This window comes from Astatotilapia calliptera, chromosome 6 (genome assembly GCF_900246225.1).
Source record: "Astatotilapia calliptera chromosome 6, fAstCal1.2, whole genome shotgun sequence".
NCBI classification, from domain to species: Eukaryota; Metazoa; Chordata; class Actinopteri; order Cichliformes; family Cichlidae; genus Astatotilapia; species Astatotilapia calliptera.
In genome coordinates, this window is record NC_039307.1 from 31,286,483 (window position 1) to 31,427,675 (window position 141,193).

The 141,193-nt window shown below is 40.8% G+C and overlaps 8 protein-coding genes across 25 annotated transcripts; 6 read left to right on the plus strand and 2 right to left on the minus strand.

The window, feature by feature from the left end:
* Positions 1-2,550: 2,550 nt before the first annotated feature.
* On the minus strand, positions 2,551-13,092 carry txndc11 (thioredoxin domain containing 11). Its single transcript, XM_026171662.1, has 14 exons — positions 12,821-13,092; positions 12,516-12,706; positions 11,339-11,435; positions 11,026-11,145; positions 10,507-10,604; positions 9,503-9,632; positions 9,325-9,418; positions 9,009-9,121; positions 8,687-8,890; positions 7,527-8,220; positions 5,865-6,052; positions 5,511-5,623; positions 5,114-5,194; positions 2,551-4,600 (listed from the first exon to the last, which is right to left on the minus strand). Exons 2-14 carry the CDS (start codon positions 12,638-12,640, stop codon positions 4,081-4,083), a joined length of 2,577 nt encoding a protein of 858 aa, XP_026027447.1. The 5' UTR covers positions 12,641-12,706; positions 12,821-13,092; the 3' UTR covers positions 2,551-4,080.
* A 3,266-nt stretch (positions 13,093-16,358) lies between these two features.
* Positions 16,359-24,509, minus strand: LOC113024517 (bifunctional apoptosis regulator). 5 transcript variants are annotated; one of them, XM_026171665.1, is made up of 9 exons: positions 24,437-24,509; positions 22,486-22,795; positions 21,476-21,574; positions 19,790-19,883; positions 18,620-18,792; positions 18,394-18,538; positions 18,076-18,255; positions 17,586-17,782; positions 16,359-16,660 (listed from the first exon to the last, which is right to left on the minus strand). In XM_026171665.1, exons 2-9 carry the CDS (start codon positions 22,785-22,787, stop codon positions 16,468-16,470), a joined length of 1,383 nt encoding a protein of 460 aa, XP_026027450.1. In that variant the 5' UTR covers positions 22,788-22,795; positions 24,437-24,509; the 3' UTR covers positions 16,359-16,467. The 5 variants fall into 5 exon arrangements, with proteins under 5 accessions (XP_026027450.1, XP_026027451.1, XP_026027449.1 ...); XM_026171666.1 differs by having other exon boundaries at positions 24,422-24,502; XM_026171664.1 differs by lacking the exon at positions 24,437-24,509 and adding an exon at positions 24,213-24,402.
* A 2,851-nt stretch (positions 24,510-27,360) lies between these two features.
* On the plus strand, positions 27,361-40,267 carry LOC113024524 (zinc finger protein 439-like). 2 transcript variants are annotated; one of them, XM_026171686.1, is made up of 12 exons: positions 27,361-27,729; positions 31,165-31,327; positions 31,425-31,852; positions 34,882-35,083; positions 35,372-35,424; positions 35,698-35,848; positions 35,933-36,019; positions 36,127-36,201; positions 36,314-36,400; positions 36,752-36,829; positions 38,457-38,699; positions 39,123-40,267. In XM_026171686.1, exons 1-12 carry the CDS (start codon positions 27,721-27,723, stop codon positions 39,905-39,907), a joined length of 2,361 nt encoding a protein of 786 aa, XP_026027471.1. In that variant the 5' UTR covers positions 27,361-27,720; the 3' UTR covers positions 39,908-40,267. The 2 variants fall into 2 exon arrangements, with proteins under 2 accessions (XP_026027471.1, XP_026027472.1); XM_026171687.1 differs by having other exon boundaries at positions 35,936-36,019.
* Positions 40,268-42,995: 2,728 nt separating this feature from the next.
* Positions 42,996-49,626, plus strand: LOC113024531 (zinc finger protein OZF-like). Of its 3 annotated transcripts, none has more exons than XM_026171703.1 (8): positions 42,996-43,366; positions 44,893-44,967; positions 45,435-45,557; positions 45,636-45,763; positions 46,882-46,943; positions 48,039-48,102; positions 48,369-48,650; positions 48,827-49,626. In XM_026171703.1, exons 1-8 carry the CDS (start codon positions 43,131-43,133, stop codon positions 49,447-49,449), a joined length of 1,593 nt encoding a protein of 530 aa, XP_026027488.1. In that variant the 5' UTR covers positions 42,996-43,130; the 3' UTR covers positions 49,450-49,626. The 3 variants fall into 3 exon arrangements, with proteins under 3 accessions (XP_026027488.1, XP_026027487.1, XP_026027490.1); XM_026171702.1 differs by having other exon boundaries at positions 42,999-43,366; positions 45,633-45,763; XM_026171705.1 differs by having other exon boundaries at positions 43,303-43,366; positions 44,864-44,967; positions 45,633-45,763.
* An 847-nt stretch (positions 49,627-50,473) lies between these two features.
* On the plus strand, positions 50,474-56,361 carry LOC113024529 (zinc finger protein 70-like). Of its 4 annotated transcripts, none has more exons than XM_026171696.1 (7): positions 50,477-51,014; positions 52,110-52,241; positions 52,314-52,444; positions 52,549-52,586; positions 52,687-52,903; positions 53,284-53,511; positions 55,517-56,361. In XM_026171696.1, exons 1-7 carry the CDS (start codon positions 50,776-50,778, stop codon positions 56,137-56,139), a joined length of 1,608 nt encoding a protein of 535 aa, XP_026027481.1. In that variant the 5' UTR covers positions 50,477-50,775; the 3' UTR covers positions 56,140-56,361. The 4 variants fall into 4 exon arrangements, with proteins under 4 accessions (XP_026027484.1, XP_026027481.1, XP_026027483.1 ...); XM_026171698.1 differs by having other exon boundaries at positions 50,483-51,014; positions 53,302-53,511; XM_026171697.1 differs by having other exon boundaries at positions 50,484-51,014; positions 52,314-52,426.
* A 1,689-nt stretch (positions 56,362-58,050) lies between these two features.
* On the plus strand, positions 58,051-66,312 carry LOC113024527 (zinc finger protein 2-like). Of its 3 annotated transcripts, XM_026171693.1 has the most exons (7): positions 58,051-58,275; positions 58,859-59,131; positions 59,996-60,129; positions 61,846-62,798; positions 62,882-63,059; positions 63,163-63,294; positions 64,144-66,312. In XM_026171693.1, the coding sequence occupies exons 3-7, from the start codon at positions 60,012-60,014 to the stop codon at positions 64,842-64,844; spliced, it is 2,082 nt and encodes a 693-aa protein (XP_026027478.1). In that variant the 5' UTR covers positions 58,051-58,275; positions 58,859-59,131; positions 59,996-60,011; the 3' UTR covers positions 64,845-66,312. The 3 variants fall into 3 exon arrangements, with proteins under 3 accessions (XP_026027478.1, XP_026027477.1, XP_026027476.1); XM_026171692.1 differs by lacking the exon at positions 58,859-59,131 and having other exon boundaries at positions 58,051-58,661; XM_026171691.1 differs by lacking the exon at positions 58,859-59,131.
* Positions 66,313-66,982: 670 nt separating this feature from the next.
* On the plus strand, positions 66,983-81,014 carry gaa2 (alpha glucosidase 2). 5 transcript variants are annotated; one of them, XM_026171681.1, is made up of 21 exons: positions 66,983-67,187; positions 68,121-68,222; positions 68,411-68,983; positions 69,667-69,812; positions 70,046-70,211; positions 70,486-70,582; positions 71,091-71,210; positions 72,177-72,295; positions 72,438-72,569; positions 72,659-72,769; positions 74,629-74,742; positions 74,849-74,933; positions 75,013-75,130; positions 75,246-75,379; positions 75,577-75,728; positions 75,965-76,113; positions 76,192-76,333; positions 76,422-76,520; positions 78,063-78,227; positions 78,429-78,575; positions 79,558-81,014. In XM_026171681.1, the coding sequence occupies exons 2-21, from the start codon at positions 68,136-68,138 to the stop codon at positions 79,618-79,620; spliced, it is 2,919 nt and encodes a 972-aa protein (XP_026027466.1). In that variant the 5' UTR covers positions 66,983-67,187; positions 68,121-68,135; the 3' UTR covers positions 79,621-81,014. The 5 variants fall into 5 exon arrangements, with proteins under 5 accessions (XP_026027466.1, XP_026027463.1, XP_026027464.1 ...); XM_026171678.1 differs by lacking the exon at positions 66,983-67,187 and adding an exon at positions 67,198-67,371; XM_026171679.1 differs by lacking the exon at positions 66,983-67,187 and adding an exon at positions 67,358-67,420.
* Positions 81,015-88,546: 7,532 nt separating this feature from the next.
* On the plus strand, positions 88,547-107,744 carry micall2b (mical-like 2b). 2 transcript variants are annotated; one of them, XM_026171688.1, is made up of 16 exons: positions 88,547-89,130; positions 90,225-90,273; positions 93,576-93,717; positions 93,799-93,986; positions 94,266-94,390; positions 95,244-95,939; positions 96,056-96,264; positions 96,878-96,944; positions 97,460-97,581; positions 97,729-97,787; positions 97,900-98,023; positions 98,146-98,248; positions 104,267-104,340; positions 104,445-104,559; positions 105,046-105,092; positions 106,592-107,744. In XM_026171688.1, the coding sequence occupies exons 1-16, from the start codon at positions 88,988-88,990 to the stop codon at positions 106,681-106,683; spliced, it is 2,355 nt and encodes a 784-aa protein (XP_026027473.1). In that variant the 5' UTR covers positions 88,547-88,987; the 3' UTR covers positions 106,684-107,744. The 2 variants fall into 2 exon arrangements, with proteins under 2 accessions (XP_026027473.1, XP_026027474.1); XM_026171689.1 differs by having other exon boundaries at positions 96,881-96,944.
* The last annotated feature ends 33,449 nt before the right edge of the window (positions 107,745-141,193 follow it).

Sequence of the window (141,193 nt, forward strand, 5' to 3'; positions counted from 1 at the left end):
GTTAAACAGTGGATGAAGGAGCCATAACCTGAAGTAATCACTTATTACTACAATGATCAGAAAATGAAGGGATAAAACACACGGTCCGAGGCCAGAGCCAGATATGCCACAAGTCAGTTACACTTTACATGTTGACCAGTTAACAGGGATCAGCAGTTGTCCTCCATGACCCACCACCCTGTAAGTAGAAGGCTGGTAATCACTCCAGGCTCAGAAACCCAACTCTGCCTTTAGGCTGCGGCATACAGTAAGCCCTGGCCTCCACAGAGAGACTAAATATCACCGCATCTTCATTTTACAACTCACGTAAATATATTTAAATATATTTCAATCAAGTCATCTTATATCTGGCTATATGACATACCTGCACAGAGACAAAATATCACAGCAGTGTTTGTAGTGTGAGCTATAAGTAGACCAGAGTATCAGTGCAATCAAATACACACACCTTCAATTAATCCAACCCCATCACAGCCATTGATGGAGCAAATGTGACACACAAAACCAGTCCCAAACCAGTGCCACTTCCACAACAAACATGGAGATGAATCAATGTAGTCAACATTAGTCCACCGTGTTACAGGGTCATTGCAACACTTTCTTTCATTTTTCAGCTGTTCCTCTGTAGATTTGCTGCTGTGCTTGGGATGGTTGCATGGTCTAATATAGGCAAAGCTTTAGTTGTTTGCACACATGGCCTCATAATTGCCTCTAGAATACTTTGGTATACAGAGGAGTTCATGGTCTACTGTGACTGGAAGGTGCCCAGGTCCTGTGACTCTATAATGAGCCCAAATTATCACCCTCCACCGTCGTGTTTGACAGTTGGTATGAGGTATTTGTGCTCATTGGTTTTCTGTTTCAGTGCATAATGGTCAAACATCAGCTTTTTGGTTGTTCCAGAAGTCTTGTGCCTTGTTCAGATACAAATTCACAAACCTAAATTTCTTCCAAACAAGCCGTACTTGTTCAAGGTTTCCTAATTAAGCTGTGACAGACTTTTTAAAAACTAATTTAACAATCTAAGCAGTGTTGGTCAAGTTACTTGAAAAAAGTAATCAGTAACTAATTACTGATTACTTCCCCAAAAAAGTAATCCAGTTACTTTACTGATTACTTATTTTCAAAAGTAATTAATTACTTAGTTACTTTTTAAAAACACGATTTACAACCTGAATAGGTGATAAAGCGATAGATCTTTCAGCCCAATTCTACTTTTTCTGCATAATCCATCATACAAAATGTAATCCAATGGAAAAGTCTCTTTTTTTAACTTGTTTTATCAGTTTTAATCTTTTAACTTTATGCATCAAGCAAAAATTTAATTATATGCAACATTCTCTGACTGGAAGAAATTTGTTTAATATTTAAACCTATTTTCTGCACATTCCAGCACATAAAATATTTTTTGTGTTTACACTCACTCTTTCAAATAGATGCAAGTAAAACACAGCAGAAAATAAATAAAGTCAAAGACTTAGCGGTCCTGTTGCTCTATTTTCACCTGTAAAGCAGGACTGGGGGTAGGCGGAGGTTTACCCTGGTGCAGGTGTGTGTGCCGCGGTCAGTTGAAGAATCCGCGACTTTCTCTGTGAGTTTCCCATTACGTCGTTGCGCACTCGGTGCTTGCTCGGACGTTTAGGGGTTTTTTTTCGCTGTAAAAAGAAGTTTTCTTCCCACGCACAATGGACGCTAACGTTTTTGTCACTTTTTATGGAATCAAACTCAAAGTAAGGTCAGTACTTCCACACTTTAAACGCTGCACGCTCATACTCTCTCCCACAATCTATATGTGATCCATTGTTGATCTGCACACAGCTGTTGTCACTAACGGCGCACTCGCTTACGTCACTGTCGTGAGACATTCTCGCAAAAAAATCACGGTTTTAGTAACGCAGTAACGCAGCGTTCCTACGGGAAAGTAACGGTAATCTAATTACCGTTTTTGCAATAGTAATCCCTTACTTTACTCGTTACTTGAAAAAAGTAATCAGATTACAGTAACGCGTTACTGCCCATCTCTGAATCTAAGCGACAGCTATAGTCTTAGATGAAGCTCATGGGGTGTTTTTTTTTTTTTAAAGCAGCTCCTTTTAATATTGCACTCTGACCATGGGCGAAGGTTGCTAGGATGTTCACTCTTGGGAAGACCAGTTGATTGTTTTCAATGCATAATGATGAACTACAGTTTGTTTGGAAAGTGCCTCACAACCCTCCCAGAATGCTACAGACCGACAAACTGCCAGACGTTCAGCTTTCACAGAGGTGCTCACACCTGTTCATGATCAGTCAATCGAGCACCTTCTTATTTCCTATAGAAGCAGTAAGGATGAAGTTAGTTTCCCACACACTGCTTCTCAATCTTGGCCTAATTTGTGTTAAATAACCAATGACACAGCATCACATGTCACGTGTTGTTGTTCATCTAACATTTTAAGTCCTACAAAGGACCACATTATTTTATTTATTATCATGTCCTTACATGTAAAAGCTGGTATATCAACTGTATCTCAACACAACACTGTGCTCAAACACAAAGACGCACATCAATACAAGAAGAGTTTTAATCAGTAAAAACCAGTGCAATATTTCACATGTAAACAATTGCAGCATGTTAATAATACCTGAATAGTTACATAGAAATATTTAGTGATTCAAGGATTCTTGTAAAAATAGATCAGTTTCACAAAACAACTGTGTCCCCTCAAAAACACACAAAAAAAAAAAAAAAAAAAAAACCTTACCGATTGTTTCGAGTCCACTTAATAGCTCCAAACAAAACGAGGGGAGCATGTACTCGGCATGAAATTACTTCTCAGTTTTATTAGTAGCCCTCTCCCTGCAGCCAAATTCTGCACCACCAGTACTGCAAACGCATTTTAAAGTAAACAATGGAGGAAAAACATAGCTGTGTTTTACAGATTTCCGGAGAATGTGATGAAAGCTACTCATAAATTCCTAAAAGTCAGCCAGCACTGAACTATAAATGCCAGATAGGAATTAAGATTCAGAGCTAGAGTTGTTATTCAGTGTAAAAGTATGTACTTTAAAGGAATTCCTACCAGTATGTTTTTATCATTTGGATGTTTCATAAAACACTAAGGAAGCCAATCTGTTCATCATGTACACACACACACACACACACACACACACACACACACACACACACAACTTAAAAAGACAAGAACTACAAGTATGAAAATAAATCAAGCACATGAACGTGTCACATGAACTATAATGAATCAACGTGAGCCAATGCTGCTTGAATTTTAGGAATTAATGGGGAACGTTTCCAGGAGGTTAGTCATGTGACTCTCAGCTCACAGAACAGCAGGTGAGCTCATCCTGCGAGTTCTTGGAAAGTGCCCGGGGCCTTCTTTCAGAGCTTTATTTGTTTTCAAGTCCAGACTTCCTCAGTGTTTGATTACAATTTCCATTTATGCCTCCAAAGGTTAAATAGACAAATGTCACGAAGTCTGGGATTTTCACATTAAGAGTATCGTAGCCTCCCTTTCCAAGCGAGGTTTTCCATGCGAAACACTGCGTCATGGGTGAATCACTTAAACTCACACTGCAGAGTATATCACTGCTCTTCAAATGTACTAACCTTGACTTTTGGATACAGGTGAGTCCAGCCCATCCATGGTGTTTTTATTTTCTAATAAAGAAACTATCTTGCACTTGGTTTACAGTAATTAAAGGAAGCTTCATTTGGCTGCAGGGTGTGTCCAGATTCTCTTGTTATTCCTTCACAATTAACAGTCGATAAATCGTTGCAAGCGCAGCATCACAGCTGGGAAGTCTGAATTGGAAAGTTGGCACGGAACTTTAAAGAGTTGGACGAGCTCATATGATCACAGCACAAGAGCTGCGTGTTTTTTCTTTCACTGCCTTCCCACCTGTCCTACTCATCTCTCCTTATATTCCTGCCTGACTGAGTAGCAGTGTTTCTTGGAAGATGGTAACTGTCATCTTTTCTTTATTTTTGCTTGTGAGAAAATTTACTGGGCGTTGCCTTTTGCAGTTGAAGAGGATCTCCTCATGTCAGCCTTATTTTCTCACAGAAAATAAGGCTTGTGCTCAGGAGGCCAAATGGCTTCTTTTCTGCTCCGTCTCCTTCCTCTCCACCTCCGCCTGCTCTCTAGCCTCTGTCCTGTCCGTCAGCGCCCTCAGCAGGACCCTGAGCAGTGTGTTCTCATTCAGCAGATTTTCAGAGGCGTCTGCCAGCTCCTGCAGCCGCCTCACTGCCTCACTGAGCTGCCGGCTTTTCTCCCGGTGCTGCTCCTCTAAGCTCCGCCTCTCTCGCTGCAGCTCGGCGTTCTCGGTCTCTAAGGCGCGGGCCTCAAATTTCAGTCGTCGGTTGTCGCGCCATAGTTGCGCGAGCTGTTGGGAGAGACGCTCCCGGGCGTGATGCAGGGCTTGAACTTCACGCTGGAGTGTCAGAAACTCTGACCCAAGGAAAGGACTGTGTCCGGGACCTTCTGTCTCAACAGACTGTTTGTGCACGTGATGCAAAGAGCCAGAGTGCTGCAGGATGAAGCGGAGGAGGTTGGGTAATGTGATGGGAAGGTTGTCAGGAAACTTCACACTAAGGTGTTTTCTTAAAGGGAAGAGAAAAAGAACACAAGAGTGAAAAATATTCTGCTGAAATTCACTGATGAAAGTTTTTTTGTTGTTTTTTTAACTGAGGTGTCAAGAAGGACTAAGAATCAGACGGGTATTCGAATAGGTCTTAAACACATGAATGAAGCCACTTGAAAACTGTTTAAAAAATAAAGGCAACTTATTGCAATGTAATAATTACTAGCTACATTAACAGAGAGATATACAAAGTAAAGCAGCTAGCTTGTAGTAGGCCATAAACCTAATCACTCATATGTGGACTATGAGTAGGACTTCAATAAAATGTATTGTTTTACATTTAGAATGAACACTTTGGCATTTCAGTGTGTATCATTTAAGTTATATCATTATAGTTATATCATTTGCAGTTATAGTTCCACTGAGGCAGTGTGAAGATCAAAGCTATTTTTTGCAGAAATATGAGATCCAACCCCCCCCCCCCCTTTGGCCACACCCTTGTTTGTGCACACCTCTCTGCATTTATTCTTACCTGTATCTGGGAAAGAAAAGAATAGAGGGAACATGATCCACCATGAACTCCCAGGGGAGGTCATTACGTGCAACATTCACCCTATGCAAAGGAAAAACAAAGCTGGCATCACTTTTTTTCTTCAAAAATGAGGGTCACACTGCTAATATTCTCTCGTATGCTTTACACGCTTAATAAAATAAATATATGGGAAACTGTGTTTAGGTCACCCGGTTTCCGAAATGTTTTTAAAATATGCTTTTTGTTACATTTCAAAACACAGACACCTCAATCACACATTATACACTAACCTGACACTTTATTAGGTACACCTTGCCTTAATTCTTACTCAGGCTATCATCAAAGGTACACTTACAACCGGGACTGCAGAAAAACTGTAAACAGACAGTAACTGTACCTGGCCACTGTGATGGTGCCATTTCCCTGTAATAATCGGGCCAGCTGGATGATGATGTGGTTGAGAACAGAGCAAAATCCACACCACTGAGTGTAGTAGAACAGCAGCACGTCCTACAACACACAAACTGGCATCATCAGGAGTTTAGCAAACTACCTGCTTCCATAAGTAGAGCACGCAGCATACTAAGCCTCCATTAAAATCACGCTTGCAGCTGTAAAAAGCAGCTGTTTTTATATCTTAATGTTTTTATTTTTAGGTGCATGGAAGTTGCTTTACAGAAATTCTTAAAAGAAATTCAGAATTTCACAAACTGCCTTGATTTGCTGAGGGTGTTTCAGAACGCTTAGTCACCTTTTGAAGGTCCATGACGGAGGGCAGGAAGGAGGAAGTGGTCAACTCTGTGATGAGGAAGCGTGGAGGTGACTGCGTGTGTTCGTCTGAACGCGACGCCTCCTCTTCAGCTCCCTTCCTGTCCTCCTCTCCAACCAAGTGTCTCTGCAAGAGGCTGTAGGGAGCACTGAAGTTCCTGATGAAGGCCTCTGCAATGAAACGCACAACATGAACACAGAATTAGCCCAAGAATACGATTCAAATGGTAAATGGCCTGTATTTGTATAGCGCTTTACTAGTCCCTAAGGACCCCAAAGCGCTCTACACATTCAGTCATCCACCCATTCACACACACTGGTGATGGCAAGCTACATTGTAGCCACAGCCACCCTGGGGAGCACTGACAGAGGCGAGAATCTTCACTAGAAGAAGCTGGAACTCGACCCAGCGCCCTCATTATACTTTTGATTTATCAGCCACTAAATGTTTGACTTTTGGTCATTAACCTGACTCGTCATGTGAGATAATATGACTTGTGATTTCTTTCAGTATTTCTAAATATCGGACATTGTAGTGAGAGAGCCGCTTGAGTCTATTTTGAGTAGAGTAAGGAAGAGGATCTTTTAAAGAAAGTGTTTTTTTTGGACGATTAAAACGTTGTTACAGGCCAACTTCCTGCAAACCAGACGGCCTGAATTCAATGATTTTTATAACTTTTATGCCAACTTCACACTGTATCTGGCCAGATGTGTGCATGCACCATCACAATGTCATCAAGGACAGATGACTCATCTTTACAAAGGCCCTAAAGACATTTGTAGAAACCAGTGACTGACTGATATATTGGAGGTGGATATTTTCGGCTAATATTAACTATTTGCCAGTGTCAGTATCACCATTTATGACGGCCAATGAATGAAAATTAAAAACGCCAAGGAGACTTGAACAACAACCTTCAACCATGTTATGAGTGTTGCCACTGTATAGTTTGTCTAACAGAGGGCACTCCTCCAGCAGCTTCCCTGTTGGCAACACACACAACAACCAGGTGACCTGAAAACAATTCAATTTTATTTATATGGTGCTAAATAACAACAGTCACCTCAAGGCGCTTTTTATTGCAAGGTAAAGACCCTACAATAACACAGAGAAAACCCCAACAATCAGACAACTCACTTTCAGCAAGCAATTGGCGATAGTGGGAGACTAATAATAACTAAAGATTGAATGCAGAGTGTTGTATAAACACATAGTGGGTGGAAAAGGGTGAGTAAAGAAAAACCACTCAGTGCATCATGGGAAACCCCCAGCAGCCTAGACCTGTTTGAGAAAAACTAAGGGAGGATTCAGGGTCACCTGATCAAGCTCTAACTACGTGCTTTATCAACAATCAAAGTTTTAAACCTTTTTAATCTTAAAATTAGAGAAGGTGTTTGTTGGCTGGATCCAAAGTGTGAGCTGGTTCCACAAAGAAGGGTCCAAAAACTGAAGGCTTTGCCTCCCATTCTACTTTTAAATATGCTGGGAACCACAAGTAACCCACTAGTCTGAGACCGAAGAGACACAATATGGGATTTTGAAATCACCAGATGTCTTAAAAATTGCAAATCGTTTGAGCTCCCAGCTTTTGGGACAAAACAAAACCAGCCCGTGTTACATGAATGAAAGTTGTCCATGTCTTACCCAGAGACTCTGTTAGTGTGGCTGCTGGAGTGTGCTGAAGAACATAATGAACTTCATCCTTCAGGTTCACAATAGCAGCAAACGACCCGTCACCGCCCCTATCATCTTCTTGCTCAAGAGAAGCACTTCTGTTGCCTGATGCTCCGAGCCTGACTGCCAGAGGCCAGTTCAGGGCAACATCCAGCACATAAAACCTGAGTGTCCTGTTGGTTTGACAACGGAGCCCGGTGATGCCGTCTCCCTCCGGCTGAGGGACAGAGAATGGAGGGATCAAGGAAGGAGGAACGCTTTGCATCTCTGACTCCTCTTTGGCTTGTGATTCATTGAGCTGAGGTTCTACTTTTCTGCAGCAGGCACTGTATTGACTAAATGGGCTGTAGCTGTCCAGAAAATTGCTACAGCCCATTGCGGTTGCACTATTAATGGACACGGGGGAAGGGAGCTGGTGGAGGCAGCAGCGTCTGAGATAAGTCTGAAATATGTCTCCTCCCTGGATCGAGGGAGGGAACAAGCAGTGCAGAGGTGAGGTGGCGAAGCTTGGCCACGAAAGGCTGAGGCACACCTCACACACGCTTGTGCTCGACTGTGGGAGGACAACTGACTGGCAGCACAGTGAGTGGAAGGAGAAACTTTTGTCCCAGCTGGAGTGGTGGCTGTTGTCACAGGAGTGGTAACGCACAGCAATGTCTGCAACCTAGAAAAACAAAATGGGTTAAAAATGATTTAATCTGCAGAACTTAAGGAGAATAATACAGTGTTTAACAACACAATTACAGAATATACACATACAAAATAAGTTCTAATATAAAAAGCACCTGAGGAGGAGGAAGATGACGCTTAGACCCAGTAATATAGCCATCACCATGTCACCTTTTCAAACTCCCTCAAATCCTTATGCTTGCCCGTTTTCCTGCTTCTTACACTGTAAAAGTTCCCTTTACCAGCATACTTAATATTTATTTAAGTCTCAGTTCCACGATCAGAGAAACTGACCTTTTTTATTTTTATTTTTTTAAATACAGGGCAGCTAAATGAAGATGGGTAAGCCAGATGACATTAGCTCAGTGTATAATAATAGTATAGCTGCAAATCAAATCTGTAAGAGAATAAAGCGTTTCTGTCATTTCGAAAATGATATTCGTCTGATTTTTTCTGCTCACCTGCTGTAGCGCAGGGCTGGGCTGTGATCCCAGAGGATCGTGCGGCACAAACAGCAGCAGTGCAGGGCCTTTAGTCAGCTCCTCTTCTAACAGGCGAGACTTCGTTCCCGGGGGCTGCAGCCACTGGAGGACCGTCTCACGGTTTTCAAACACCCATCTACAAATGGCCTCAGACGTAAAGTTAAGGTCGTTCCTGGGAAAAATCTTAAACAACAGATGAATAAACATACAGCATCATATACATCCACAGTTTTAAAGTCATTAGTGTTTAATTGCTTTTTCTAGAAGAACCACATCTACAACATGCGTTGACGCTGCTTACCAAAGAGGAGTTAAATCTTCTGTGGAGAAAAACCGTTTCATCCTCTGTTAGTGAGATGGCTCCTGCCACCTGCTTGTTGGTCACGACCCCAAAACGTACAACACCACGGAAATCTGCACCATAAAAAAGAGAAACTTGTGACTTCAACCATTTATGTTCCCTTTATCGTAAAATGCACATTTAGGTTCTCTCTGCTTCAACCACTGCTATCTTTTCGTCAACAGCAGCCTCTCCTCGAATTCTAATCCCATGCTTGACAAGCCAAAATGTTTATCATGTTAACAATCAGCCTTGAAGCTGCGTGATTACTTCTTACCCCTTTTTAGGACCTGCAGGGCAGAGGACAGAAATGTGATGTATCCTGGCGGCTGGGGGGAAGAGTTAAACTGGAAGAAACCCACCACTCGAGGCTAGAAACGCACAAGACGCAGATCATTACAGTTGGCTGCACTCTGTGGGTGATTCAGTGACAGAAGTATAAAGCTCAAATATACCTCGTGATAGGAGAGGAACTCTTCAACATGACCTCTTGATGGGAGGTAAGTCAGTGGTGTGATGACTCTGAGTACAAAACTTTCTATGTATGGAGCCAAAAATGGGCCTCTATACTCTATTGGCCCAAACCTGTGGAAAACACAGATGCTAATAAATATCAACAAATCATAATTAAATTACAATTAAGAAACAAAACATTCAAAGTGTTTCCCACAGTTTTGCATTAAAATACATCTTTAGCCTCTCTAAATATGCGCGTCTATGACTGAAGTTGTGTATGAACAGCCAAATACAAAAGTAAATAAAAAATTATTTCATTCATAAAAGAACAAACAAAACATACTGATTGCTTAAACTCATACATTTCATCATTTCTGGATATGAGCTCATTTTGAATTTGATGGCAGCAACAGGTCTCATATCAGTAGGGTGGGGTCAACAAGAAGCTGGAAAAGTAAGTGGTACTAAAAAAAACCCAACAACAACAAAAACATTTTGTAATCTGCTTAATTTACAATAGGTCAGCAACATGATTAGGTATAAAAGAAAGAGCATCTTCAAGAGGCAGAGTTACTATTCCTATGCTATTAAAACTTCTGAAATAATTTTTCTCTACATAATACTGTGAAGACTTTCACTAGCCCACCCTCTGCGGGACATGATACCCTCAAAAAATTCAAAGAATCTGGAGAAATCTCTGTATGCAAGCGAAACGGTCAAAAATCAATATTGGATGCTCATGATCTTCAGGCCCTTGGGAGGCGCTGCATTAAAAACAGGCATGACTCTGTCAAAGAAATCACTTCATGGGCTCAGGAGCACTTCCAGAAATCACCGTCTGTGAACACAGTTCGGCTGTGCCATCTATCATGCAAAGAAGAAGCCACGTGCAAACATCGTCTTCTCTGAGCTAACGTTTATGGGGCTTCCCAATTCGTCTTTGTCTGCTAAAGCTATTGAAAGCAAATTCCCACCATAAGTGAAGAGAAGCCCACCGTCTCACCTTCTATAAAACAGATGGATGACGGGGTAGTGATAGAAGCGGTTTTGCCTCCTGCATTTCCCCTGACTCCACCAGCAGTTAACAGCCACAAACTGCACCTGTGTTTGTGTGTTTGAAGAGACACATTAAGAAACAAAGATAAGCAAAATTATGTGTAGACTACACACAAAATGGTATAAAATCACACACTGTAATGACTCATGTACTTAACAAACACGCCCATAACAAGTCGACTATGAATTTGCATTTGAGAGAGAGACACAAGCTAAAAATGTGTGAGTGTGTATTTAAGCTGAAGGGAACAGATTTTATTAACTCAACTATGTCAGAGTCACTCTTTACTGCAGTCTGTCAAGCTGCTCCTATAAACTCTTCCCAACACTTTGCGTCACAAGCGATAACATAACACGTGTCCACGTAAGAACAATCTCCAGCTTCCTTAGTCTTTGCCCAGTAAAGCACATCTAAATATTTGATGTTTAAACAATCCTGAGTGGTGGAGGTTCCGTTCACTTGTACCTGTTTGGCCAGCTTCTTAGCGACCTGCTGCACTTCCTGTCGCGCAGCCATAGAGTGAGCACACCATGGTGCATAGAAGAAAATAAAGGACACCTCGGCCACACTCCTGAGACGCTCCACCTGTGAAGAAAAAAACCCTTTCAATCTCACAGAGCACCACAAGTTTGATGACAACAATGCCAAAACATTTAACTGGAGCTTTAGAAACCCTCTTAGCTCTTTCCATTTGTTCTCTTTTACAATTTGAGCAAATGAAGTATCAAACAAAGGAAAATACAGTGAATGCCATCAAGTCTGAATCCTTGAATTTCACCTGGTCAAGCTGACCCAAGTAGAGATCCACCACCGGGGCGTCAGGAGAAAAGAAACGCACCGGAGGCCGAGCTGCTGCCACCACATTCTTAGCACGACTACAGAAATAAATGAGAAGAGTAACGCTGAGGGGTGCAAAGAGATCACGGTCACATAATAAGATCTTGCCAGGTTATTAAATCCATAAGCTATAACTCTGTGTCACTTCCGCGAGATTCGCTGATCATGGCAGTGTGTCCATCATCGGTTGATGTTAATGCTACAGGTAACCTCCAGCCTTGCATACTACTCTGAGTTGCACATATTGGAATATGCATGTGTTAAATTTGGAAAATGAGAGTAGAAGCAATGGTATTTGGAAATGGAGGGTATGCTAAGCTGCATACGAGGGGAGGAAAGGCTATATGTTTGCGTCCACAGAAAGCAATGTGAAAAACTGTGCTGTGTTAAACATTCTGCCTCCCCCAGAGGCTATGCAAAAATGTCTCTACATCGTTACAGGGGGAACAAAATTACCTCAACATGACGAGTAGCAGAATTTGCCTGGTATAATTTGCGTGGAGTCGGTTTCAAGTTTCAGTCTTTGTGGCAATTATCGTCTCAGCTGGGTTTTCGAGAGGACGACTGAGTAACTGCTTAGCCAACAAGTCAATCGTTCAGCAACAGTTGCTGCACTTTAGGATTTCAGCACTTTCATTCACCATAACTGAATGACAAGTGGTATAAGCTTTGAAGAACCGTAAAGTTGCAGAGGCCAAAGCTGCAAGATGATGACAGCACAGTGTGTCAGGGCTGTAACCAGATATTACTATTTAAACATTAATAATCTCATTATGATCTCCCTGCAATCTTTTCTGGGTTTTATCTGAGAAAACTGTAAAAAACGCCCAACCTTTCCTTGAAAGATTAAGGCGATGTCCTTAGTTAATCTCATTGTCTACAGTACACGTCAGTTTTAGATTAGCAGCACTAATAATGAAGCCCTTGTTTGTAACTACTGTAGACAACGAGTACCGGTAGTTCATTCACGACCTAACACTGTTACAACGCCGCTCTTCGCTCACCTAAATAACCATTACACTTAGCTTTTGTGTTTTAAGGGGTCTCGTGTTAGCCTGGTCACACACAAGCAAGCTCACGCTGTCAGAGGATAAACAGAAGCTCGTGCCCATGTTTACCTGCACGTGAACTTGACGGCCAAAACGAGCAGGACGCCGAGCACGATAGCCCCGCAGAGCAGATCCGGTCTCCGGGCCATCAGAAACAGCACCTGCCGGAGAGACTGCCGCACCCGGCGCAACATTACAGCTTGTCGTCACCTCTCCGTCCCATTTATACGCCCCGACTACCGCTCAAAGCATCCATTTGCCTAACAGGGGGGGAGGAGGGATGGGTGAGGAAGACTGGTTCGACGGAAACAGCTAACCTGGATTGGACATGAGCAGTGCTGGTGTGTAAGGTGTTCAAATACGGTCAAGCCAACCTTTCTTCCACACGTAGACTTTTCACTTCCGCAACAACGACACCAGGGGCAGGAAGTAAAGTCCTCTACGCGAATAAAACGCGTAGTGCGTTTAACGCTTTAATGGCTGTCTGAGTTTAAAAAATGTCACTGACAGTTAGCTTACCGGATGTTAAAGAGGAACGACACTAGTCGTAATAATTACAATATTTAAACTGGTCCTCGGTAAGCGATTTTATTCCTTTTTCCGTATGGCGCAAAACGCGCTCTTTTCAGACCGTCCCTACGTTGTTATGGCGACAGCCGCTGCTGCTACGACAGTCGTAAAACACTAGGGGGAGGTTGTTTTAAAAATGAATCGATAAAACTTTATTTAAAAGCCGCTTATTTACATCTAGAGTAGAATTATTTAAAGTGCCCGGGACTTGTGACTGATTGTGAGACTGGAGAAAACTCTTTTCTCGTGTTACTTTGCTTCGTATAAAAATCACTGCATCAAACTGATTCAGTTTATCCTAAAATAACTGAACACTGGGTGTGTAAGATTTTTTTATTATTATTAAAAAGGGTCTCTATAGGTAAAACATCACCTGATAAAATGGGTTGTCTTAGTGTTAGAGCTACTTTCTTATTAATCTTCTGTTATTCATCCAAATATAGTAATGTTGTAAATTGTTAGACCATTTTATTACCTTATCACTACTTACTCTTAATTATTGTGATATAATTTTAAGACATTGGCTGTCTTAAATGTCAAATGCTCATAATACAACTAAAACAATACATGTAGGACATGAGCATCACAGTTCTCAGGCTGTGAGCTTGACATTTCATATCTGGGATATCATGTCTGTAGAATATCCGGATCTAGAGTACTGTGCAAATATCTCAAGCTACTACTCTTTTCATTATATTTTGCTATGAAAATGGGAAATGGGGACAGTGATTTATTGAAACATCCAGTATATAAAACAAAAACAGAGTTTGTACATTTCTAATGTATTTGGAAAAAAAAAAATACTTGATTTTTTTAATGCAATGTCTCTTGTTCTGTTCTGGCTAAAGATGATCCCACACTCCTTCAATAATGTTGAGGTCTGGGCTCTGGGAAGACGAATAGAGGACTGATGGTGTTCCATTGTGTGTTTTTCCATCCATGTATGCTTTTACTGCACTGGAGCTGTGTGTGGGATCATTGTCACCATGAAAAATTAAGGCATTGCTAAGATCTGTTCCAGATGGAATTCATGGTGGATCAAAACGGTAGTTTTCTGTGTTCATAATTCACTCAATTTTGACAAGAACCCGAGTACCAAGGACTGAAATGCAGCTCCAAACCACGACAGAGGCCCCACCATGTGTTACTGATGGCTGTGCACACTTGCTTTATTTTATTAGGCCTGCCACTTCCTGTTTTTGTCTTCCACTTGTCCAGTTTTATCCAATAGCACACCACGCTAAGACATGCCAGGTATTTAACTAGTAGCTCTTTGATTCAGTTAGTTGGTGCACATGTACAACTCTCCTCCATATCTCTCAAAGTGGTGGGGTTTTTTTTTAAGCATTTTCACAGATTCAAGCAAAAAAAGGAAAATAAAGTACTTTTTTTTTTTTAGGCAGGAAGTAACAAAGTGCCAAAACATACATACACAATTTAAGTTGTCTCTTATTCGTAGATGAAACACCGATTCATCATGCATTTTAAATCCTTGAATGGTTCCATAAGTGGTTTAACAAAAAAATCTATTCTCCTCTGAAAATGATCAGGTACATTGACTGGACTGCAAATAGGTTTTTGAAAGATCTTCAGAAAGCCTGGTGAATGACTGCTTAAGGTTCCTTTAAAAATTACAAGAAGGTGCCTTGAAAGCAAAATAAAGACATGAGTGAATCAAAACTTTTGCACAGTACTGTAAATTCAGTTATACCCCTAATGTTAATGGCAATTTATGGAATTATTTTTTAGCTTTTACTCACTGACTTTTGATAGTTGATTGTTGATACAGTCTGTGTCTGTATCAGAACTTTGATGACTAAAACAAAAGAAAATGAAAAAAAAACCAAAAAGCACTGAACTCAAAAGCATCAAATATATATATATTTATTTTTGAAAAGTGAATTTCTTCACTTTGATATATTCTGTTCATGTGATGAGAAATATTTTAAAGATTTTTAGATATTTGATTAACTTGTGTGTCATGAAAATCATAAACCTGTATCTCACATTATTAAAATATTTCCTAAGGTAGCAAAGGATTTTAAATCCAGACCCTTTAAAAATGTTGTTTTTGCACTCAGCAGTTGGTTGAGGCTCCTTTCAGAATGAATCAGAATTTAGAAAGTAATTTATATGTGGCTATGAATACTCCTTCAGATTTAATATAAATCTTTATTTTGTAAAGTCTCATTCAAAAACAAAAGAGCACAAATAATAATAATAATGATCATCACAGTGTAAGATTTTTCAGTGCAAATGAACATGTTTAAAAAAAACAAAAAGACCAAAACCTAATTTCTGATTAGCTTGGTCCACCCATGAAATGGAAACGTATACTGTAATTTACTTGAACAATTTTTAAAAAGTGCAACAATATTTCTCAGCAGTGTGAGAAAATAAAAACAATTTTTTATATATATATATATATATATATATATATATATATATATATATATATATATATATATATATATATATATATATATAAAAGTATTTAAAAGTATTTAAAAAAAAAAGTAGAAGTTTTATGCATTACCTAAACAAATAAAAAAAAAAAAAAAACCCCACAATATTAAAAATTTCAAATCTAAGCATCACAAATCTTGTGAAGGCAAATGCTGGAACCGCTGGAACAAACTTCATAGAACATTTGCTCCGCCAGACTGTCTCTGTTTGCACTTGGAAGGGTGCTAAAGCCTGAGAGGCCAAACAGACTGCTGAACTACAAACCTCATTTGACACTCAGTCATGTTACCAAACATCACAGAATGACTTCTCACACAGCTCTGTAGATCACAGAGATCACACTCACAGTGAAAATGTAAGAAATGCATCAGAATTTATGCAGAGTTATAAATACTGCTTCAGATTCTGGATAGATAATCCTGAAGCAGCCTGAGGTTATTTTTTCTAAAAGTAGATCACATGCCAGAATGATATTTGATAACAGATGCAAAAACATGTATCCTTACATGTCTTGTTCCAACTTCACTGACTCTGTATAAGCATAAAAACGCATGTTCTATTGGACTACAGCTATGCCAGGGCTACAAAGCTTTCAGCACCGCGTCGTGATTCCAATCTTTACTCCAGCGAGTGTTTAAACACATCTTATCATTCCGCTTACCACCCCGGACCGTTTAGGCATCGTGGTTTGTGAATGCACTGTTGATGCAAAAAGATCACTGCAGTGATCAACCCAAGTCAGACACTGTTACTCGTTTCTCACCTCATTGCTTTTGTTTCTCCTTCAGTAGTCCGGTGCCTCTATTGTTCAACACAGCAACCATCCGGCAGACAGAGAAACAAATCAAGAACCAAGATAAATTCCCCAACAGTAGATAAAGCCAGTCTTCAATGTGTTTACTGCTAAAAATAAACACTTCTCGTCAACTCATTTGCTGCAAATTGTCCCACATCAATTGGGCACCTCCTCATCCAGTGCAGTCTGTCACAATGCTACTGTTTCAGGGTGCATTAACTGCTGCACCACCAGGTCGATATTAATGATGGGACTGAAGTAGAGTGCCCAGTAGAAGAGGCAGTTGCACACAAACTGCGGGACAAAAGGCCAAAGAAGGGCAAATGCAAATCCCTGAGTTAGCATTTTCCACAAGTGGCTCCACATCATTTGTGGAAGAGTCCTACAAAGAGAGGGAGAAAACAAGTGTCATAAAACCACTACTCAACAGCTATCAACCCAAATCTTGTAATCTTGTACAGGAGATACCAAATCCAGTTCCAGGTAATACACAACAGACAGTATAAAACATGGTCGTAGTCTCTAGGTCTGAAATGTAAAGCCAAGGCAGAAGTGCCAGAAATCTTTCTAACAGCCAGCAGGGGGCGACTCTGGATACAAAAAGACTTGCAGTTGCAGAGAAGTCTGTGCTCCATTTGTTTTCATTAGCCAATAGGTGATGTCACCATCACTACATCCACCTTTTATACAGTCTATGCATACAATGCAGAAAACATGACATTAATACAATGGTTTGCACAGAACTGCAAGGAATGTTTAAGCAGGTCCTGTTTTCCTTCAGCGGGACGTACTGCATGTCTTTCAGATAAGATAATATTTACACTTAACCAGCATTTTAGGATAAAAAAATTGACTTTTGGAGCTGTTGAGTTTCAGTGTTTATATTCCTGACTGGCAGGAATATTCACTTACTGTGTCTGGGTCTTATCAGTCACTGAAATTAAGTAAAAACATTTTTATCTAGGTTCACATACCCATTAATTTGGCACCAGAAAATGTTCCGAGTAACACTAATATGCCTTGTGATGACCAAAGTATGCCACGTGACCACAGTATACACATCTTTTATTTCAACTATCACTTCCTTCTCAAAGTTAGTATAACAAAAGTACAATCTGATCTTACTTTTTGCCATAACACACATACCCAATGACCGTAACTGTATTAATAACTAGATTTTTATTAGAGAGTATTTATCAAACTGTGCAGAACTAATCTGGATTGAGACAGTTTAAAATCTATTTCAGTGTTTGCATAATAAAAACAAGAGCAAAAAGAAAATCACCCAACCCTCACACTGCATTTACCTGATCCTGGCTCTCATCCACAGTCTCCATAGGGCGCAACCTTCAAGGACAGACAGCAGCATGGCATTAACAATGATGAAACGGGATGTCCAGTAGTGAACGGCCAACCAGTCCCAAGCAAACTCTGCGATCAGCTGGTATGGAAGCAGACAGTATTTCACAAGAAACTCTGCCCATTGTTGCCAGCTGGGGTCCACCTAAATTAATAAGTTTTAAAAGAGAAAGAAAAAAAAAAAAAAAAAAAGGGGGGGGGGGGGGGGGGCAGGAACAAAACATGTAACCTGAATAGTCATATGCATTGCACATGGAGCAAAGTTTAAAGAAGTCTAAACATCTTCATGCTCACAGCGCCGTCTTCATCTAATTACCAGAAGCAATCACAGCATGTAATTTACAAAAGGTCCCCAGTGTTTTCATTTTCAGCTCGTTACAGTATATTACAATTTATTATTCATGTGTCATTTCAGTGGGAAGTTTGTCTGGTTTGTACCTGTGAGCTGACAAAACTGCTCTCCACTGGTTGATCGCTGTCTGTGACGGCTGGACAACAAGTGTGCAGGAAGGGCAGGAAGGTCTCAGAGTAGTCGAACAAATACAAGTAAAAGATTGTGAGACGAGGGGAGCGCTTCAGTGCGTACAGCAAGAACAGAGACTTCCCCGCATTAGCCGCCTGACAGAAACAGTAAAGAGACGGTTCTTTAACTGTGGAAATGCAGATGTGCTGCTTTACCAGCAAAACACAATGTGCAACTTGTAAAGATGTTAATAATACTGAGCATCAGCCATTCTGACGCAGAAGTGTGGTCACCTTGTATTCCCAGAGGTTCTGGGGAGGTTTGACCCCAAGAGCTTTAACTCTTTCCAGTTCAGCCAGAATAACCCGTCTGTGAGCCGGATTTTCAATGCTGTAAGGCGATTTCAACAACTCTTCTTCCCCCAGCATCAACAGGAGCCTGAACCAGAGAAATTATCATATTGATTTTAAAAACATTAATGAATACATTTCTTTAAAAAATAAATAAATAATAATTCACCTTCCATTGACGTTCTCCTGCTGGAAGGGTTCTTTGTACAGCTGGGCCCAGGGACCCAGGTTTTCGAGCCAGGATACAACCTCTTCAGGTGTCCAGTGAGACACGGGCTTAGTGATCAGCAGGTCATGCTGATCCACTGGACCACTGCTCCAGTGATACACCAACACCATCACCTACAAACATACACAGGAACACTGGTCTGAATAGTTTAACCCAGGGGTGGGCAATCTCAGTCCACGAGGGCCGGTGTCCCTGCAGGTTTTAGATGTGTCCTTGAACCAACACAGCTGATTTAAATGGCTAAATTAGCTCCTCAACATGTCCTGCAGTTCTCCAGAGGCCTGGTAACGAACTAATCATGTGATTCAGGTGTGTTGACCTAAGGTGAGATCTAAAACCTGCAGGGACACCGGCCCTGGTGGACTGAGATTGCCCACCCCTGGTATAACCATTACCTCACCTTGCAATAATAATCCAACTTCACTAGATGTCGCTACATTTGTTTAACTTGAACCTGCAGCTGAGTTGGCCCAGTCTATATTTCCACAACAGATTGCCCAAAGCATCCAAAATAAACTGAGGCTTTGCAGAAATGACAACACTTGGTTCACCTAAGATGACCCAATAATCATCACCATGAACTGAGGTCAAAAACAGAACTATGTTGTAATCTGTTTACTTATTCCCTGCACCGTACACACTCAGACATACATTTTCAGCCACGTGGCAAAACACAGGGGGACGTTGTTCCCAAGTGCCTCAATATTACATAATTTTGATGCTTTGGTTAAAAGACAACAAACTAAACAATTACAGGCTTTGCAACATGTAGGGTTAGGAATGTAGTAATGTTTTGATTCTAAAGAGGTCCACAATTTAGAGATGGAAAATCAGGTTATATTCAAAGTAACTTGGCACTAGCAACTGAGACTGAGGAGGACATGCCCTCTGCTAGTCACTTAGGGTACTAGGAGACACATGTTCAACGAAAGCATAAGTAAGACACAAGGCACTTTCAAAACGAAGAGCCGTGTCTACCTTACACATACCGTTTATGAAATCAGCACAAATCCTAATAAAATGGGCAACTCATCATTGCCGTTGCAAGAAAATCCAGAAGGTAATGTTTAAGAGCAAGGAGGCATTTCTAACCTGCTTGTGTGTACTTACAGCCACACATGTGAGTGCAGTTAGGACTCCAGAGAAGAAAAAGCCTGCTCCTTTGTGCTGGGTTGTCTTGGATCTACCCAGGTTGTCACCATATCTAAGATGAGGAAGACAAACATGAAGGATGGGCTTTGTAAAGCTGGCCCAGTTTTATTAAAAACCCAAAATAAATGAAGTACGTGCAAATAAATACAAGTGAAAAATGAAGGAGACGTCAGGCAAGTTGGCAAAGATGAGATCAGTATGGCAAAGGGTCAGCGTTGAGTTTAAAGCTACTTAAAGTCAGTGCCAAACAATGGTGTGTGTGCAATGCTGTGTTTCAAGTCATCATCATCATCATCATCATCATCATCATCATCGTTTATTTTTATAGCACTTTAAGAACACACCAGGCAGACCAAAGTGCTGAACAACACAGATCAAAACAACTACCAAATTAAAAATACCATAAAATCATTACATACAATAAAATAAATAAGAAGGTGTCAGTTTCCTACAGAGTTAAACGCCAGGGAATAAAAATAGGTTTTCAATCTGGACTTAAAGACCTGCACTGATGACGCTTGTCTAATTTGGAGGGGAAGGTTATTCCAGAGCATCGGAGTACAGGGTAACCACAAGAAGGACAGACTATTGGAAGCTCTTTTTCCACATAAGCATTTTTCCCAGTTCACAGCCATTTTCTACGATTGGTTTGTGTGCTGAAGCAGCACTCACTCCTGTGACATTACGCAATCTGACCCACAGCCTGATTATGTGGATAAGTATGGCGTCACTGTGTGCAGTGCGATAACCACTAGGGCAAATTTGCTCTCTGTGGAAAATCTACAACACTGAAAATTCAATCCCAAAACATTCCAGTCATGAGTCTCATTCATTCCAGGGTTAATAGATCTCTTTGCAAAGCGTAACGCATGAAACTGCAGCATCTGGAACTTAGTTAAGAAACGAAGGTGTGAGGAGCAGACTGATGGATCATCCATGGCTAAACCTCCTGTTGTACGAGCTTCCTTTGAGTCAGTCAGCATCATACTGAAGGATGGAGGAATTAAATCACTGTATCTGGTAAAGACCCAGCAGACAACTCATGGCTGAGTTAGTGAGTCTGCTCCACAGCCAGTTGTGGCTAGTGTATATCTCAGGGTTAGCTCTTTGGGCTTCTGGAAAGCTGAATTTAAACCGGTCAGATTTCCCAGTGAGCATGATTAAGACCAGGTCACTGTCCACACCTCCAGATGTATCATCTTCCCTGTAGGATTTTCTTGGCAGTGTTTATTTGGATTTTTTGGCACCACCAGGCCATGTCAGCTTTGTAAATTAACAATTTATTCAGAATTGGTACTTCTTGGAGTTGCATTTACATTTACTCTCAGGGCTGCTTTAGCTTTGAGCCTCAGGAGAGCACCAGCTTGTATGTGCTGTCTTTGAAGCAGGCTGTGATGTCAGCAAAAAGGATTAGTGAATCAAATGCTTCACGTTTGTTTGCAGCTTTCCTCTGATTACAGGAAGGTGAGACTGAACCCAGTCTTTGGAAATCCCAGCTTTTCAACATGCATGCAATGTTAGACTGCCCATGGTGTGAAACGTTAGTTGCTAAATGGCTAGACTTGTTTTTAAATTGACAGTCTTCATGGACTTTACACCAATATATACATATATATACCAAAACATATTTGAGAATCAAAGTACCTCTGGAAAGCCAACAAGCTCCGGGAGATTTTGGGGTTTGCTTGGATTTCCGCTTTCCTCCGCTGTACGACCTCACCAAAAAGTTTGTCAGTTGCATCCCTAAAAAGAAGAGGATTACATATGATTATATCAGTTTGATATCTATATCAAACTAAGCAGGACTAACTTATCTCCGCGGAGCACATGAAGATAAACCATCTTGACACAGCAATGTCAAGGAAAATTTGTGGGCAAGCTGATAAATACTTCTTTTCTTTTTTAAATTCAATGGAGAGACGAGTGTCTGAACGACATCTTCGATCTTGGCAGCTGTTTTCAGCTGCATCTGAGCGAGAACATTTCCACATCTTAGGTTGAAACATCAGTATGTCAATCAGTTGTCATCCATTTCTTATAAACCGCACGTCCTTACCACAGATCATTAGTTCCTGGTTACTCTCATGTCAAAATATTTGTGTCTAACATTTGCTCTCGTGTCTTTCAGTAGAACAAAAAAACGGTCATGTGACTGCGAGCTGCGTGTATGAGAGAGAGTGAAAGTGAAACAAATCACAGATATTATTGTAAAAGTGTTCACCTCTAATGTGGATTTCGCTGTGGTGAAAACATCACCAAGCTTTTTTTTCTCCATGAAACATAATCCTAAAGAGATTAGAGTCTTGTCCTAGAACTGAAATGGGGATCTTCTACCACTAAGAAAAAGCATCAAACTTTAGGCTTAATGTACTCAATTTATTTTTAGGATTTACTAAATGACATATCAGCTAGCTTCTTCCCAATCTTATATTGTGCTTTGCTCTTCAATAAGAGGTTATGGTGAAACAATAATGAATGTCTGCTTCTGGTGTAACTGCACACATCATTACTGGTCATCCAAACTTTCCATTTCTTAATAAAGCTAGCTAAGCAAGCTTAGTAGAAGTCGCCAGTAAGTCTCTGTGAGATGTGAATAAAGCAGCCAGAATATCAAACATTAACCCACTGATATGGCACAGCTATGAGAAGCATACCTCAGCAGTATGTTGATTTTAGGAAAGCCTTCCCACTTCTCCCGGCACTCTGGGCACTCATTCTTCTGCGAGGACTCCCACCATAGAGCGAGACAGTGCCGACAGAAGTTATGACCGCAGGTCAGGGTAGTAGGGTTGACCAAGATGTCATAGCAACAGTGACAAGAAAATTCATTTTCTGAGATGCCGCTCGCTGAAGACTTTAACTGAGGAGGGTCGGAAGACTCGGATAAGAGAGAAGACTCATCCATTAATTCCTCCACACTGTCATTTGCTGAATTCAACTTCATCTGCTGCAACATATCCAAGTCTGAAGGAGACACAAGGTTAATAAGCCTTAAATCAGAAACTATAACATTTTAGGTTTTAAGTAGGATATGGGTGCAAGCTGTAAATCAGCGGTCTCGAACTCAAGAAATATATTGTGCCCTTGAAGTTAAGTTTTTTTGTTAGGGAGGACTGAGTTGTATAAACATGTACAAACATGTTGGATTGGCTGTGTTAGTTCAGTGAGAGAATTATTTGTAAAGAAAACAATTTTCACTAGCAGTCAAACACTAATGTGTACACTTATGTCTGCATTAAACACTACTTTTTTGGAAATAGGTGTCGGTGTTTTCTTGTTCGTACTACTTGAGCACTAAAGTGGCCCTCCAATGAGATGACAGTGCCAGCAGTGATCCACGGCTCATTTAAGTTTCAGACCCATGCTCTAAATGCGTCACGTAGAAAAATGTTTACTTTAAAAAAAAAAAAGAAGAAGAAGAAAAAGAGATAGCAGTGCTTCCACCAAGCCTATCCTCGGCACTACAATCCAAATATATTTGCCAACAACAGTTCTTTTAACATTTCAAAACTGCATAACTGGATGGCCCTGTGCTTTGCTCGTGCTTGATTTAAGGGGTAAAGCGACCAGTCATGTTTTTGCTCAGTAAACAAATATTTTATAAACGAGAATCTGTTTTTCTGACATGACATCTCGAAACTCAAAACACTGTACAAACTGAAAACAGAAAGTAGTTGGCATTTTCACTGGATTTGACAGCTTTCGTTTCATTTCCATATCACGTTTTTAAATTCTTGCAAAAAAAGTGAACTTGAAAACTCAGTAAATGGCTAAAAATAAATATATCCCCACACATCTGAAATCTAAAGTAATACTGCAAGCATTTAAAAGCAAACATAACCATAATTAGTTGTGGCTGAGGAACTATGATTGAAATTAATTCAAAACTATGGTACTTGGGATAGGATGTCAGCAAGCAATTAAAGCGCGACTTCTGACTTAAAGGCAGCTAAATATGACAAGTACTTAAAAGTCACTTGATTTCCGTATACAAACAGGGGCTCGTGACAGCACTCTGTCAAACAGTGCAACTTATTTGATTTTCAAATAACAAAGGGTGAACCATTACCAAGTCTGAATACATAAACAAAACAGTTTGCTCACTTACTGTGACAGCACGCAGGTACAGTTTAACAGCCCTAGACGTTAGCTTCACTCTCTAATTAGCTAGCTAGTTGCTAGCTATGCGCTAGTTGCACATCGGTTACTGCTGATCTGCAAACATGGGTTAACTACAATTATTAGTACCAAACTGCGCTATCGTTAGCTTCAAGGCTTACATGCTAGTAAGCCAAACTTAGCTCAACAGTACGCGCTGATTGCTAAGTTACTAACTGCTAACTGGTGTGGTTCAGTTGGCTAACCTACAGTTGTTACTCGCCTCAGGACTGGTCTCTGACAGGTGACCGACTGCAGAGTGGCATGACTATCCGGCTAATAACTAGATTTCAGGCTCATTTCGCGAGTACAACTCAACGTATCCACACACAGTAGCAGTTCTCAAGCAGTTCTGCTCTTTCACAGCCTCCTCCTGCAGTGGAAACCCCCACATGCAAGCAACCACAACCACGCATGCGCCTGAATGCGTACCTGCCACCCGCCTACCTCACAATGTCGTCACCGGTCACCGGTGAGGAAGAGGTCCGGTGTCCTCCTCCTGGGTAGAGTGAGAGCTCAATCCAGCAGACGTGACTTTTTTTAACACCTGCGTCAGTTCAGCGCAGATCAGATCCTGAGGCTCATTTTTATTATTCCTCAGCACCACATTATAACATTAAAATACACACAAGCTTTTTACAGAGACCCTGTCGGGTTTACAGTGTGTTATGCTTCTTCATATTATCCTAAATCACCATCATGATGGCAGAGTGGCAGAAAGTACCTGGCACAGTGTAATCGGTTCATTTTATGCTGCTTTCACTCTTCTGCTTTACTACAGTAACCGGAAATAAATGTGCTTCTATTCCCTGGAAACACTGGTATTTTGCAGATTAATATGAATAATAGTGAATATAATCAGACGGCGAATAAGTTTTATAACTCGAACACAATCCGCGTCTAAAGTACTTCAAATTAGTCACAGCCTTTACTTGCTACTTTGAGTAGTAGTCAGTAACTACTTTCTTTTTGTGCTTTTACTTCAGACATCAATTGTGAGAGTTTTATTTCTACATTGTGATCATGTGTGGAAGCAAATGCATGTTTATTTTTTAGGCAATGTAATCTCTCGTGAATAATCTTTTTTCCTGTCCCATAGTTTTTTCTCATCAAAATTTGTCTTATTTCATTTTAGCTTCTGAACTGATTTGAATACTATTTGACTTTGTTTGAGATCTGAGACATTTTCAATAATGGATGCTTAAGTTTACTCCAGTTACTCCCAGAAAAAAGTTTAAATACAGTATTATCATAATGATAAAAAAAAATAATACCAGTTGATGGGAATACAAACTCTAGTCTAACTTTTATTTTAATTCTAATTATACTCAGCTTGAATCTGAGGAAAAAGGAGGAAAATAAAAAATACAGCTCTATTTTCAGTCTACATTGTAGAGGGTGGTTTCGCCTCTAAACAGGAAAATGTGTACAGTCAGGAGTTAAAGTGGGATTCAGCGGGTGGAGGAACCCTAAAATTGGATGTAATGACTCATGACTCAGTGTGTGTGTGTGTGTGTGGGGGGGGGGGGGGGGGGGGGGGGATCACAAATCACAATCATTTCTATTGAGAGCTCAAGTAGATTTTCTTATTGTACAAGCTGTGACCAGCTGATCTGCTCCTCTTTGTAGATGTTCAACCAGATGTCAGCAGATGTTAGTGGATCTCAGCATCAGGGTTAGGGTTAGTTAATTCATATCAATGATACTCTGCTACACTTGATGTAACTTAACTCTGACCATGAAACCACGATCACTGTGCATCAATCAATCAATCAATCAATCAATCAATCAATCAATCAATCAATCAATCAATCAATCAATCAATCAATCAATCAATCAATCAATCAATCTTTATTTATAAAGCACTTTTCATACAAAAAATGTAGCACAAAGTGCTTTACATAGTTAAAAGCAGCCCACCCCACCCTCCAACTCACTCCCCACACTCTCATTAACAGTCACAGACACTGTTCTTTACATTAAACCCATCACAGTACAAAAAACTAACCTGTTTATCCTGCACTAACCTGCAGAGGATATTCATGTAGCCTTAAATATCACAGTTAGTCTACCTCAGTTTGTTTGGCAGCATATTGCCCCATGTACAGACACAGTAAATGGTTTAGACACATGAAGACTTTAAGTTTTTAATTTCCCTACCTTTAAATGTAACTTCTTATCTTCCTCTCCTGTCCTGTCTCTCTTATCTTTCTCCACCTCTAAGTGAAATACCCTGTGAAATACAGCTGGACCTTTAGCTAGCAACACACTGCACACAAACAGTTAGTATGTTTGCTGATGTTTATTGACCTGATAGAAACACTGCATTTAAAATCACCTGACACTTAAAAAAAAGTCACTCCCTTTATGCTCCTCGTCTTCTGTAGTCCTAGCTACAGTAGATGCTGAAGTATTGCAACCACAAGAAACAAAACAAAACGAAAAACACATCATTTGTTGCATTTTCTTTAGTGAAATCTACAAAAAACACAAAAGATGGTAGTTTGAGAGGCATACACGTGTTTTTGCACCAACACGCCCAAAGTCTGCTATCAGATTACAAATGAAATGCTAATGTTTTCAATGTTCTCTGATGAAGAAGATATGGGTGTATAGGATTTCTCAAATCTTTGTGTTCTGTTTTTATTTACATTTGACCCAGCATCCCAGCTTTTTAGGAATTGGGGGTCATAAAATATTATTGTCAAGTAGGAAAGCTTTTGGAAACAATCAGAAATATGGTTCGTCAGTGAACCAGGGAAAGGGTTTTACCTCACATATTTCAACAGGCTACATTTCAGTCTGCAAGTGTGCAGCAGGAAATAATAGTAATAAATTATCAGGAAAGAAGTAAATATGCATATTTGCATATCTATTTCACTTTCAGTGTGACTGCTTATGGTGATGGACAGGTTGATGAGATCAGGCAGGAGTTTCCATAGACTGTGATGTTTGCAGACAACATTGTGATCTATAATGAGTAGGGAGCAGAAGTGAAAGAGTTAAAAGGAAGGTTTTTAAGATGGTAATGAGACCTGCTATAATATACGGTTTGGAGACATTGACAAAAAAGCAGTAGGTGAAGCTGGTGGTGGCAGAGTTGAAGGTGCCCGAATTGTTACTGGGAGTGATGAGGATAGGCAGGATTAGACATCAGAGGGACAGCTCAGGCTGAGCGGTTTGGGGAAAAAGTTAGAGACGCAAGGATGGCATGCGCACAGGAGGGGATAGTGGATGCTGAAGATGGAGCTGCAGTCAGGAGGAATAAAAAGAAGGATGTGGTGAAGGGTTGGGGTATGTCGGATGTGACAGAGGAGGATGCTGGGGATAGGGTGAGATGGAGGCAGATGATCCGCTGTGGCGACCCCTAAAGGAAGCAGCCGGAAGAAGAATGAGAATAGGAAAGATGTCTGAAAAAGTGGAGGGCAGAAAATGGATATTTAATTTTGTCATCTGTCTGTAGAGATGCACACCTTGTAATCACGGGGAGGCAGTAATTCAGCAGCAGCAATTTCAGCGTCGAAGAAGAAGAGGAGGAGGCGGAGTAGAAGAAGAACCGCTGTTTAAAAGAAAAAAAGGAAAAAAGTGGTGGCGCAACACAGTTTAGCTAGCACAGAGTGCACGGTTAGTTCATGACAGCTGCTCCCATCCGGAATAACGCTTGTACTTAACCCCGTGTGTAGCCCTGTTTCTCCTATGACATCCTTCACAGTCGGCTCCGACCTCGCACTATGTTTGAGGTAACGTGACAGCGTAGCTGCTTTCAGGCTGTTACTGTGCAGCTGGCTGCAGTTTGCTGTAGCTGCTGTAGTTAACCAGTTAGGTAAATGCACGTCGTAAACAGGTTATCCTCGTAGGTCAGGGACACCGTATTACTTGAGAGTGCACCGGTGTGGACTTGATGCTAACCTTCTTACGTTCATGCACAGAACCAATTATGTCATTATAGCTTTAAAGCTAGCTGGTTAGCAAACGGTAATTGTTATTAAACAAGGCAGAGCTGCATTCATTACGATAGTACAATGACTTATACACTGCGACTGACTGATGGAGACGTGGAGGCATATATTCAGCGGCCAAGTGAAATAGTCAAGAATATTTTCCTGCAGGGGATAACGCAAGCAAACGAGACAAAACAAGTTTATTTTGAAAGGCTGTTCAGGTTGCTGACTCTTGGAACCCAAGAAAGGTCTAAACAGAACTTGCTGCTAAACTATTAAACTAAATCTAAATCTCTTGAAATGGATTGTTTTCATTTTACAATTGTATAAGAGAAATATTTTTACTTTTGTGAATTTAGAAACTTGAGAAAGCGTTTTTCTTTTCCCGGACACTAATATATAACTATCAGAATAAATCCAGGTTAATTTTTCAGACTGTGTTAGAAAATATTCTGCAGCACTTAAAACAGAAGTTTAACATTATCCTGCATGAATGCTTTATGGTAGGAAAGGTTATAATTTTACCAGGGTGGAATAATACAGACCACATTACATTTATGTGAGTTGGTCCGGGTCGTCGGGAATTATGTGTGTGCAGTCCACTTGGTAGCCTCATCAGCCTAAATTAATTGAGAAGGGGGGGGAGGCAATATTTGGAGCGTACAGTATTTAGGGGGGGGTTACGTTGAAACTAACAGCAGATTCTTGAAGTCGTTCATACGTCCAGTTAAACGGGTCAGTTAAACTTTTTAGGCTGGGATACAAATCAATTCAAGTTCATGCTCGAGTTTATTTGGTAATTTTAATGCATATTTAATACGTTTCTTGACATTTTGTTGGTTGGTATGGTTGTTAAAGACATATAAACGTTAAATTAGTAAGGTAACTAGTTAAATGGGATTCACTGGTGGTTGTTTCGTTGATGATGGTTGGTTGATTTTAGGCCAGTTTTAACATGTTTCATAATATATCTGCTAAATGTACTCTAACATTGTCATATCGAGGCTGTGTGCTCATCATCTGTGTTCAAAAAACAAAAAGTGAACTTTTAGAGTTTATGTTTGAGGTGATTTCCTTTTCGTGGTGTGTGCGGTTACAGCCTGTGGCTCAGGTGTATTGTTTCTTTATATTATATAATTAATGCACAATTATATAATGTTTACATTACACAGTATTAGTACCAGTATATCAGTATTGCACTTAACGAGAAGTATACAAGAAGAGACATATTTCAGTTATGTTGTTACTGTTGATGTTGCATAATTTGTCCTACAGGGGGCACTCTGAAACGTCTATGTTGGTAACGTGTTTGGAACGGCAGCCATCAAAGCAGATCGAGTTATCCACGACTTGTTATAACAATAAAACAAGATGGTTATGTTAGTAAGGACTCATAAATAACAAATCACAACATATAATCTCTGTGTTTCATCTGTCTGACAGAAAAAGCAGCTTTTATATCAGATTTTTAAAAGCACCAAATATCGGTTTCTGTATTGTTCTTAAAAATCTTATATCAGCCGGGCTCTAGAACATATTATATCAGATGTTTATTCAATTCAATACAAAATGTATTTGTATAGCACATTTAAAAACAACAGAGTTGACCAAAGTGTTTCATCGGTTAAAAACAAGAGAAAACAACAGAGAACCAAATATAAATAAATTAGAAACAAATGCAGATAAATAAGAAGACAGTGAATTAACAATAAAAGCATAAAACAGGCCCGATGGTACTCGCACTGTACTCGAATTAAAAGCCAAAGTTAAAAAAAGTGAGTTTTAAGATGCATTTTAAACGACTGAATAGACTCTGAAGTACGAATCTCCTCCTTGCAGATTATTCCAGAGTCTGGGTGCTGCTACTGCGAAGGCCCGATCACCTCTATGGTTCAATCGAAACCTTGGTTGTGCTAAGAGCAACTGGATAGATGATCTCACTGCTCTTTTGGGGTCATACATGTTGAGGAGTTCGTTTAAATAACTAGGCACCATATTATTTAAAACTTTAAAAGTAAGTAAAAGAATCTTAAAATCAATACGATATTTTACAGGGAGCCAGTGTAAATTTGCTAAAACTGGCGTATCAATTAGATGTTGTAAGAGTGGTAAGAGTTTTTTTTATTCTTGCCGTCATTAATCTAAGTAGTTTTACTTGTTTAACCTGAACTCTCGAGTCTAGGATGTAACGCCATATTATGTAATCACTTGACAAAATGCAATATCACTTACATTACAGTCATCTTCAAATGCTTCTGGGTATCCATTTGGGCAGATATTTTGAAGCATTACCTAAATTAAATTAACTTAACCTCATTTCAGTGGTCAGTTAGCCATAAAAGCAGATATAAGGTCAGTTATGAAATTTGATAAAAGCTGCTCAAAATGTTCGCTGACTTTTTAATCTAGGTTTGTTTGAGTGTCATCGCTCTCTCTTCTAATGTTTGCATTGAAGAGCCTGTTACAAAATGGGGCAGCACGGTGGTTAGCACTGTTGCCGCACAGCAAGAAGGTCCTGAGTTCAATTCCACCATCAGGCCGGGGTCCTTCTGTGTGGAGTTTGCATGTTCTCCCCGTGTTTGCGTGGGTTCTCTCCGGGTACTCCGGCTTCCTCCCACCGTCCAAAGACATGCAGCTTGTGGGGATAGGTTAATTGATTAATACAAATTGCCCATAGAATGTGAATGTGAGTGCGAATGGTTGTCTGTCTCTGTGTGTTAGCCCTGCGACAGACTGGCAACCTGTACAGGGTGTACCCCGCTTCTCGCCCTATGACAGCTGGGATAGGCTCCAGCACCCCCCGCGACCCTGAAAAGGAATGGATGGATATTACAAAATGTATAAGTTGCACTTTATTGATGAAAGTATAAAGTTGTTATCTGTTTTATAATTGACCAAAATGGATGTTTAACTGCTGTATTATGTCAAGTAAAAGTATTCAAAATGATTAAGTTATTGTAAATGGCCTGTATTTGTATAGCGCTTTACTAGTCCCTAAGGACCCCAAAGCGCTTTACACAACCAGTCATCCACCCATTCACACACACATTCACACACTGGTTTGTGGCAAGCTACATTGTAGCCACAGCCACCCTGGGGTGCACTGACAGAGGCGTAATATAAAAATAAACAGTAACTTCTGATGGCTTTATATAGCAGCTCTTTTTTCTTGTGTGAAACTTGAGCTGTTGTAGAGAGATGACCTGTTTTTCCTTCTGTTTGATATCTTAATAGGATCCTGAACTTCAAGATCCTTTATCACTGAGTCTGAATGAAAACTGCAGTGACCAGTCTTCCCCCAAAAAAGCACCAGCAAGCCCCGACTACACCTGTGAGATTCCAGAGATCCGAGTAATCATCAAAGAGGAAGAGGATGGCTGGACTGTGAGTGAGAATAGTGAGTGGAGAATCTTGAATTATAGCTTCTCTTCACTACATGATACACACATTGTTGCTCTTTGTGATTTTTCACCTTTTTTATATATTAAACGCAGATGAGAGCCTCAGCTCAGAGAGAGAAAAAGAGGATGCTTCTGTAGACGGCTGCCTTCCCCACCAGAAAGCGAGTGGCGTGGAGAGCTCTGCTTCATATGGCGTAAAGAAACCCCAGAGAGGATGTGCAGCAGAGAAACGGTTTGAGAAGCCTTGCCCTGCCACAGAGAGCCTGCAGAGACACAAGCTCGCGAGCTCCGATGAGAAACCGCAGATTTCCTGCAAATGTGGGAAGGCATCAGGAAACGTGACTGTACATCAGTGCAATAACACAGGAGAGAATCCCCTCTCCTGTCCAGGACGGGACATGACCCCCGGTCACAAAAGGAACGTGAAATCCCATCAGGAGCGCTGGGACCGAGACCAGAGAGCATCTTTACACACAGAAGAAGAGCTACAGCAGACCGAAACGTCAGCACCTTGCCAAACTGTATGTTGTTTTAGATTTTGTAGATATTATGAAAAGATCAACACATGAAGTTTTCATTGTTTGTTTTTTTTAGTCATCTAGCTTACTAAATTTTATTTATGTGTTATTCGTGAATGCATTTATAATGTCCCAGTCGGCCTCGTGCAGGAAGGTGTACATGTTTGTTCTTAAAGATCGGGTCTTAAAACTCATGTGACCATTAAAACTCATCCCTCGTGTTCATGCTGCCCATTAAAAGATCACATTCTGTTGTTTTTGAATATGAGTACAGAATCAGTCCTTGTGCTGTGCGTCTCAAATCAGTTTAGATCTCACAGGTTTAGATCTGACAATCTGCTAGACACGATCACATGGTGACAGTCAGGAGTAAAAACTCCCTTTTAACTGGAAGAAATCTATATTTTGATATTTTACGTTTTTGACTGCAGTGGAGGGACGATGATAAGATGAGGACTTCGTAACATTGCTTACATTATAAACACTTTAGGAAGGGATGTTTTTGTGTGGCGCATACTAAAGGAATGACATGTTGTTTTAAGACTGACTCAAAGAATGTAGCTTTTAATTTTCCCCTACCAAGAGTGGTCCAGCTCTGCTGTGTTAAGTACAAGAAAATGTTGCTAGAAGAAATCCTCAGTGTTTTCTTCAGTTTTAATTCTCTCGTGCCCTTTTTTTAAACTCTGTAAGTCAGGGGTGTCAAACTCAAATACACAGTGGGCCAAAATTCAAAACTGGAACAAAGTCGCGGGCTAACGTTAATATTTATTGAAATATATTTATTCCTCCAGATATAAGAATGAATCTTTTCTTATGGACTCAAACACATTTTGCTAAAAAACTGAATATGGAACAAGCAAAGCTTAATTCTAAACAATATATATATTAGCTATATAATACCAGTAGGCCAGCTCTAATAGTAATTTGGTGTGGCTTCGCGGGCCAAATGTAATTAGGCTACGGGCCAAATTTGGCCCGCGGGCCAGAGTTTGACACCTATGCTGTAAGTGATTGCTTCTTAATGTCACGGTGTAGTGCTGCTCTGTTGGAAGCTGTATAAAAACAAAGTGAATTTTGAATTTCCCACTATTTTTCAGACCTTGTTTTTTTTTTACCTTTTTTCCCCTTAAAATTTAGAAATAAAATGCTTATTTGTCCTAAGTTTTGACTGCATGACTTGGAAGTTCCCCAGTGTGAGACTGCTTTTTATAGTTTTTAACTTTTGAAACTAAAATTGGATCTTTTGGGTTAGATGGGAGAAAACAGCAGTGATAAGTGTGGTTAGTTGTATAAATAAGACATGCATTTTGTTATATTTAAATTAGTGGTAATGCTGGAAAATCTGTGCACTTATATTCTTCTTGCTATGTTTTGTACGTTGGGATATTAACTCCCACCTCTTACATGCAGTATTGTCACTGCACTGTGTGTAAATACAGAGAACACTTTCCTTTTATTCCAAAACCCAGCTCACGCTGACGTAACACGCTCATAAATCTGGCCCTTTGGGTTCAAAATACTAATGATGACTTTCCACGAATATGCAGCTACTCTCTAAGAGGCTTCATTAATCTTGGCGTTTTTGCAGTTGAATGTTTGATGGCTCCAATTTGAAATGTCACATGCGTTAGGGCAGAGGATGAGAATAGGAAGTTGTTTTTGTGTGAGGCCCTTTGTTTCAGTCGGTCCAGTGAGGTCCGGTGTTTTTGGACAGTGACACATTCTTTGCAGTTTTGCCTTTGGATTTGAAATCAAGCATTCAATATGTGATTGAAGTGCAGAGTTTTAGCTTTAATTCAAGAAGTTTAACAAAATTATGTCTTTAACTTTAAGAAATGCAGGATTAAAATCATTTGACAAACTAACATAATCCTAAATTTAATGGTTGTTTTTAATACTTGGATAACAATTCTTTGCAGTCATGACTGCCTGAAGTCTGGCAGCCACGGACATCACCAAATGCTGTGTTTCCTCCTTGAGAGGCTCTGCTTGGCCTTTACTGCAGACACCTACGGGTGTTGGTTGTTTGTAGGTCTCTTTGTTTCAATCTGGTCATTGAGGAATGTTTCATTTATTTGCATTGAAAAACATTTGGGTTGCTTTTGCACTTTGCTTTGAGTATTAATGATTTACACCGTAAAGCACTGTTCAGTCAGTTTTGCAGCATGTGGGTGAATCTGAGCAGACAGTGTAGCCGTGCACACATCACAATTCATCCTGCCCCTTCTATCAGCGGTCACATTATCAGTAATCACCTGCTTACATTGGTTAATGCCATAATATTGTCTCGTAATATTGTCTCCACCATCATCATTGTTTGATAGATGATGTGGTATGCTTCAGATCATGAGCTGCTTCTCTCTTCCATACTTTTCTCTTCCTATCATTCTGGTACCAGTTGAGCTAAGTTTCACTCAAAGCTTTTTTTTCGGAACTGTGGAGACTCATTTTGATGTTTTCTGGCTGATTTCGTCTTCCTGTTCGTGAGTGTAAGCAGTGGTTTGCACCTTTCTGTAAACCCTCTGCACTGCATTCATGTAGGCAGAAGTTGTTTGCCTTAACCAAGGAAAGGATTCGTCTCATAAGTGTATCTATCAGGAGGCTGAGGCGTAGCGCTGGCCATTTTTCCCTTTTGGACTCAAATAAAAGGATAGCAAATACAAATTCAACAATGATAAACAACTCCAGAAACTTTATCTGCCTAATTTGTCATGGAATAACAACATAATGGACCTTTTGCTCTTAGATTCTGACAATGGGAAACAATGTATAAAATTGGATGGCTATAATTTCTACATGGTTAATGCAATGCTTTGGTTTAAACCCCCTGAATTAAATCTGCAGGTCTGTACTTCAGTCTTGATTGTTTCAGTTGAAATCCACCAGTAGTGGTGTAACGAGTAAACATGACAAAAACTGTTTCATTGTCCAGAACCTGCAGATAACTTTGTCATTCAGTAGCTTCTTCGCTTCCTTGTGACAGATGTGCTCTGACGTCGTGAATTCCTTTTAGCTCTGTTTTCTGTTTTTAGAATTCTCCTAAACGTGAGCACCCGAAGTCACGCGGGCTCAAGATGGCATCTGAAAACTTAAACGATCAAACGCTACATTTGACTGTAAGACTGCATGCAGGGGAGGAGGAGGAGGAGGTGGGCGAGGAAGAAGAAGAGGAACAAGATGAAGAGATTGGAGGATTAATCAACTCTGATGGAGAAGTGGTTGAATGGGATTCTGGTGAGTTATCAGCACCGCGGGTTTAATGAAAACCCACGACTTCTGCAAACAATACTCATTTATTTACACAAGGGTCCTTCCTTGATTCTGTTTCTCATGTGAATTTGTAAGCTTATTGGCTAAAGAATATCTTAAATAACAGAAGAAATGCATTAATAATCTTTCCCAGATACTCACAGCACTCATAGTTTGCATTTAGTTTATCACTACATTGACATTCCTTCTTTGTCTGGATTGCAGACTGTCAGTTTTTTCTTTAACCTAAGGTAACTGTTTTGATTTTTACAGCAGGCAGCTCTGACCGAGGCTCTGATTGCTCAGCAGGTCCTCCGCCTAGCAAGGTAATTCATTTTAACACAGTTTATCAGTTTAATGTCTAAGATTGGGTAATTACTGCATCTCAGTCACCACGGGAGTGCTTAGTCTTGTAGTGTCGACTGTTGGTGTCATAAATCAAATCAAAATTGCTCATTTGCATCTGCAGCACCACTCTTTGCCTCCTGCCCTACACACACCTACTGCCACTGAATAGTTGGGATGTTGTACATACAGTAGTTTAAAAACTGACTTTACAGGTGGGCTTCTGATGTTTTTTAATGATTGTGATCATGCAGGAGTCTCAGCTGCGAGGCCAAAGCCAGAGAGACAGCAGCAGCCCGACGCTCATCATGGAGGTTGTTTCTGTGGGGGAAGATGAAGAAAGGGAGGACGCAGAGGAAAAAACAATAGGGGCAAAGATGAATGCTGCCTCCCCCTCATACTGTGGTAAACACAAGTGAAGGAAAACCAAAAAACTGTTAAATAATCATCACATTTGGTCCTGAGGTTATTTTGTTTTGCACTTGTTAGCAGAAAAAAGACCAAGAAGAACTAAAAAGGTTCCAGTAGTGTATGTGGAGAACTCAGACACAGAGCTAGATGTTCCTGCAAATGCTGGTGAGTGACATGAAGTAAAAAGGTAGCACTCGTGGCACATTCAGAAGAGATGGAAGGAGACCATCAGTGTAATAGATTTCTTTTCCGCTTTTTTCTTCATCCGAAAGCAAAACGAAGAGGCAGAAGAAAGATTTCTCGAAGTCCACTGTTGCCAGCTGAAGACTCAGAGGCAGATGCAGGAGGTCAGTGAGTGATTCTTGTGTTTTCTACTGCAGCTTAACGTATGTTAACTACTCTGAAGTTACGTTATTATGACTTCATAAGTCATAATTAGTCTTTTTCTTTATCTTAAAGTATCACAGCGTACCCGAAGAAAGAGAAATTTGCATGCAGCAGCAGAACCGGAAGAATTAAACTCAAAAAATACCCGCCGTGCTGCTGGTAAGAAAAGAAAAAAATAAGCCTGCCCCTAAAATATTACGTCCAAACTTCAGATATTTGCTTATATCCTATAATTCCTATAATTTATAATCCTTATCTTTATAATCTCTTCTGCTATTTGCACATTCTTTACTGTAAATTCCTAAGTTAATTTGTAAATTTTTGTAGTAAACTGTAAATTGTAAATATTGTAAAACTTTTCTTCTGTCATTTAATGGTCGGGCATTGTACAGCTACAAGCATTTCACCCCCATGTCATACTGTGTATGGTTGTGTGTGTGTGACAAATAAAATTTGAATTTGAATTATATGCTGTGATTCTTAAAATCTATGACTTAATTTTTTCAACAGCAAAGCGACCGTATAGACAAAGGAAAGATACCAAAACATCTGGTGAAGCAGAAGCAGAGAACATGGCTGTTTCACCAGGTAAGAAATAATAAAATTACCTAATCAGTGAATAACCAGCTCAGTGTTCAGCTGAGGTACTAAAATGGTGTTTTCTGAAAACCCAGAAAAGCTTTTCTGGTTCAATGCTCATTTAAAAAAAGACCGAGGAAAAGTGGAAAAATTTTTGTGGTCAGGCAAATTGAAATATGAAGTTCTTTTGGAAAATATAGATGCCACGTCCTTTGGACTAAGGGAAAGGGACCAGGCAGCTTGTTATCAGCTCTCAGTTTTAAAGCCTGCTGTGATGCTATGTGGCTGCATTAGTAACTGTTGAATTGTCAGTTTGTGCATCTGGAAGGGCACCATCAGTGCTGAAAGGTATAAACAGGCTTTAGAGCAAATTACGCTCCCATCCAGAAATCGTTTTGAGGGAAGGCCTTGCATATTTCACCTCAGGTCACACATGCTCCCAGACTCTGTTAAAAGAAGAGAGAATGATACACAGTGGGAAAAACAGCCCTGTTTCCCACTGTATCATTTCAAGAAATATGTTTCTTGACATGATACGTTTCCTTAGTTCAAGACATTTGATATGTTTTCTAGGGCTGTTCGATATAACGATATATATCGGCTGACAATATAAAAACATCTAACGTTTCATTTTACGCTATTGTTTGTTTCGTGGTGTCAAAATAAACCGTTTACAGCAATATTTTTTCATCTTTTTGAAAGTCACTGTAGTGGCTATATTAATTAAGTTCTCTCTTTCTCTTATACTTAATATAACCACACTACGGACGGACAAGCGCCTGTTTTTATGCGTTGTGGTTAGCAACAACAATGGTAAAACCATCGTATGTCCGCTTGTTTATTTTCCACATAAACCTTTCACAATAAAGCTCAAGATCCTGTTGAGACTTTTCAAAATAAACTGAATCACGTGAAAAAGCAGATTTTTTACGGATGAGAAGTAAAAAAGAGCCGCCAGGTGTTAAAAAATAAACCTTAGATTCAAACGTTAGAACAGGCTTTCCCCCGCAGCACGCCGTGTAATAAATACACGTCGTGTAATAAATCCCAGTCGATCAGGAGCTTGTGAAATACTCAGTCTGGCACCAGCAACCATGCCACATTCAAAATCACTTAAATGACCTTTCTTCCCCATTCTGATGCTTGGTTTAAGCTTCAGCAAGGCTTCTTGATGATGTCTACATACTTAAATGCATTGAGTTGTTGCCATGTGATTGGCTGATTAAATATTTGCATTAAGGAGCAGTTGAACAGATGTATCAAACAAAGATTCTGGCAAGTGTATAGAGTATAAGCTTTCTAATGATAATTTCAGTGTAAACAGTTTGGAAGCATTTAAAGACAGAATATTATCTGAACATGTCTTCAACATGCAACAGAAACAGGCCTTTAGAGTCTCTACTCTTTCTTTATATGCATAATGAGTGTAGGGGTAATGAGATCTGTATATAAATATCTTCGGGCCAAAATGTTGCTGCTTCTGTTTTTCATTCCTGTAGGTGTCAGATATGTAGGATTGGTTTGACTTTGAACAGATCGTTTTGAAGAAGACTTCAGTTTGTGAGCTACACGTCATGTTTGAGCTTTAAAATAGAAGCCTCACCTTGTAATTTCCTCTTGTTTTCCATCTCCATAGACAAGAAGCGCCCTGGCAGAAAGATGATCTGTGTACCAATTGAAATACCTCCTGAGCTCCTGAAGAAACCCAAAGAAAAAATGGAGTACCACTGCTCAGTGTGTGGCAAAGAATTCCCACATGCCTACAAACTAGAGCGGCATGAGCTGATCCACACAGGAGAGAAACCGTACTGCTGCTCCATCTGTGGCCGTGGTTTTAACCAGAAGGGAAATCTCAAAACGCACTACAAAGTCCACTTAGGTGAGAGCTGCTAACAACGCAAATATAATACTTGACAAGCCAGAAGCATTGCATTGCACTGTTGCAATACAATGGTGGCATCTTTCACTACTTTTAACATTGGCACTGTGTTTTATTTGCTCCAAATGCATTTTTATCTTGGAACTGAAGATGCATGATTTATAGTTTTTCAAAGCAGCATTTGCCATTTATACTGCTGATAGATTTGTCTTGGTCATTAACTAGGAAAATTGTAATGATTAGTATATAATAATTAACCAATTTAAGTTTTGATCTCCTACCTGTTAATCCTATGACCTGAGTTATTTGCACTTTTACCCCAATGTAAAAGTGAGGTAAGCCTAAACTTCTATGAACTGCAGAGGTTGTTATACCTCAAAGCAAAAGAGTAAAACATGGTTTGAATCTTCCACTTCTCTGTAGGTCGTAAGGGTGCTGTGGATTTTGATGATGAGGTGAATCCCATAGCGTCAGAACTCTCTGAATATTTAAAATCCCTGCCTGGCGAGTCCAGGATTCGATCATCCCTCCGTTGCCTGGAATGTGGAAAAGACTGTGACAGTCATTCAGCTTTGCAAGCACACCACATCACTTCACACACTCAGACAGCCTCTGAATCAGGCCCCATCAAGCCCGGCGCACCACCTCTTCTCTTCTGCCGCCGCTGTGGCATTCAGTTTAGTGAAAAAGAAAAGCTGGAAGAACACATGAAGACCCACATCAAGGAGAAGCCCTACTCCTGTCCCGACTGTGGCAAGAGGTTCATTAACGAGAGTTACATTCAAATCCATCAGCGCATCCATACTGGGGAGAAACCGTTCCTCTGCTCTCAGTGCGGCAAAGGATTCCATACTGCCTCCTCCCTCAAGCTGCATGAAATGCAGCACTCCGGGGAGAGACCGTTTGCATGTTCCATTTGTGGGAAGACATTTCGGATTAACTCTTACCTAACAGCGCATTACCAGACCCACATTAAAGACAGGCCATTCATTTGTAGCATTTGTGGAAAAGGCTACTCCAGAGCAGAGGAATTGAAGGTGCACCACAGACTTCATACCGGAGAGAGACCCTACGAGTGCGGGGATTGTGGGAAGAGTTTCATTTATCGTCAGGGCCTTCGGCAGCATCAACGCACACATGCTGGAAGACGCATCGGGCCAACCAGACAGCTTGGTAGACCAAAACAGCAGGCCAGGCTTGACATCTAACACTTAATCTATCAATGAATTTTTGTTGTTAACCGTGTTTGAAAGTATTGCAGTAAATTGTGTTTTTCTTCCTTCCATTCCTCACAGCTGCAGAAAAGATGATTACTGTGTCTAAAAAATGTACACCACAGACTTCCTGTGGGTTGCCAAGAGTTTGACAGTTTGTTGTGTGGGTTTTTCTTCTATCCATGTTTTCTAATTATGTTTTTATTTACCACCACTTGTAGCTCATCTGTATAAATTTGAGTGCCTTTGTAACCTGCATGCCAAATACTAATTAATGTTTAAAAAAAGATCATGCACTATATCCTTGATATTTTAAAATCCATGTTGATGGAATACAGACATTTTTAAGAAACAGAGATTGTTTGTTTTCTGTATTTGATATGGCATCTTCATATCAGGCTACAGGCCGAATTAGACAGATGGTTTCTCTCAAAAGCTCCACCAGCCAGGGTGCCGGTTTGGCTCAGTGGGTGAGCCAGGGATGAGTTAACAGTAGGGATGGGTACCGGTGTCCGGTGCCATGATGGCACCGGTTCTGACATAAACGGTAGTAACCAGACCGAAAAGCAGCGCACATTTCGGTGCGCTTTTTCGGTGCTTTTTTTCCCTGAGCTGTGATACACTTCTAGCCAATCATTTTACGTTTCCAAGGATAGTAGGCGGGTCCAGGTACTTTCGTTCTTTTAGAGCAGAGCTACAGATTAAAAATGCCCACGGCGAAGCGGTCAAAGGTCTGGCTGTACTTCACAGCAAAATATGCAAACTCAGCAGCAACAAGTGCTTTAAGCTGATACTGTCAAAGGAGGTAACACCTCGAATCCGATGAAACACATGGCGACGCATAGCGTTTTTTTTAAAAGCCGAGAAATGCGCCGTATTTGATAGCTTGCTGCGAGACCTCACACCGAGCGCATCTACTGCGGGTGTGGTGCCTGTTATCGGACCCAGATTTAGCAGCATCCCCCAAAAACACGAAGAGGAGAGTCCTGGCCCCTAGCCCTGCCAGTGTAGCAGATGTGATGAGGATGATGATGCAGCAGCAGCCGTGCTTCTCTGCGTGAGTAGCTTAATGTTGTTTGTGTGTAATTTACGTTGAGTAGGCTCACCACGTTATTACATTAATGCAGGTAGTGAACTAGCAAATCTCATCATAGCTACATGCGGCTGTCTTCTTGTTTGATGGCAGATACTCCCTTCACCCTGGCCAAAAAGGCTAAAATGACCAAAGAAAAAGAGGGAAACGGCTAAACATGAGAGGTTTTTGGACAAAGTTTGTGTTTTTTCCATTGTTTAAGCACTGCTTCCAGCCAAGAGTGATACCATATATGCCCCATAGCTGCAGAAAAGGCTAACATTGTTATCTTTTTACAAAAAACCAGCTGAACATGAGAGGTTTTTGGACCAATTTTGTGTTCTCCATTCTTTAAGCACCGGTTTGAGCACCGTTTGAGCACCGGCACCGTTTCAAAAGTACCGATTTGGCACCGGTATCGGATAAAACCTAAACGATACCCATCCCTAGTTAACAGAAGCTATGACTCATTAAACTTGGCAATATTTTCCCAGTCTTCTATTGTCCAACTTTGGGAAGCCTCTTTGGACTGTAGTCTCAGTTCCTGCTCTTAGCTGGCAGGACTGGCACTCATTGTGGTCTTCTGCTTCTGTAGCCCTTGTGCGTCAAGGTTCGGGGATGCTCTTCTGCATACCTTGGTTGTAATTTGTGGTTATTTTAATTACTGTTGCCTTCCCACCAGCTTGAATCAGTATGACCATTCTCCTCTGAGCTTTGACATCAACACAATAGTTTCAGTCAGAGAACTGCTGGTCACTGAATATTTTCTCTTTAGTTGACCATTCTTTGTAAACCCTAGAGATGGCTGTTTGGGAAATCACAGTAGATGAGTAGTTTTTACTGAGACCAGTATGTCTGGCCCCAACAATCTTACCAGGTTCGAAGTCACTTAAATCGCCTTTCTTCCTCATGATGTGTACATGCTTAAATGCAAGCTGTGGCGACATGATTGGCTAATTGCGTTTTATGATTATTACTTTTACAGTGCAATCACCACACAGTTATACTTTTGGGGTCTTATTGTCAGTAACAGGAATACAATAAATATTCTGAGAACGCACACACACTTATCTACATAAATAAAACACAGACTCATTCCATATCAGCTGACCAAATTTTAAAAAAAATTCCCAGCCTCACTGAAGGAAACGGTTTCCAAGGCCTAATCCGTGGATCGACTTCCTTCGAGGCGTGGACGTCTATCAGCAGAGAATGTACCTTCACCTATCAGCAGAGAATGTCCCTTAGTCTGTAACACAGTCAAATATATTCTCAAGTAATATTCAAGCATGCCATTCAGCGTGTTAGTACGAGCTCAGGAGCAGCTTGGGAGAACAAGAAAACAGAGACTGCTTCAGGTTGTCTTCCCAAATTGACTCAACTTTATTCACAAGTACAACAGTTTATATAGAGGGTAAAATTCATGAGACAGCAGATTATCAGTTTAAACCAGTACAGACCAAGATAAGGCAGCGTCTTCCTGCCCATGGGTGAAGAAGCATCCTTTGTGTAGTGTATCAGTTCAGCTACAATTGTGATTATCTCAGCGACATATTTTCAAGGCACAAAACGAAGAGTTCTTACATTAGTGAAATCTGAAACAAACCATTTGGCCTCAACAGGCGTCTCCTAAAAGATTAAGAAACTAATGTAGCTGAGGGAGTGATCTCTGTGGTATTTCAACCTTGTACCAGCCTGTGATTCTCACACATCAATTCTTGGGTCAAAGAGAAAAATAACTAAAACAAAGGGGCTTTATTGAATGACAGAGTTTTCCTGCATAATGTCACTATAAAACAATATCCAGTAAATGCTACCATGGTACTAAAATACCTAACACTCACCATCTCTGATTTGGCTTAAAACATTCCAGGATAATGATACACTTCTTATTAATAGAAAAACTGCCCAATTTTAGCTCTCTAACGTTATTAATTTGTTCACTAAATGCAAAAACAAAACTACATAACTGCATAAATTTAACATCAAATCCATGTAATTACAAAGATATTAGAACTTTAAAAAAGAAAAAAAAACCATTCATATCGCACTCGAAGAAGACGCTGATCGTGAACGCGCTCCGCTGCCCCTGTTCTCCGCGCATGCTCTCTTTAATCGCACCGTCAGGAAAAGTTTGCAAACACAATGGCTGAGGAGCAAGCTCAGACATCAAACGAAGAGCCCGTTCCTCTGTTCCTCATAACATCAAACACGGCACAGCAGAATAAGAGAAAAAAGCTCGCAGACAAAGAGCGCGTTGAGGAGGGAGTGTCAGATGAAGCCAGGATAAACATCGGAGCCGCTTTTCAGAGGTGGAGGGAGATACGGGAACTGAAAGGGTTCAAAACTGATGCAGAGTTCGCGACATTTCTGCTGGACAGGTAATAATACCCCTAAATATAATGGTAATAATAATAGCTCAGCTTCATTTCGTTTTGCTTCAGATAAAACACAACATACTGACTGAAATGACGCATATCTTGTGAGTGATGTTGCGGTGGGCTAATGCTAGCTTGTTCCCAGTACTGAGGTTTGTGATGAGCGCGTGAGTGTGAGGGGTTGTGTCAGGAAGGACATCCGGTGTGAAAAACAAAACAAAACTGCCAAATCATACATGTGGAGCTACAAGATGTGAATAAAGAGCAGCATGAGCTTTAGAAATAGGTTCACTGAGCTAAAGCTGAGTGAACCTAACCATTAATCATATGTTGATTAATGGTTTTCTTTCGTTTTTGATGTACTGCAGAATATTTTTATAAAATCCCAAGCCAGGAAAATCACCTTCATGTTTTTCTGTGTTTTATCTTCAGCTAATTTGACACAAAGGCATCTGCTGTGATGATTACACCTTTGATAAAGTCTTGCAAGTGTCAGCTTCCTTTTTATAGATACAGAAATATGTAAATGTACTGATCTGAATTATGTTTCTGACTATCTGAGGCAAAATTTCCCAGATGCAAATTGAATTGAATCGAATCGAGGATCGAATCGATTTGGGACCTTGTGAATTGGAATCGAATCTATTCTAGAAATTAGTGACGATACCCAGCCCTAATAGTCTCCTTTGCATTAAAAAAGCCCTCCTTCTTTCGGCTGCACCCTTTAGGGGTCGCCACAGTGGATCATCTCCCTCCATTTCACCTAAGCATCCTCTGTATGGAAATCTCATTCTTTATTATCTGTATGTTTCTGATGTAACCCTCCTTTATCTGGGCTTGGGACCGGTGTACACTGGCTTATGCACTCACGTTGTGTTTCAATAAATGGAAAAAGGAAAAAGAACATGAACATGAATCAAGTTGGAAAAACATCATGAAGTCTAAGAAAGTTTTTGAGTTGTTGACATCATACTCAAATTAATGGCACATAAATATTTCATTAACCGCAATACATTTGATTAATTGTGCAAATGTTTGTTATTCAAATAAATATTTTTCCCACACTTAATCTGTAATATGGTAATTGTTTGTAACCATAGACTGTATATCAAAGATGGATGTAAGCACATCACCCAGTGCTCTGGAACATTGCATTTTGAAGCCTCAACGTTAACGCTTTGGCCATCATTATGTAAAGCAGAATTCAAAGTACATCAACTGACCCCATTTGTGGGCATTTATCTATGCAAAGTGAAGGATTGTGGGTATCCCTCCTACACAGTTGTCCTTCCTCAGCGTGTAGTGTGACAGTGATCACCCTATGAAGAAGTAAAATGCTGAGTGATTGAAAATTTAGAACAGAGAAGAGAGAGTTTACCAGGCCTAAACGTGAGGTTATAATGTTTTTGTTTTCCATGTTATGAGTTAGCTCTTGCATACTATGCTTTTGTGCAATTATTTAAATAATTAGTAACCAGATGTAATTTTTCTGGATTTTAGTTTGACCTCCATGAATTGATTTTCTGCAGAGATGCTGACTTTGAAAAGGAAGAGCTGAGTTTCAGTGAAGCAGAAAAACCTTCTGCTCAGGTTTCAATGTCAAGGTATATGTTTTTTTTTATTAATAGTATTTATTAGTTGTTTTTTTTTATTAATTATACTGTTGTCACAGATTATAATTTCTAGGTCAGACATATATGCATACCTTGTACAGTTAGATCCTGTATTGACAGACAAAGTTCAATAAAACAGTCATAATCTGAATGAATTGCAGACTTTTACGGTTTTTTAAAAAGTAGTACATTAGCAGAATTGCAGAAGTTTTTCTATACAGTCTTGTATTTTTCAAGGTCTCATATGTAATTGGACAACTTCACACTACCGTAAATGGAATGCTTATTTTTAATGAGTGAAAAGTCAACTTGTCCAAAACAAGTATGCATAAAACTGCAAAGCTATTTGTCATCCCTCAAACTTGATGATGACTTCAATTTCATCGTAATTCCCATACACACAATATTTACATCAACTTATAAGTCATTGAAATAATGTTCGTTTTCCTTTGCTGTAGTGTTGACCGTGCAGAGAACTGGGTGTGTTCTCCGGGCGAGGACAAAGATGTTTCAACATCAGAGGATGAGGATGGCGTCAGTGACAATAAGGATGAGGACTACATCCCTCCAGTATACATTCAGTAAGCCCTTCATTTAAAAGTTCAGGTTCATGAAAAGTTGTTTCATTTTTCTCACTGTCTTCCCTGTTCCTCCAGCAGTGGCAGTGCCAGTAAAACTAACATGCACTCGGATGCTCCAGAGTCTATCAGCAAAGGGGACGCTTCACATGAAACTGCAGAGCCAATGGAGCAGCTGCCAGGGGGCATGGAAAAAACGAAAGTCCAGAGTGAGGACAAAACTGGTTATCCCGCATCCATTATTTACTGCTGACTGATTTAAACACCAGCAGCAGTTGTGTGAGATTAGAAGGATTTTATATAAATGTCTCTGGGTCGGGTGCATCAACAGATCGTTATGAAGCCTGGTCTTCACTGATAACTTAGTTTTTGTTTGGACCAATTTGTAGGATAGATATTGTGTACAGCATCCACCAAACAAACCTAGTCTTACTTATACCTGCTGTTAGCATGTGAGTGCCCAGGTCATTTTGGCTGTTGCCTAGCAACCACAATGTAAATTTGTCATTTCAAAGTTGGCAGCAACTCTGAAATAAGACAGTGAACAAAGTCAACGGAAGATCACACTGATTATGTAAATCTCTGACAACTCTGTCTTTTAACTTTAGCATAAGTGTTACTTTGACAATATGAAAAAAAGTCTGAGTTACAAGCCTTTCAAGCACGTGCAGTGGGTCAGAATTTAGCTTTTTAAGTCGCCATATCGAGATCGCCCCGTGAAGTTTTCTCAAGATCAAAAGAATATTTAACAGATCTTTAAAGGAAGGAAGTTACAGTTTCAGAGAGTCACTGGGCTGAGTGGGTGCACTGGGTCCTAGTATGCAATAAATGGGGATTATTTTCAGCTTTCTGTCATGTAATGCTGCTTCTGAATTAAAAACACTGGGGCCATGTTGGTTCAGCCTCTTTATTCACGACAGAGTTCAAGCCAGTATTTTAAAAATGTTATTGAACACTTTTACACAGGAAAGGCAAGTAGGCCTTGAGTTAATGTAACCTGACAAAGTTTTTTACATATCTTTAATTTTTCTTTTTAAAATATGTTTGCTTGAAGTATTGAGTAAAACAATATTACTATAGCAAATCGGTTTATTTAAATATGCTGTAGTTTAAAGAAGTTGTAGTTGTTAACAGCGCTGATAGTGGATTTCTCAAAAAAAAAAAAAAAAAGTTGACATGTGCTATCCTCCTGAGGTTTTCTTTGTTACGATGGCAACACATCCCCACAAGTCACTGGAGAAAAGTTAAACACCAAAGTCGTCATTATTTTCTCTGTAACTTGGTGCCTATAATGTTATGCTGATTTTTGTGTCATTTGTTCCTACAGGAAACAGGCCTCATCATCAGCTTGGAAACCAGGAAAGGAATGCTGCCAACAAACACCTTCAAGTGAGCAAATTTACACCTTATAGATTAAGACTTCTTAAACTGTTGATAGCTGTGCACCTATTTAAGGAGGCGGGGTGTGATTCAGGGCTACACAGAAAAACTACATCCATTAAAAACCTTTGCACAGCATTTTTAATGTGTCTGTTCAGAGGATGGACCTTTTTAAAGGGACCTACACTATTATCAGTGATTACAAGCTCCAAAGTTTTATTATTGGACTCTCATAGAACAGTTTGGAATGATTCATGGTTCAAAATAATCCCTGTTATTTTATACTTTAAACCGGGTACCCGGGACAGGCTTACTGAAGTCTTACCTGGATCCAGACTCAGGGTATAGGCTTGGGGACAAGCATTTGGTTGCTCAACCTGAAAAAGGATGATGTGGGTCCATCCTCTTATGGGCCCACAACTCACAGAGCAGGCCATAGGTGTTCGGTGATCTGTGGCAGTCAGAGGCGGAGGCCCTGGCTCTCTGATCCTTGGCTTACAAATCTGATACGTGGCACGTCACCTCTCTGGTGGGGAAGGAGCCGGCGCTTTTGTGAGATACCAACTAGATGTAGCCAAGCTCACCTCAGTCCATAGCTCAGGCTCTGGAACCAGTTCACAGATAGATTGGGGAGAGCTGAAAGTAAAAGCATAGGTGTCGATTTAAACTCATTTCACAATGAGTTTCCTTTGAAGACTGGCTGGGCTCTTCCTTAGAGGTAGGGCAAGGAGCTCGGTCATTCAATACTGCTACTCCTCCACATAGAAAGGAGCCAGTTAAAGTGGTTTGGGTATCTCCTAACAGGAGGAGACCCTGGAGTATTGTGCAAATATGAGAGCATGTCGGTTCAAAACCCAGATGTATCACCCAGAATGAATTGTGCCTTTCGGAAACACCCACATGTTGAAGTACCGCAACTTCAACATGCAGCGCACCACAGCGAGTAGTTCTACATGTTGAAGTTTTTGTACCAGATGCACAACCTCAAAAGGATCTGTGAGTCCTCCTGACATTGTTTGTTTTTTGGGCAAATGTGATAACCACTCCACTGTGGAGCCTTTGCTCAGGCAAATGCTGACAGTTTAAAACTTCATGTGTTCACAGTGGAAAACAAATGAAGGCCACGGAGCTGAAACACGGGAGCAAGATCATGAAGCAGCACCTACAGGTAAGTTAGACTATTTTATTTTGATGTCATATTTTTTCTTTATAAGATCCGATCCACAAGACACATAAAAATATCCTCTGCTGGCCATAAAAGATTTTTAAGGTCGCAGAAAAATCTCTTGATGTTTTGATTTTTGCATATAAGCGTGATTGAATCAGAAGAATGTTTTTATCTCTTTAATGCAGCAGTAATCTAAACAGAGTTTTGCTGCTAGTGCTCGATGCCTTCCATACTCACACTAATGTTCTGAATATTATTATTTTCAGGTATTTATTTTTGTTCAGGAGAATTTTTAGGTGCGAGTTCAGAATCCACCAGTGAGCACACCGGCCTCGCTTACAAGACAGAAGAGATAAAACCGCCGCAGGCGCTTCGCAGACCGAAGAAGATCTACAAGTGTCAGACCTGTAGTAGAGTGTTCCCTCGGTACAATGCACTGCAGCGCCACCTTGTGATTCACTCGGGAAAAAGACCTTTCAAATGCTTTATATGTGGGAGAGGATTCACCCAGAGTGGAAACCTCAAAACACACATGAAAGTTCACAGAGGTGAGAGGAACCTCCTGCTGTGCTCAGGACACTTTAACCACAAGCAGTCATGTGATTAATTCAGTTGTGCTCATGAAAGCATCTGTCGAGTTTCTCCTCTTGTGTATCACGATGTTTCTTCTTTATTTAATTGCCCATCTGTATCTATCAGTCACTGTATTTGTTCCTCCTCACAGGTGAGCTTCCAAAGTGGACCTTAGTTCAAAAGAAGAGCGAGCCTAAAGAATCGCCTGCTACAGTTCACGTGTGTGGGGAGTGTGGAATGGACTTCCCTGAGAAACATCAGCTAGAGGAACACCGTGAGACTCACAAGAAACCCTACGCATGTCCCGACTGCGGCAAGAGATTCAAACAGGAAAATGGCGTTAAAATCCACATGCGGCTCCACTCAGGAGATTCCCTTTTCTTCTGTTCCGCCTGTGGGAAACACTGCACTACGGCTAAAATGCTTAAAATACATATGCTCACTCACACCGGAGAAAAGAATTACCATTGCGATCAGTGTGGGAGGGCGTTTTCACGCTCTTCCTATCTAAAGTTGCACCTCAGAACTCACACTGGAGAGCGACCTCACCTGTGCTCGATCTGTGGTAAACGTTACTCCAGAGCAGATACTCTTAAAGCCCACCTGAGAGTTCACACTGGAGAGAACCCGTACACGTGTAAGATGTGCGGGAAGTGTTTCTATTATTATCAGGGTTATCAAGCACATGTGAAGACTCATAACAAGAAGCCCAAAAAAGCTACAAGACCTCTGGGGAGACCAAAACAACAGCTGATAGTGGTAAATAATCAATAATGGGATTTTAGAAAAATAAGAAAATATTAAATTATTTTTGTTATATAATATACCTTTAACTCTCTACAGAGAAATTTCTGAAGTGGTTGGAGAAGCAGTGTAAATGTAATGTGTTTTTTAAGCACAGTTGCTGTTATGTGACTAGAACTGTGAAGACAATAAATCCTAATAATTGTTCCTGTGTGTTTTGTAATTGTAGTCTTAACAAACTCTTAAACTTAATGTTGATTATTCCAGATATTGGAGACTTAGTGGATCTGATACAAGGATTTGCCATTAAGCCAAAAGCTTAATCCAGTGAAGCTAGAAATATCACTGTTATTTGTTTTTTGTCCTTGGAAACAATCAGCCAATCACACCTGAACGTGAGGTTAGCTTATCAATCACATTACAGCAACTTAGTGCATTTACACTTGTCAAGATGGCCTGCAGAAGATCAGATCAGGAAAGAAATGTGATTTAAGTGACTTTGAATGTTGTGTCCTTGTTGGTGCCAGACAGACTGGTCCGAATTTGTTCAGAAACTGGTCTACTGGGCTTTTCCCACACATCTAACCCTAGGGTTTACAGAGAACTGTCTGGAAATGACTAAAAAGACTAATAGTTTTACTTTGAAATTCAGATTGTAGATTGAATTTGATGGAAAGAACAAGAAACCATGGATCCATCCTGCCTTGCATGGAAGGATGGATGCTGGTGTGAGCATCATTTAAACACCACAATCTACCTACCTGAGGGGGTTCTGACCAGGTCTTGTTGACTTGTAAAAGCTTATGGGACATTTTGTATTTCACCATTTATTAACTGCACAGAGAAGGCATTGTTTACATAGTTAGTTTTCTTTAAGCAAAAAGTATTATTAAAGTTCTTTATGTCCTCTTTTTTGGAAATCAAAATATGGTCACCCTATCCAAATAGATCTTTTGAAACCTAGTCTTGAGGTTTCAAAATATGCAGTACATCTTGATGTCTTGAAAGGGGTCACAGTGACTGCATCCACTTTTAATATAGAGTCTATGTTAGAGCATAGGGAAGCACTTTCATCCATAGCCATGATTACTTCCATGTTGATGGCCAGTATGCTCTCAATATAGTTATAATTTGTACTCTTTTTTTAAATTTAAAATACCCTGTCGTTATCCGGTACCCAGAAAGTATATTTATTTCCTTGAAAGCTCCCATTTGTTCTGCCGTCGATTTCTCTAACCAGGGGTTTCTCTGAACACCAGCAGTGCGAGAAGAACGCCGGTTCGTGAACGCGCCGCGCACCGCCTCTACCTTGCGCATGCGCTATAGCTCCAAATCTTCGGGAAAAGTTTACAAACAATGGCTGAGGAGCAACCTCCAGCATGCGACGAAACGCCCGTCCCCCTTCTCCTAATGCCAGCGAACACAACAGAGCCAGTTAAAGAGAAGGTTCCCGACAACCAGCGAGCTGAAACGAAAGCGTTAGCCCGAGACAAAAACAGACTAAACATTGGAGCTGTTTTTCACAGGTGGAAGCACGTACGGGAACAGAGAGGATTCAAAACAGATGCAGAGTTCGCCACATTTCTGCTGGACAGGTAGTTACCTGTGCTTGAATCGTGTTTAAGGTAGCTAAGATGTCAAATGTAACACGCCGTGCTCTATCACTGTCGTGTTGTAGTCAAGCTAACGTTAGCGTCACCATAAAGCTAAAGTCACTGAGTAGCATAGGGGTTTGGTTTTGTTTTAACTATGAGTATCTGGTAGTAGTCCAGCTGCAGCCACTGACCGAGTGCTGTGAGATGGGCGTTTCCTGATTAGGCTCAGGGGGTGTGTCCTGCAGGATTTGCGACGCAACAGCTAGACGGTATAGCGAAGAGGGAAGTGATTGGTCCCTGGCTTGCAAAGCACATAGGCACACAAAGGTAGTTTCTGATTTAACAGTTACCGGAAAAGAAAGTAAAACAAATAAAGTACAGCAGTGAGGGTTTTTATTTTTTTTTGTATTGCTTTGTTTTTTTTTCTTTAAAACACTGTTGGACTTTTTAATTAAAGCTCCGAATGATGTTTGAAACATTTGTTCAGTTTGTTAGTGTGTCTTTAAGCAGCCTTTCTTTACAAATCAGAAACTGTTTAAACAAATAAACTAGTCCAGATTTGGTCAGTGTAGTAGTTTTTGATCTGGTCTCGCTCTGATGTGGGCTGTGAGAAAAGAACATAATAAATGCCTCCATAACTTAGAGCGATGGTTTCAGCTGTGTTAATAGTTAACCCTCAAATGTATGTTGCACTTCTACAAGATTTACAGTACTATGTAAAAGTATTTGCCGCCTCCCTGATTTCTGAGAATTTTACATATTTGTCAAATGTTGAAGAGTTGCATCATCAATACATTTTAATATTAGACAAAGATAACCTCAGTTAATAAAAAATGCAGTTTTAAAATGATGATTTAATTTATTGACAGTATTTCTGAATGGAAAGGTTTCAGAAGCTGTGACCACATGGAAATGGCACACAACGTGACACCTTTAATTTAACTTATGCTGGGTGCAGCTTGTTGAAAAGCAGCGTGTGCAAGCCTGCACTGACATGTGAAACAGGGTATAAAGCAGCGTATATTGTGTTCATCAGTGTTTTATTGGGTCGTAACTGTCTAATAATATATTTTGCATTTTACAAAATATGAACAGGACAGAGGAAATTACTTGTTTTCCATGTGAGTACAAAGGACATGGTTCGACATCAGAAGAGGAAACGGCAAAAGGGGATGGTTGCTATGATGACAGCGATGATCAGGATTACGTTCCCCCTGTACATGTTCGGTAAGCTCTGAACCAGAAGTTTGTATCAATAAAAATGACTTTTTTTTTCATGACCTTTTCTTATTCCTACAGTGCTGGCTGCCTGAGTGCTCCCAAGTCGGTCACCAAACAGGTCCCCGTGCATGATGCTGTAGATGCAGAACAAACAGAACAGCCACCAGGAGCAGAAACAATCCACGTTCAGAGTGAGGACGGCAACACTGGTCATACTGGATTCATTATTTAGTCATGATTTTCTGGAAAACGGTCAGGTTTTCTGTGTAACCTTGTTAGTGGTTGTAATATAATAATGGGTTTGTTTATATAGGAAACAAGCCTTACCATCTGCTTGGAAATCAACACAAGGTTTGGAGAAAATGCATCCTGTAGATGTTTAAAATCCCACCATTTCACAGCAAACACTGCTTTCAAGCAAGAGAATTTAAAGCTCTTTGTGTGTTCACAGGATCAGGAGCAAAAACCTGAAAACACCTGTTCAGCAGATCAGTCTTCCCGGACACCAGGGGCTTCCTCCAGACCTCCGTCGTATGAGCTGGAGCTCACGCCATCTGTCTCACATCACAACGTGCCAAAGAAAATAAACCGGAATGAGACGAACACTGATGAAAATCCCAGTGAAGACCACAGACCTGAAACACAGGATCACAGCACGGCACCCACAGGTGATGGAGTGTTATTAAAAAGACTGACAGACAGTACATGTGTTGCATAAGATGAAGCTAAAAATCATGTTCATGTCTTGGGCTTCACCAACATTCATTATGAAAGATGGTCCTTCTTTTTGTGGTACACATATGAATATTATTTTGAGCTTCATTTAATTTGTGGTTTAACTTCTTGCCTTCTGTTAGAAAGATATCAAAAGTAACAGACAGTCGATTTTCTGTCTTCTCCTTTTTTTATGCTTTATATGTCTGAAAACTATTGAAATAAGAGAAAGATCTACACACACTTTAATATCATAATTTGATTATAAATGGAAACCATACACACACAGTGCATGCAGTGCAACAACTTCACACTGATATTTCTGTATTTTGAGGAGAAACTCTCACTCTAGAACCTACCAGTGTACAGAGCAGCTCCCAGGAGCTTTGTAAACCAAAGAAGACGTACTACTGCCCGACCTGCGAAAGAGTGTTCCCCCGGCACAACGCCCTGAAACGACACCTCGTGATTCACTCGGGAAAAAGACCTTTCAAATGCTTCATATGTGGGAGAGGATTCACCCAGGGTGGAAACCTCAAGACACACATGAAAGTTCACAGAGGTGAGAGGAACCTCCCGCTGTGCTCAGGACACTTTAACCTGTTTCAGTTAGATGTTTGTGGCAGTTGAAAATCCTCTTTACTCATCTTTTACCGAGCTGCACAAAGAACAGTTAAAAAATGTATGGACTGCTGAGTAGACTCGACTGGTTTCACGGTTTTGTTGAATACCTGGGTGTTTAGGCATTTTGATGTTTTGATGGTTTTCAGTACCTTCAAAAATACAGCTGCTCCTCTTTCAAATACTGATGTTAAGGTGATGCATTTTGCACGGCTTGTGCCAGCAGAGGGCAGTCTCTACTGGTCGAACAAGCATGAGCTGTGTAAAGATTACAGTCAGTTTAATTTAAAAAAAAATAGTGTTCACTCATAAATAGAATAACATCTTCCAAAAAATTGATGCACTCTCCTAAACTTAAAAAAATCCATTAAAAATGCATGAGAGCGGACGCCGATTTGTAGATGCCGCCATGTTGCCCCACCAACTTGACTATAGTGGGCGAGATAGACATCGCTGCTCCACCTAATCTCATTGTGGCTGTATGTTGTTAGAGACCAACCACATTTGTATTAGGCCAACAGTCGGGGAGAAAAAAACTCATAGGTGTCCTTTTAATTGGTGTCTGCAACCGTTAGATTCAAGATAAAAAGCATCATAACTTGCCGACGAGAACAACAACAATTTTCCAAGAGATATGATGATGAGAACGAACTGTCTCTCTTGCCCAATCTCTCGAGGCCACCTGCGTAGGCTGCGGACTGTTGATCTTCGCCTAATGGGCGAAAGGACACTTTCTCAGGCTGAACTGGTATGCCAACAGCTGTGCACATTGGCATACCCCCCCATGTTGCTTGTCTTGTGTTTTTATGGTGTTACGATGTGATATTTGTGCTTTTTATGTGCTGGAGTTTTTGTCTTTTCCTCATGCTGACTCCTTTTAAGGATCAGTATGAGCAGAAATTCTTTTTTTTCTCCTGATCTGACCTTTTGTTTTATACATTTCATTGTTTTTCCTTTTGCTACCTAGCCTGACCTGTCTCCCTAGCGTGAAGTTGTGTATTGTAAGTACGGTCGGCAAGGTTTGTTATCTCAGTTGCAGGCAACTGCAACTGAGAAACAAATGCATTATCCAATCCAATCCAATAACTGTGTTTTATCATCTGAGAAAGGGTGCCAAAGAAACAAAAACATAAAGGAAAGAGAAAACATGATCAGCATCTGGACAAAATGTCATCTTCTTCCTCCTCAACTCTGACCTCTAAGCCGTCAGCAGAAGTCAGGCCTTTTAACACATGAAAATATCCGTGAACATGCTTATTTATTCTCAATATTGTCACAATTAATTATTGTCAGCAGATTAAATATGTGATCCTCCCGTCTCCAGACAGTGAACAACACTGATAAACAGTTTGATCACAATCACTGAGCATCAGAGTCCAACAAAGTCAAAGAAAGTTTCACTAATCCTGGCTAACAGCAGCTAACAGAGGATAACAGCCGCTAACAACAGCAGCAGCTTACCAACAGAAAAGTTCAGGATATCCAACAACTCGCCTAAGTATTGCTATCATTGTATAGAGGTGAGTTTCAATGAGTCATTGACTCATATCGGACTACTTTTAAAAAGTATTTTTTAATTCAGTTGACTGCAGTCAGCAATCTACTAGTGAGATTTTACACGCTGTACCCTTACTTTATTCAACTGGGGAAAAAACAAAAAAAATCATCCAATTAAAAACAATTACATCATCTTCGTTCAGCCAACTGCTGGTTGGTAGTTTCCACATAGCAGGATGAGTCATCAGTTTCTTCAGCAAATGTAATGAGAACTTAGTGTGAACTCAACAAAACAATCAATGCCTCGACCCAAGTTTTTCAAGCAGAGGCTCTCACTGTGTAACATCATGAGCAATTTTATTCAGTTCACCTGGCTGTGAACTTGAGGTTTTGTTTTTTTTGTTTGTTTACTTTATTTTTAATTGTGTACATGCTTGTATTTTTCACAGGAGAGTTACCAAAGTGGACATTAATTGAAGAGAAGAGCGAGCCTAAAGCATCTCCTGCTACAGTTCACATGTGTGGGGAGTGTGGAATGGACTTCCCTGAGAAACATAAGCTAGAGGAACACCGCGAGATTCACTGGAAGCCTTTCGCATGTCCTGACTGTGGGAAGAGATTCAAACATAATAAGAGTGTTAAAATGCATATGCGCCTCCACTCAGGAGATTTACCTTATCTCTGTTCAGAGTGTGGGAAGACTTGTGTCACGATGGAAATGCTTAAAAAACACAAGTTAACTCATACCGGAGAAAAGAACTACCACTGTGATCAGTGTGGGAGGGCATTTTTGCAATCTTACAACCTCAATTTGCACCTGAAGACTCACACCGGAGAGCGATCTTTTCTGTGCTCGATCTGTGGGAAACGTTACTCCAGAGCAGATACCCTAAAAGTTCACCTGAGAGTTCACACCGGAGAGAACCCGTATGCGTGTAAGATATGTGGGAAGTGTTTCTATTACAATCAGGGCTATCAAGCGCATGTGAAGATTCATGACAAGAAGCCAAAAACATCCATGAGAACTTTGGGGAGACCGAAACAGCAGCTGATAGTGGTAAACAAACAGTAATGTGATCAAGAACATTTACAGCAGTCTGAGAAGCCTTTGATTATTAAACCTAAACAAAGACATATACTCCTTTCTGTTAATCTGACTTCTGAGCTTCAAGAGATATATGCATACTTATGAATGTGGCACAATGGCATTAATCTGATGTTTAATAATTACCCTAAAATGGAGACAGGATTGGTCAAGATTGTCTGATCCATTGATTAAAGTCCCGTAATCGCACATACAGTGTGGCCTCTGTTTTAAAGAGCTGATGACAAGCCTCTAACCTCGTGCATTATGTATGCCAATTGATTTATCTTTATATCTCGCAAGTAGTATGCAATACTGTGCAAGTACAGTGTCTTGTCCCATCAGTGTTGTAATGAACGTAGCAGTCTGTTGTCACTTTAACAGATTCATCAAGCCAGCAATGTTACATATCCAGTGTCTGAAAAGAGTTAATTTGAAATAAAATCTCTCGGATGACTCAAGTAGAAAAAGTATTCCTGTAGTATATTTTGTATGGTCACTTCCATTGTCCATAGTTTGGTCAATGGTTCTTAAAAAAAAAACAAGTTCTTTGTATTTTTGGTTCATCCAAACTTGATCGTTGGATTAGAGTTAATGAAACATGACAATGAGCACATTTGAAATGTGGTGGATTGGGAGAGTTGCATCACGGATGTGCAGCCAACATATCTGCAGCAACTGTGTGATGCTATCATGTCAACATGGACCAAAATCTCTGAGGAATGTTACAAACACCTTGTTGACCTTCCTAATGTTGTAAATCTGCTCAACATTTGGCAATAAAAACCCTTTCTGATTCTGATTCTGATTCTTGAATCTGTGCCACAAAGAATGAAGGCAGTTCTGAAGGTAAAAAGGCCGTCCAACGTGGTACTGAAAAGGTGTGTTTGGCTTCCAGAAAGATTTTAGGTTATCTTATGCATAGACTTTCTAACCCAGGTACATTAATGTTATTAAAGCGATAGGCATGGTCATAGTGCATAGGTAGGCTTTGAACAATGCTCAGTTGGTACGGAGAGACCTGAAATGTGCCAAAAATATATTCCCATGTCATTACATCATGCCAGGATGGATGCTTTCATGCGGTTTACAACAAGTTCTGACACTACTGTCCAAATGAAGACTTGTCAGATCAGGCAACATTTCTTCAATCTTCTAATATCTAATTTTGGTGAGCCTTGATGTCAGGAGTGACACCTGGTGTGTTCTTGAAAGCTGTAACACAACCGCTTCAAAATGATAAGTGTGCATTCAGAGATGCTCTTCTGCATACCTTGGTTGTAATGAGTGGCTGAGTTACTATTGCCTTTCTAGCAGTTTGCAGCAGCCTGGTTATTCTCTTCTGACATCAACAAAGCATTTTCACCCAGAGAACTGCCGCTCACAGGATATTTTCTCTTTTTTCTAACTGTGTCCAATTCAAAAACACTTAAATTGGCTTTCTTCCTCATTGAGTTTGAAGTGATTTGATGCTCTTCTTCAACATGTCTACATGCCTGAATGCACTGAGTTGTTTCCATGCGACTGGGTGAATTTATATTTATAAGTTGTTGACAAGGTTTACCTAATGAAATGGCCAGCACATTATTCACATGCATTTGACATTTGCAGCACTTGAAAAGTAAAAAAAAAAGTTGTATGTAAATAGAGACATAATTGAATGCGTCATAGCAGAAGCTCGTGAATGTATTAATCTTTGTATGTTGCATTTATTAGTGCAGTGCAGCAGAGAATTCCAATAGTTACACCTGTGCTTGACGATCCTCTTCTATTTGAATATTTAAGGAATGACTGACTGCAGTGCGGTTTTAACACATTTCAAAACGGTTTTGCATGTTTGCGAATTGACAAAAAAGCTCCACGAAATGTTATTACCGAGGCTTTTATTTTGATTTAAAAGGCCAACCGGAAGTTCCGACGATACTTGAAGCTAGAAGCTAAAGCTAGAAAGGTTGTCATCAAATCCAGACGCTTATTTGCCGTAACTCATTAGTTGACATTAATTTGACACTGTGTGAACACATGAACATGAACCCAAGGGAGACGTAGAAATATTTCCAGGTCGTCTCCATAAACTTCTGTCGAGCGACTACTTTTTTACCTGGGGGAAAAATCTATACAGAGGTTGGTCAAAATGTCTATTGTCTGTTGTTAAGTGTTAGCTAGCTGAGTTAGCGTCGTTTGCAGAGCTTAGGGGGAGTCTGCGCAAATTTATCACTTTTAACGTCGGAGCATGAGACGGTGGGACCTGTTATTAGTTGCTGAATATCGGTTGTAGCTTAAGGGGGCTGATAGCTACCTGCTAAGATGAGCATAGCTGGTAAACGTTAGTGGCTAGCTGTTTAATAACAGTAGATGGAGGCAGAGATGGTGGCTGACCAAAGCGCTGGTCACCGCCGCGTCACGACTCACAGGCATCATTCAGCCTGAGGTCAAACTGTCTGTACTACTGTGTGCGTCTGCTCCGGCTGAGATGGCTATTCATTGCCACGACTTATATACACCAACAGGTCAGTCAGTCAGGCTGCTGCTTAACTTAAGTCAACATTAATGTGACACTTCATGGATGAGACAGATTAGCCCCTCCGAGCTAATGCTACTGAGCTAGCCGAGACACTCAGTTGACACAGATCTATGAGTACAGCTTCCCCTACTGCAGACCACTTCAGAGCTTGCTGAATTATTTTATTTATTTATTTTTACACAGAATTCACAGTAATATAGGTCACTGAAGAGGCAGCTCAGATTTAAAGGCCCAGCCTGGTTCACCTCCTCTACAGAGCAGCATCTAAGCTGCCCAAGTGTCCTTGAGCAGGACGATGGAGGCAGTTTGCTCACTGTGACAAGAATGCCTTTATTACTCAGATCCATCTGTCGATGGATCTAAGCTTAAGCAGACTGCAACCAAATGAAGAGAACATCAGTCACTATGTGAGCCCCAGTGGGTTATTTGTGGCATTAAATGAATCAACCTAATGAGGTAATCACAGCTGGGTTAAATAAAAATCTGTGGCTCATTATGAAATGTAATAACATCAGAAACAACACTGTAATCATTTGAGATGCCCCACTTGTGAATTTATGTACCCATACTAGTTTTTAATACCAGTGTTTTTTTTCTTTAGCTGTTATTCCGTCTTTTGTGCCAGAGAAATTAATAAATCTTCATTTAAAAAAAACAAACAAACATCTTTCTGCTCTTCATCACACTGTCTTTGAATATTTAGCCACCACAAAATTGATGACACAACAGATAAACATCGGCTACTGCCAACAGTAAATCTCATCATCTGCCAATCGCAGTCAGCAAGAACACTGGCCAAGGCCGATGTCTGCCTGATATATTAATGCATTTGTAATACACATCTATTTTATTGCTGCCAGTATGTCATGCTTAATTCTGATAAACATTTAATCCTAATAAGAAGTACCTTGAATATGGTTTCTTCAAAGAAATATGTTTTCTGTGTGGTCTGTGCTTGTAACATTTGTAATCGTTATCACCCAAGTAAACAACTTATATACACACAATAATTTTTTTCCTTTTCTTCACAATGTGCTGATCCAAATCAGGAAATGAGAGAAAATTATATTTATGATAAATAAAACTACTCAGGAAGCCAAATCAGGGAATTATGTTTATATGTCCCTTTGTAGTGTAATGCTAAAATACTTGTTATGTTTTTGCTCTCATTATTTCAAATACATGTTTTAGACCTATAATATAGGGGCCAAAAGGAAAGAGTCTAAAACAAGTCTGATGCTTTTAGCCAACTGCAGACAGTAGTTTGGTGTGAACTATTACTTTGGTGTTTGTTTACTGACAGTTATTCACCTTTATCAGGCTGTATATTTGAGAGATGGGCTCTGAAAACCCAGAAGACTTTGGTTCAGTTGTGATCCTTACTGAAGATGATCAGCAAGAGATTGGAGGGCTGATCAACTCTGATGGTGAAGAAGTGGATTTCTCAGATCTGAGTGAGTAAAAAAAACAGCAAAAATTAACCACCGACAAGAAAAATAGAAACTAGCGATGTTTTAAATACTGTGTGAGTCGTAGGAGTTTTGATTCTTGTGGTTTGTGGTGATTTCCTGTGTGAGGCATGTACCTTCCTTTATTATTCAATGTAATTCAACACAGTAGCAGTATAACTGTGTGCTGAAAATTGGAAGTTCTCACGTTAGGCGCATTTGTTAATCTAATTAACTGGACAGAGAGTGTCATCTGTGCATGTCCTCTCCTCATTAATGGCCTATCAGAAAAGGCATTTTTGGCTTTCTTTCTCTCAGATTTAGTTAGTTTCAAAGAAAGTACAGTTTTACACCTGCAGTGTTTATTCTGTTTAAAATCAGACTGTGGTTTGTTGCAGTTTGTTTGTGCAGATGTGAACATGGTGATCGCACGCTGGTGTGGATGAAAACAGCTGGACCGAGACCCTTGGTCTCAGTTCAATTCCAAACAAACTGTAAAGCGTTTCATTTATAGCATGAATGCAATCTGACCCAGCTACCAGATATATGTTGCAAGTTAGAGCTAAACACTTCCCTTTAGCCATGTATGCATTGCATTCTGGGATGCGGGCGGGTACCATAGTACATCAGTACGGCCTATTAAGTAGCTGTGATATGAGCATAAATTCTCCATGTTCTCCACTCATCCAGAACACAGCACCTTCTTCCTGTATTTACTTTCAGGAAATAAGTGGACTGGATATTGTCACGTGGTTTGTAGTGATACATTTGGTTCCTCTGTGTGAAAAGAAACCAAATCACAGGAAAAAGCTACAAGTTTACAAACTCATAAACTGATTTACACCAGAGTAAACAAACTATAGATGGATAAATGCTCTAATATACTTCTCAAGAAGAATTATTTCCAAAGGTCCTGCAGCTGCTCCGATCTGCCACTAGTTTGTCTTTTTGTTTTTTTGAAGAAGCATAGCCTGCTTCTGAAATTGTTAAATAAATTGGTAAGAGAAAAACTAAAATAAATGAATATAGCCACTTTTGGATTTTGGCAAAAACAGTAGTGATAATGTTTGATCTAAGATGGGGAAGAATCCATCACTTTTGACCATCTTCACAAAGTGTGTCTGAGTTTATTAGATAATTACTTTTTTTTTGGCAATCAGCTCAGTTGGTTCAGAATTTTAATGTTGGTCATGAATCATGTGACTGTGTATTTGGTGACGATCAGAGAGAACTATGCGATCCATGATTAGTTTGACTAGTGAGCAATCCTCTTGCTCTCATTTTGATTGCTCAGTGGCTGCTAATCAGCCGGCCCCGGCGCTTCCTGTCTCGTGTGTCCATGTCTGCAGGCTGGTTACGTTGCTGTTGATATCCTAAAGCTGTCTCTCCAGAGAGTCTCTTCCTCCACGGTAAGACAGATGCCAGCTTCACTGACAGAACTTATTGTACGGTCCAAATGAGGACCATCTTCAGCAGCCACATTCGAAGGACGTGGAGCTGGAATCTGTGTGCAGGATGAAAGCTCATTGGAGAGGCTACTGACTCTATTGTTTAATTTTTTAGTTATTTGGTAACTGTTTCAAAATTAAATATTGGCAGTTCCCTCGCCCAGTCAGCTTTATAGACAACATCTGGTAACCTGATTTCTGAAGTGCTTCTAAGCATGGTGTTAGTTGTTCACACAGATTCTTGGTTGCTGATCTGTTCTTTGTGTTTCCACAGGAGTGAGTGCCATCCCCGGTGCCATACCTGCAGATGCTCCCTCAAAGACATTTGGTCCAAGTGAGAATGAAAAACCGCCTTCTCTTCACACCTGCTCAGTATGTGGGAAAGACTTTCCTTATGCCTCTAAGCTTCAGCGTCACCTACGTACTCATTCGGGAGAGAGGCCTTTCCCGTGCTCCATGTGTGAGAAGAGATTTCCAGAAAAGGGGCTTCTCATGATCCATGAAAGGGTTCACACTGGGGAAAAGCCATTCCCTTGCACTTTCTGTGAGAAAAGATTTGCCAGTCAGGGGGAGCTCCGGCTACACCGGCGGACACACACTGGTGAGAGGCCTTACCATTGCTCCATCTGTCTAAAGAGCTTTTCTCGTCACTGGCACTTGAAAACGCACTTGGAGGCAATGCACTCTGAGGTTGTTGCAGGCTTTACGAGGAAGAAATTTCCCTGTTCAGACTGTGAGAAAAGCTGTAACTCAGCTGCTGAATTGAGGGATCATCAGAGGACTCACACTGGAGAAAGACCCTTCCAGTGCTCTTTCTGTGACAAACGCTTCGCCTTGTCAGGTACGCTTGTAAGACACGAGCGCCTCCATACTGGCATCACGCCTTACCACTGCTCTGACTGCGGAAAGACATTTGCACAGCAGTGGACCCTGACCACACACATGCGGACTCACACGGGAGAGAAACCTTACAGCTGCACGCAGTGCGATAAGTCTTTTGTTGCTCCTGGAGAGCTTCGGAGGCACACCAGGATTCACACTGGGGAAAAGCCATACACCTGCGCAGACTGTGGGAGGCACTTCTCATTGGCAGGAACTCTCAGAAACCATAAACGGTCATGCACACAGAGCAAGAAGGAGTCAGATACAGAGGTTGTATCAGACTTAGTTCGGGCTGCAGCTGAAGAATCTTCCCAGCGAGATCAGGCCAGCAGCATCAGCTCTGAGGTAGTGGCAGTACACAGATATTCAAAAGTAGTATCTCTGTGTTTTATTTACTTCCATTTCTTCTTCTGAAATTGTGTTTTTAGGTGTCTGTCAGTCAGACTGTGCCTTGTGCAACTGAGCCCACTTCCTCAGAGGGTTTTAAAAAAGCAGCTCAGTGTGAAAATACCCCAGAAGGACCCATCGGCCAGCCGGACGACACTGCTCCCACCCCACATATGAATGTAATCGTGAAAGAGGAGGAAGAAGAGGAACCATTGTGCGGTAAGTAAACATGACATTCCAGAGTGTCTTTTTACGCATTAAGAGGAGTGTAAACATGTTTGATCAGCAGTGCTGTTTTTGTGTTGTTGTTGTTTTTTCCCAGTGGAAGAAACTCCAGAGCAGGTGTCTGTTGGTGAGGACTGTACCATACCAGAAGAAACTGAAAAGCAGCGTCAGGAAAGCACCACAGAAATTAGTATTACAGTAAAGGAGGAAGAACAGCAACCTCTCAATAGTAAGAATACACAACAGCAAATCCTACTGCTGATGAGTAGTCACTAACTGGGATGTGGGTAACTAGGTTATCTAATATCCCTCTTCCACTAGTATCTACTTGACTGGGCTCGACTCGGTTTTTAAGGTTTCCCATTAGGAGGTAGTACCTGGTAATCAAATCCGTCATTTTTGAAACCTGGCAACAAGGGAAATGGCCACACAAAAAACAATACAGTGGTACCTGAATCTGAGAAAAAGCCACACACTGAGCAGCATCATTTTGTCATACTCCTTTGGTGTGGCCTTTGGCGGACCTTTGCTGGACCTTCGCTGGTCCTTCGCTGGTGTTGCTATAATGACTCAGAGTATACTAGGTGGTTCTCGATTGTAGTGGAAAACAACCAAAACTGAATCAAGTCGAAGTTGAGCCACGTAGGCACAAGTGGAAAAGGTCTATGTGTTTTATAAAGTGGCTGGGCAAGAATGTGTTCTTTATCCCAGCTTTAGAGCAGCATTAAGTAACACTATATAGCAGTCGTTTAAAGAGGTGGGGGTAATTATAGGTTATTGTTGCACATAATTCTTCTGGGCTTTGACTTTCAATGGTGAAAGCTGTTGGGTGACAGCCTTCACTTTTAAAGCAACAACAACATCTTAAACCAGTAATTTTACTTTACAATGTAACAGGAAACTTGTTAGGTGTAATTTAGCTAAATATGATGCTTTTCCATTTTAGAAATAACGAATGGCAGACACTGCATCAAACTTATATTCCAACATACAATATCTAGTAGCTTTAACTTTTTGTTTGTTCTTTTTGGTGGTTTCAAATGGCTTGTTTTAGCTCTTCATATTTACATTTCCACAGTGTCTGGAAAAGATCCCGAGCGTGTTGCAAACAGTGAAAAAGAATGCCCTCCATCACCGCCAGTGCGGGGAGAGTCAAATAACAACATACCAAAGAGCTCTTACTGCTGTGGCCTCTGCGGAAGAGACTGCCACAAGATGTCTGCGCTTCAGATCCACATGCGAATTCACTCTGGAGAGAAACCGTACCGCTGCACCTTGTGTGGGAAACAGTTCACCCAGAAAGGGCAACTCAAAGGTCACTATAAAGTTCACACAGGAGAGAAACCGTTTTCCTGTCCGGACTGTGGGAAGAGCTTCGCCCACTCGGGGGCCATGAACAGACATCGGCTCACGCACACAGGAGAGAGGCCCTACCACTGCTCTGTGTGCGACAGGAGCTTCAACCAGTCCGGCCGCTTGAGGGAACACGAGAAAATCCACTTAGGTGAGAAGTTTGACTGTCCTGAGTGTGAGAAGAGTTTCACACGAGCTTCAAGCCTAAAGAATCACTTCAGGCTCCACACAGGAGAGAGGCCGTACGGCTGTGACATCTGTGGGAGAGGCTTCAGCCGCTCACAAAGCCTGAGGCTCCACAGACGAAAACACGAGCAGATTCAGACCGAGGAGGAGTCTGCGTTCAATATGAGGAATGATGACTTATCACACAGCGATGATAACTCTCCAATTAATATGTGCATAACAGACAAGAAAGATGGATGATGTATTTAAAAGACATGTACCTCTAGTATTATTAAGACTTCAGACAGTAAAACAGGAACAAGGTGATGTGGAAATAAGGGACTACCTCTGTGATTAGAACTTTATTCATACTTTTGTGTGGTTTTTCACACTAGGGATGTGCAGCACTAGTCGGGCAGGCGACTACATGTTGCTTTCCTCACTAGTCATCGCAAGAAATGTTAGCGCTATAAGCAAAATATTCATATTTCTTAATGTATAATGCCAGTAAACTGTTCTAAGGTGTAGGTGTTATGTAGGAGTGTAGCCCCAGCAGCACGCCTCTCTTTCTTTCTGTGACAAGAACCTGAAAGCAAGCAATGTGGAAAAACAAGCAGACGACAGACGCACTAACCAGTGCGGTATGGAAATATTTTGATCTTTTAAAAAAGTGAACAGCTGCGTGTAGGCCATGGCAGAAACTGCTACTGGAGCGGTGCATGAACACAGTCTGCACAGACGTGTGGACGTTTACCTGCACGGACAGAAACATTAGCCACACTTGGTAAACTAACCTTGTACACTAACGTTGTGTGGGCAGTGCTAGACACAGCTCAGCACACATTTCAGCTGCATTATAATATGGATGAACATTTAAAGAATGTGATTAGCTGTTTTAAATGGGTCTCAAGTACACAAGCAGTATATGTGCGTCTACTAGACTGAAATTTTACTGTCACAAGTTTTTTTCTCAGATTGGTTTGACTGGTCCGATTTTCTTTTCATTAGTTTTTTTCCCGAATTTACATGAAAATAATACTAACTTTAAAAAATTTAACTCCCTGAAGAGTGTAGACAGGCTTCTAAATAGATACACACCAAGTAATGTTCAGTAACACCAACCAAACATATTTCTACTAATTTATGTAACATCTTGGAAAGTGTTTAAAATTCTATATATTGGAGGTCACTTTTACCTAACTCTGTCACTGATTACCTGTCCTGGAGCCACTGGAATAGTCCACTCACACTTATTATTATGAGTGACTGATTTAAAAGTCTGTGATTACACTTGTTTTTCATGCAGTATTTGTTATCAGGCTAATAGTGTATGTGGAAATTTGGTTGAAATTTTTTGTACTAAGCGTTATAGTGGCCCATTAAGCAGTTTAAGAATCAGGTGAATCTGAACCTTCTTTCAGACATTTAGCCAGAAATGAAACTAAATGTCATGAAATAATCAACAATGAAGCCAGTCTTCTGTAAGTGGCGAATGCTTATTAAGTCTTGTTTTCGATTGTTACTTATTAGCCAGATAACAATTCGGGTTCACCTGATTTTGTCGTCTTTTAAAGGCCGAGTAACCGACATGATTAAAGGTACCATCCTCTAATTCTGTGATGCTAAAGGCAATAATTTGAAGCCATGTAGGTGGTTAATTATGCCATGTGCTGCCTCTGTCTAAATGTATGGGACATGTCATGTTGAACAATAAAAGTTCTAAATACTACTTTGTTTGGGATTTCAGGGCCTGAATATGCTAGGGCAGGTTTAATATTGTAGTTTTTGCAAAGACCAGAACGATGCAGTTTATGGCAAACTTAAAAGAACCTTGCAGTGACAACATGTGGAATAAAGTAACATAATTACCAGCTACAGTGAACAAATAATATAATGCATATGATTCGGAAAAGCAACGTTCTACAGTGAGTGAGTATGTTTATTCTGGAATATATTTTGATCATTTAATTTGAGCCCCATTAAGCTACTTAAGCAGGACTGTATTTTTTTACTTTATTTATTATTTTTATACTTTGCAAAGCAATTATCCAACACAATATTCTGTTTACACTATTGTGCATCACAAGTTTCACAAATGAAAATCTGTAAATCATATTTCTCCACCTGAGACTAAAAATGTTTCAAATTGGGACAGCCATTTTTCTACTTTTTTTTTCTTCTTCTTCTTAACTGATTTTCCTTTTTTTTCTTTAAATTTTTTTGTTTGTTTGTCTGTCTGATTCCTTGAAATTGGGAACATAATTTGAAATTTTGGGATACCAAGCTGAAATTTTGCAGTAATAACTTGAAATTTTTACTCATGTTTTTTTCAGTCATGATAGATGTTGGTCATCTAATCGCCTTCACATATTGCCACCACTTTCACAGAAGTCCCAGCTGCTCCTAAAGGCAGCACCGCTGAGAGCAAGCGTTCTTCTGACCAGTGTTGGGAAACAAAAAATTACTAACATATGGTCGGTAATTTTTATTTTACCGACCATATATATATCTCAACACGAGATATTTGTTTGTGGAGCATAAAGGCTGTATGCTCAAAGTTTGTTGGAGGGGACTGCGTCAAACGGAAGTTGTTGGAATTACGAGGTATTTTGAAAGCGCCGTAGAGATAAATAAACGCACACCGCGCCGAGCAGGCTGTGGTGGCAGAGGTTATTAACACTACGAAAAATTTAGCTTCGTAACGCGTAATTTAAAGCTAACTTTGGGCTGTATATTGCACCTCTGCGCCTGCAGAGAATAAAGCATATCCGGTTGGACGTCGCTAAAGGTGACACTCCTGTCTGTAAACGTTTGCTAAACTTAAGACTGCTGCTAAAGTAAGCTAACGCTAACGTACGTAACCTTAATGAAAAACAATAGCGTACCACTGTAGCAGGCTAGGGTGAACAGCTGTTTTATCTATTGCTTAACACCTGTAAATAAATCTCGAATGAACTTAGAGGCCGTACGTCTCCTAGGTGAACTTTGACATTCACGTGTATATCTACGCAGTAGCTAGCTAAAGTTAGCCACAAGTTGTTCAGGACCTCTCATTCGTGTGACTGGGAATAACACCGCAGCTTGGATTACGATATTAAAATATAAATTTCATTAAGTTCATTTCTTTGTTTATATAAGCTAATATAACTGCAGTTAACGCGTTTTTTCCGCATGTGTGACCTTTACTTGAAGGCTAAACTTGCTGCAGTTCAAAATGCAGCATGCCCAGTATATTAGTCACGTTTATTATATTAGAACAGCTGGTGTATGGTGGTATTAGGCACATTAATTGTGACATTTATTACAGTTGAGTAAATGCCTAAATCTTAACCCTAATGCTTAATAAACATTAGACATCGCAGACACTGTAGTTTGTTTGTATATTTTTTCCATTGTGCTCATTGCATTGAAATGGGAGAAACTAAGTTTCACTTCACTGTTTGTCATGCACGTCTTCCAGCAGCTTCACACAAAGGAAATGAATCGTGGCTGCATGTCTCGACTGACTTTGCTCTCCTCTGTCTCTCACTGTCATAGACTCTTATTGCCACAATGGTTTCCTACAAGAAGTTGAATCCTGAAGATGTCCAGTTTTCCAGCGCAGTTTTGTCAGAAGAGCCTGTTCAAGGCGAGGCTTCAGTGAGTTAGCTTGTGTTTATGAATCTGTTTGTCATTTTATAATCCGTAGAGGCTTACAATTTTACGTTTTAGTATATTATCTCTTTCATTAGGATGACTCACAAGAATTAGGATCTTTATGAGGAAAGTCTGTATTTTACTGTATCCAGTGCTGAAACTGGATTTTTACTTCATTCCTGTGTTTCAAGGCGCTGGAGCCAGAGGACGCCTCATTGCTTCAACGTGGACCTTCATGCTCCGTCACCACGGGCCTCCTGGTGATCGGCTGCCTCCTGCTGGTGCTCTGTGGAGCATGGCTACTGGGTGCTGTGTTATGGCTGCACACTCCCAACCAACAGGAGCATAAACCGCCACTGCCGGGCCCAGGACAAACACCGGGCCCCAAAGTGCAAACATCAGCGAACGATACTGCTGCCTCTTTCCGCACTGAGACATGCAGTCTGATACCAGAGGCGTGGAGGTTTGATTGCTACCCTGAAAGAGGGGTGGTTGTGACCCGAGAGCTGTGCGAGGCAAGGAACTGCTGCTTTATCCCTGCGTCCACCGCTTTCTCCTCTGCCAGTCGCCCGTCAGGGAAAAATGGAATCCCTTGGTGTTTCTATCCTTCAGAGTTCCCTTCGTACTCGCTCGTGTCACTAAATGACACGCTGCTGGGACAGAAAGCTACGCTCATGAAGGAGGTGAAGACGTATTACCCTGGAGACATCCTCACCATAGAAGTGGAGATGCGTTATGAGACGGACAAGCGGCTGCGTGTCAGGGTGAGTAGAGGTTTCACATTTAGTCATGGAAAACATAGAAGGGCAAAATTTTGGAAACTTACAAGTTGATGAATACATTTTGCTCATGTTCATGTATTAAAGAGCCTTTAAAACTTATAATTCATGCTGCGTTTTTGCACTGATCTTCTGTTTCTGTGTTCATTTTCTTAATTGGAGGAAGCGACAGACCAATAAAAGAATTAGTATTTGGTTTAAATAAAAGGGTATTATATAAAGGCTGTAATTTGGAAATTGGCACGGGCTAAACTGCCTTATAGTCTTAAATAAACATGATTGTTGGACAGCGATAGTTAAGAAACTTTATATGAAATGACTGAGTCACACTGTAAGAAACCTAAATGTGGAAAAAAGATGGGCAGATGGACTTCCAGTGCACACATCTGTTGATTCTTGCTTTGCATATAAAACAAACATGTTGACCTTTGCACTGTGATAATTTTATTGATTAATATTCATGACAATAAAGATAAGAGAAACTACACCTGTCTATTACAGATGTAAGAAAAATTTGCTCTCCTTTGCATTGCATTTTTCATTTCATCAGGTTCAAATCTAATCCTGTAAATTTGCTTGATTAATTAAGTTGTTTTTTTTTTTTCTAAATTCTGATAAAATGTTTGTAACAATTACTGTCAGTTAACCACAAATTTTTCTCCATCAAGATCACCGACCCTTCAAGCTCACGCTTTGAAGTTCCCATCTCCGTCCCCACTGTCACCAACAAGACAGAAAGCCCAGATTATATCATCGAGCTCTCAAAGCAACCATTTGGTCTTGTGGTGAAGAGGCGCTCAACAGGAGCAGTACTGTAAGTCTGAGCTGAATGGGACATTCTGAAATGTGAGGAATAAAATATCTGATTCAGAGGGATTTTTTTCCACTTGCGGCTCTGTGTTGTAGGTCTCATTTGGCTTACGTTGAAGAAAAGGGCTGTAGTTAGATTTCCTCATTCATATACATATTGGATACTCTTAACTGTATATATGTATTCAGTTATGAAATAACAGTCTCATTAATGCTTGTCCAAATGTTTCCTGTTAGTCTGAACACCACTGTGGCGCCTCTCTTCTACGCGGATCAGTTCCTCCAGTTCTCCACTTCCCTACCTACGCAGTTCATTTATGGCCTGGGCGAGCATCGCTCCACCTTCCTGCACGATGTCCACTGGAACACGCTCACCATGTGGGCTAGAGATGTGCCTCCAACGGTAACCATCAGTCACAGACACAGCTGCTGTGTGATCCCTCAGATGTTCACGTTAATATAGTTTTTGTCAGTAAAATGATCAGTTAGTTATTCTGTCTGATCATCTTTGATACTTTGCTGCCATGCTCTCACGTTTGCAGTCAGTTCACAAAGCTGTTGCAGGCTGTCTTTGGAGGATGACAGGAGGCTGAATTAATTTTGTTAACTGGCTGGATAAAACTGCAGATTACATGAAATGTATTGTAATATCTTTGCATTCTTCTTCCGTACTGTAGGAGCAGACAAACCTGTATGGGGCTCATCCATTTTACCTGGCAATGGAAGATGGAGGGAACGCACACGGCTTCTTCCTGCTGAACAGCAATGCAATGGGTAAGTCTGTTAGTCACCCTAATACCTTCTGGTTTCACAATGTGCAATAGGTCACATACACAAACACTCAGGAACAGCAGAATAAAATGCTTAAGCTTACAAGTCAAGTTCACATGACAGCAGCTGACTAAGTTAAGCAATTTCATAAAAGCAGAAGTTACAAATGGACTTTCCAGTGTGTGACAATAAACTTCATATCATACTCAGATGTCATATTGATTATTCAGAGCTTTGCCAACACAAACTGTAAAACGATTTGCAATGTACTGAAGTTTTAATAAGATTTGTTTCATTTTGCCATTGAACTAAGTTATGTTGAAAATCACCTTTAGATTATTATACAGACCTCTGTTCTTTTCTGCGTTTGTTTTCTGTGTTGTTCTTTCACAAACTGAAGATGTAGTTTGGAAATGAGAATGATCAGCCTAATATCTTACTCTATTTTCTTCTAAAGTGCACGTTTCTTTTGATGAAAAATGTCTCATCAGTTTCTTATCTGTTTTGTCAGACGTGGCCCTCCAGCCTACCCCGGCCCTTACCTGGCGTACTATTGGTGGGATCCTTGACTTTTACATTTTCCTTGGTCCTGATCCTGGTTCAGTGGTTCAGCAATATGTGGATGTTGTAGGTCAGTAGTAGCACTGTGATGAGATGCACATATATGTAGGCATGTGTACTGCACCCTGATCCATGTTTTCATGGGAGAAAACCTCAAAAATCAGACAACCACCCTTTGAGCAAACACTTGGCAAAAGTGGGAAGGAAAAACTCCCTTTTAAGTGCTCTACTGGGGTGATGCAGTACTATAGTACTATGTCAAGATAAGATGGAGCCTGATTATTCAAGACCTTGTATAGACTTATCACCTCGTGTGATAAGTAGGATTTTAAATTTGAGTTAGGATTTAACAGGGAGCCAATGAAGAGGAGCCAGTATAGGAGAAATATTCTCTCTTTCTGGTCCCTGTCAGGACTCTTGCTGCAGCATTTTTTGGAACAACTGAAGGCTTTTCAGGGAGCTTTTAGAACAGTCATATGAATGACAGTAGTCCAGCCTAGAAGTAATAAATGCATGAACTAATTTCAGCATCACCCTGAGACAGGATAATTTTAGAGATGTTGCACAAATGGAAGAAAGCAGTCCAACATATTTGTTTAATATGTGCATTGAAGGACATGTCTTGGTCAAAAATGACTCCAAGGTTCCTCACAGTGTTACTGGAGGCCAAAGTAATGCCATCTAGACTAAGAATCTGGTAAGACAGATGATTACTCTGGAAATATCTCACATTATAAGCAGGAAATCGGAGGTCATCCAGGTTTTTATGTCCTCATGACATTACTGTAGTTTAATCAATTGCCGTGTGTTATCTAACTTCATGGATAGATGAAGCTGGTTATGATCTGTATAGCAATGAAAATGTATTCTAGGCCTGAGAGAAGCATGTGAAATGTAAACAAACTGGTCCCAGCATAGAACCCTGTGGAACTCCATTATATAAATAACTCCAGCCTTTTGCCTCTGTCACCTTGAGTTTGTCCTGTTTTTGTTTTGAGAATCGCCGCTTTCTTTTCATCCATCTTTGTTGACACAGGATACCCAGCGATGCCAGTCTACTGGGCCTTAGGGTACCATCTCTGCCGATGGGGCTACTACACGAGTAATTCTACGTGGGAGGTTGTCAAGAGCATGAGGAATTATGGGATACCTCAGGTAATTTCTTTTGTAGTACGTGTCAGTGTTTTTAGTTTTTGTTCTTTTGTAATTAACCCTAAACATATGCATTTCTCTTAAGTAGCTTTAGGATGAGTGAATTCATTTTATTATTAATAATAATGAGTCTGTTTAATCGCAGGATGTCCAATGGAATGACATTGACTACATGGACAAATTTATGGACTTTACATATGAATCAAAAAAGTTTGACACACTACCTGAACTGGTCAGGGACCTACATGCTCATAACCAACGCTACGTCATGATCCTGGTATGCAAACACACGTGTACTTGGTCTCATGTGTTTTGTGTCTGCTTTGGCATGTGAGTGTTTAAGTGAGTCGTTTATTAATCCTTCAGGACCCGGGTATCAGCAGCACACAACCCGAGGGCTCATACTGGCCCTTCGATGAAGGTGTAAAGAGAGGAGTTTTTATTAAAGATGCTGAAGGGAAAACGCTTATTGGGAAGGTGAGACATGAAGCCACACAACCACATTAACTGAGCCATGTTCTGTGACGCAGGATTAATGAGTTAGGGAAACATGTTGAGCCTAGAGCCTGTATATGATGGTGCTGGGCTTTCTTGTTCCAGAGTAGATTTAAGTATTTGTGAGCCCCACTTTTTCATTGATTCTTTTGCTGATGAAATAATCAAAGTGCACAGTAGATACTTAGCAGAGATGTTCGTTGTTGTGCGTCTTGTTTCACAGGAATTTTAAGCATAAATATGCCTGGGCCTAATCTGCTGCTAAGTCAGTATTGCTGCTATTAAGATGTTTTTATTGGTATTTATCACAGAGAATATTCATTCCTTCATTATGGAGGCCATGTCAGACCTGAATACACTTATCTAATGTTAATATTGAGAGTGCACCCAGGGGTAAAATAAATACTTTCACTGATGAATTTACAGGATTAACAGTTTTCTGCAACATTCCCCTCTTCTCTACTTTGATGTACCTGTGTTGTGTTTTGCTGTAATAAGTCTTTACATCCTTTATCTCTCCTGCTGTTTCTCTTGACTGATTGGGCAGAACGTAATTGGTTCATTTTGTGCAGAAGATGCAAATAATGCATCAGAAGCCTGCTTTTATTTTAGCATGCGCAGAGACCCCGGGCTTTCTTTGAAAGCTGCTAACTATCATTGTGATACCTGCTGTCTCAAATCAAATCCCCAATCAAAGAAAGCAGAGTTACACTGAACCAGCTTCTTACTCCACCAGTTCTTCGATCACTTAAACCCATTGTTATGACCCAGTGATGTGTTTGTTGGTGTTGTGCCTCCCACCGGAGGATGGTGGCGGTATTTTCCCTTTTTTCTCTCCTAGGAGGTGGACACCTGGGCGTGGCTGCTAGGTATCTGGGTGGAGTCTCTACACACCTTCCGACTGGATAATTGATGGACCACCTCCAGTACTTAACGTCCGGATGACAGTCACCTGGGAGTGCTGTTTGGAACCCCGTTGACTCGGTCACGGGGTTGTGTGTTGTGTCATTGTAGTGCAGGCTGGAGTATTCACGTGTACCTCTAGCCTTGCCATGTAAATAATTGTAAATAAGTTAACCAGTGGCAGTCACTTTTTTGTTCCTTTGCTGTATAACTTTCACTGTCGCAGCCTAGTAGGCGTGAGAAGCCGTTTTCTTTTGTTGAACAAGTTTTCTCCTGTTTTTCGTTAGATAGTTAGGTAAGTGACTTGTCTTTTGTTTTGGCTTCTTTTTATTTTGGTGTAGGGAAGACTAGGGATTGTTTTATAGGGAGTTTTGTTTATTGTTTTGGCATTGCTCACTGCTGATGAAAATAAATGGCTGCTTAAATACTTAAAAAAGGTGTCGTTGTTGGGGTTTGTGCGTGGGTGGGAAGTGAGTGGGGCAAACTATTTGTTACGTTTATTTACTTGCCGGGACCAGAACGTAACACCATGTAGACGTCACTGATTCAGAGGTTTTAATAGAAGTGTTCAGTGTCCTGACACAGAATGTGAGAATCCATAAACGTTCTGTCTTGAGCATGGAAAGCGACCTACTCCTGACCAGGTTATGTTAAACATAAGTTACCATGGCGATTTAGCAAGACAAAAAGAGAGCCCCGTTCATGTACCAGAAAACTCTGACTTTAGGCTCATCACAGCTCACTCACTCATTAATCTGGGCGGTACTACAGTAGCTACAGTATAGCTGAAAGCTTTTGAAAGTTCTCCAGCTTCATTAGCTCTACGTAATTCAGCTGGACCGGTTCTTAAGTGCAGCCAGGCGAGCCCAATAATAAATGAACATGGTTTTGAATGTTAAGCATGAATTTAAACTAAAATTCTTTCTTCCCGTTTCCAGGTGTGGCCTGGTCTCACGGCATATCCAGATTTCTCTGATGAAGTGACACATGAATGGTGGTATGACAACCTACAGATGTTCCACGATAAGGTGGCGTTTGATGGATTATGGATTGTAAGTATGAGAACAGTGCAGGCTGTTAAATAAGTAATCACTGACTCCTGCCTAGATGTCTCCTTATGATTATTTAAAGATCTGACAACACTTCACTTGGTTTTAGGACATGAATGAGCCATCAAACTTCCTGGATGGATCGACCAGTGGCTGCCCAACAAACAATCTTGAAAACCCTCCTTACACTCCAGGTAGGAGATTGGATCTACAACAGAGATCACACTACAAACATACAATACATTTGGGTTTCATGGGGTCTTCTGCTTTCAGGTGTACTGGGAGGTTTGCTGAGAGCCAAAACCTTGTGTGCCACCGCGCAGCAGAAGCAGTCCATACATTACAACATGCACAGTCTGTATGGACTGATGGAAGCTAAAGCCTCTGCAAGGTTTGATGCTCTCAATACTCGGATGTACACACGCAACGGAAATAAAACACTACAATACTTCTTCATTACACACTTTGTCTTGTTGTTTTCACTTCCTCTCTGTCCCCGTGTTCAGCGCTCTGAAGCGAATTGTGGCAAAGAGACCTTTCGTGATCTCTCGCTCCACCTTCCCCAGTCAGGGCATGTACTCTGGTCACTGGCTTGGAGACAACAGGAGTCAGTGGAAAGACCTTTACACTTCTATAGCAGGTCAGAAGTTCAGCAGATACAGATCATACACACTGATGCATAAACGACGACACTGTGGCTGATCTGTTGTCGTAAAACTGCTTATTTGAATTCTTGGATAATCTCTTCTATTATTTATCATTTTGGATTTGAGGATGTTTCGTGTGAAATTGTCCGTCTCATCGTTGGATATTTAACTCCCATTTCCTTCTGTGCAGGTATGCTGACCTTTAACCTTTTGGGCATCCCGCTGGTGGGAGCAGATGTCTGCGGCTTCAGCGAGGAGACGCAGGAGGAATTGTGCGTCCGCTGGACTCAGCTGGGAGCTTTCTATCCGTTCACACGAAACCACAACGCCATCAGCATGAAGGTAAGAGTGTCCTCTTCAGTTTATCACTTACAGGTTTAGCTGTGCTTCTGAAAATTGTACTTATTTGTTTATTTATAGTTTCGTGATGACACCTGAAACTTTTACATCAGTGTTTGTTTTGTAGCTTGAGACGTCATTTGGAGAATCTAAACATGTAACTGCATGTCTACTAATGGATTCATTTTTCTATTTTGCATCTCCTACTGTGTGTGGGGCTTATTTTTGTGGTTTTACAGCCTCAAGACCCGACAGCTTTCAGCCCGCTTGCTCGCACAGCCATGAAGGAGGCTCTGCTGCTGCGCTACTCTCTCTTCCCTGTTCTCTACACTCTCTTCCATCACGCGCATGTGCACGGACACACAGTGGCTCGACCAATAATGTTCGAGTGAGTAGGAATCCTAAAAGCACAGATTTTCATGTATTCCGTGTGTTTCCGGGGTGCATAACTTTACGTACTCAAAAGGTTTCCCAAAGACGTGAAAGCCTACGGCATCGACAAGCAGTTCATGTGGGGGAAGAGTTTGTTGGTGACACCAGTGTTGGATCCTGGAGTGGTCTACGTGGATGGTTACTTCCCTGAGGGACTGTGGTACGACTATTACACGGTGAGACTCTGTGAGCGATAGTGCGAGGACAGAGCGTATGGTGACTTGATCAGAGTGCTTATATCATGTGTGTTCCTTTACTTCCCAGGGCGACTGTGTGACCAGTAAGGGCGAAGAGCTTCAACTCAATGCGCCTCTAGATAAGATCAACCTGCATTTGCGTGAGGGCTCCATTATACCAACACAGGTAAAAGGTTTTTCAGCTAAAACGGTCCTGTTACAATGCTGGATGCTCAAATTAACCATGGGCAGACTTTTAAATAGTACAGTCAGAATATGTGGCTGTAATCCCTGTAAACCTAAGGGCATCTTACACTGCAGTTTGTTTACTCGAACCAAAATCTGTCATTAAAAAAAAAAAACGTGAGAATGTTCAGTCTGCTGATTGGCCAAGTGCGTCTGAGGCGGGAGCAACAACAGTAAACAAAGGAAGTGTTCTGTGTTCTGGATGAGTAGAGAACATGGAGAATTTATGCTCATTTTACAGCTACTTGATTGGCCGTACTGACCTTCACATATGTATGGTACTCTCCCAGATCCCAGAATGCAAAGCATGACAGAGTGGGTACAGGAGCTGCTGTAGCCTAAACTTGCAGCGTGCACCTGCTAGTTTGTTCGGATAGAAGTTGGATCCTGTTCACACCATAAACAATCCACTCTGCAGTAGCACTCAGCAGTAAAAGTGGCAAAGTGTAAGAGAACAAGGTGAAAGCTTTGCCTTTAACTCCAATATTATTATTTTTGCAATGAAATTTAGAACAAGTTTACCAAAGTTTGAAGGAAATTTAGGCTAAAATGGGACTTTTCACGCTGAAGCACTCAACTTTGCTTCACATTACCTTGGCCGAGGTGAGAATGCAAATGTCTGACTCAGACTGAACATCAAACAGTCTTTAACCTGCCAGCCGGTCAGTAAACCTTGTGTAGCAAGCAGCACAGACCATACTGCACTGTGTAAGGGGGAGGCAGCCCTACCTCGTCAGCTTTCTCGTCGAAACCCCACAGAGCGTTTCCAGAAGTGTCAGCGTGTCTGAAACAGACAATCTCCCGTTGTGTGCTAGATATGAAGGGAAAGCACATGCATATCTACACTTGTCGCCGATATCTATCAGTGCATATCTGGCAGGGGTGTCCAACTCCAGGCCTCGAGGGCCGGTGTCCTGCAGGTTTTAGATGTGTCCTTGATCCAACACAGCTGATTTAAATGGCTAAATTAGCTCCTCAACATGTCCTGAAGTTCTCCAGAGGCCTGGTAACGAACTAATCATTTGATTCAGGTGTGTTGACTCAGGGTGAGATCTAAAACCTGCAGGAAACCGGCTCTCGAGGCCTGGAGTTGGACAGCCCTGATACATGGTTTATTGGATTTTATTATTTGAACCTTTTGAAACCTCTGCATCTCAAACATAAAAATATAACATTTAATCCAAACACATTCAGATGTAATTCACACAAATTACGCCAAAAAATTTTGTTAAATTTTTTTTGTGCTATAAACGATGATATCTGTGGCTCCATATGCTACCTCCTTGTGTTGGACTTTTGCCTTTTAAAATAACAAACAAACTCTAAGTCTGTGCTGAAAACTGAAGAATGCTGAAAACCGTGTGTGTGTGTGTGTGTGTGTGTGTGTGTGTGTCTGAATTTGTGATTCTACTGGTCAGACGTGTGTGTGTGTGTCTTCCACTTGATTCACATTCATGTTTTCTCTCTGTGCATGTTTGAACAGGCGCCCAACCTGACCCTGTGGGTAAGCACCGGTCAGCCTCTCCACCTCGTCTCAGCTCTCTCTCAAGATGGTTCAGCCAGTGGAGATCTGTTCTGGGATGATGGAGAGACCATCGACACCTACGAGACCAACCAGTACGCCTACATCATCTTCAGCATTGCTCAGGTGCTCACCTTCATCTATTTTGTAGAGTACAGTAATCTACCCTGCGTGTTTGCTCCAGCCTACTTTATCTGACTTCACACATCATGCCGCTGCTCGTGTAGATGAACTGTGTCTGGACCTGTCTAATTTAGCTGTTTTCAGAGAATCTCACCCGTGTTGTTGAAAAATGGTTTGAGCTTTTTTTATTACCTTATTTTGTAGAACACAATGACATCCCAGGTGCTCTCTAACCACATCGAGGCGTCATACATCACTGTGGAGTCGGCCTCCTTCTATGGTGTGACGGAGAAGCCGAGCAGAGTGTTGGTGAACTCCCAAGATGCACCGTTTACCTACAGAAACAACCAGGTGAGGTTCTGAGTTATGTGGGGTCTTTTTTGTTTTTAGGTTTGGAAAAAGAAAACGGTGACACATCATAAAAAAAAACTTAAAAAGACTGACAGGGCAAACAGAGAAGTGCACATGGTGAATCAAGCCTGCAGAGCATCACAATTATGTCAACAGAGAGAAGAAGCGAGTCTGAAATCAGTTTCTCATGACAGCGACCTTTCTCAGTTTAACAGACTCCACAGCTGGAGACAACCACATCAGCAGCACAACAGAGAACTCAAGTATCTACTGGGTTTTCCCACCTTTGCAAAAGAGACCCCCCTCCCCCCCCCCCCCCCCAAAAAAAAAACAAAAACAAAACAAAACAAAAACCTGGTACCTTTGGTTTTTACCGAAAGATGCTTCCTTGTTAAAGCTGCTAGGTTTCATAAATCAGCCTTGTTTCAGTTTCTAACACAGGATGAAACTGTACCCAGTATTTCCATCTTTTTCCTCTTCCTTTATTTTCAATTAAAAATATTTTTAAATTAATTTGATTGTTACTTTACACGTTTGTCACACAGTGTGTACTGTGAAAGCTGTCATTTTTTTTTTGCATTTGGGCATTAAATAATTAATTTGATCAGTTATTTCGAGAAATGCAAAACTTTATGATATTAGTCCAGCACAGAAAAACTGGCAGCAACATGTATTTAAGGTATGAAATGTAAATGTGGTTATCTTAGTTTTATATTATAGAATTTTCTGATGGCATTGTTATAGATGGACAAAAAGCAGTGATTTAAAAAAAAAAAGATCAATAATATTATTGAATAAGTCTTGAATAAAATATCAAATTAGTAGATTTTAGATTTAAAACCCTGTATTACTTGTGCTCATGAAGCCATGTGTTATTGCCATGGTGTTCTGTAGCTTTAATGCAGACAGCAGATAGTGTTGGCTTTGGTTTCACATGAAGATATTCTCCAAACAGTAATGATGCTTTCCTTCCTCTCTGCAGGTGTTAACAGTCGCTGATCTGGGTCTCAGCCTGAGTCAGAACTTCACCATCAGCTGGATGTAAGCAGCTGTGAAGCCACAAGCTTGCACAGCGCACCATCTCCAAGAATAAGAACAGCCATTTCTTTCAAATTATTTTGGCTCTTGACTCAAAGACACTCGATGCGAAATAGGGATGTCGGGTAATTTACTTCATTGATGGTCGTCGCCCTTTAAAGAGCAGTATTTCACTTAACTCTTCAAACCTTTCCTTGGGATATGCCTGTATAGCTCTGCAGCAAGCGTAGAAATGAAATCACTGGGGCTCAACATTTTCACCATTCAGATGTCCTTGTCAGTGTTTCCACATCTGCATTGGGTGTCTTGCTCGTAGGCTTCGTAAGGGAGGGATTCACTTAAAAAAGATCACAGCTGCTGACGTCAATGCAAACGCGCTTGAATACAAAGGTTGCGTGAATGTTAAGAGTTTATACCCGATGATTAGGAATAAAGAGCCAAAGCAAAGTGTCCGTCAGTTAGGAGTGAAATTTAAGGTACTCAGGAGCGAGGGGGTCATATTGTAGTGTTAATATCATCCTAATGCAGGCTTTGCACAATTAGTCAAAATCGCCTTCCTGTGCTCGGCATGCTTTGAAAAGCTTGTCATCACTGACCAATAGCAGTTTAGACGCAGCTTTAATGTCTTTGGAAGACCACTCTCTTTGTGTGTATCTGATTTATATTATAGTTTGGTCTGGGTAGTCTATACTAAGTTAATGTAATCAACACTACATTTTTAATTTTACTTTTGTTCCCTTTTTTAAGTCCTCGTGAGCAGAAAAATGACGTGCAATAAATGAGTGAGATAAAATTAGCTTCCTTAAAATGTGACAGCATAGTTCATCATGTAGTTTGTTCCATGTGCTTGAAAGTTGTTTACAGTCTGTTTTGCACTAATTAGTACTGCAATATAGGACAGGTGGGTGTGCCTTATGATTCCTTTTCTTTTTCTTCTTTTTCTTTGTTTTTAAGCATCTCTGCTTTATAACGTCAGCCCCTTTTCAACGCTGAAGACCATATTACTGTTAAACACAAGAAGGACTTTGCTGATTACAAGTGTTGTACAATCATTTTACTGTGACTCGTCACTCTGACAGAGCAGAATACAAATGAAAGCTAAAACTTGTTTTCCTTGTTTTTAGATCAGCACTGTTCATTTCTGCCTAAATTTGAAATTGATTTAGTACATTTGCCGTGAATTAGTATTTCTCACGGATTCTTGTAGACAACACTGGAAAAGAATATGCTGACAACGACATGAATGCGTGTTCGTGTGATGTACTCATACTTCAAGTGTCACCGACAGTTTGCAGTATTTTATTTTGAAGGTATTATAAATTTTATGTGCTCAAATTGAATTTCAGTTTGACTTTTATTTGAGTGTAACATCAGACAATAAAACATTTCAAAATAAAGAGACTTCCTGTTTTATTTGTTTGTGTTTTAACTTGATGTACAGTTTTGAGGCCTTCTCTTATAAAGTAGTGAACAGATGTTTTTTGTATTGCTTCTTGAAGTGCTGAAGTAAACTCGCCAGCAGAGGGCACGGTCTCCCAATGACCAGGACAGGACTAAGCAAAGTACATCCTATGTTCAGTAGGTTGTAGAATCACATTCAACAGCAAGAACTTGAAGTAATCAGTTTCTCTGTAACTTTATCAGTCTCGCGTCATGTTGGAGGAATGCTGTCCCACTCGTTGCAGTGTTACTTCATTTCTTTGAGATATGTGGACATTGGTTTATGCACAACTCTCACAGCATTGGAGTCAGCTGAGGTATTTGGCTGAATCATTGAAACACCTTCATCCTTCTGTTTCTCACCTGTCCTGTTGCAGATTTGCTGCTGTCATCAGGATCATTATCCTGTTGCATGACCTAATTTTGGCCAAGCTTCGATTGTCAGATAGACGACCTCACATTTGACTCTAAAGTCCTTTGGTATACAGAGGAGTTCAAGGTCAACTCAATGACTGTTAGCTGCCCAGGTCCTGTGTCTGCAGAAGAAGCCCAAATCATCACCCCTCCACCACCATGCATCACACTTGTTCTAAAGTTTTGTTTTTCAGCAACTCTGTTGCTGTACACTAAAGCCAAAAATCTCTACTTTGGTCTTGCATGTCCAAAGAAATTTGCTCCAGAGGTTTTTCCTGTTTGTTCAGACACAATTTGGCAAACCTAAGCTGTGCTGCCATCTTCTGACTTCTAAATAAGTCACACTTGTTCAAACCTTTTCCTGATTTAACTATCATGAAGTTTAACATTTAGCATGTTAACTGAGGCCTGTAGATTCTGATATAACAGAGTAGCTCTTGGGTGTTTTGCAGCTTCACTGAAGGTTGCACAATTGTGCATCTGCCAGAGAATCTGCTTTTATAAAGGTACTCACACTTGCTGATGATCACCTTATCAAGTGCATTTGATCAGCACCACCTGGCTGCTACTTACCACCTTAATTATTATGGAAGCAGTAAAGGTGTGCTTATAAGGGACTACAGAGTCCTGTGGAGTCCTTTTCTTCCACATGACTGTAACTGTGTAATTGCCACTCTGGCAACAGAGGATGTTTCTGACACACTTTGTAACATGAGAAGAAAATAATACATTCTCACCCCTCAAAACCTCACCGGGAGTAGCACTTTATCACTAGCAAATGTTCAGTAAGAGTCATTGCACATTGAAATATTTCTTATCAGGAAATGACAATTGTTCTTAACTGAAACTGTGAGCTGTACGGTTAATGTTTACCTTATACTTATTCATAGTTTGAGTGTAGCTATAAACAAGGTTGAGATCTGTGTATGTGTGTTTGTTCAAATTATAAGGCCACTCTCCTGTTCCTCCTCTTATTTTCTCATCCTGCTGCTCTGCTTTTTCCATCTCTTTCTCTGTAATGCTGTTTCCCTTTAAAACCCTCATTGCATCTACAGACTAGACTAGACTCTCCACTCTATGAAAGTCAGAAGTTATTTAGATAACAGTCTCAGGATGTCCGTCATTAAGATACCGGGGTCATCTGAGGACTCTTATAAATCATTTTGACTCTTAAGAGTTGCATGTTCTAGTACGTGTTTCTCACCATAACAAACTAACTGGAAAACATCATGGAAAAGGAGCCCTGACGCTACGCCAGACCTTTGACCGGATCTCTGAGTCATGACAGTAAACTATTGCTTCGTTGTACCAACAAAAGCTCCAGAAAGTGAAAGTAACAATTGCATGCTGAAATTGTCCTCCATTGCTGATAAACTAGGCTTGCAATAGATGTGTTTTTATTGGCTGTGTGGAAATGTTCACAGGCTAACTGTTTCCAGATGGGACTTTGAGGAGAGCACATATATCATTCAGCAAAAGGGGGAGGAGAGAGAGCTCAGAGAAAGAGCAGCAGGGGTCTGTCAAAAGCATTCAGCTCTACTGACGAGGGCATTTCCTGTCTGGATTTGGGAGGATTAGGCATTCATGCGTAGGGGGGTGTTTGTATGCTTTGCATGTGGAGAGTGGGACCAACACACAAGACTTTTTGTGGGATTCTTGTCCGTGTTTGATGTGTGCAACTTTGCTTGTAGGGCAAACAGTGATTTAGTGTCAGTTGTCTGAGGAAGAAACTTGGAGCTGCTAGATTGTGTTCCAGTCGGGCTTTTCTGAATTTCTGCTTTGTCACATTAAAGTTTTGCTGTATGCTACATAAAGCAGAAACTGAATTTAAAATAAACTAGCAGTGTTACTGAGAAGGCCTTGTTGCGTATAAAAAAAAAAGGAAGAAAAATCTGGAAAGTCATAAAAAGAAGTTAAATGCAGCTTCATTGTTCACTTCGAACGTTCCTTTGCAGCTTGCAGGAGATATTTTTAACAGTAAGAGTTGCTGACATGGGACAGAGACAACACCAAGCTCTTTTTTTTTTTTACTGCACTTGCATTTGTTTCCAAGACACTTGACCCGTTGCCTACTGGTGGTGGTCAGAGGGTGGCTGTGGCTGCAATGTAGCTTGCCATCACCAGTGTGTGAATGTGTGTGTGAATGGGTGGATGACTGAATGTGTAAAGCGCTTTGGGGTCCTTAGGGACTAGTAAAGCGCTATACAAATACAGGCCATTTACCATTTTTACCATATTTCTGTTCACTCTACAATGCTGGCTATTATGTGAAGTCTTGTTTTTTGACCTGACTCTAAAGATTGTACAGGTTTCTGTGCAGTTTGTTTTCAGCAATGAAAAATCAGAAAAAAGAGGAAAGAAAGTCACACATGGACGAGCCTCTGTGCTGTTTAGTATGTCAAAAATGTTGCATGTTAATGCTTCACTCACCTGACTTTCCTGAAAAGGAAAGTAGATTAAATTAGTAGATTTTGACTGATGGTAGACGTGTATTGAGCTAAATCTGACCTGGTGGTGCTATGAAGGCACCGTGTTTCACACACAGACACATTAAAGTTGGATGTGTAGTATGGTAGGTCTGAAAAGTGAAGCCTTAAACTTGCATTCTTTTGGTTTGCCAGCATATGGTTGCAAAAATTCTTTGGGTTGTACTGAGGTTTTGCAAAAACATGGCATTTTGTGGTGGTATGGATCAAGCCAGTACAGCCTCAGACACACCGGCCTAGAGACTGGTCTGCAACCACTGCTTGTGAGGGAAAATGAGTATTCCCTGACTGTTTGCTGGAGGTTGATGGCAGTCACTAGAGAAATGACTGATAAACTTCCAGTTACACAGGTCTACAGACCAGTAATGGATCACCCCCTGACAACTACCTGTTGATAAGAAAAATGTGTTTGCTAAATAGTCAGCATAAATTTCCCTATTTTTGCTGTCGGTTGAAGTGTGTATGGAAGTGACGAACACTACAACTACTCCATGAGTTGTAGTGTAAAATACTACGCACAACAGAAATGGGCACCTTTTGGCTTTACAGTAAAATTTGAACTTTTTGAAAGATCCCTGCTGTAGCCCTGAGGTGCAGCGTTTACTTTGAAGGCTACCATTCTACATTTCTGTCTTGCTCCGAAACTTTTCAAGATTTACTTCTGCTCAGCTAGTAGTTAACAAGCCTTTGTAGACAAACATGGAAACTGCATTCAGCCGTGTCAGTCAGCTTGCAGCCAAAGCTATCGCAGTGAGGTTTTTGGTGCAGCACCTCCTTCACAACTGGTTTCACACAGCCAGAGCCAGCAACTTGCCAACCTTTCCAGTCTTGGAAAATACGCTTTTCCCAAGGAACCAGTGGTTTGGTATCATGTCCAACATGGCTAACAACTCTTGTAGTCTTCAGGAGAAGTTTAAGGAAAAAGGGAATTGGCTTTCTTGCTCTTTGTCCATGGTAAACACTTTCCATGGGCTCAGTCACTAGTTTGCTTGTGGATGCATTCATGGTATCGCGTGAGAATCCCTCTGATGCACTGCAAGATATTTCAATCAAAACCAGGAATGTGAATCTTGTGCTGGCAGCAGATAAAAGTTTATTCTCCAAAATATCACCTGGCATCAGAAACGTATGTGAAAGTTAGGGCTGCTCCAAGTATTCTGCAGGTTGTTGTTGTTACTCAGGGGCTGTCAGTTTATTTTGGTAAGACTTTGAAATCTGGTCTTGCTCAAAGGTGTGTTGAAAACTGCTCGGTGACAGTTAGCCCAACATCAAGCCAAGTGTTTACTTCATTATCAGATTTTGTCTCCTTACTTTTGCTTTCTGTTTGCCCTCTGCTATGTGATTCATGCTCACATTGTATCACATCATCTGCTTTCTGCACAAGCCAACTTTAGCCTGAAAGTCCAGTAAATTCCACCTATCAAGCTGAAAGATTTCCTTGATGGTCTGAAGCTTGGATTCATTATTCGTGATCTGAATGGCATCCATTTAACTGTTCCCGTGAAAAACTCGTATGCTGCAGGCAAGCAGCATCTAACTGTGAAATTCAGGAGAAAAAAAAACCTATTTGACCTCAAACAGAGAGAGGAAAAAGATGATTCAACACACATGGAGTACATACAGCTGACTTCCCAGAAAATCCTCTTCATGGGAAATAGTAAGCCAAACTAGGGGTGGCTGTAGCTCAGGAGGTAGAGCAGGTCATGTGCTGATCGGAAGGTTGGTGGTTTGATCCCCGGCTCCCCCAGTCTGCATACCAAATATCCTCAGGCAAGATGCTGACTTCCCAAGTTGCTCTCTGATGCATCCAGCACTGAAAACCATAGAAAACAGTGCTTACGTGAATGTGGCATGTTGTATAAAGTGCTTTGAGTGCTCCAGGAGAGTGGAAAGACGCTATATAAGAATCAGTCCATTTACCAATTAACCAAAGCAGTAGTCAAGAAAATGAAAGTTTGGTTCAACACAAATTGTAAGTGTAAGAATATAACCCTTTTTTAAATGTTAAGTTATGCCAATGAATGTCTGAGACATGTTCAGAGGTGCATTATGCTTTACAACTAAAAACCACAGTTTCACTATCCTTTTCTGGTTGGAGGGTGAAAGCTAGACATGTCATCTCCAAGAGATGTGCTTCTACATCACTGCTAGAGGGTGGAAAAAACCCCACATTCACAGCTTAGAGTCATCAAAGTAAGGCGTTAATCATTACCTTTTTTTTTTTACCTCTATTTTTGGTTTCCACCAGTTGTTCAAGACAAAAACCAGCTCGTAAAAGCTCCTCTGCCACTGAAAATAATGCTCATATAAAAACCGTGACCTGAATCATGAACGAAACACAATGAACCAAATCAGAGAGAGCTCGGAGGAACTACCGCGTTCAGCAATAACTATGTTTGAGAGTTAAGGTTCAGATGTGAATGTATACAGCAACGCTTATGAGAATCTGAACACCAGCGACTGGAAAATGAGACAGAGGTGAGATTTTTTTTAATCTTGTGCACACAAGTTAGGAGCTCTGCATCTGTAGATTGAACAAACTCAGATTTTAAGGGTTTGTTAAAATGCTCCAAATACAGACAAAACCAAGGTTATTTTACTCTGCTTGAAAATCTCAGTGACAGTTTAATATGTGGTGTCTAACCAGCTGCTTACTCTGGATGTCATTACTTTGTGCCCCTGTAACATTGCAGGGAACCTGGCAGTGATTTGGAGTAAACATGCTCATTAAAGAAGTGTGTAGGTGTGCCTTCTTTCATCTTCAACATTGCTAAAATTAGAAACATCCTGTGTCAGAGTGATGCTGAAAATCTAGTTCATGCATTTGTTACTTCTAGGCCGGACTGTTGTAACGATTTATTATCCGGATGTTCCAAAAACTCCTTGGATTCATGAGACAGACACCCTGTCTATTATTAAAATTAGTCTTGAAAGTTCTATTTTGGCATGTAGAGCTGGATCAGCTGATCCTGAGCCATCCCTTAGTTATGCTGCTGGTGCGCTTCCCTTGATGGACTCAGCATTTCTTGGCCACACCCACATTTTCCACACATCACGTGGCTACATGCCATTACTGCATGCCATACACTTTATTTTAGACTCTGCTTTTGTTTCTTTGTTCTCTTCTCTGCCCCCTCCCGGAGCCTGGTTCTGCTGGAGGTTTCTTCCTGTTAAAAGGGAGTTTTTCCTTCCCACTCTCAACTATTGTGAACTGATGCAATGAAAAAAAGAATTGAAATGCAGATCAAATTTGGGTAAAACAGAACAGAGACAGTGGGAAACTGTTCTTTTAAAACTCTCTCTCTCACACACAATATAGGAAATCATGTCAGCAGAAAAAAGATAATCATATTTGCCTTGGATGCATAAGCCAGAGAAGACACAAAGGAGCTCCTGACCTCAGGAAGTCACAGACTTACTCTGAGTGCTGGGCCCAAGCCAAGATACACGAGAGGATTGTAGCAGGAAGGGCATTCAGTGTAAAATCTATGCCAAATCCAAACATGTGGATCCATCCATCCACAGTGGTGACCCTTTAGACAGCAGTGGAAAGTACCTTTAATACCAGCAGATACAGGTTATACTGTTTTTGTTTTTAACAGAAACTTGTATCTTATGATCAGGTATTGCTGCCTCTATCATTTTTTCTCTGCATCTAATTTAACTGAATTCTTTTAAGAAGCCTGGCAGAAAGGTGGGTGAAAATGGATCCTTGCACGTTTGAATGAGTAAACCCAGCCCTCTGTTCTTTTGTCTTACCCTGCTGGATTTTGCAGGTGTCAGGTAACTCAGTGAAGAGACTACACCCCTCTCCTTCAACACACCCAGCAGACAGAACAAGACCGGGCAAACTGACTTACACAAGAATAAGCCACACCTAGCTTTCACTCTTTATCCCCTTATAACTAAAATAGCTCATTACAGACATTAGGTACATACTGGGGCATGTGTTCCTGTTGTTAGGTGGGATGTGGGTACTTATAGATTTTTGTTTGTTAAGCTCAGGGTGGAAATCCTTCAAATAGCTGCAAGTTCCCAGTAATGTTTCTGGGTATCTGTGGGAGTCTAATGACCTGAGGTCACATTTATATTACATACTTAACACATGCAAAATTACACATGATGGTTTTCTCTTTGTGGTTTCTACGTCTTCTCTGGAACAGCACTTAGGGAAGTAAGTAGAGGGCTACTTTTCTCTTTGTATAAATTTGGATTTATGACTTGGCTTTATAGCAGACAGGCAAACACAGACAGATGCAATAGATGTGGGTGAATTAAACTAAATGTTGATATCGGATCGATACTTTACGGTCAGTATGTAGCCTACTGAATTGTAATAAAATATTGTTTTTAAACTCACAAAATATACCTCAAATATGCACTATGAAAAATGTCTGAATATAATAACCTTTTATTGTTGACTGTCACATCTGTTTTATTCATAGCCTACAACACATTTAAAATACAGAACCCGACCAAGTGCTTTAAAATTTACATTCCAGCTCTCCAAAAAAACAAATTTCAAAATATATGAAAAGCTGAAAGGTGTGTTTTGTTGTGTTAACTAATTATTGTGGAAAATAAAAATGCCAGTGGTCATTAAAATCTGTTCAAAATTTGCAAATTGATGATTCATCTCATGTTTGTAGGTTACAATTATCGGTATTGGTATCGGTACACTGGCCCTGTATTTGCTTGGTATCGGATCCCAGAATCTGCGGTGTCACTTGGCAGATGAACACAAAGAGTTAAAGGACAAACTCCACCCACACCATCGCGTCATCGTCGACCTCTCGCAGGTGTCACGTCCAGGTTCTTTCCACTTAACTCAGAGTCAGTGAGGTGATTCACACAAACGCAAAAAGACTTTCCATCCCAGCTTCCCGGATAAGGCGTCAGTCTGGGCTTCTGTGGAAAGTTTCTAAAGTTTTACTTGTTGGACGCTGAGGAGCGAAGAAAGGAGGGAGCTCTGTGAGCGCTTCCAGAGGCACTGCTGCGCTCTTCACACGGATCAGTCCGGCTCCGAGCTCCGGGATGGCGGCCGTGAAGGCTCTGCAGCAGTGGTGCCGGATCCAGTGTGAGGGCTACCGGGATGTCTCCATCACCAACATGACCACGTCCTTCAGGGACGGACTGGCTTTCTGCGCCCTCATCCACAAACACAGACCCGATCTCATGTGAGTACACCTGGAACAGGACCGGAGAACGAAAGCAGGAAATAAGTGAAACTTATTGGCTGCACTCCTGACTTGTCTGTTGACAACACAAAACTATTTTCATGGAAGATTGAAGTCAGTGATTTTGCTTCCGAGTTTAATGGCAGAGTTTCGCTTTTTCTCCTTCTCTTTGTGTTATTTTGTCAGACACAAATCTGAACATTTGCTGATCTGTAGGAAGCAGGAGACGAAGCTGAGCTGTGACCCAAAGAGCGTTGCAGAGACGGTCACTTATGGTTTTCTGGGGGGTGATTTCAAGATAGCACTATTACATATCTGCACTCGATTTCAATGCTCAGCATGTCTGCGTAATGGAATTGGGCATTTTACAAATCCCTGTGACTGCTGCTGGCCACATGTGTCGTGTCCAACTTTGTGATGATCTGTCCTCGGAAACGGTCCCATTTTAAACTATGTGCCCTTGATAAGTTCAATTCGAGTCGCAACAGAAACTAAGTTTTGTAATGTCATCATCACAATTGGACAATGAGCTACATTATTATGTCTACGTTTAGAGTTAGTTGTACTTTTCCAGTACCTACTATAAAAATCTGAGGACTTGCACTCTTCACTGCATAAGATTTGCAAGATTGATGCCCAAGCCTCTAAGCAGTATTTTCTCATCATCTTTAACTGACTCCTGGCCAGTCACTCTCGCAGAGATGCCTGCTTTTGTTTCAGCAAGGCCATTTGACAGAAAAGACACAGCTGCTGTAATCGCCTCATTCCAGTATTTATGGCGAGCCAAAGCAGAGCGAAGGCGCTTGCCATGTTTACATGAGCCGCAGCAGTAAACAGTGGCTGAAGGCTCAGTTTCAGCGTGCTCAGTCGTGGCCGTGTGATTAATGCAGGATGAACCTCATGTTAGTTTCAGATCTTCAGCGTGGGATCAGTGAGGCAGGTGTCACGCTGCTGTTGTGATGTATGCAGAAGTGAGTCAGCAATGCATGACTGCATAACACATGTTAGTCTGCGCTGCTTCAAAACTGAAGACTGCAGGAGGGAAGTTGATTTATGTGTTTTGTAACTTCTGGGTTTTTCCTGCTCTGTTGCAGCAAATTTGATTCGCTGAAGAAGGACGATGTCTATGAGAACAACAAGCTGGTAAGACACGTTTCCATTCTGGATGCTCACACTTAACTTTTTTTTTTTTTTTTTTTTACAAACTGATTTCCTGAATCCAACAAAGGCTCCCTTAACCCTCCCCCTTTTTTTTTATTTTGTTCTTGAATATGACAATGCCAGCTTAAGACTGAAGCATGTCAGCAGCTATTTGATGGATTGAAATGAACTTTTAATATGAACATTCCTGTTTTGGAAATAATGAATCCCTCAGCCATGGCTACTTTGTAACTGACCACACAAGCTTGCATTGTCCTCAGTTTCTCAATCAGACCCAGCCCTCATTCGTCACATCTAGTTTTATAAAAACCCAAGATGGTGAAGGTCAGAATATCCCCACCAACTGGTGACTGCATGCACTGTTTACACAGAGTCTATGGTTCTGCATTGCCATCCTGTAGACTCTTAGTATTGTTAGCAAAAATTATAGAGTTTATTGATTTATTTAAATAATTAAAGTAAAGCTGATGGACAAAAATCACCACCCTAGTTATCATTTATGATGCGAGTTAATAAATCAGTCTGTTTTTTGAAAACCAGTTTGCTCTGAATGTAACCTGTTCCAGTCCCAGCCCAGAAAACTATAAATACGTCCTCAGTTACAGGAGCAGGACGCAGAAGGGCTATTTTCCAACCACTGTCAAGTCACTAAATAAATCATGACTTGTTCCTTTATTTACTTTTGTTTTTATTCCATTGCCAGACAGATGCTCTTATTTTTGCCTTTGCACATATCTAAAATATGGTGATGCCATGTGACAATAAATCTGAATCTAAGTCTCAATCATAGACTGTATATAAAAGATGACATCATCCAAGGCAGCCATGTCATCATTTAAAAAAATAAATCCTTAGCTGTATCCACAAACTGTAAATAAAAGATGGACACAGCCACTTTGGCTAATGAGTTTAAGCTAGTTTTTGTTGAAGCTGTTTTCGTGGTATGTGGTGCTGTTTGCTCACCTGATGTTAACTTGTACATCCCATTTATGAGTGAATTCAGTCAACGTAACTATTGATTTCTTTTTTTACCTGCGTGTTAGTTTTCCAAATACTTTCAGCGACATCTGCTGATCCTTATCAGTGGATGGGGTTTTTGGCAAATATCAGGTGGTGATGATGGTGAAAACAAACAGAATGCCAGCGGTGGCTGGTGATTAGTCCTCTTGTTTGTTGTGAAACAAAATAAAAGTAACTCTGCCATCTGTGTCATTAGAAAGCACAGGTATATTTGTTATTTAGAAAGGATAGCATGACTCTCTCTTTTGTGAGAATGTCCTGGCCAAGACAGACAGCAGAAAACCAAAACAAAACCAGTCTCTGTGGGATGAAGAGTAAAATATAAAAACAGACACAATTTATAACCTCAAACATCAGTGGAAATTGTCTCGGGCCAAAACACAGGGCCCAGCGCCATCAGACTTAGTTGATTTTCATCCTTCCTCCCTCCAGGAGGAGGAAGCTGCAAATATGAGCGTTCTTTGTCCAAATTCAGTGTGAACATTCAGGAAAGACTGAATGAATAACACTTGGAAATGTAGACAATAACATCCCACGCTCCTTTCTTTTTTGATGAATGTAGGTCAGTAAGAATGAGTGAAGCAAAGCGAGAATAGCTTTTATAATGACACTGATAAGCTAGACCATCTGACCTGAGTATACAACCTCGAATCGTGGGGGAAAGCTTTAAGGTTTGTAATCGGTCTCAGTGTTTTATGACCCAGCATACATGCAGTATACAGCATACGTGATGCGTGCATATAAATAACATCCAGCACTGGTGTAAAAGTTGAAGCAGCCAGTGTCTGTCTGGGCTCAAAAGACAGATCAGGCTGGACTCTGAAGTAAAAATACAGTTTCATTTTCAGTTCTTTCACCAGTTGTTGAACTGTGATGACTCTCCTCTATAAAAGGAGTCATGAGTTAACTCCACTTCATAGCCCTGGACTTTAACTCTTTTGCCCTGTGACGTCTGCTAGGGAAAACCCTTGTCTCTCTTTTCTGTCATATTTCAGGCCATGTCCAGAACAAAGGTTTGGATCAGAAGTTAGTGAGGATGATCGGCTTACTAGGACTACCCTTGTAAAACCCTGGTACCTATGCAATGGTCTTCAAACCACAGCTTTATTGACGGTGTCAAAGCTCGACATTAAGGGTGCGGGGGGGATAGTTAATGATACATGAAAAGTTCAGTGTTGCTTATCTGACATTGAAGAACATCATCATATTTATATAACCAGCGAGGAAGCAGGTAATCTTCGTGGGGTAAATGAACCATGACCACAGGAGCCACACCTGTGCCCCTGATAGTGTTTGAGATTTACAGCTGAGTGTGCAGCTCCTCTACACAGATGAAGCTCAATACTCCAAGAAAACAGACTTTAAGTTAGTCAGCTTGAGTTTAAGACACAACTTCGGTTTACATCAGCACCGTGGGATCTTGGGTAATTGTGGAAATAACGTTCAGCATGGGCGAGCAGAGAAGTGGTGGCAAAAAGCAGACTGCTTCAATGCGGGCACTTTGCATTCTTCACTTACTTTTTCTTCACAGATTCTTCATTGTTAGACTGAACTCGGGGAGTGCCAAGAGCTCGACATGTCAAAACGCCTGCTCTTTGGGCCAGCAGAGAATAAAGCTAAAGTGCGGGAACTGTTTGACGCTGCTCTGGGTTTCAGCTCAAAGCTGAAACAACATGTTGGGCAATCGAATAAGAAAACGCTGTAAGAGATTAACAGGGCACAGCAAAGTAAACAGCATCTGAGTGGCTCTCTTCATTATCTGATTACCGATTAAACAACGACGCTGGTGCTCGTTGGCCTGCCACTGCTTGTTTCTTCCGTGGAATTGCTGGATGTTAGTGTAGTGTGCAAATTCTTGATTTATTTCTCACTAGTGACTCACATAAAGGGTAGAGGGAATAGAATTCAACAAAATCCGGGTTGGTGATTTGTATTTGACGTAGATAGGAACAGTAGAACAATGAAAATGGTTTGTTCACACTATGCAAACATCTCTTCCTCTTTCAAATTAAACTTGTGTTGTCTGCAAACCTCAGAGAATGCATGCATTTTTGAAACAAATGCCCACCTTTTATCATCTTTTGCTTTTCTTTGGGACATCTAAAGAACACAATCATGTTTGGTGTCCTTAAAGATCTAGAAAGTCTTTCATAGACATCACACAACGTAAGCTTTTATGATTTATAAGTGCATTGCATTCGTCTAGATTTAAAACCCAAAGTCTTGTTTCTTTTCTCACTGGATAAAACTGGTTTTATCTGCAGGCGTTCAGTGTTGCAGAAGAACAACTGGGAATTCCAGCGCTGCTGGATGCAGAAGACATGGTGGCACTTAAGATTCCTGACCGCCTCAGCATCCTGACTTATGTCTCCCAATACTACAACTACTTCCACGGACGCTCCCCGAGTGAGTATTAAATAAAGTCTTACTGTATCCCTCTCTGTCCATCTGCACACATCTCATCTGTTCATCTGTCTTTGCATACAGTCGGTGGAATGGCGGGTATAAAGCATCCAGCCGACGGCCCCAGCGATGAGCCGTCAGGGAAGAAGAACCAGGCTGTGACGTCTAAAGTGTTTCCCTCTTCTAAGCCTGCCAGAGAGAACAGCCCTCCCCCATCCTCCAACATCACAAAGCCACTTCCTTCCCCAAATCAAAACAAAACTTCAACACAGGTAAAATTGAATAGTTACTATTACATTTCTAAATTGGGGCGGAAGTCTAAAAGTAATTCATTTACGAAATACTGACCAAGGTTGTGTACGTTCATCCACGTCAACGATGACCAAATAACTACAGACAGGTCACTTGGTCTGTGTCAGCAGATGATTACCATGACGTCAATGTAGTTACTTAAAAAAAAAAAAAAAAGGCCCACATTGCGTGACATCAGTTAGTTGTAACGGCTGAAGTCCCCTCTTGTCCACACTCTTTTCTCTCTTTCTTTCTTCTAGGAGGTTGTGGTTGGAAAATCTCAGGCAGGCACCCTGAGTAGCACATGTGCATCCTGTCATAAGCACGTTCACCTGGTGCAGCGACATCTAGTGGATGGGAAGCTTTATCACAGGAACTGTGCAAAGTAAGATGATAGGAATGCTAATGTTGGCGCCATTTAGGTCCATTATGTTTATTCCAAGTCTGCCATTAGAACAGGGAAAGACTGATTTGTGTAAGAATGCTAGAGAATTATTATACTTATTTTAGTTTTTCTTATTAATTATTGTATTTGTAATGCCTCTATATAACTCAGTTTTTATTTTTTAATCGCTTGTATTAAGAAAAACGGTTAAAACAACTAAAAAATATTCTAGTTTTCCTTTCTCATACAGTTTAACTAGTTTAATAATTGAAAAACACATTTAAATATTTCAGAAGTCTCTTAATCAGATAAATCCATGGATTTTGTTAGCTATTGACTGCTAGCTCTGCCGCTACCTAGTTAAACTTAGCTAATTTCTTCTTAGCAAAGACTATTTTACTTTTCTCATTAAATAAAAAGCTTAAATTGTTTTATTGTTTGTTCATTTTTTGATATATTGTTTTTTGTTTTTTTTTTACATAGGACCTTAATTTGTCCTGCTTTTTCTATCATGAGGAAAAGAAAAATGAGTAGCTTTAGCAAACTAGCCAGAACACTGTTATTGCTAAATGTAGATTTTTTTTTTTTTTTTTTTTTGTAAATTGCAAATGTTACACATTTCTATGAATTCAGAATGTTCATTTATTAACATAAAATGTTGAATAGAGTCAAATTGAGCTTAATTTACGTTTTGAACCAATACAGTCTTCCTGTAGCTTGGGTTTGCAGGTTAGCATCATTATAAACGAGGTGTATTGAGGCTAAAATGGCACCAACCGCAGGTTTATGTTCCTAGTTTGTGACTATGTTCCCTGTTGTAACCTGTGTGTGTGTTGTACTTTCTCTCTCACAGGTTGCTGTCATCTGCAAACACAAGCACGCCTCTTCAAGATTTGACCCCAAACTCCTATGTTTCCAAATTCACTCCTCTTAAAGACTCGAGTAAACACAGTACACCTGCTCCTACTTACACATCCTCCAGTCTGAGTCCTTCACGGGTGTCGGAGAAACCCACCACTCCCAAGTCCACTTCTGCGTCCCCAGCCCCCTGGGCTACATCATCTAACTCTTCGGCCAGACCCACAGCTTCACATGACACTACTACCACTGTGACCCCATCTATCAACACCAGGCCGGCTGAAACTCCTCGACCCTCGGCAACCGCTGCCAAGACACTCCAGTCCAAGCTCAAGTTCTTCCAGGAAGATAACACGGCAAAGGTGGAGGAGAAAAAGACTTCAACCTTCAATGTGGACATAAACAAAGGCCAGAGTATTGGTGGTAAGGCACAACAGGCCACGGCAGGGAAAGCTGTTACTGTGGTCATAAATGTGGGTGGTACTGGAAAAAAAGAGGTAAATGAAAGTTTGGACAAAGGTGGGAATACAGCTAAAACAACTGGCACTGGCTGGAAGGTGAAACAGGAAGACGAGAGTAATAAGTCAAAAGCATCAGCAGCAGCCTTCATCTCCAAAAAACTGTCTGAGGAAAACAACAATAACAACAAAAAGCAATCGTGGGCGACTACAGTACTAAATAAAACTGAGAAGTAAGTAATCTAACTTGAGACTCACAGAAACATGTGATTACACTTTGTATCCTGCTCTACCCTGACCTCTACTGGTGAAGAGAGGCATTTAAGTTGCATTCTTCACCTCTATTTAGATCTCAACCTAAAGTCGAGACACCAAAGAAGGAGAAAGAGGGAGTTGGCGGGAAGGTGAAGCTGAAAGTGAACCCATCGATCCTGTCTGACCTGCAGTTTGAAGACACCACGAACTCTTCTGAGAGCCCGGGCAGTCAGAGCGGGCTCAAGGCCAAGACTGCAGACAGGGCACCCTCGAAGACGGGCAGTACATTACCCAACACATCAGGTTAAACTTACACACTTTACAAGCAGAGAGTTGATACACAAGGTCTCACACACACTTTTGACACACATTTGACCTCTGACCTTTACATTTCACATCTGCCTTTCTTCCAAGTTGACCCTGAAATGTGTTCTGTCTTTAAAGAAAGTATTGTTGAGAGAAAGAGAACAAGCTGCCTAGTTAGAAATCTACTATAGTATAATTTTATATACAATAATCTCAAGTTATTTACAAATCAATACATATTATCCATCACCTACTCCTACATTATGTTTGTGTATAAAATATGATTTCCTTATATATAAATGCTGCCCAGAGAGTGAGCTGCCTTGGTTTGTACTCCCACAGTGCTTCTTATTAATAATTTTATTAATACTGTGTCTCTAATCTGCTGCTTATATGCTTATTTGGGAGCTACTTTGGGTGTAATATCATCCTTGGCTTTTGTGCATTTGCTGTCATTGTTGTAAAAATGCCATTTAACAAATAGCATTTACAACCAAACAACAGAACTAGGAACTGACATTGACTAGTGGATGTCTAATGAGGGAACTGAACTGGTTTCAATTGGTTTTTTTTTTGTTTTTTTTTTTGTTGTTGTTTTTTTTCCCCGCAGCAGTGAAGGAGACTGAGACTCCTGCAGACTGGAGGTCGAAGCTCAAGCCCGTCTCCAAAGAAACCAAGTAAGACTTGTTTGATTGATTTAATTGATTCTTACTTCTTATGCTTCTCGTTGAGTCCTTTTCCTTATTGACTCGTGCTCCTGATAACAGCAGGGAGTGTATGTACGTGGGTGGCCTCTCAGCATATCGACATCGTGAGGCATTAACTGTATGAGCCCCCCCCCCTCCTCCTGATGTCCTGTCCATCCATCCATCGTGCGATCCAGTCTTTCATCCGTCTCACCAAACATTCCTCCCACAGGAAGCCTGTACCTGCTGCTCCTCCAAATGTCTCGGCCATCATTTGTAGTCAGAGCTTTCAGTCTCTCCTCTTCCGCCACATGCATGCGAGCCCCAAATGGTGTCGGGACTGAGTCGAGTCCTCCGTGGTGCAACATATGCTCAGTGCTTGGAGTTCCTTTTCCACGAATGACCTTTCCTCTCGCTCTCATGAATCAAAACTGTAGCAAGACGGGGAAAGAGTCTAGTCGTAGGTTAATCGAATCCTCTCCATTTGTCCCTCTTCCCGCCCACAGGCCTGCTGGCCCTTCCACTAAACCAGGGTCTAATGAGGCTCCGAAGACCTCAGAGATTTCTGCGAGGCCTTCCTCTCAGTTTCCCAGCCTGAGTATTTCTGTCACTCCACCGAGATCAAAGGGTAAGAGCGTGGTCATAACCAAACATTTACAGGAAGAAGCCTTCCTAACAGTTTACTGTGAGTCGTGCCTTTCTAATTTTTATCCGTTCTTAGCTTTGTTGGTTGATTTATTCTCTGCTTTTTATCTCCACCTTTTTTTTTTTTTAGGATTACAGGAGGGTCTGAAAGGGCAAACAAAGAATGGCACCAAGTCAGAGACAAAGAAGGTAGTGGGTCTCTGAAAATAAGTTTGCCGTAGCTTTTTTTTTTTTTTTTTTTTTTTTTTTTAAATGAGCATGTCATTCATGCACTTTTCTCTGCATCTGTTTGCGTCTGTAGATGAAGCCAGACTACATTCCCAAAGAGGACATCACGAAGGAGCTTGAGGAGATTGAACAGAATTTAAACGAGCTGGAAAAGAGGGGAGTCGATCTGGAGGTGAAGCTGCGCAAATGCGAAGAAGGTGGGATGCACGCGCCAGCTGTGTGTTTTGTGAAGGCTTTTCAGTCAGGACGTGCTGTGAATGTAAGAGAAATCTTAATGTATGTGTCTGGGATTAACTGTGTGCTCGGTGTTCCTCGTCAGAGGGTGACGATGACACTCTCACGGACGAGCTCATGGTTGAGTGGTTTGGTCTGATCAGGAACAAACAGTTGGCCATGCGTCGGGAGTCTGAACTGGTCTACATGTGAGTAGACACACACACACACACACACACACACACACACACACACACACACACACACACACACACACACACACACACACACACACTCTCACTCAGGAAGGGGGCATGCCACTATTTAGCGATTAGTGAAACAGACTTGTGGCCAGAAGGTTGACAGTGTGAATTCCCAGTGTCCTCCCTCCTCCGAGTCACTGCAGGGTGTCCTGGAACTAAGCAGCTAACCTGCCTCACCCCTTCCACCCCCACCAACCCCCGACTGTCTGCAGTGTCCACACAAGTGTGAAGCACGACGCTGCTGAACACAACAGCGACAATTCCACTGAAAATACTAATTTGATAAATAAATGGTAAAGACGGATATAACACTGACTTGTAGCTATAAAGCATTTCCAGACATTTTATTAGGTACACCTTGTCCGTAATGGGTTGGACCACTTAATCCACTGTACTGGATTAAGATCCTGTGACTGCGGAGGCCGTTTGAGTATAGTGAACTCGTCATGTTCAAGAAACAAGTTTTAGGTGGTTTGAATTCTGTGACATGGTGTGTTATCCTGCTGACACTGGTTATAAAGGGATTGACATGGTCAGTAACAATCAGTAAGATGGGCTGTGGTGTCTACACAGTGCTCAATTGGTACTACTTCCACCATCAGCCTGAACTGTTGAGACAAGGAAGGATGGATATGAGGTGCTGTAAGGGACATTATTACTGAAACGCTCTCACACACACAACTGAAACGCTCTCACACACACAACTGAAACGCTCTCACACACACTACTGAAACGCTCTCACACACACTACTGAAACGCTCTCACACACACTACTGAAACGCTCTCACACACACTACTGAAACGCTCTCACACACACTACTGAAACGCTCTCACACACACCACTTAAACCAGAGGCATTTCTGCTGAACAGGAAGTTGTTTCCTGACAAGGAAACTGATGGAAAAAGTGGTATATTTCAAAACACTACAAGGATTTCTACTCAGCAACCTGCTAGTACAGCAGTCCCCAACCTTTTTTGCGCCACGTAAACAATATAAAAAATAAAAAAACGATAAATACCATGAAAACCATAAATAGAAATGTGTTCGAATTTTTGTGGAGGAATAAAACCCATTACATAGAAAGATCTCAGCTTGTGAAGGGATACAATAAAGGTGGTATCAAAACTCCAGAATTGGAATTTATGGTTGGCACCCTTAGAATTAAATGGTTAAAATCTTGTCTGTCACAGCCAGACTCTACTTAGCTCCACATCCCATGATTCTTGTTTAATAAAATAGTATACAGGATTAGACTTTATTTTGAAATGTGATTTTGCGGCAAATAAAATCCCCATAAAGATATCAAACTTTCCAAAACAGACGTTACATTTTTGGGAAAATGAGATTTACCCACAACTTCTCCCCATAATTCAACCTTATGGAATAATAGGGTAATAACACTTAATCAAAAATCAATTTTCAAGAGTGACTGGTTTGAACAAAAATATTATATTCATAACAGATTTGTTGGATGATAACGGTGTCATTCTAAGTTACACAGACTTTTCAGAAAAATATTGTCTAAACTGTTCTCAAAGAGAATATAACAAATTTTGTGAACTGGTCCCACTGCCTCTGCTTCATTTGATTAAAATTTTTATGATATACAATAATTTCTCATCAGTGCTCCAAAATTTATTCCTAGGGCAATGTCAGCTGTTTGATAAAAATGCAATAAGAAATTTGTTAGTAGTTTCTTCAAAGACAAAATATTTCATAGTTACAACAGAATGGTTACATGGCATGGTTCTAATTTAGTTATTTCATATACACTGGATAAAGCATACTAAAAATTTATGAAATAGCCTATTCTACCTAAAGTTAAAGAAACACACTTTAAACAAAACTAATACTGTGGCAGAATTTCTAAAAAAAGAGATTTGGCTTTGAGGTGGATCAGTGTTCTTTTTGTACTGATGAAAATGAAACCCTAGAACATCTTTTTTTTTCCTATGCCCTATCACACAATGTATTTGGTGCAACTTAAAAAATTGGATTTCCCTAAATATTAATGATGTGCCACTGTTTGAATTACATCATAATTTTTTTTATATGGATCATCTAGCATTGGATGTCTCAGACATTATTAACATCATCATACTTGTTGAGTATTGCAGCATCGACAGCGATCAACTCGAAGGAAAATGACGACGGAGGCAAAAATGTCCTTAATATTTTTGGGAACTTTATTCCTGATCAACATGCGGTAAAACTTTTCTCATGGGTGCCATTTTCGTTGTGGTATACTTTTTTTTTTTTTTTCTTAGGGGCGTGATGACGCAGCATCCGTGCTCTTACAATGAAACAGTGCCTCCTTGTTGTGGCAACTAAAATACTGTCTCTGTTAAACCACAGTAACCATAATGCAGTTAAACACTGTACAACATGAGTACACACAATGAATATCTTAACAATACTTTTGAGTAAATATCATATCCATTGTGCTAAATGGAGGAACGCTAAGCCTTCTCTCCCTGGTTTTTTTGATGATTTTAAGATATTTTTCTTTGCTAAAAAAAAGACAAAAAGCACATATGCCAAAAAAATAACCAGGATAATGCACGTCTCCCGCTATTCTAAATTTTGACTTATGCTGAGGCTAATATATTGTTAAGTAATGCAGCTGTCTCACTAAGATCCAGAATCGATTTGTTCCACGATTCGATTCAATTCAATTCGATTAGATTATGGGGAATTTTGACAGTCAGAAATATTATAATTCAGATCAGTACATTTACATATTTTTGTATTTAAAAAAAGGAAGCTGACACACGCAAGACTTTATTAAAGGTGTGAGCATCACAGCAGATGCCTTTGTGTCAAAGTAGCTGAAGATAAAGCACATAAAAACATGAAGGTGGTTTTCCTGGCCTGGGATTTTATAAAAAATATTCTGCAGTACATCAAAAACGAAAGAAAACCATTAACATATGAACGTTACCTCTCACGTTACAGCGGTTTTATTAGAGACACGGCTAACATTTTGCATTTTGCATAATTTTAAAAAGTTTAAATTTATTCAGTATTGAACGGCAGAAATTAGGTTTTCTTTTCGGAAGTATGTAAAATGAAAAAAAAAAAACAGCGGCCGACTGCGCTGTAAACAACAGTAGACTTGTGCATAACAAGCAAGCGAATAATACAGAAAACAGATTTTTAGACGGGAAACTGTTCTTGAAGTACAGAGAGAAAGAAAGAGAGAGAGAGGGCTGTGCATGACGTGCGATTTTATCGTGGTGGAAGCAAAACAGTGAGGGAATTCATGACGATGTTTATGTGAAGCGCAGTTTGGATCTTCTTTTGCTGCTGGTTCAGTCAATATTGTTTGGAGAGAGATAAAACTAACAGCTTTAGAATTGGCGTGAAAACAAAGCGCGGACCTGCCGACAGATCAGAATCAGCGAGCTGTCAGCTTTCAGCCCCGACCGTGTCCGTGCTGTCGGGTGAGAAAGGCGACATCTCACTGATTCTGATCCGCGGGTCCGCGCTGTGTGTTTACGTCTTTGTGCAGAAGCCGTACCTGCTCTCATTTACTGTCTTAGCTGTTTGGTGGTTGTTGAAATTTTGTGAGGTTTCACCAGAGATTCTGGCATTTCGGGTAAAATAAATTTATATTAAAAAATCGATTCAGGATTTTAATGAATCGATTTCACGTTATCCAAGCCAGAATCGATTTTAATCAATAAATCGATTATAAAAACCCACCCCTAACTAACAGGTTGCTGAGTAGACATCTGTGTAGTGGTTTGTTTGAAATCTAACACTTTTTCCTTCAGTTTCCTTGTCAAGAATTAACTTCCTGTTTAACTGAAATGCCTTCCTGTTCAACTGAAATGCCTTCCTGTTCAACTGAAATGCCTTCCTGTTCAACTGAAATGCCTTCCTGTTCAACTGAAACGCCTTCCTGTTCAACTGAAATGCCTTGGTTTTTCAGTAGTGTGTGTGTGAGAGCGTTTCAGTAGTGTGTGTGTGAGAGCGTTTCAGTTGTGTGTGTGTGTGTGTGAGAGCGTTTCAGGTGTGTGTGTGTGTGTGTGAGAGCGTTTCAGTTGTGTGTGTGTGTGAGAGCGTTTCAGTTGTGTGTGTGTGTGTGAGAGCGTTTCAGTTGTGTGTGTGTGTGTGAGAGCGTTTCAGTAGTGTGTGTGTGTGTGAGAGCGTTTCAGTAGTGTGTGTGTGTGTGAGAGCGTTTCAGTAGTGTGTGTGTGTGAGAGCGTTTCAGTAGTGTGTGTGTGTGTGAGAGCGTTTCAGTAGTGTGTGTGTGTGTGAGAGCGTTTCAGTAGTGTGTGTGTGTGTGAGAGCGTTTCAGTAGTGTGTGTGTGTGTGAGAGCGTTTCAGTAGTGTGTGTGTGTGTGAGAGCGTTTCAGTAGTGTGTGTGTGTGTGAGAGCGTTTCAGTAGTGTGTGTGTGTGTGAGAGCGTTTCAGTAGTGTGTGTGTGTGTGAGAGCGTTTCAGTAGTGTGTGTGTGTGTGAGAGCGTTTCAGTAGTGTGTGTGTGTGTGAGAGCGTTTCAGTAGTGTGTGTGTGTGTGAGAGCGTTTCAGTAGTGTGTGTGTGTGAGAGCGTTTCAGTAGTGTGTGTGTGTGAGAGCTAAAATTTCAGTAGTGTGTGTGTGTGTGAGAGCTAAAATTTCAGTAGTGTGTGTGTGTGTGAGAGCTAAAATTTCAGTAGTGTGTGTGTGTGTGAGAGCTAAAATTTCAGTAGTGTGTGTGTGTGAGAGCTAAAATTTCAGTTGTGTGTGTGTGTGAGAGCTAAAATTTCAGTTGTGTGTGTGTGTGTGTGAGAGCGTTTCAGTAATAATGTCCCTTACGGCACCTCATAGATGGATCCATGCTTTCATGTCGTGTACCCCAAATTCTGACCCTACTCAGGGCTCGCAAAATCACTAGCCCGACGTCCCAGAGCTAGCGATATCTCCGGTCGGGTGACCAAAATCTATCTCAGCCCCGCCCGTTGGGTTATTATATAGCCCGACGGGCGGGGCTGAGATAGATTTTGGTCGCCTGACCGGAGATATTGCTAGCTCCGGGTCGTCGGGCCAGCGATTTTGCGAGCCCTGCGTACTGTCTGTCTCAGCAGAAAGTGAGACTCAAGCCAGGCGACAACTTCTATTGTCCAGTTTTGGTGAGCCTGAGTGAACCGTAGCCTCAGTTTTCTGATCTTAGGTCACATGATCGGCACCCAGTATGGTCTTCTGTAGCCCATCAGTGTCAAGGTTCTCTGTGTTGTGCATTCAACGATCATCATACCTCGGTATGTAACAAGTGGTTATTTGTTGCCTTCCTAATGGCACGAAGCAGTCTGGCCCTTCTCCTCTGACCTCTTCTCCCAGAGAACTGCCGCTCACTGGATATGTTCTCCTTCTCTCTCATTCTCGTGAACTTGAACTTCAGCAGGTAGTTTTTTCCATACCTAACTCCATTCAGTTGCTATCACGTGATTGACTATTTGCATTAGCGACCAGATGAACAGGTGTACCTAATGAATATGTACATAGTACAGTATACCCTTGTCAGCCACTTCATTGGGTACACCTATATTTTTAACAGAGTGGAAACTTATTCTTAAAGCTTTTGTGTCAATATGTCAACAGCTAAGGAAACAAGAACTGAGAATCTCAGGGGGAGGTGGAGGCCAAAACAGAGCTGTTGGGAGTCTGAATGTCAGATTTACATTTGTCAGGTGGCGCGAGAAGACTTACACACCTGCTGGATGCGTAAACATGCATCTGTTGCCAAATGATGTTTGAAAAATTCTGACTAAGATACAGAATTATCCCAAGAACTACCAAATATGGAGAGGATGACGCAGTGTTTTTCTAAAAACGTTGAAAGTTTCAGATGTGTCGACAATAACACGCGAGGTCTCTGTGAATGTGTTTAAGGTGGACCATCTTAACCTGCTCTCTAAAGGATATACTCTTTAATAAAGCCGTGAATTAGGTGTCATCTCTATTTTCAAACATGTGCAGTGGAAGAACCCAGGAGCTGGAGGAAGAGCAGCCCACTGTTGAGCAAGAGCTCAGGAGGCTGATGGAAAAACCAGGTGAGGTTTAGGGATGAAACTGAGCAGAGTGCACAACAGGGGGAAAAGGAAAACCGACCGCTGATCTGAGCATGAAATGTGTGTGTGTGTGTGTGTGTGTGCAGAACATCTGAAAACATCCTGGGACAGGAAGAAAGAACAGGAGCTGATGAAGAAACTGGTGGCGATTGTCAACGATAGAAACGCTATCGTGGATGGTCTGGATGAGGACAGACTCAGGTGTGTGCAGAGTGTGTGTGTGTGTGTGTGTGTAAAAAGTTTGGATTTGATAATGTTTAACTCCAAACAGAGTTAACTGCTTAAAACTCAAAGATATTAAAAGCATCGCACGAGATGACTGACTATACTTCTTATCCTGTGTCACTTCTGTGACTGTAATCTATCAGCAAATCAACCATGTAGCAAATGCATTACAAATATAACAGTTTTAGTTGTGTATTGAGGAAAATGTCTTGTATTTATTATTTACTTTGTCTTAAATGTAGCAAATCAGCTTAAGCTTGTTCATCAGTACTTTTGAAACAGCTTAACTAGAGAAAAAAAACAACTTGAACGTCGGCCCTCTGGGACACTTTTTGGCTTATTTTGACATTTTGTGGACTAAGTACGACGTAATGAAACTGATTATTTAAATTGCTGTAAGTGTAGCGTTCAGTTGCTGACTAACCTGTCTGTCTTCTGTGTGTTTCTGCTTCATCTTCTCAGGGAGGAAGAGGAGGACGAGCAGCTAAACAAGATGATGCTGGATTTCAGTGAGTGCCCGCACCACCTCCACAGCCCCCCCCCCCAACCACCCTGTTCATTAGTTATCATAACCTCAGTATCACTGCAACTTAGTTGGCTTATAAATTATCCAATTGAGGATTTCCATCATGGACACCTCTAATTGAAGTAGATAGAATTCTGTGTGTGTGGGGACTCGTGGTGCATTTTTCTTTTTTTTTTTTTTTTTTTTTTTTAAGGGTGCGCCTGGGCAATGTTTTCATCTCGTTTGATCTACTGACTGCTAATGGAAAAAGCATCAAACAAAATGCTCCCCCCTCTCTTTTTGTCAGCAGCGTCCCTATTAGACAAATGGATAATGCAGCTGCTTAATTTGACCCTCTGATAGAGCAGCGTTGGATCCGGCTTCATTTGCAATTCATGACCGGCAAAGCAAGGCTGAAAATTGAGGAGATTTATTGAACTTCAGTGAAAGGTCATTACATTGCAGCGAGCGAACGCCGACCGTGGGCTAAAGACTAGCCATTTCAGTTTTAATGTATTCATAAAGTTAATGCCAAAGTTTCACAATTCGTTCTCACTCAGAGTGCAGTTGTGTGTCCGTTTACACACACGTGCCGTGTCCCATGCGGTGGAGATGTGGAAAATCACCTGCTTTCCACTGGATGGCAGGCGTCAGGACATCCGTAGTGGTGACTAAGTCAGACTTTTGTGTCTGCAAGATGGCTGCAAATGTGGGGCTTTCTGAATCACGGTGCAATATTAAAGACCCTTAAATGGGCTCATGAAAGGAGCTGTTTAATTATGTATACAAAATAAAGCCCACTTAATAATACAGTGACATTTTAACATTTTTATCTGTCCCCCAATACTTAGTCACTCACAAACAGCTCCTACATGCTGTTTCATCCTTTAAAATCATTTTAGCCAAACTACATTGGACTTTCTAAATAAATGCTCAGAAGGATTAAAGTTGCTTTTCGGGGATATTAAACGATTTACTTTTTTCAAAAACACATTTACAATTCGCCATCTTGTGGGTGGCTCAGTCGCCTGAATCATGACTACTACTGTGTGAACAGGATGTCTGTCGATGCTGATGATGCTCAGACTCTAAATCTCTTCAAGAATCAGGTCATAGTGCAGCTCTGTGCCTTTAGCCTATCGGGATATTTTACTTATATTAATTATTGGCAACAACCCTCTTAGTTTACCCCCCATTTTGAACAAGTTGTTTTAACTCTTCTTCCTATTGAGGCAACTTTCTGCTGATTGACTGTCCCTTGCAAACAGAAGGTCTGGACAGAAAGTGGGTGGGGCTCCTGCACCTACATTGAGAGCAAATAAAGCCAGTGACACTGAAACATGAACACAGTTTGTCTCACAGGATTGTTTGAAAACATGAAAATTCACCATCATGACAGTGTGTTCTTAATGCAATGTAATAACTGTTTTGTTTTGTTTTTTTTTCTTTATAAAGTAAGAATTTGAATGATGTCTCTCTCTCGCTCTCGCTTTGATCACACAGACATTAAGAAGGAAAAGGAAAAACCAAAGAAGGAAAAGTCAAAGTCTCCGATGTCCAAACTGTTCGGCTGGGGAAACAAGAAGGAAGCGTGATACTCTGCAAAGCCCTGCTGTTGTTGCTGTTTTCTTTCAGTCTTCCTTTGATGTTTGCGCTGCTTAACGTCAGTGTGCTCAGCCTGTGATTTGCGGGATAACACGGATGCTGCGTGCGTTTGAGTGTACAGCATGTGCGAGCATGTGCAATCTGTCGTTCTCGGCACTTGTTGAAAGATGCCCTTCCCTCTGTCAGCTGTGTCACTCAAGATCTGACGCTTCTCCTGCCTTACTCCACTGTGTACACACACACACACACACACACACACTTACAGCATCGAGGGGTTAATGACTCACTAGTCGTGATGTGATTGGGTTCAATGTTCCAGTTGTTAGTTTTAATCCCCTTCTAGTCTTAATCTGTCTCCTTAATGCTGAGACACACACACACACACACACACACTTGCTGTCTGCTTACATCTCGCTGTTTGTGCATCTCATTGAAATGTTGCTTGTATACAATAACACTGATACAAGTGGGAGTCAAAGTCCTTCAAACCCATCGTGAAACAAGCCACATCAGCAACGTCGGGGTCGCTGTCTGAGTCTGTTTACTGCATTTGGACAGTGACCACTGTGCTTCTTTAGCTATGTCTTAATGATATCTAATGGCGTTTTCTAGATGAGTGGTTCCCAAAGGGAGGTCATGGGAGTAGGATGTCTGAGTCAGAAAAGACACAGTCACTACAGATAAATATGAAAGCTGTAACGAGGGCTGCTTTTATGGCTCAGTAGAGGGAAAGGATGCGTGTGGTTTGCGTCATGTGACCTGAACGTCTCATAAATACTCAGTCGTTTGCCCGTTTTTATTTGTTTTTGTTTTTATTGAGCGCATGAAATGCATGAAGTGGTCCACATTGGACCTTGATTTGTACATGTTTTAATAGTTCTGAGCCAAACTGACTGTGTACTGTCTGAGTGCCATAAATTGATGTAATTCTGAAGCAACTTTTTAATTGTTTTGTGTGTTATGACCAGATGTTGTGTGTATGTTTATGCTCTCATCCCCTTGGTGGCTGTCTGACTATTAAAAGGAGAAACTTGCCTGGGTTTTAAATTAATTGCTGTTTTAAATATTCTTACTTTAATAAAAAGATGGTAAAAATTAACGGGCCGTGTTGATGTAGTTGGTGAATGCGGTGCACAGTGAAACTCAAGTATTAGTAATAAGCATGCCTGGGTCACCACTATGGCTCACCTGGTTTAGCTGGAAACCCATCCTATACTGAAGGCTGGACCCCTCGCTGTAGGGGCCTGGGTTTGAGTCCACCTCAGACCATTTCCTGCGTGTTGTTCTGCCTCACTTTCATGTCTCCTCTCTGCAGGATCCTATTGAATTGGGGGGGGGTAATTTATTTAACCAAATAATTTGACTTTATTTTTATTTTTTATAATGTACTGAATCATTTTCATTACCAAAACTAAACAAAGCAAAGTGAAGTGCAGTGTCTCTGTAAAACCACCAGGAGGCAGCATGGGCCTTGTCATGTCACCCTCGCTCTCAGTATGACATCCGTTTCATATCAGTACAGGCACCGATTAAACAGGTTTAAAAGCACATCACAAACACGAGGTTGCAGGTTTATCATTTGTAATAATAATAACAAAAGGCTGTCAGTTTTCTTTAGTTATCTTCATTTTTCTATTTATTTTTAAGAATTCTTAGAAAATTGCAAAGCCAAACAAGTTAATGGAACCAGTTTCACGTCAACGGGTCAGATATTTCTCGCCTCTTTCTAAATTAACTTTTACTGCTTGAACACAACAGAAGCTGCTTAATTTCTGTTGTTCAAATCATACACTTAAAAAGAAAGAAATGCAGATTTCCTGACCATGCATTCTAAGCTGCTGCGGGGTTTATTTTACTCTTTTATATTGCAACAAATAAGACACATATTTCTTGCAGAGGACAAACAAAATGTCCTTTTCATTACCAAGCGGAAGCTAGCGTGACTGCAACTCTTTGTGTAGCTGTAGCTATCTAAGGGTTTTGGGGCCTCAGTTTAACCTCCTAGGACCCGAACTCTTCCACAGCATGCATTTTTAATTTCTCTTTGATATTTGGGCATATTGGGGCCCGATGAATGTAAAAACAAAGAATTACCAGATTATTGTTTTCTTTTACCTTATTTTTGTTTTTAAGAAAAATAAGAGCCACATATGAGGATATTCGTTTAAATTTTTGATAGAACAGTAGCAGTATAATGTCCTCGTAAGTGGATATCAGGCTCTTGTAGAGTAAAATTGAATATTTTGGTCTAAATAACCCAAAATGTGATGTCCACATATGTGGACGCCAGGTCCTAGGAGGTTAAATAATAAAAGAAATAGCCATAACTGCCTCCACATCAGCTACAGTATTCAGAATGTGCAGAATCCTCACAAACTTACAGCTTTCCAAAGAGGCCATTGTAGATCCAAAGTACACTGGTGAACACAATGCACAGCATTTGATTTATTTTCCATTTTTCAGATTTTAAGACACACACACACAAATCTTCTGGTCTCAAACTCGTTTTGTATACAAAACAAAGCTCTGAAACACAAGAACAATTTCTCTGCCACAGTTAAAATATCCATTTAAAGGAGTGAAGAGGAGAAGGAAAAAAAATACAATAACAGCAGAAAAGAGCAGGGAAATTGACTTCGAGCTTTCTTGTTTTTTTTTTTTGGCTTTTTTAAAAGTCTGTTAGTGTGAAAATACAAAACTGTGTAATCTTCCTCTCTCTAAAAGCAGCATCTGTTCCTGTTGTTATGTGTGAAAATGTTTGTTGATTCCTCCCTCAAACCGTGATAAAATGTTCCATCACTACGCCGCTGTGTGTCTGAATCAATCATGTCTCTGCTTAACTTTGGAACATGTTTATCTTTCGTGATGTGTGGAGGGGAGGGGGGAAAATTTGCCTTTAAGTCGACTCGGCGAGGTTACAGCTGTAACACGGGAGACTTTGAGGTGGCTCATTTACATAACACAGTGGGCCCTCGCGTACTTATTCACGCAGACTTTTTACACAGTTTAGTGAATTTCGGCGAGGCTCGACTCTGCTCTGACATAATGTGACTGAACCATTCACGGCCCCTATCTCTTTAATCCATGTTAAAGTCACATAAAGTCGACGTTAGCGTACATTCAGCCTGTTGGTACTGTTGTGTCACACTCTTTTGTACATTTTTCCTCACTTTTTTGTTAAGATTAAAGAGAAGCTGTGTTTATAATTTGACACACTGTGGACATGCTACTATTTCTCTTAAGTGCTCTGTGACTTAACTCGCTATTGCTCGTGGTGAAGATGTGATTCTGCTTTCAGCTCGACTCAACTTGTCAACATTTTCTTCTACCATGTGTGCATTGTCTTATTTAAAACCCAAGAAGCCTCAGTTTTGGGAGTTGAACTCTCTTAAGTATTATTTGACGCAGCCCTAAAGGACAACTTTCAGCACTGAAAATCCAAACAAATTTAGAAGGAGCTAAAGCTACAAAAGGGAGCCAGTCTCCATTGACTCCAGTGTGAAATTGCTCACCTTTATAGCGTTAAAAAGCATATCTACAACTTGGTACAAAATCGTCTTGGCCTGTGTTAACATATTGCTGACACCTAATCGCTAAACATGCAACGTGAAATTTTCCACCATTTTGAATATGTGAAGGCCCAATTACAAAAACCTGGAGACTTGTCTGCGACCATCGACCAACAACCGGATGCTAGAGGAAAATGTGTATTCCTTGACCATTAAGTGAAAATTTTGTTACGATTACTTTGGTTGCAAGCAGGTTGCTGTGGTCACAGCAATTAGCCCTGAGCATGCCATCTACTCCTTGAGTGGCATTGTGTGAAAAGTGGAACGAAAACTGGAAAAAGATTTTTTTGCCTTCAAAGTAAATGTTGCACCTTTTGCTGTGGCAGTGAGGCACAACTTTTACTTTAAAGTTGAATGTTCTCCATTTCTAGTATGTTGCAGTGTTTTTTTTAAAGTTTTAATACCACTTTGTGGTTAATTAACAAATGTTTGCAGATACTTGCTAATTAAGTATCAATGTCTTCCATGCAAACTACATGTGACCACATCAATCTGATACTGCAATCATGAGGAATTTTTTTGGTTCAAGAAGACTCATTGCAACTGATTTTACGTAAAGACAGCTAGCTTGCTAACAAGCTAGTTAGCATTAGCTAACAAATTGACACTTAACATTCTTCTGCATAAATTAACTTCTGGCTCCTAAAATGCAACATGGTGGGGGCCAAAACATTACCACTGAAGCTTTGATGTATGGAGTTTAAAACCAGTGGATAACGTCCTGGTTACTATGTCTCTTTTATTGATTACTGTCTATCATAGCACAGCTAAGATGTATCTTCATGATAACCTAACCAATTGTGAGTTAAAACACAATACGCCATTATTTTTTTTTCTTTGATAAACTCTAACACATGATCTATGTATATACAATATATATAAAAATATATGATTTCTTTTGCTCTCCAAAAACCAATATGGCGTAGGCCCCCACAGCTGTATTGTTCAGATCTTACTCTGCTAACGAATCTGCCTTTCTTTCAGCGGGTGTGAATCGATCTGCCCTACAATTGCTTTTGTGAGATCTTAAGATGTGTAATTTCCTCTGTGTATTTATTTTGGTGAACTTCACAAGATTTTTTTTTTTAAAAAGCGGGAGGTCATAAAGCAGACCACACGAGGAACTTAGGGGTGCTCGACCTCACCCTGCTTGCAGTGAAAAAAAAATGCTGTAGATATTTAGATGCTTGGATACGTTTCTTTGTTTTCACACACAGCAGCGCAATATGTTCCGCTCTGGCAAAACGGTGAGAATAAGGTGTAAAAGTGACGACAGATTTAAGAGCGAGACAGATTCTAGCATGTAGGAAGAAGCTGATGTGAATGGAATCTGTAGCAAAATGATTTTTTAGAACTGGTGTGAGGCGTATAAATATAAAGCAGAGCCAAGCGGTTGTGAGTGAACCGTTGCTTCTGATTTGTTTTTGTCATTTCCTTTGTTTTTGTCTGATTCGCCGTCTTCATGTTTCGACAAAGAGCTTATTCTTAGTATAATTGTGTCTTTGTGACAACACTGCTGGAAAAGTGATCATAACCTAGGGACCCCCCCCCCCAAGAACCTCTGGATGTCGCCCGTGGAAACCCTTTGCATGTGGTCTCCAACACAAACAGGCGCACATGTACAGTAAAAACTTGCACACAAACTTGGTGGTGATGGTGACAGGAGGGAAAATCATTTCGGGGTTTGGGTTTAGGTCTCCCTCTTTGTGTTTCTCCAAGTGTCTGTGAAAAACCAGCAGGGTAATGATCAGTGTGTGAGTGTTGTGTGTACACATCAGCTCTTCCACGGATGGATACTTATGTTTCTGTGAATGAGTAATGCGAAAGACAGAGAGGATATGTGCTCAATGAATCACAAACACCATCTATCAGGGTAAATATTTCCACTCACATTTTCAAGCTCTTTGAAAGCTCAAATATTGGTCTGATAACTTGTGTCTCTTAAATTTGAAAGGAGACGTTTTCTTTTCCTTAATTAATTTTTGGCTTTTGACTTAATGTGGCAGCCACAAATTGTCAAACCATTTTATTAATGGAGCACACAGTCTTGCATGAACACAATCCGACTCTATATAGATACACCACATTACATTCGTTTAGTTATCGCTTAATTACGCAATTCCAAAAGCTTCGGACCCACATAGCTTTTTAACATGGGACACATGAGATCATAGAGAATCATGAAGACATGTTTTAACATGCTGCACCTCTCATCAGCATCTGGTTAAAGGTTAGGCCTGAGAATGGCACATGGCAATGTGGGATTCACACATCTTTCAGTGGTCAAATAACTGCGGCAGCATGTCCTGTCAACCTCTATCAAACCTTGGTAAAAAACAAACAAAAAATAAACTTGTGGTGAGATACCAGTAAAGATCTTTAGATGATTATGCTGTTGATGACAACCGTTTGTCCTGCAACAACACTGGCTGGAAGTCCTTTGATTTTCTTAGCGATTGTTACTTGAATTGATTTCAGTTAGCAAAGATTTTAAAAGTTTTAAAAGGCCCAACTTTGACTTTGAAGGCAAATGGTCTCAGTTTCCTATTAACATTGTACCTTTTACAGTTTTGCAACTAATTGGTGAGTAGTTGCTGACTGATTGCAGACAAGTTGGCAACTATGAGCAACAGCGCCAAAATGCTAGTGAACAAAACAAATGGAAAGAGGTTTTAAGTGCAGAACCATATACCTATTCACAACCTGTTTCACCTAGCAACAGCAACCTCCCACAACTACTTGCCAAGTGGTTGCAGAACACATATTTTTCCCTAGCAACCAGTAGTTACCATGGTGAAACCACTGCTGGCTATGACCTATCCCTAGGCGTGTGCTACAGGGGTTTAAGTCCTATAAATTATACCACATTCATGTCATGTATATTGTGAGGTTTACTGAAGAAGAGCAGTACTTGAAAAACTCACCAACCATCACATACGACTGTTACAGTATTGAAATTAGACTTTTTGGGGTAATTTTCACACCTATAGTTAATTTACCCTGGTCCAAATCAGTTGAGGAGTCTTTAAACTTGCAGCTTTTTCCTATGGTTTGGTTTGTTTGTCTCACAGCAAAAAACTGAATTCTAAGCGAACCAAAATGTGTCACTACAAACCACATGAGAATGTTCAGTCTCCTATTTGGCCAGATGTGTCTGGGGCGAGAGCAACAAAAGTAAATACAGGAAAGAGGTGCTGCGTTCTGCACGAGTGGAAAACATGGAGATTTTTCATTCATTTCATGGCTAGGCTAATAAACTTTGCACATCTGTGGTACCTTCAACATCCTAGAATACAAAGTATACCTGGCTACAGGAAGTTTGTTTTAGCTCACAGTTGCAAGATACATCTGGCAGTTGGTGCAGATCAAGGTCGGATCACGTACACCATAAAATTTATTTAGAACCACACCTAGACCGCCTCCGTCAAAGCAGTCCAGATTGTGGTTGCTTTGGTCCATTCCAGGCTGTGATTACTGTGTTCACACCTGCACAAACAAACCACAACGAGGGAAAACTAACCAGAGTTCAATTTAAATGAACTAAATGGTGCAGGTATAAAAATACCCTTAGTGCAATGAAAAGTGATTGCATACTAGGACATATTCCTTAAAGAAACGTGTATCATCCCAAAAGGGAGAAGCAACAAGACAAGAAGATTGTAGCTGCCACTGAGGATGAGAGATCATGATTTTCTTAGCTGTCACATAATGAATGTGACATTAAAAGAACAGTGTCATGATTGTGTGAAGGATCATGACTAGCTGAGGCACGTATGTGTAACAGCAGTTGAGTGAGTTTAATTGATCTGGACCAAGTGAAAGAAAGATACCATGCTGGTGGTCTGCAGCTAGCAGAACAGAGGATAGTCCAGATGAAACAGCATGACTTCAGCTCTCTCAGGGTGCGTTTTCTACTAGAAAAGCTGCAGTTCTGGAACAGGATTTGTTTGGGAACCCTTGCGTGAGGGTGCTGCCTCACCAACCTCACCACATTTCCACCAACTTGGAGTTTTCTTCTTTCTTTTTTCCACAGGGAATATGGGTCAGGAAAAAACACAAGAGCTTCAATTTTTTTTTAAAGAGAGCACACATTAGATTCAGACTAAAGAACCACCATAAAATACACAAATAAAATAAAAAATGACACCAAGGGAAATTTAGACATGTGAGCAGGAGGTTTTATGCAATAAAGAAGTGATTTCCAAGGGAGTGTTAGGAGATTTTTGGGAGACTGAAATTAGATTTCACTTGTGAAATATCCGAAAATCGCATTTGAGTATATTGTGTCAATATGTCGCTTATGACATGTCCAAAAATCCATGTGTATTTATGAATTTCCCCCCTTTTACTGTAGTGCTCATGTATGATAGATATATGAAATGCGCTGTTTGAAAAACATGGCATGATTAAAATAATTACAGAGGTCCAAAAAACAAACCAAAGGACCCAGCGTGGCCCAAAAGACCACTTAATATGATTCTTTACCTTCTAAATATAGGCAGTTCGGTTAAGTAAACTGGCAATGTATGCCAAGTGTGGTGTATGTGTGAGTGCAGAGTTATTGTTAATTGAGCTGAACTGAGATCAGCAGCAGCGAAGGCTTAATGCTGAAAATGAGAGAAGCACTCGAGTGGCTATCGGTATCATAAAGGAACAAAAGTGAAGGAGGAGAGGGAGGGAGGAAGGATGAAAGGAGATGATTTGCGGCGTTAATCCAAATTGAATTACGCTGATAACATCTCTTTCTTCTGCCTTTATTTTGTGTATTATTTCCCCCATTTCATTTCAAACACCCACTTTACACCTTTTTGTTGCACTTAAGAGTTCCTCGAGACAATATGAGACACAGTTTGTCTTTAGTTAGAATGACAACATCTGCCCGGCCGCTCGCAACAAATTTCCTTAAAATCACACAGCTAGTAATGAACAAACAGCAATCAGTAGGTATTTATTAGTCCCTCTTTCCACTCATTTTCTCTCACCCACTCTCTGTTAATAGTGTAAATTAGCATATAAATGAGAGATAGCACGTGATAGAAACCGCCCTCCTTCAATCGGTCCATTGGGACTTATGATTATCTCTTTCTCCTCGTTTTTTTCATCTCTCTTTATTACTCTTTTCTTCCCCTCTGTCTGCCTTTTTTGTCCCCCACGACTACATTCACTGAGATTCATTTTAGTCTTTTCTTCTGTTCCTATTCAAAGGACGCCTTTTGCTTTTATTAACCCGTGCAGTTTAAAGTGAGTCACTCGTTCTGTTTGCGATTATTTGTTTACCTGGATGTGTGTTCTGCCTGACACTGTGTGCGGTTAGTTTAAGTGCACCTAATTGCTCCTGACTAATTAGTAGATGAGTTGAGGCATTTGGGAGATAGAGAGCACACAAACACGCACGCAAATGTGTATGCACGCATACACAAACACATGCATTTATAGCACCTCTTCGTTCGTGTCCTAAGTGTTCATCTGTTGTTCCTTTCCTCCCTTGGCTTTGTGTCCCCAGACAGTTGAAGGCTGGCGATACGCAGCAGGAGGTGTTAATGATGTGAGGGCTCTGTGTTCTCTGCTGGGAGCGATCTGTTGTGTGTTAGCTGCTGTCTGTCACCACACGAATGGAAAAACATCTTCATAGTTCATATGTGTGTGTATGTGTGAGCGAGTGTCTGCTTTTCCACTTTTCAGTTGCTCTGCATATTAAAAATCATGAATCTCCCGCCTGCCCTCGCTGCCAAACAACACTTGAACAACTTCGTCTGCGCACGAGCAAGCGCACGCGCACGTGGTCGTTAATTTTTAGTTGTGGGGTCTTTGCCATGAGCCACAGTTCCCCTTTTTTTTGTAATTCAGATTTGTTGGTTGCATTTCCAGTTTTGCTGGATGCGTTTGCGCTGTGTTTGTTTTTGCTTTGCTGTGTGGCTGTATGAGGTCACGTTAGCCTCTGTGACAGAGGGAGTATGGCTAACACTGCTGTGGCTAATGTGTCTGTACCTATATGCAGCAATTTTGGACACTGAGAGATAACAGTGCTTTAAAAAAAGAAAAAAAGATAAAGTCAGCATTCGCAGGCTGGATGAGCTGAGTAAGTCACACACTCGTCAGACTGGAGACAGCAGTTTGCGATGTTATGATTGTTTTTTTTTTTACTCTCTTTTATATTGTTTTAAATTTAATTTTCACTTGCTGTCTATTGCAATAGTAACACTATAGAAAATAGTGGTTGGAGACCGCGGTACAACCAAAGCAATTATGACTGTGTGCAATGGTCATTGAGCTGACAGGGACCGGGCCTGTGAGCACTTGCAGTCAGTTGCTGTTTCAAAAGCAGCTTTGTTGCATCAAGAGTGAAATCAAACGGCAAGAAGATGGAGACAGTTTGGGGTTGAATAGGGTCAAGTTGGCAAATGCATGCAATCTGTTTGTGATAAAACAGTGCAGTAAACTGACAAAGATCCCAAATCTGTTGCAAATTTGTTGCTGTCTACATTCAATTCAATTTTACAAATGCAGAACCAAATCACAACAACATTTGCCTCAATACAGAAGATATACAGAGAAAACCCCAACAATCAGAAGAGACCCTGTCGGCAAACAGTTGGTGACAGTAGGAAGGAAAAACTCCCTTTTAAGAGGAAGAAACCTCCGAAGAGGGGTCAGAGTTCAGCCTGAACCTCAAGGAATCAAAATTCCTTCACAAATAGTGCCTCAGTTGCTTAGCTCAGGCAACTACTTTGTAGACCACTGAAAATACTATTTGTGTGGATGCTTTAAGCATCCACACTATTGAGTTCCTCTTGGGACTTCCGTACACTTTTTGGCACTTAACTACTTCCACAATTTTCAGCCGATTTTCAACGTTCAAATTTTAAAATATTCTGCTATTTCTGCTAATTCCTGCTATGTCTTTTGGTATTTTTCACTATTATACTTTTTAAAATATTAAGCTTAATTTGTCCCATTGAAATGAATGGGAAACTTCTGCAATTCTGCTAAAATTTGCTTGTTTCTGAAACTTAACTACTTCCTCATATTTTCACGTAGAACAACCATTCAAACTTTAAAATGTTCTCAAATTATTGGGCTATTCATGTATGATTCAGCTTTTTCAAATCTTTTACCGTTTTACTTTTATGCCTCTTAAAGTTTTGAGTTGCAAAATTGTGATTTTTCACAAAATACATGCGTTGTTATGGTTGCTGTGCACTTGGCTTCCAGTGTGCCACTGAAGGTTTTGCAGTCTTCTCTTCATGTCCGAACAACTTCTTGCTACTTGCTCAATCTTCACTCAACTTCCACAAATTATACATCAAAACGTAGGTATTTTTGATGGGTTTCCGAAAATGTCACTATCATTGTTGTGGGATTTATAGAATTTTGGCAAATCTCCTCAGACCAACACAAAGTCGCAAAACTCTCCATAGAAAGTCAATGGAGAGCTTGTTCAAAATCACCGCTTGATTTCTGTAATGAGAGGCATATTCGAATCGTCATATCTCCTTAACGAAGCAAAGTTAAGACATAAGGCTTGTCCCAGTATATCTTCAGACACTCCTGACGCTCACAATTCAAGAATTATTTTCTCACCTATTACCGTTCTGAAATGAGTTAGACTTGTTTGAGGGTAGGAACTTTGTCCTTCGCTCAGATTTCTTCAGATTTCAAACTCTGGAAATGAACCACTTTTTTCTCTCGTCATATCTTTTTAATGGATTTCCACAGAGACCTGAAAATTTCCATGATTGTTCACCAAAGCCTGCTGTCTCTTACGGTGAAAGAATGATATTGATACTCCAAATAGATTTAGAGTTAGAAAGCGTTGTTTGAGGGCAAGTCAAGGCAGTTTTTGCTTTGCTCTACTCAGTTATGGTGCATTAGAAGTCAATTATCTTTAATAATTCATATTTTAATGATAAATTGTCAACACTTTAAGATTCCCCCATCTCTTCTGAACAAAACGGTGTAAGAATGACCGTTCTAGCCCCTACGGTTAGGAAATTATGGTCATTTATTTGAGGGGAGTCGTCATTATGAGAAATAGACTGCAAAAATCCTGTGTCTCTCTGTGCTGCGTGCACCTGTTTTGGCGGGAAAAAGTGCACAGGCTCTCTGATTGGTGGATTCAAATTCAGCAGCTCCAAGGCTGCTTGACTGAGCTAGAAACTTACTTCTCTCTGTGTGTGTGAGTGAGTGAGTGAGTGAGTGAGTGTGAGAGAGAGAGAGAGAGGAAGCCTTTTTATGGGATGATCTCATTGTAAGATTCAAATTCAATATATTTAGACTGGTTGACTGAATTGGATCTTGTGTGTGTCTCTCTCTGTGCATGTGTGTTTCCATATGTGTCCATATTTGTGATTGTGTGGCTGTTATATATTTTTTTGCCAATTTTTTTCATTTAACAAGTATATTTGAGGGACCCTTAGCATATTCAGCATTTTTTCAGCTGTCCATTTTGCTTTTCCAATTTTTCTGTTTAAGTTATTACTATTGTGCTAAATCATACTATTTCTGCTATTTTATAAGATTTGTATATAGTATTTCTGTCAAATTATAGTATTTGTGCTAAAACATAGTATTGATTTAAAATTACAATATTCATAGTTCATCACAGTGTCTCTGGTAAATCACAGTATTTCTGCTCTGTTGTACTATTTTTCTAAATCATAGTGTTTCTGTAATGCTTAAGTATTTTTGGCTAAATATATTCTTTCTGTTATCTTATACTATTTCTCCTAAATTCTTGTATTTTTGAGAAGTTATCATGTTTCTGGTAAGTTACAATATTTCTGCTAAGTTCTGCTATGCTATTGTATTTCTGCCAAGTATTATGTTTCCTCTAAGATATTGCAGTTCTGCTAAGTTATTCCATTTTAGCAAAGTTCCTTTGCTTCTGCAAAGTTTTTACAATTTCTGCAACTTTTCAGCTTTTTCAGCTAGTTTTTGCATACAGCTTCAGCTTTAAAGCATCCACACTGCATTTTCGCAGGAAATGCAAATCTTTCTAGTTTAAATTAGTTTATATTACCAATAAAGAATGAAAACAAAATTAGAGGTTATCATTGGTCCACGATAACGCTGCCAAAAATATTTAGGTTACAATGTTTTGGTCTCGCCAACCTTGATTGAATATATGAGCCAAGCAAACCAAAATTAACTCAAATTATATCAAATGTTCAGCAGCTGGAGAAGTGAATTGTGTTTCCTATTCTTAGCTGACAGGAGCGGGACCTGGTGTGGCCATCTGCTGCTGTAGCCCATTTCCTTCAAGGTGTAATGTTGTGTGCATTCAGAGATGCTTTTCTGTATACCTTGGGTGCAGCAAGGTAATCTTGACCATGTCTAAGGGCACTGAATTGCTGCCATGTGATTGGCAGGTTAGAGGTGTACAGTGTTTAATGAAGAACACTTGAAGTATAACTCTGTCAGGTAATGTGTATAATAGTCCAGAGCTGTAGTGCATGTGTGCTTAAGAGCTGCTCCATGACTTAATACTTGCGATCTTGGAGACGCCGAGCGTCTACAGAGATACAAATGGGCTAATGTGTCCATCATCGGGACGATGAGTTTCTACTAATACTTTATGCTGTCTTGCCATTTTCCCTAGATAAATATTCAAAGTTGGAGATGGGTTATGAACACACACACATGCACACACAGGCAAGCAGAATAAATGGAGAGTAAACATTTGAATAGTCTTAATTATTGCCTCGTGAAAGCATTTTTCCAGTGACTGAACAATGAAGCCGTGCCAAGTGAAACACGCTTTGGCACTGTAGCTTTAAGAGAGAAAACCAAGCAAAATGATTTATCATGCTGAGGAACACTGGCGCTTCTGTTTAACCAAACGGAGACATTTTTCTTTTCTTTCTTTTTTTCCTCCGGTCTGCCGCTCACTGCTTTTCCTTTTTTATAAGTATTTTTTGTTTTAGCAACCTGGTGACGTTCAGTCCACACACACACACACACACACACACACACACACACACACACACACACACACACACACACACACACACACACATGCACAGCAGTGATGAGGATGTATGATGCTGGACTGAGTGAATTAAAATGAATCAGAGTGTTAGACCATTGTCTGTTGGCTTCTCCTCTCCAGGAAGAGAATTACAAGACACACACTCAAATATGTGCACACACACACACACACACACACACACACACACACACACACACACACACACACACACACACACACACACACACACACACACACACACACACACACCAAACCCTTAAGATCCGACACCCTTTCAGATATCCGCATTAGACCCTATAATCTAATTCTTGGCTATCGTCTTACAAATCTAATCATGACACACCACTCATATTCAATATCACCAAACCTCCAGCCTTTTAGTTTGGCCTCTCAAACCACCGTGTAAAAGCTTCATCATGGGCCACGGTGATGAAATTAGCCCCTATTATCCCCCCTCTCTCTTTCTCTTCTTCTCTCCAACTCTTACTCGCTCCATTCTGTCTTACTTGAAGGAGTGTGCAGATTTAATTTACAGCAGGACTCATGAGCCACTTAGCGCAATCTCTCTCTGTGTGCAAGGATTGATTGATTAGGCCTTATCTTGTTATCTGGGTCTGTGGTCGTTTGATAGGCCTGTTTGTTCTCTCACTAGTCTCTCAGCCTTTCTATCTATATCCCTTTCCTTCATGTAATTTCATGCCTCTGTCTTCTATTTAGCGCGTGTGTGAGTGTGTGTGAGAGAGAAATGGCCTCCAGCTTCTCCGTCTACTTTTCCTCCAATGTGGGAATCAGACACTGATAAGGACGGATTGTCTTGCAAGATCAGAATTAGGAAATTACACGTTTCTCTGTCACAGACTCACAGCCACCCCTCCCTCCCTGCTGGCGGACTGCGAGCTGATATTGTTTCTCAGAATTTGCTCAAATTTCTCAGCTGTAATGACTGGATAAGTAAATACTCCACTGATGCTGCTTCAGGCCAGAGACATCAGCATGTTCACTGTGAGGACACTGTTTGTTCACTGTAGGTTTTACCTTTTTTTTTCTAAATGTCATTCATTAATTTAATTTAGTAACAAATCTTTCACCATCAAGGGTTGGATTTGGATGGAAGCTCTGAGATATATTGTGTCGGGAGCAGGTGAAATGTAAGATAGAAAAATATAATTCTTCTTAGTACTTTACAAAGATTTGCCACATAGCAAGAAGAATGATCCAGCCATCTTCTGTGACGCCCAACCAATCATAGGAGATGAAGGTCCTGCAATTGAATCCACCATCTAGCCAGGGCCTTCGGTGTGGTGTTTGAATTCTCTCTGGGGTACTCTGGCTTCCTCCCACAGTCCAAAGACATGCAGTTAGTGGGGTTAGGTTAATTGGTGATTCTAAATTAACCATAAGAGTAAATGTGAGTGCCACTTGTAGTCTGTCCTTGTGTTAGCCCTGAGATTGGCGACCTGTCCAGGGTGTACCCTGACTCTTGCCCTATGGTAGCTGGGATAGGCCCCAGCCCCCTGCCACCCTGATAAGGATATGCCAAAGAGAATTGAATTACATGTTTGACTGTTTGTTATTAAACATAGATTGTTTCAACTAAATTTTTCCACTGAGTGCCATGTGAGGGCTAATGGTTAGACCGTTACTGTCACAGGCTAAACTAAAACCACTGGCAAATAGTTGTGCAGTGGTGCTTTGGTGAAAACTAAACCCTAATGTGAGTGCTGAACTGGGACCAGAGCAGAAAAAAATCCTCAGATAAACAGCTTAGATTGACTTGTTGCTTTTTTTTTTTGCATTAAAAAGCATTTTATTAGCTGTCAGTCACCATCAATATAATTCCCAGACACGCTCTCCTTGAACATGGTCACCATCTTGCAACCACATCACAAGGAAAATATGTATATTCTCCGACTGGTTGGTGAGTGATTTCTGGAGGTTGATGGGAGCTGCTGCAATATCAGTTGGTAAAGATGCTAAAGTCGCACAGGCCTACAGACTGATCAGTTATCCAACAGGTGATCACAGGTCACTAGGGATTCCCTAAACAGTTGGAGAATATGGTGGTTAATCTAAGATTTACATCACTACCTCAATCCCACGCTGTCAAGCTCATTGCAACATCGCTGGTCTAGTCCAATCATCTTACTGGCTGTACCATAAATCTCACAGCTCATTGGTCATTCTCCCTTGCAGATGCCTTTTTGCAACCCACCTTCTCCCCATCCCTGCCTCTCCCATGTTACTCAGGCTCCATCCAAGCCTTAATCCTCACCTCCACCACCAGCGTTTAGATTTCCGGGGTTCTGCCGTAATTCCTATCACCACAGGGATTCCATTCTGCTGGGATGGGCGATCGTAATCTAATCGCCAAATAGTTTCATTGAATTATGTAACATGTAAATCATGTTCATGTTCTTTCTAATGATCTCTCCTACTACCAATCAGCTAGTAGTTAAAGAGTGTTTGAAAAAAAGATGTTGAAAATAGTTTGGAGGTGCACAAGAAGGTGACCTTGAATGGGAGATCGGCCCTTTGTTCACATTTGTAATGTCTGCCTCCACCTTACTCAATATTATCAGTGCAGCCCCTCTTCTTGGTAGTCAAGTTAGCAGATGAATGGCCATTCATGCACATAGGGAGAAACTACAATAATTAATTCCCCTCTCAAATCTATAAAAGTATACACACTACTACAATAAAAATTATGGTTAAAGGATATTATCAAAACTTTAGTACTAAAGAGAGGAATGCAACGCCTCACGGGCACAGACACATACGTAAAAATGAAAAACAGCTTGCCAAGTATAGAAGTTGAGATTTAATTTCACACTGTAAGCACAGAGCACAGCATGCAGTAAAAGACGGCTTATTCTGTGAAGCCAAGAATGCCTCAAAAACAGACAGTTTATTTAAATGTGACAGTAACAAACTAGTTATAAACGGTTATGGGCAGTAATAAACCTGCCCTCCATGTTTAAAACATGTAGAAACTGTGCTTAATGGTAAATAAGTACCAACAATGTGACTAAGAGCTGTACATCCAGCATCTTTTCATTTCCAGAGCACCAAATACTGCTTTCAAAAGCGCTGGTGCACTAGTATTTGACCCACTCAGTTAACAGGTTTGTGTGTTTGTAGGAAGGGTTACTGTTACAGTATAACGAGTCACCAAAATGGTGAAAATCTGATACAGAAAGGTGTTAAAATAAATCGAGTAACTGAAGTTTTTTATGTGAGATTACAAAAAAATAACTAGTGAAAGTAGCTTGAATGACTATGCTTGTTAAAATGGATTAATTTTAAACCACGTGGTGCATTGCAGCCCTGACTTTGGCAAAGACTAACAAACTTTTCAGGACTTTGATTGTTTTGACCTGACAGGCTTGAACCCATCATCGCCTCTCCTGGCTTGAAATCTAAACTCAGCTTCCGTTATGGCACCTAAACTATACCCTTCCTCACCCTGCCACTCCCTCTTCATCAGTCCTGGCCACCTGCACTGTTCATCTTCATCCACTCCCTTCATGAGAACACCCCACCTCTTCCAGTCTCCTGCACTTTTCCCACCGTCTGCGCCAATCTGACTCATAAACACACTCATCGACACAAACACACACACAGAACGGAGCGGCAGGTTCTCTCTAATGACGTCCTCGGAGTATAATTAGTCTGGCCAATTAACAGCAGTAACGATGCTTGCATTCATTATGTCAAATTACAATGTGCTGACAGAGTGTCAACTCAGCTACGTTCACCTGCTGAGGGAATCTGCATGCATGTGTATGTGAATGTGTGTTTTGCTAGTTTATTAAATCCTACTTCATCATCCCAGAGATGAAAAATGTCCAGCTCATTTTTTCATTGCATTCACGTGCACACACACACACACACACACACACACACACACACACACACACACACACACACACACACACACACACACACACACACACACGCTTTCAATTAATACACTTGAAGCAGATCTATTATTCTGTTGCCTGTTGTCGTGGTAATGCTCCAGTGACCAGGAATAAGGCCTGTGAAACCAGTTGGATCGGTACATTGCTTTATTAAATCACGGATATTGATTTTATGTGTATGTGTGCATGTGCACAGTGTTATTAAATGCTATATATTACGATGAGTGAGATGGGACAGTGGCCCAAGATTTTACACATGCTCATTAACATAACACTGCTGCATATGAGAGAGCGGTGTGGACAACAAAGACCGGAGGTGGATTCATCTTAATTAGCATCTCGGGCCTCTGGAGGTAAAACCGCTCTGGTGGGAACCACAGCAACACACAAACACATACATGGAAAACATTCATATTTGTTAGTGAGAAATAAAAGTGTGAAATTAAAATTGTGCTTAGGATGAGTCTATGGGTATTATTAAAATAATTTACTTAATTAATGCAATTATGGCCTGGAGACTGGGCTTTCACATGGTGATACTTCACTGTACATTACTGCGTTCTTATTACAGAAACATGAATGCAGTTATAGTGGAAATCCCTGGACCTACTTAGTAAACTGCTGGGCAGAAAATTAGCTTATATTTCTATTACAAAGTATAGAATAAACTATTTTATATACATCCATCCATTCTCTTTTGCTTATCCTTGTCAGGGTCGCGGGGGTGCTGGAGCCTATCCAAGCTACCAAAGGGCGAGAGGCGGAGTACATCCTGGTCAGGCCCACAGGCTGATGCGGGGCTGGTATATGATGAAAAAAAGCGCACCAGATAGGAAATAAAAACTTACCAACTCTTAAAACTTAAACCCTCTCGTGACCATTAAAATCTAGACTCCGTTTAGACTCCTATCACCATATAGATGTTATGAATCTTAGAACAGTTTATAGGCTAAATGGCATGAAGATTAAACTATTTGTCTAAGGAGTTTGGGAGCACACATGCAGACATGGATCTGCTATGATCATTAGAGAATGATGATACTACTTCAAAAACCTAAATGGACACATACATTGAATTTTTAGTTCACTTTAAAATGTTTAGATTATTGAAAACTTGTTAACAGAATAGGAAGAATGAATAGCTTTGATATTATATCAAAGATTTTATGTATTGTGTTGCAGGGATGGCTACAGAAGTTAGCATGCTAACCAACTAGCCTGGTCTGTACCATAATAATAATAATAATAATAATATTAATAATAATAATAATAATAATAATAATAATAATAATAATAATAATAATAATACATACATACATACATACATACATACTAGGGGTGCAACGATACACAAAATTCACGGTTCGATACTTTGGTGTCACGGTTCGATATTTTTTCGATACAAAAAAAATGTTCATTGTAAAATTACAATCATCAACTCAAATACTTGGTTCTAATTGAACAGAAATTTCTATGAACTTGTAAGAACTGTGTAGGACATGAATCAGTCTGTGTCAGATCCTGAATTTGAAATTTCCACTGAAGTCACGGGTAAGAGACAAGTGGAACCAAGATCTAGGCCATTTGCTTTTTGAAGTTTGCAAAGACTGCTAAATTTTGCCAGTGGTAGTTCACTCTTTGCAACATAGTAGCTGTTCTAAAGAGATTTTTCAGGTTTATTTTTAGTATGTTATTTGCAATTGGTGTTTGTTCTGGGAAAGATATTGCAGATGAGCAATAATGCATTTCTTGCATTTCTCATGGGTTCTAATGGTGGCCTTTCTTAAAATTACTGGTCCCAGTAACAAAGGCACTTGTCGACTCAGAAATCGAGAGAAAACCAACAACACACCTGGCAGAACATTATGTTATTTACACGGGTGCACATAAGTGGTCCGCATGTGCGCATTTGCTGTCAAAATAAAAGACGCGCACCAGATAAGAAGTTGCAACGCACCTTTGCGTCCATATAAAAAGCACTGTTTTTGTCCGCTAGAGTGGGATTTTCACGGCACATTCCGCACCACATCTCTGTGCGTTCATCATTTGTTTGAAGCCAGCTCACCTCCCGCAACCACTTTTCCGAAAATACGTGCTTCTTTTGTGGTTCGGACTCCTGGCATTTCTTTGGAGGTGGAGGAACACCAAATTGCTTAAAGGAGCTTCTTCGACATCTTTAAGAGTTCTAAACAAATGTCTGTCCTCCTCCAGAAAATCTTATGTACGCAAACATGCGTTGGAACTTCATATCTTGTACGCGTTTTTTTTAAAAATTTTTTTATTTTGACAGCGAATGCGCACCTGCGGACCACTTCTGTGGAGCCCTGGTTATATAGCTCGTCATATTGCAGCCACAGAAATTCGTTTGTCCATGAAACCATAAAGCTGCACTTTCTTTTTGCCTTATAGTCTGATTTGTCATAACTTTTGCATTTTGTGGTAAGCTTTTCTTTGGCTGTCACTTCTTCACCCTGGCCTGTCTTATTTGGCTCAGCAGAACTAAAATATATATCCTGCTGCTTTTACACGCACTCACATAACGGTCAGCGATTCCCTGCGCGATCAACCTCTCACATGTTTAAGCTGCGGGAGATTTCACTTGCAATGTTTGCATAGTAAGCTAACGATTGATAAGACGATGTCAGAGGAATTGGTGCGCAAATTATCGTCACTCACCAATCAGTGCTGTCGCTCTCTATACACAGTTCACGCGATTGCAAAGTGAAAGCAAAAAACAAGCGCAAATTCTTTTTTTTTTTTCTTTTCTTTTTTTTGTGTCCCGTTTGGATCTTTAGCCATCAGAATTGTTGTCTTAAGGCCAAGAAAGATGCCAAGCGGATTTATTTTACCAAGTGGATCATCATGGCCTTGCCATATTGGTCCATTTGATTGACCTTTATTAGAATTATGTATTTATTTTATATTCAGTTGCTACAAACGGGACAGACATGACTGGGGGATAGGACAGGGAGAAAGAATGAAAGAAAGAGAGGGAGAGAAAGAAAACCAAAGGGGAGAAGAGTATTTTAGTATTAGTATTTATTTATTTATTGTCATTGTCAAGAACAATGAAATTGCGTTTGGGGCTTCCATACAACCCCAAAAAAAGAAGAAAATAATAAATACCCCTTAAAACCCAAGTGTACATATTTAACCCAGTGTGATTCCAATGCAATAAGACAATCCTTAGCAATAATGTTCGTAGAAATTCAGACAAAGACCTGAGAAACATGACAAAATACAACAATGCAACCCATTCAATATTATTGTACTGTGAGATATGATATCAGATATGATAGTTATCTATTTAAGAAAGAGGGGGGGGCAGGAGGGGGAAGAGAATAAAGATATGATGCACCAATGCAGACCAGTTCATTGCTATTAAGAAGTTGGATATGGTTATTGTCCGTGAGAGGGGGGCAGAGAGTTCAGGAGCCTCACAGCCTGTGGATACAGGCTGTTGGCCAGTCTGGATGTTCTGGCCTGTATAGACCTGTACCTTCTCCCTGAGGGCAGCAGATGGAAAAGGTGGCGCGCAGGGTGATGTTGGTCCCGCAGGATACTGTGCACCCTCCTCAGACAGCGAGTGGGGAAGATATTACTGATCTCTGGCAGACTTGTTCCAATAATTCTGCCAGCTTCCTTCACCACCCGCTGGAGTGCTTGCTGATCGGCCTTGGTGCAGCTGGGGAACCACACTAGAAATCCATACGTCAGAACGCTGCTGATGGCACAGTTGTAGAAGTTCAACATCAGAGATCTGGGAATGTGTGCGCTCCGCAGTCTCCTCAGGTAGTAGAGGCGCTGTTGGGCCTTCCGTACAACTGAGGTGATATGGTTGCCCCAGGACAGGTCCTCGGTCACAGTTACCCCCAAGAATTTAAAACTGCTCACCCTCTCCACCGCCTCACTGCCAATGAAGAGAGGCAGATGGTTGTTATGACCCCTCTTCCGGAAATCTACAATGATCTCCTTGGTCTTTTTGGTGTTTAAGACCAAGAGACGGTGAGAAGGGGGGGGAAGAAAGAAAAAAAAACAAAAAAACAAAACAAAACAAAACACCTGGGTCACCTGTATGGAGAAAAAAACAGAAGAGAAAGCAAACAACAAAGAGCAACATAATAAAAAAAAAAAACGGCACCATCACAATAAACTAGCTAGCAGTAGATATCAGTAGATACTAAATAATAAACGATATTGTGCAGCACGCAAGATAGACAGCGCACAATGTGCTTTGAGGCAGCAGCCAAGAAAGCTTTAGTCCACGTCTGTGAATACCCATGTGTGCATACCTGTGTGGATCAGCATGCTTGTATTCCAAAGGTTTCTCCATGTAACGATCTGCTAGGGAGTGTGGGGGGCCACAGCCCCGTCCTCCAGGGTATGAAGCAGGTATGGAGGAGATCAAAACTCCAGACATCCAGAGGCCCCCAGAACACAAGAGACCAAGGAAGACCAACAGAGGGGCAGCCGCGCCACTGTCCCAGAAAGAGCTGAGGAGAGTCCCAGATGAGGGCTCACTCAGCAGCCGCGGAGCAGAAGCCAGGGGGAGTTGCAGTGACGCGCCCGTGAGCTCCGCCGGCAGCCAGCTGTGCCTGAGTGACTGAGCCCCAGGCCAAGAGGCCGGGGGCACCCCACCTCCGAAGTGGCCCGAGCGAGCCACAGGCTCCAGGCCCCGATAAGCGGCCGCCAAGGAGTGAGCCGGTGTGTACCCGGACGCCCACCCCCAGACACAAAGAACCACCAACGCACCGACACCTGAGGGAGTCCGCCACTGGCAGGGGAAGTGGTGGTGGGTGGAGATAGGCCTCCAAACCTTGGAGGGCCTGAGATGTCCCCAGAGAGGTGGCGTCTGATACCCAACCTGACATATAGACACAGACATACAGGCACACACAGATACAAACATCCATTCCCACCCTCATGCTCTCATATGCACTTACTCCACACTCAACCAACGTGGAGACAGACATAAAGAGACGCTGTACACACGATCACACTCCCCAAGCGTACTCTACGAACCGGGTCTAGGTACCCTTGCCCCTGGAGGGGGGAACTGCACCCAGACCCAGGTGGTGTTACCCTTTTCCCTGCGGTGGGGAGAGGCAGACCACCCCGACTCCGCAGCAGCAGGGAGGCCCCACACTCCAGACCGCAGTCGGACGGCCAATTCCTCCTAGCCCCCCCGCTCCAGCAGGCCGCAGAGAACGGGGGTGAGAGAAGACTCCAAACCTCCCTCCACCCGCTCATTGTAGTGTTGATACGCGGTTTTTTAAAAATTTTTTTTATTTTGACAGCGAATGCGCACCTGCGGACCACTTCTGTGCAGCCCCGGTTATATAGCTCGTCATATTGCAGCCACAGAAATTCGTTTGTCCATGAAACCATAAAGCTGCACTTTCTTTTTGCCTTATAGTCTGATTTGTCATAACTTTTGCATTTTGTGGTAAGCTTTTCTTTGGCTGTCACTTCTTCACCCTGACCTGTCTTATTTGGCTCAGCAGAACTAAAATATATATCCTGCTGCTTTTACACACGCACTCACATAAGCTCAGCGATTCCCTGCGCGATCAACCTCTCACATGTTTAAGCTTGCTGTGGGAGATTTCACTTGTCATGTTTGCATAGTAAGCTAACGATTGATAAGACGATGTCAGAGGAATTGGTGCGCAAATTATCGTCACTCACCAATCAGTGCTGTCGCTCTCTATACACAGGTCGCGCGATTGCAAAGTGAAAGCAAAAAACAAGCGCAAATTCAAACGCGATTTCAATATGTCACATATTGACAGTGGCTCATCGATGCCAATGACATAATTACCCAGCTACATTTCCGAAAGAATGCAAAAGCATTGACATATATTTTTCCTTCCTACGATAGCCCGACGGGCAGGGAAGAGATAGATTTTGGTAGCCCGACTGGAAAAATCGCTAGCCCCGGGACGTCGGGCTAGCGATTTTGCGAGCCCTGTATCTGATTGAGGAATCACTCATCTTTGGAAAAGAGAGTTTATTACAGAGAAATGGCTCTTTCCAAAATAAAAGCTATACTATCCGCTTCTTCTGGGCTATATTCTCAGCAGCATATTGTAGCGGGTCAGGGCTGTTCTGGGTTCTGTTTGTACAGTTATGTTTTGTTTATGTTGCCATAGTGACGGGTGACGCCCTCTCGCTGCGACGGTGTGTCCTTCCGGGGGCAGAGGGCGCCCTGTGTGTTGTTGTTGTTGCTGTGCGGTTGCCGCGCTGAGCAGTTAGCTAGCGGCAGCGTTCTTCTGCAGATGTCAATAAACGGCTGTGCTCCCAGGCTAGCTTACGGGAAGCAAGACCAAACGACACCTCCGTCTCCACCTTGTCTGAGCTCGCCACAATATTAAACATATCAGGTCCCCATAAGGAGAATCATGTGCTAATGGCTGTCTAAATGACTCGGGTAAAGTTTGTAGCATGCATGCTTGTTGTTTTTGTCTTCTTCCACTTTTCTTTGCACTAGGATGATGTTGGCGTAAATGTGCAGTCATATTCGTTGTGTTCCCACTAGTGCTGTCAGCGTTAATCTCGTTGAAATGACGTTAACGCCACAACACGGCAAATCTCCGTGCGTAGGGCTAGACGGCCAACACGTTAATGAGCTAACTGCACTAACACACTAGTGCATGGCACATCCAACATACTGTTTTACTTTAGTCCATGACGCGCTTACCTTCAGGGTCATATGTCACATGAAAACCAAAATAATTCCAAACGCCAGATCTGAATGAGGGTGGGGGAGGTTCAATTTTCCATGTTGCAAGCAGAGCTTAACTTCTGTCTCGCTAGCTTGCCCTGCGCTCTTCCTTCTGACGATGCTGTCTGTGTTGAGCGCTCAGTAGATCTGCGCTCGACAGTGCAGCCTAGGCGGAGTAGTCGAACGCAGATTCACTGAGCGCTCAACACAGACAGCATCGTCAGAAGGAAAGTTGATAAAATAAATTACAAATTTTGTATTGTTCGATACATATGCGTACCGAACCGAAAGCACTGTATCGAACGGTTCAATATCGATACGAGTATCGTTGCACCCCTAATACATACATACATACATACATACATACACCATAGTGTAGCATTACTTTGTATCTCAAAATTAAACAGTGAGTCAAAGCTTGAAAGAAGACGTGTGCCTGCTCAAAGACTGTATTTCTATATGGTTGTAGCCTTTAGTCAGTCAGACTTAGGTATAAGCACTGAGTGAAACAGTAAATGCATTGGGATATGGCTGCTGGAGAGCAGGAGTAGCCTACTTATTGCAGGACTTATGCTTCCTCATGCAATGTCTTGCAACTTCTCATCCGACACCAATGAACTGGTCCATTCAGAGATTGCGTAGCTTGTCCAGCAGGTCATCGTGCAGGTTGGACTTTGAATGAGTTCTGAGTTGTAGCAGTTCCTGCTAGTCATGAAATACTGAATCCGCTAGCCACTAAAATCCACAGGCTGATAGTACGTTCCGATTGAAGCTGGAAGTCAGAATTCATGAGTTTATCGAGAATATCAGAGCAGTCCCACCAACCCCAACATTACAATCTAAGACTGACTGCAGTGCACCTGCATATTAGTAAAACTGTAAAACTGCCCTTTGCTTTTCTTTATTCCATCAATGGGCCTGAAGCAGGATAATTTTCCATGCTTCTGAAAAAATTCATTCAAAAAAGCATTAGGTGCATTGACACAGCCTCCAAACCTTCCCACATCCCAATCCAATCAAGCATCTGTCTCTGTGGCAACCACTACAGCACCGCAGCCAGTGGTCCTGTGCCCCTCCTCTGACAGGCCAGAGCCTTTCTGTTGGCACGAGGGGACCTACACAATACTAGGCAGGTGATTTTAATGTTGTGGTAGATCAGTGTACACTTGATCCTAGTGAAGGACAGAGACCTGAGTGGACCTATGATAGGCAATTAGCTCGTGAAGCAACACAGACATGCACACAAAGGCCTTGGCAAATACACAAACACAACTCCACACACATACACACACACATCACAAGAGGCAGAGCTGGCTTGCTCTCTTGATAGGCAATTAACTTACTGCAGACACCTCATCAGCATGTGAACAAAAATCCCCTTTTAATCGGACACACAAACATGCATACGCACTTCTTCGCAGCTTTGCATATGCAGCGTTCATTGCAGCATTGACATGCAGCGCGAGAGGGAGAATCTGTTCCCATTGCTGGCGCCTTAGCATTGCTAAATTTCAAATGCACATGCACAAAGAATACGCGCACGCACACACACACACACACATATATACGCACTCATCGGTGGGATCAGGGGGCAGATGATTCCTCAGGAGTCCTGCTGAGTTAAGTAATCACACTCGAGTGTTTAATAACTAACGAGAACCTGATGATGCTCTTTAATTAACACAACGCTAATTGAAGAGGGCTGGCGAATCACAGCTCTCAGTCCTGTCTGCTCTTTGAATAATTAGTGAGCAAAGGATTGTAGGCACCAGCTGTAGGTTAGTCAGAGGCAGCTGATGTGCACCATGGATATTTATGAGAGGACGTCATTATTGCCTAAAAGCGACAGCGTGATGGAGGTGTTTTTGTTGCGATTGAAGGACTCAGAATAAGCTTGGAAGTATTTACGCCCTTACTGCACATTCAAGTCTGTTTTCACGTGATGATTAAAACATCCTTAGTGCACTGGAATTGGAAATGCTTTCCTACTCCGATAAATTGCCTGCTGTGAAACAGGCCACCTGTGTCTCACGGTGGTCATGAATGCACTAAAGGCAACTGGACAAACTGTCACTTTAATGGAAATAATGCCCCTGATGGTTATGGGTCCAGAGCTTATGACCACACTGCAGCACTGTGAGTTTTGCAAAAATAAAACTCTAGGCATGAGGGAGCTTTCACAAATATTAGCTTTCAGTGGATTAAAAAATGGCCAAAATAGAAAGTGTAAAAGAAAGTGTAAAAACTGACCTTATTTGCAGTGGTATCATGTAACTTTTGGATGTTTGGCTATGGCTGCAGACATTTTTCAGTTCCAGATTGGGCACTGTGCTTGTTGAAAAGGTCAGCAAACCTGACCACATGTTTGAAAGAAAAGCAAAAACCATAAAGACTATAAAACAGGCATTCACGTATTCAAAATATTGAATATCAATTGCATTTTCTTTTCATTGGTCAGAAACACTAAAACACAGCTAGCTGCTTAGCCACGAGCTGGTCCACAAACAGCAGGCTACTCTTGTGTTTTCTTATCCATCCATCCGTTTCCTACCCTTCTAATCCAAATGTAATGCATAAGTTGCAATTGTGAAAAACAGGTTCAAATTAAACCTGTTTTTCGAAGACGTCAACTGCTTAACATCAAGTAACAAGAGGAGAGCCTTCCCAATCCTTTGTTCAACACAGGTTTTCATGTTTCACAGGCTACATGTGGAACATGAAAACAGCCATAATTCACGATTTACCGTGAAAGCACAAAGATTTGGGGAAGAGTTTGCGTAAGAAGCTGATCTCTGAGCTTGTTGGGCATCAAAACTTTGCCCAATCCTTCTTGTGTCGGCCTGAGAAGACGTTCAAGTTCCACTAGTTTGTCTCCAATAAATTAGGGCGAGAAGTTTGGAGAAGTTTCATGTGGCTGAAAGATGGGGATAGGAGAAAACATGGCAGCATGAAGGAGAGGATTACTGTTTTGTTAATGAGGATTATCATACAAACCGGTGAAAGGCAACTAAGCTGAGCTGCATCGTCATCAAACCGATTTAGTTTTCGTCTCCTATTTAGAAGGATTACGAGACAATGTTATTGTAATTACAATTGTTTAAGCAATGAGACCAGCTTTATAGCTATTCTAGTCTGTTGTTATTTTACATTGCATGGCTAATATAGTGGCAAGTGTTTGTGTGACGGTTTACTAATCACGTTATTATGTTTTATATATCTAGCTGACTTAATTTGGTTAATTTTGCAATGCTAACAATGTTACAAAAACGCAAACATCTGTACTGATTACTCACTTTAGCAAGAAAAAGATTACCCTGAGAAATTTCCTCCATCTCTCCTCCTTCCTCTATCCCCCCTAGAAAGCTGCTTCTGTCTGTTTATAGGTTTCATGTGGGAAAAGGACAATGGTTTAAATAGAGGGGGGATTTCAAGAGATAATTAAGGAGAAACGAACAGGGAAACTATTGAAGGAGGAATGGAGGAAGGATTGGGAGCAGAGAGGATAACGGAGGAGCGGAAGCTACCTTTGTTGTGTCTCAAACAAGTGGATCAACTTAACTGCTTCTGAAACACCATGAATATGTATTATATCAGGTTATTCATCCAGCACCATTGTTTCCTCTTCAAATTATATCCCAGCAGAAGAACACTGAGTGAAGACAAAAGAAAATTGGTGGAAATAAAAATGTAACAAAAACAAAAAAGAGACAGAGCGGTTGTTTTTATGTCCACGCAGGTTCTTTTGTGGCATTAGAGTACTCTTCAGAGATGACTCGCTTTTATTCCTCCCAATAATGCTGTCTTTTGATGGTAGAAGTCTAATTAACATCTATTTGAATAATCTGATTATTCATAAAAAAAATGTTGGCGAGAAAGCAGAAATATATAGCTTAAATATCTTTTGTCACCATTCACTAATATACCAAAGGTAATATGTGGAATACTTAACTTAAAACCTCATTTGAACACAGAGGTAAAGCTAATTAAAGTGTTTGTTACTGGCTGGTGTCCCTACATTTAAATTTAATGTGAAGACTTGGCCGTAATGCATCTCAGCCCTTGCATTCCCCTATGCAGTCTTATTTATTGAAATATATTGTATTAAAAAAGGTTTTAAGCTTACTAAGATCGTAAATAGTCTGTTTGATACTTAAAAAACTCAAGTTACAATTACACACAGAGTTCCATAAACTTTATAATAATAAAGAAAAGAAGAAAATAAACTTACTTAAGTAATTACTTATATTTTTACTTACTTACATTTATAGATAGTCATGATCCTCAGTGAATAGATAAGATCCCAAACAACTTCTTGATACCCTGACTTTTGAACTTTAAGAAGCTTTGAGTGTTCCTCTAGCCAGCATTACCAAGCTAACACCATGACTCAACATAGCTAAAACGTTAACATTAAACCTTTGCTATTGCTATTGTGAGTATGTTAGCATGCTTACATTGGTTTAATAGTGTAACAGAGCTGCTTTGCAGCATGCTTTGGTGTTTTAGAGGATTAATAAACGAAAGCTGAAGAATTGTGTTCACATCTGGGCCTCTGTACTGCTAGCCTTATGATTTTTCCTCATACATATAGTTAACTAACACAGTGAATACACAAATAATTTTTAATGAAGAGAAAAGTGAAGAAAAAAATCTGGTTTGTCTGAGGAGGAAAAAAATGAGTGGCATTTACTTAAAAATGAGAGTGATTTAAGATTTTTCACAATTTGTTACAGGTTAGGCTGTTAGCATTAGCTGTGCTGTTAGCATAGAAAAATAAACAGGTCAGCCTTTTTTTCAACTTGCTCTTTATTTTGAGACTGCAAACATCTGAGCTTATTGTGGTTTGACAGACATGTGACCGATAACCATGTGACATTTACTTGCTTGCCATTTTGAATGATCATTGTGATAATGCAGGATCAAATGAATAAACCAGTCACATACAGGGTTACAGACTGGCCTGTGACCGATTGTGATTTCTTTGCAGCTGATTCTTTAAAAATGGGCATTTCTTGCTTATTTATATTGGGATTGCGGTGAATTAATTTGCAAGAACATTTTTAGCAAAGGGAATACAGCTAAAAGCTAAGATAATATTAAGTTTATGTTGTTCTGTCAGGACGAGCATCAAATCTAAAAACAGATGCAAAATTATAACGTAAATCTCAGACACCGTTGTCATAAAGCTCCTCGACTATCAATTAGTATGTGCATCTAATGGCTGCAGTTGGCTAATGTAGCTGAAAGCTATGATAGTTTCAATCTCAGTGGAGTAACTCTGTCTGTAATACAGGCGTGTCCGTCTCTCATTAAACTGAGTGGATCTGGGAAAGCTGAGAGGCTAGCAGCTTTTTGTCTAATTGTTGCGCATGTGCATTGATAAAACACCGTGTTTGACGGTAAGAACAAGGAAGACCAGAGTACAAGGCAGGATGCCTCTGGTCGCTTTTTACTGCTCTGAGGTCAGTTACGATGTGTGCTTCGTGTGGAAACACAGCTAGCTTTAGCAAGTAGACGAGCTTCAGTGATTTAGCATCGTAATAGATGAGTTTCTGCTTGCTAATCACCTTGGCTAACATATGTAATGCAGAGAAGAGCGTGACCACTGTTCAGTTGTACACTGACAAAAAGACTTTTTCACGTAGAGCCTGAAAAAGTTAATAACTCCTTTACTAACTTAACAAGGAAAGCTGTAACTATAATGGAGAAGTGGCAGTTCTGACCATGTCCGGTCAGGCAAGTTGATTAGGTGCAGGCCTGCATTTCTAAGCTCATGACAAACATTTTTTCACAATTATGTGGTCTTCACAGGACAGCCACAACAAACATATGCTTTATAGAATATGAAGCTGTAAATTAAACAGAATATAAAGTACTTAGAATGAGCTCAATCTTAATAATAACAAATACTTTTAATTAAGTAGATATTTATTCAGCTAAAGAAGTAATACTATTTTACAATTCAGCCAGGGAGGAGTGCTGAAAATGATGTCCATGTGATCGACTTTATCTTGTTAAATCAGCAAATAGTGAAGGGAAATTGATTAATTAAATTTAATTAAATTTTTTTGGTGGTGGTGCTCTGCTTGCCTTTCTGCAAAAGTCACGGCACGCCACTGATATCCAGGGTTGTTTAAACTTGGAATATGAGCTATTTTCTCCCTGCAACCCTGTACAAAGTAGTAAACAAACACAAAACGATAACTAGCACGATAAAATATTTATTAAATATTGATTTATGTTAAAAATGTTTTCAATATGCACACAAAAGAACAGACTAAAGAAAGGGACTACCTTCCCTAAATCAAACAATGAACATGGGAAACACACACAGATATTCACACTACACAAGCAGAAACACAATAATGTAGGTAGCACTCACCTGGAGGGAACAGAGGAACAAGGGGCTAATTAGTGATGATGAGAAGTTAATTTAGTCAGACACCTCAGGTAATAGTCTCCCCCCTCCTGTCTTCGGCTTCCTCTTTCTCACCTTCTCTCTCCCTAAGTTGTTCCCCACTCTGCATCATGGTTTTTGCTTTCCGCCCAACCAATTTTCATGTTCAGACAAGGTGTCAAATGTTCTGTTGTGTGCTTTTGTATCCCTTTAATATGCTTCTCTCTCTCACTTGCACTCCAGGAAACACACATAACCGTGCGTATTCCTTAGAGATCGGAGAGGCTGCAAAGCAGGTGAGATTGTCAAGTGGACTAAGTGGGAAATTGCATTATTTTCTGCTTTGACATCGTTGAATTGTATTGTGATGTGTGTGTGCGTCTGTGTGTGAGAGAAAGAGAGCGGGGAGATGGATCCTGAGCTAAATGTTTGCTAGCAGGTGAGCCTGTTGTTGACAGATGGTGTTTGTGAGAGAAGCTCGCTCCCTGCAGAGTCTCACCCCAGGAAAACGCTCATGCTAACGCAGACAGGCCCACAGTACGAACACACACATACAGTCACACTCATGTACTGTACTTGTACATACATAGAGGAGTAGCACACCGTCACAGGGTCTGAGTGGATTATAACCTGTTCAATTTGTGTTGTTCACAACCAGTTCACAACACAACCAGGTGAGACAGACCACAGAGGGAAAGAGATACCAAGACAGTGAAGAGAGAAAAATATAACCAAGGAGATTTATTAACACCATTGTGTTTATAAAAGAAAGCTGCCTTTTGCATAAAGCACTGTGCAAAAGTCTTGAGTTGACCCTCATTTCTTCACTTTTTCTTGAGAAAATGAGAAATGGGTGCAGCGTTTTATAAAAATGTACAAACATACATAGTAATACAGTATACAAAAAACCCCAGCTTGCATGATTAGTGAAACTCAATAATGAGTATGAGCAACTTTATTCTATGCAAAAGCGACTGCTCTGTCACTTCTTTGTAATTAAAGGAGTCTACAGGAATAGTTCTCCAGGCTTCTTGAAGGACTTTCAAAGCTCTTCTTTGGATGTTGGCTGCCTGGATTCTGTTCTCCATTAAGATGATCCCACACTGAGGTCCAGGCTCTGAGGAGGTTGTAGCTGTGTCCCAAAACTTAGGCCGCATCCTTCGGAGGACCCGGCCAGCTGTGTGAAAATCCCGGAGGAATCCACCTGATGGATTAATAAAGTTTTATTTAATCTAATAACTTTGATCTCAGCCAAACCGATTTACTCCGGAACAAATAAAACACAGAAAAAAGCCAAACAATTAAATTTTAAGTTATCCGAGTGACTTATATATCATGTTTAACCTGAGTAGCGAAAGACAGCGGGGGTCTGAAACCGATGAAGCCGGGAGTCCGCTGCTCTCACCGGCTTGAGTGACCATTGAACCCCCCCGGCTAGCTATGGAGCGGGTGGGTAACAGACGTCTCCGAAAACATCGGAAACATCGAAGTTTACACAGCTACATTCACGCCTGAAAATATGTTAAAAGTGTATTTTGTGACCCAGAAAGCTTAATAAGAGTAATATTAAAACTTAGTAGCTGCCGCCATTGTTGGAAACTGGAATTGGCTGGGCCACACTATGAATTCTGGGATATGGTGGGCCACGAAGGATACCCGACCCATCCTTCAAATTCGGGGAAATGAAGGGCGCATTTGAAGGAGTTAACGAATTAGGACAGCCTTCGTTGCCTGGCTGTGATGTAATTGACCTTCAAATGCGGCCTCCGAAGGATGCAGCCTACGTTTTGGGACACAGTTAATGTATGTGTTGTTGTTTCAAACCCTGCCACTTCTTCTTTTGCCCTGCACTTGTTCAGTTTCTTTAGATTTTTAAGAACACAGCATCAATCTATGCTAAGTATTCAGGTAACAGGTGTTTGGAAATCAACGTACTGGCATAAAATCTGTGGATGCAAATAGGAAGGAAATGTGTGTTTTCATGAAAGGCTGCTAGTAAAGTTAGGCAAAGTGCCTAAAGATAAAAGATAACAACCAAGCTCAAATAATCCATTGGGTTTGCTATTTTAACTACACTTTTGCCTGATGAAAATTGTGGGAACCTGTGTGGGACAAACACAAAAAGCAAAAAGTAGTTTTTAAATAAGAATAACGTAACTTCAAACTCATTTGTACTTGGTAAAGCTGAACGGTATTCCCTCTATTAATGCTTTCATTGATTCATTTTGTAATAATTCATCAGGTCAAGCGATTCAAACTGCAAAACACGCCTGACCCTCCAAATTTATAATCCCAAACTGGGCCCCGGAAATAGAAACTATGCAAACAAACGACAGAGTGAAACGCACTTGTGCCAAAAGCCAAAATCCACCAACCGGTGACACCATTTTCCTCCCTGGCCGTCCAACCCCACGTAGACAGCAGCCATTTTGTGCCTCTGAGATCAGATTAGTAGTCTGGTGGCGGTGCTTTCCATCAGCAGGTCCACTGGAGCGTGGTTACTGTGGAGGAGTCACTATTAGAGCTAATGGCAGACTAAACAGCTTTTAAGTCAAGCCTGTTGTGTGTAATGAGACTTTAAGTGTGATGACAAGAGGAGCAAGAGGAAGGAAGAGCACGGCCACACTGACAACAAGACGTTAAAACGACCACTCACGCGCTTCTTCAGAGCTCTACGCGCGTGATGAATAAGCAAAGCAAAACAGACACGAGAGGAAGTAACTGAGCTGTAAGGAAATGACATAAACTTGGATCTGAGAGGGGTCAAATCACAGAGCATGAGAAAGCAGATAGAGAGAGACAGCCAGTCAAAGCATTAGAAAGAGATGAGAGATACAGGGAGGGGAGGGGGAGCGAGTGCGAGCTCCTGTAATTAGTCAGTTAATTACATCTGGATGGTGATCTGCTCAGGGGGATGGATGTTGTTTGAGCGGTGTGTGTGTGTGTCAGTGTGTATGAGTGTGCGCCTATCCTTGGCGGCTGTGTACACTCCAGAAAGCGTTTACTGAAATGGGAGCTAATTCTCGCTGTCTGAGGCCATTACGGTATTAATTTAATTTGGTTTAGCTGTCGCTAGCTCATTAACACATCTAATTAATTCATTGACATCAGAATTAAGTTGTTTCACTGAAACTGACACCTCTCTCTCTTATAAGAGAGAGTGGGAGGAGAGGGAGTGACAGATTGAACGAGAAACGGAGATAGGAGAGGAGATTGGGGGGAGGGGGGGAGCGCTGATGGATTGAATCATATCTACAAGAAAAATGCTATTAATAAATTTTGCTGGCCGCCGTGAGTAGTGTCAATCTGTTATGTAGGGAATAAGGATGAGGAATGATGGGTGACACAGAGGTGCAGATAATGCTTGTTAAAGGAAAGAGGAACACGATAGAAACTGCATTCATTCGAGATTTGGTACTTATTCTGAGACGCATCAGGATTTATGGTACATAAATGAAAAGATTAAAAACAATGTGACATTTTGGGGGATGTTTTAACTCTTCAAACACAAAGTAAGCCATCTGATTGATTCAGTGTTCTTATTAGCAAATTGTCTGGCACCTCTTTGAATAAGAGTTGTTCAGTTTAGACTCAAAACCTACTTGCAGTAGGTGAAACAAACTGTTTCCTTCCACTTAAAAGCGACAGACCATCTATCCACCCCAACATCACAAAGTGAAGTTTGCAATTTCATGTAGCCAGTTGCGTTTTTCACGAGTAACCTGAATAAACCGAACAAACCATCTTATCCAAAAATTGTTACTATTTAGCCCCTTTAACAAAACTTGCATGTGGGAGCCAAAAATCCCTTATGTCCAGGAATGTACCTGCATACAGGATTCTACGGAAGCATGTTTCTGCCACAAAAAAAAGTATCCATAACTCGAAATTTCAACTTATTA

Excerpts from the sequence above, each read along its gene's own strand:
- txndc11 (XM_026171662.1), bottom strand. The coding sequence starts at position 12,640 with ATGTTGCGCCGGGTGCGGCAGTCTCTCCGGCAGGTGCTGTTTCTGATG. Across the intron at positions 9,419-9,502 it reads AGTTCCTCTCCTATCACGAG|CCTCGAGTGGTGGGTTTCTT; the intron begins GTATATTTGAGC and ends GTGCGTTTCTAG. Across the intron at positions 8,221-8,686 it reads CCAGCCCTGCGCTACAGCAG|GTTGCAGACATTGCTGTGCG; the intron begins GTGAGCAGAAAA and ends TTGTTTTTCTAG.
- LOC113024517 (XM_026171665.1), bottom strand. The coding sequence starts at position 22,787 with ATGTTGCAGCAGATGAAGTTGAATTCAGCAAATGACAGTGTGGAGGAA. Across the intron at positions 21,575-22,485 it reads AAAATCAACATACTGCTGAG|GGATGCAACTGACAAACTTT; the intron begins GTATGCTTCTCA and ends TCTTCTTTTTAG. Across the intron at positions 18,793-19,789 it reads CTGCACTCACATGTGTGGCT|GTGATGGTGTTGGTGTATCA; the intron begins GTAAGTACACAC and ends GTATGTTTGTAG.
- LOC113024524 (XM_026171686.1), top strand. Across the intron at positions 31,853-34,881 it reads CGTCAGCACCTTGCCAAACT|AATTCTCCTAAACGTGAGCA; the intron begins GTATGTTGTTTT and ends TTCTGTTTTTAG. Across the intron at positions 36,202-36,313 it reads CTCAGAGGCAGATGCAGGAG|TATCACAGCGTACCCGAAGA; the intron begins GTCAGTGAGTGA and ends TTTATCTTAAAG.
- LOC113024531 (XM_026171702.1), top strand. The coding sequence starts at position 43,131 with ATGGCTGAGGAGCAAGCTCAGACATCAAACGAAGAGCCCGTTCCTCTG. Across the intron at positions 44,968-45,434 it reads GCTCAGGTTTCAATGTCAAG|TGTTGACCGTGCAGAGAACT; the intron begins GTATATGTTTTT and ends CCTTTGCTGTAG. Across the intron at positions 48,103-48,368 it reads TCATGAAGCAGCACCTACAG|GTATTTATTTTTGTTCAGGA; the intron begins GTAAGTTAGACT and ends TATTATTTTCAG.
- LOC113024529 (XM_026171696.1), top strand. The coding sequence starts at position 50,776 with ATGGCTGAGGAGCAACCTCCAGCATGCGACGAAACGCCCGTCCCCCTT. Across the intron at positions 52,445-52,548 it reads GAGTGAGGACGGCAACACTG|GAAACAAGCCTTACCATCTG; the intron begins GTCATACTGGAT and ends TTGTTTATATAG. Across the intron at positions 52,904-53,283 it reads TCACAGCACGGCACCCACAG|GAGAAACTCTCACTCTAGAA; the intron begins GTGATGGAGTGT and ends CTGTATTTTGAG.
- LOC113024527 (XM_026171692.1), top strand. The coding sequence starts at position 60,012 with ATGGGCTCTGAAAACCCAGAAGACTTTGGTTCAGTTGTGATCCTTACT. Across the intron at positions 60,130-61,845 it reads AGTGGATTTCTCAGATCTGA|GAGTGAGTGCCATCCCCGGT; the intron begins GTGAGTAAAAAA and ends GTGTTTCCACAG. Across the intron at positions 63,060-63,162 it reads AGAAGAGGAACCATTGTGCG|TGGAAGAAACTCCAGAGCAG; the intron begins GTAAGTAAACAT and ends GTTTTTTCCCAG.
- gaa2 (XM_026171677.1), top strand. The coding sequence starts at position 67,851 with ATGGTGGTATTAGGCACATTAATTGTGACATTTATTACA. Across the intron at positions 74,743-74,848 it reads CGTTTGATGGATTATGGATT|GACATGAATGAGCCATCAAA; the intron begins GTAAGTATGAGA and ends ACTTGGTTTTAG. Across the intron at positions 75,729-75,964 it reads ACAACGCCATCAGCATGAAG|CCTCAAGACCCGACAGCTTT; the intron begins GTAAGAGTGTCC and ends GTGGTTTTACAG.
- micall2b (XM_026171688.1), top strand. The coding sequence starts at position 88,988 with ATGGCGGCCGTGAAGGCTCTGCAGCAGTGGTGCCGGATCCAGTGTGAG. Across the intron at positions 95,940-96,055 it reads GTACTAAATAAAACTGAGAA|ATCTCAACCTAAAGTCGAGA; the intron begins GTAAGTAATCTA and ends ACCTCTATTTAG. Across the intron at positions 96,265-96,877 it reads TACATTACCCAACACATCAG|CAGTGAAGGAGACTGAGACT; the intron begins GTTAAACTTACA and ends TTTTCCCCGCAG.